At 42.7% G+C, this 128,790-nt stretch overlaps 1 protein-coding gene across 1 annotated transcript; it reads right to left on the bottom strand.

The window, feature by feature from the left end:
• Positions 1-9,194: 9,194 nt before the first annotated feature.
• On the bottom strand, positions 9,195-110,241 carry LOC138364627 (tripartite motif-containing protein 59-like). Its single transcript, XM_069324578.1, has 3 exons — positions 110,145-110,241; positions 79,951-80,021; positions 9,195-10,170 (listed from the first exon to the last, which is right to left on the bottom strand). The coding sequence occupies exons 2-3, from the start codon at positions 79,954-79,956 to the stop codon at positions 9,457-9,459; spliced, it is 720 nt and encodes a 239-aa protein (XP_069180679.1). The 5' UTR covers positions 79,957-80,021; positions 110,145-110,241; the 3' UTR covers positions 9,195-9,456.
• Between the last annotated feature and the right edge of the window lie 18,549 nt (positions 110,242-128,790).

Below are 128,790 nucleotides of genomic sequence, written 5' to 3'. Positions count from 1 at the left end.
GCCCCTGGCCGGCCTGGTGAGCACTTGTCACAAAGCCCCAGCCAAGAGATAACGCTTCCATGAACACATTGAGCGAGGGCTCGGGTAGGCGCCAAGGCACTGAACCCGGAAAAACCTGAAGAGGAAGCTGACAACGCAGCAGCTGACATAAGACCCTCTGGGAGTCGAACCCAGCGATCACATGAGAGGCGAAAGGGACGTCCCCGAAGGAACCAGAACAGCCGACGAAGCCAAACCCGACCAGTGAGTAGACCATCATCGCAAAGTTCAGACTCCCACACAAACCCTCAAGCAACCTCCGGGAGACCCGTGAACCCACCATAAACAAACACACGTGGGACTGCAGCGGTAGGAGAGACTCCAGATTGGGAACCAGATTGGACTTCCGCCTGTTCACCAGGAACCCGAACCCGGCTAGCTGGAAAAGCACTAAATCCCTGGCGAGCAGACACACGGACCAACTGGGAGCCTAAACCAGCCAGTCATCAAGGTAAGCCAACACCCGAATACCTAACGGATGCAGACAGGCCACCACGACCCGGGTAAAGCGTATGAACATGTGAGATGCCAGGTTCAACTCGAACGGGAGACAACGAAAGCAATAACTCCGACGCCCCACAACAAAACCGAGCCAGTCCCTGAACCCCGGATGACTCGGAACATGCCAATACGCATCCTTGAGGTCCAGGAACACCATCCAAGCGCCCGGCTCCAACAGCAGCCGGACCTGGGACAGAGTGGGCATCCAAAAGGGGCAGGAAACCCAGGGGTTCAGACTTAACAAGTCCAGAATGAACCGCAGGTCCGCACAATCCCATTTCGGAACCAGAAACAGCGGGAAATCCACCTGAGAGATGTCATCATTTCGACCACGCCCAAGCTCACCCACTCCAAGACGGCCTGAAAAAGAACAGGAGAAGAGACCTGCCCTGTCAGCTCCGAACCCTCCCTGAGGAGGAGGAGCCACCCAACGCCACTGTAGGCTGCGAGAAGAACTGCAAAATGGTCGATGCCCCTTATGAGAATCCGACCTGCGCACAGAGCGATCACCGCGACAACCAGGTGCAGCCGGGACCGAAGGTGGCACCGGCTCTGAAACTGGCACCTGTGCCCTACCCGACGAGCAGAACCACGAGCCCTGGCACGACCCATCCGGGAAGAACCCACCCGGGAACCCTGGAAAACGAACAAGTCAGACATTGGGCGGCAGCTGGAAGAAGCTGCCCGCATATACTATTCGACCGCAATCGCCGCAAACACCAAAAGGCAAAAGGGCAAAGACAGTCTAAAAGTCAGGGCCCAAGCGGATTCCAAGGAGGAAGTGAGAACCACCTGTCGACACGAGAGACGTGCAGCAAAAAACCGCGACAGTGCATCCCGCAGGATTGTCGCAAACAGCTTGAAAAGTGCAGACGACGCATGAGAAGCCGAGACCAAGACATCAGACCCAAGGAACGGCCCCAAGCGCCTCCACATCCTCCTCAAGCCAATCCGATGACAGCTCCAGGAGGGAAAAGAAATGCAGGACCGAAGCCAACAGGCCACGTGTGCACTTAAGTCCTCAGCCACAAGCGCAGTCAACAGGCCACGTGTGCGCAAATCCTCAGCCACAAGCGCAGCCAACAGGGAAGGAACCTGCACGTGAAGCTGAACCATGCCAACATCCAGCAGAAGGGCCGGAGCAAAAAGGCACTCATTAAGGTGCTCAAAGTGTCCCCCCAGGTAAACCTGGACCACAGTCAACGCCTCGCGCCACTGAAGTGTGTGAGTACGACAGAAGGCTTCCCAAGCATCCAGCGAGAACAAAGGCCAGTCCACAAGCCAAGATGAACCCTGAACCTCATAACAAACCCGGTACAGAGACAAGGGCCTCAAACCTGAAAGAAGATGGATCCATTATGGAGGCATACTCCGGGTCGTGCAGGAGGTAAGCTGCAATGGCCGCCCGCACATCAGCAGGTGAGATGCAGGAAGCCGAAAACCTCTGGTAGGATGGAACCGAAGGACCCGCAGGGACATGGAACCTAACACGGGGAGGAGCCGAACCCAAATCCAACTCGTACACAGAGGGAGAAAGGAAAACCCCACTCCTTGTAACTGTAAGCCTCGCTCGGAGGGTGTTCCAACCCTCCAAGGGTCCAATGGGGCCCAAGGCCCCCAAGCCAGCTCCTCCCCAACCCCGGGAGCCTCCACGTCAGGCCCCGGGAGCGAGTCGTCCTCCATAGCCCCGGAATCACAAGAAAAAGCCGGGGCAGCCAGAATGGATTCTGTCAGAAAGAGAATGGGCCCAATGGTCAAACCCTGGAGCTATGGCTGGAGGAACAGACTCGAATACCTCCATCGCCACCCCAGAAGGGGCAACCCCCGAAACCGCCTGAGTCTCAGAAACCACTAAACCCTGCCCCGACCCCGAAGCCCTCAGACACTTATGAGCCGGAAGGGGGGGGGGGGGGAGGGGTTGGGGGGGGGAAGGAACTGAATGAACCACAGCAGGGAAAGAACAAGGGGGCACGGACTGAACCAAGGCCGAAGTGACCAACACCCCAAAGTCTGGGTCCCTTTAAGCAAATCGGGGTAGCCTCAGGGCATCCGGGGAAGCAACCAACCGAACACGTTGCAACAACCTAAACCTATCCTGCAACGTGCGAGCCGCCTGCACCCGAACAATGTCATCTGTAGATTGGATGAACTGAGTCACAAACAAGCAACAAATCTCGCAGGACTCCGGGTCGAATGTGTCACCGACCCAACAGGCAGCATGATGGAGGCAAAAACAATAAGCGTCGCCCTGAGACAAAGGGACAGACCAACCCTCAAACTTGCACAAAGTGAGAGGAGACTCAGGAGTCACATCCATCGGACCCGAGTGCCCCCGCGGGGTTTCCCAGGGCCACTAGACTGGGTCTGCTAAGGGTAATCCCGGGCAGTGTACTGCTAACCGGCGCCAAAGCTACCAAACAACACTGCTAAAGCTGAACCCTCGGGACATGTCCACTCACGAGGGCAAAGCAGGGGGTACCACCAAACAAAAGCAACCCCTAGTAAAACAGAGGAAAGTAACACTGAGGCAGACCCCCTCCCCCCACCAATCAAAAAAAAAAAAAAAAATCCTTGCAAGATGGCAACGTACCCAAAAGGAACAGAGCCGGCTGTTGTTATAGGCAAAAACTAGCTGCGCAGTACCCCGCACCCCAACAACTGCAAATGCTACCACTTACCCCAAGGTAAACAAGAGCAGGAAACCTACCCCACCAAACACTCGGGGCGGTCAATCGCTGAGCAGCAAAAAACCAACAGAGGTAGACCCAAGGTGACTTCTAGATGATAACCCCAAGCTCCAAGGGCGGTACTTACAGGGCACTTAGGGAAGGGAACCCTAAGCGCATGCAGCACGAGCACCTTGGAATAATACTCCCAGCTCGCATGCCACCGTAAAAGTAGCACTGAACCAAAGCATAGCACAACACAAGAGTCAGGAGCTGGAGCCACACAACTGCAATGCATCACACCAGCCGAAGAACTGTGGTGTGGATCGTTGGCACGAGGGTCTGGGGCTTCCCCTTCCCCCTCCCGGGGAGGGGGGGGGGGGAGCTGCCTAGACATGAGGCGCAGCTTGTGTGACGTCATGCTCGTTTGCTAGTTTTCATTTGGGGAGTTCTGTCCACTCGTTTGTCTATTTTTGCCATTTTAACCAGAACACGGGTTTGTTTTGGGGTGCTTACCTTTCTGGGTGCCTGTCCCGGTTGATGGCAGATATAGAATGCTCCAAAACCACATGTGCATTTCTATAGGCCATTGCACCTCGTGCCTCTCTGAGGGAGCCAGGTTCTGGGTCGTGGTCACCGGTAGGCCTAGAACTCCACCCACATCAACTGATGCCAAAGTTAAGGATATTCATGTCAGCCTGGATAGCTCCGGGGCCATAGGGGCTCCCCAAGAAAAAAATTAGTAGTTAGTAACAGTTGAGAGGCGGGCCGAAAGAGCAGAGCTCAACCCCCGCAAGCAAAACTAGGTGAATACAACGTAGTAAACACTGAGTGCTGACCACAGTGTAGTGTACACTGAGTGCTGACCACAGTGTAGTGTACACTGAGTGCTGACCACAGTGTAGTGTACACTGAGTGCTGACCACAGTGTAGTGTACACTGAGTGCTGACCACAGTGTAGTGTACACTGAGTGCTGACCACAGTGTAGTGTACACTGAGTGCTGACCACAGTGTAGTGTACACTGAGTGCTGACCACAGTGTAGTGAACACTGAGTGCTGACCACAGTGTAGTGAACACTGAGTGCTGACCACAGTGTAGTGAACACTGAGTGCTGACCACAGTTTGTCTGGTGCTGACCCAGATCTCATTTGCTGAAATGCTTAAAAAGAGCCCTGAAGCTAGGTCTGCGGTTAAGGAAGTTGCCATGGAAGTGGCTTCCTCTCAGGAAGCAGCTAGATGTACTAGCCGGCTGATAGAGAGAAATAGAGCAGTAGTAGTAGCAGGCATTGAAGAACAAACAGGGACCAGACCAAAGGAGCGGAGAGACAAGGACAAAAACATGATTAAAGAGATCCTTAAAGAGGTAAGGATGGAGGGAGCTGAGCGAAATGTTGAAAAGGTTTTCAGGCTTGGAAAGTACAACAAGGACAGAGACCGAATGATAAAGGTGGTTTTCATGAGCGAAATCGCGAAAGAGGAACTGCTAGCAAGGAAGTGTTGTCTAAAAGGTGTAGAGAAGTTCAAGAAAATATTCCTGCAGAGGGATATGACAAGGTAAGAGAGAATACGGACAGCAGACGCGAGGAAGGAGCGCAGGGAGAGAGAAGGAAATCAGAGTACCACAACCCAGAACCCTACAATCCCAGAGGGAAGTGGAGAACCCTCCTCAAACAGTGCAACAGCCACAGGGATTGGGGCACCACCCCCACATTCTACCCAACAGACACCCAACCCGCCCCATCCCCTGTCAGCCCCCCACTAAGTACCCACCTAGGGCACCCTCCCCCCACCCACCCCCCTCCCCCCACTCACCCCCCTTCTCCCCCTCACCCCTCTCCCCAGGACCTCCCTTCCCCCCCATCCCCCATGCCCTCCCTTCTCCCACATGCCTTCCCATCTCTCCCACCCCCATGCCCTCCCTTCCCCCCCTTCCCCCTAAGCCCCCCACTCTCCCCCACCCCACCTAAGTCTTCCCCTCTCCCCCACTCCCCTAAACCCTCCCCTCTTCCTCACCCACCTCAGCCCTCCCTTTTCCCCCACGCCCCCCAAGCCCTCCACCCTTTTCTCTCCCCCCAAGCCCCCCCATCTCCCCTATCCCCCACAGCCTCTCCTCCCCCCATGCTTCCCCAACCCTCCCTCTCTTACCCACCCCCTGTACCCTCCCCCTCTTATCCACCCCCTGTACCCTCCCCCTCTTATCCACCCCCTGTACCCTCCCCCTCTCCCCCACCACCCCAAGCCCTCCCTCCTCCACCAATCCCCCCGTGCCAGGTCCCCCCAGCTCCCACTCACCCCAGATCCCAAAGGTCCCCCACAGAAAAGAAGCAGAAGAGAGTCAGTTTCAGGGTGATGTACTCGAACATAGATGGGATCACAAGCAAGACAAGTGAACTAAGGGAAAGAGCACAAGAAGTTAACCCAGATGTAATCGGACTCACTGAAACAAAACTCTCTGGAATCATAACGAATGCCGTGTTTCCCCAGGAGTATACAGTAATAAGGAAAGAGAGGGAAGGTAGAGGAGGAGGCGGAGTGGCCCTACTCATGAGAAGGGAATGGAGTTTTAAGGAGATGGCCATCCCGGGCTGTGAGGAGTTCAGAGACTACATAGCAGGCACCATAACAATGGGAGGACCAAGAATAGTAGTAGCAGTAATATACAACCCTCCACCAAATGACAGGAGACCCAGTCAAGAGTATGAAAACAACAACAAGGCAGTTAACACTATAATTGAGAGGGCAGCCTCTGCTGCCTGTAGAAATAGATCCCACCTGCTCATGATGGGCGACTTCAATCACGGAAAGATTGACTGGGAGAACAAGGAACCGCATGGAGGCGAGGATACGTGGAGAGCCAAACTATTGGAGGTGGTGACAAGCAACTTTTTAACCCAGCATGTCGGAGAACCCACAAGGATGAGAGGCAATGACGAACCAGCGAGACTCGACCTAGTCTTCACTCTGAACGACTCCGACATAAGAGAAATCGGCTTTGAGGACCCAGTAGGAATGAGCGACCACAGTGTACTGGTGTTTGAGTACTTGATTGAAGAAGGGTTATTGAACTCGAGGAGGGATACCGAAACCAAAAGGTTAGCATACCGAAAGGGAAACTATGAGGGGATAAGAAAATTCCTAACAGATATAGCATGGGAAACAGAGCTCAGGGGAAAGACGGCCCAAGATATGATGGATTACATCACGCAGAAGTGCAAGGACGCAGCGAACAAGTTTGTCCCAGTCCAAAAGGAAAACAGAGAAATGAAGATGAGAAACCCATGGTTTAATCAAAGATGTAGGCTAGCTAAGCAGCAAAGTAAAAGGGCATGGAGAAACTATAGGAATAACAGGACATTGGAGAGCAGAGAAAGATACCAGAATGCCAGGAATGAATATGTCAGGATGAGAAGAGAGGCAGAAAGACAATACGAAAATGACATAGCAAGCAAGGCAAAGACTCAGCCTAAATTGTTGCATAGCCACATTAGGAGAAAAACAACAGTAAAGGAACAGGTTATGAGATTAAGGATAGGGGCGGAAGGATTCACTACGAATGACAAGGAAGTGTGTGAGGAATTGAATAAGAAATTCCAGGAGGTCTTCACCTTAGAACAAGGAGAAATTCCAGAGGTAAGTGAGGGAATAGCTAACCAGGAACCACTGGAAGAGTTTGAGATTACCAGTGGGGAAGTAAGGAAGTGTTTACTAGAGTTGGACGTGACAAAGGCTATAGGCCCAGATGGAATCTCCCCTTGGGTTCTAAAGGAAGGAGCAAGAGAACTGAGCCTACCACTCTCCATAGTGTATAACAAATCACTGGCAACAGGGGAACTGCCAGATATTTGGAAAGCAGCTAACGTAGTCCCGATATACAAGAAAGGGGATAGACAGGAGGCACTGAACTACAGGCCAGTGTCCCTAACCTGCATACCATGCAAGCTGATGGAGAAGATTGTGCGAAAAAAACTAGTGGAGCATCTGGAGCGAAGGAACTTTGTAACACAGCATCAACATGGGTTCAGGGATGGCAGGTCCTGCCTCACAGGGTTACTTGAATTCTACGACCAGGCAACAAAAATAAGGCAAGAAAGAGAAGGGTGGGCAGACTGCATATTTTTGGATTGTCAGAAAGCCTTTGATACAGTGCCACACAAGAGGCTAGTGCGAAAGTTGGAGATGCAGGCTGGAGTGAGAGGGAAGGTACTCCGGTGGATAGAGGAATACCTAAGCAACAGGAGACAACGAGTCTGTGTGAGGGGTGAGGTCTCAGATTGGCGAGACGTCACAAGTGGAGTCCCGCAGGGGTCAGTCCTTGGACCTATACTGTTTCTGGTATATGTAAATGATCTCCCAGAGGGTATAGATTCGTTCCTCTCAATGTTTGCCGACGATGCAAAAATTATGAGGAGGATTGAAACAGAGGATGATAGTAGGAGGCTACAAGATGACCTGGATAGACTGAGTGAATGGTCCAACAAATGGCTGTTGAAGTTCAACCCGAGTAAATGCAAAGTAATGAAACTAGGAAGTGGAAACAGGAGGCCAGGCACAGGATACAGAATAGGAGATGAAGTACTTAATGAAACAGACAGAGAGAAAGATCTAGGAGTTGATATCACACCAAACCTGTCTCCTGAAGCCCACATAAAGAGAATAACGTCTGCGGCATATGCGAGGCTGGCTAACATCAGAACGGCGTTCAGGAACCTGTGTAAGGAATCATTCAGAATCTTGTACACCACATATGTAAGACCAATCCTGGAGTATGCGGCCCCAGCATGGAGCCCGTACTTTGTCAAGCACAAGACGAAGCTGGAAAAAGTCCAAAGGTATGCTACTAGACTAGTCCCAGAACTAAGAGGCATGAGTTATGAGTAAAGGCTGCGGGAAATGCACCTCACGACACTGGAAGACAGAAGAGTAAGGGGGGACATGATCACAACCTACAAAATCCTCAGGGGAATCGACCGGGTAAACAAGGATGAACTATTCAACACTGGTGGGACGCGAACAAGGGGACACAGGTGGAAGCTGAGTACCCAAATGAGCCACAGAGACGTTAGAAAGAACTTTTTCAGTGTCAGAGTAGTTAGTAAATGGAATGCATTAGGAAGTGATGTGGTGGAGGCTGACTCCATACACAGTTTCAAATGTAGATATGATAGAGCCCAATAGGCTCAGGAATCTGTACACCAGTTGATTGACGGTTGAGAGGCGGGACCAAAGAGCCAGAGCTCAACCCCCGCAAGCACAATTAGGTGAGTACAATTAGGTGAGTACAGTGTAGTGTACACTGAGTGCTGACCACAGTGTAGTGTACACTGAGTGCTGACCACAGTGTAGTGTACACTGAGTGCTGACCACAGTGTAGTGTACACTGAGTGCTGACCACAGTGTAGTGTACACTGAGTGCTGACCACAGTGTAGTGAACACTGAGTGCTGACCAGTGTAGTGAACACTGAGTGCTGACCACAGTGTAGTGTACACTGAGTGCTGACCACAGTGTAGTGTACACTGAGTGCTGACCACAGTGTAGTGTACACTGAGTGCTGACCACAGTGTAGTGAACACTGAGTGCTGACCACAGTGTAGTGAACACTGAGTGCTGACCACAGTGTAGTGAACACTGAGTGCTGACCACAGTGTAGTGTACACTGAGTGCTGACCACAGTGTAGTGTACACTGAGTGCTGACCACAATGTAGAGAAACACCAAGATGACAGTTGACTTTATTAATAAAAATGTCTCATGCGTTAAAACAAAAAGTTTGCTATATATATAAAGTTTACTCTCATCTTGATGTGTCTCCGTATCATCCTATATATATAAAGTTTACTCTCATCTTGATGTGTCTCCATATCATCCTATATATATAAAGTTTACTCTCATCTTGATGTGTCTCCATATCATCCTATATATATAAAGTTTACTCTCATCTTGATGTGTCTCCATATCATCCTATATATATAAAGTTTACTCTCATCTTGATGTGTCTCCATATCATCCTATATATATAAAGTTTACTCTCATCTTGATGTGTCTCCATATCATCCTATATATATAAAGTTTACTCTCATCTTGATGTGTCTCCATATCATCCTATATATATAAAGTTTACTCTCATCTTGATGTGTCTCCATATCATCCTATATATATAAAGTTTACTCTCATCTTGATGTGTCTCCATATCAAAAGTGTTTATATAGAGGCAATACTACACTCAGTTGGGTGAGAACAATGTGACCTTCAGCAGCATACCTTCACTGAGGTGTGGACAGTGTTGACATCTGGGAAGAGTTCCTGGCACTTCTGGACCCAATCTTCTACCTCCATGTTGCATTGGTCAACTTCGTTGATGGTCATGAATACTTCCTGTGCTGTGTTGACTGTGTCGAGGCTCCCCAACATGGCCTGCAGCTGAGTCTTCCCTTCCTCTCCTTGTGTTGTCATATCCACCACACTGGTATCCTCCAGTTCCAAGAGCTTCATTGCTGACGTGTTCTGCTCTACCAGAGCATAGAGTCTGTCCTGGAGCTGGAGGTGTTGAGTCTTCCAGTCCCCCAGCTGCCCCCGGTACTCACCCAGCTGGGACAGTACCTCTTCACAGCTGGTAATGAGGCTGCTGATGCTGCTTTTCTGCTCCTCCACCAGGGAACGTAACTTCTTACTGATGCCTCTGGTCGGAGCTTTATTGGGTTTTGTGGGTACCGTTGTCACTGGCACAACTTCCATACCTTTTAGTTTTCTGATAAAGGCCTCCATACCATAATTGATTAGGAACTGAGTAGCAGCTGTGGCAGTGTGCTGGGCACGGCAGCTGGGGCAGCTCAGCTGTCCATTCTTGATAGCATTGTCAATACACTGGGAGCAGAATGTGTGGCCACAAGGCAGAGTGCGAGGCCGTAGCCGTGTGTCATCATAATTGTTAAAACACACTGAACATTCCTCTGGGTTGTTATCCTGTGGATAAAGAATATTTGGTTAAGTTATATGTATTTACAACGAAAAAAAAGTATTTTCTGTGTGAGTCCCTCCGGTTCTCTGGAGCTATCGGATTGATATGCGCATATTAGTCCGGGGTCATCAGTCAATTGGAGTTCAGCCTACCGAGGACCACAAGCCAGAACCTGGCCGCCTCAAAAAGGCAAAGGGAGCAATGGCCTATGGAAACCCCATGTATTTGGGGACATTCCATATTTGCCATCAACTGGGGTTAGCACCCAGAAAGGTAGACATAACAAAACAGACCCCACATGGTAAGAAAAATTGCAACCAGAGACCGAATAGAGAGGCAGATTCCACCCACCCCCCATCTAAAGAAACAAGCAAACATCATACACACCGCCTCACCACTTGTCCACGCAGCCCTCCCCTCCCTGGGAGGGTGAAGGGGGAGCCCTGGACCTCCTGTGCCGGTTACTCACACCCCAATTCAGAGGCCGAGAATCAAAAACAAAATGGAAACCGCCGACCGGAGGGAGCGAGGGTGCCGGGGAGCCTCCGGGACTCACCCAGAAAATGGCGTTTCATTACATTCAACGCTGGTTTTCTGTGTAGAGTTTCTCTGGCTCCCTGGAGCTACCAAACGCTGAAGCCAGACCCGATCCAGTGAGTAAATCGGCAAGGGGAAGGTCAGACTCCTGCATAACTGTTCGAGCAACCACCACATGACCCGGTAAACCCCCCCCCCCCCCCCCAAACAGCAGAAGGCAGGACTGCAGCAGCAGCAATGCCTCCGGAGGGAGACACAAGGAAGTGTTCCGAGAGTCCCTCACGAGGCCCAGCTTTGTCCGAACCTTTGGATAGAACCAGATGAGACTTCCTCCAGCTCACCAGGAACCAGAATCTGATGAACTGGGAAAGAATCATCCCCCTGGTGAGCAGACAAGCAGACCGGCTGGGAGCCCACACCAACCAGTTGTCGAGATAGGCCTACACCTGAACCACTAGCAGATGCAGAAGGGCCACCACGAACTGGGAAGACAAGTGAATATGCGAGGCACCAGATTCAACCCAAAAGGAAGGCAACGAAAGCGGTAAGCCTGCCCCTCCACCACAAAACCTAACCAGTCCCTGAACTCCAGATGAATAGGGAGGTGCCAATATACATCCCGGAGATCCAGAATCACCAACCAACAACCCGGCTCTAACATAAGCCAAACCAGACACAGAGTAGTTATCCGAAAGGAGGGGCAAGGAATCCAGAGGTTCAGCAGGACAAGTCCAGAATGAACCACATATCCGCACAGTCCCATTTCGGTACTGGAAACAGGCGGGAAACCCACCTGAGGGACAAGGTCTTTTCGACCACTCCCAAGCTCACCCACTCCAAGATGACCTGACAGAGTGAATGGGAAGTCAGCCACGAATCCCCCGGTAGGAAGAGGAGCCGCCCAATGCCACCGCAGGCCGGATGACACAACCCGAAATACCCACAAATCATGGGATCAGGCATGAGCAAATAGCACGAGTCCCTGCCCCCACCAGCATCCTGGTAATGGGGCAATATCTTGAAGTTATCTTGAGATGATTTCGGGGCTTTAGTGTCCCCGGCTCCCGTGGGGGCAACCCACGAAAGGGCCAACACCCCGTACGAGAAGGTGGCGCCGGTTCAGAAACTTACAACAAGGCCTACCTCGACCTGCAGAGACTCGAACCCTGGCACGATCCAGCCGGGAGCACGAGAACGCCGACCCCAGATCACCAACAAAGCAGAAAGAGGATGGCAGCAGCAGAAGCTGCCAGGAACTGAGGAACAACCTAGACTGCAAACAAAACAGACAAAAGAGTGGAGAAAACCCCAGAGCTGGGGCCCAGGCCAAAGCAAGACAGCCGTCTGCAAGCCAGGAAGACCCAGGGACCGCCCCTCAATAGAGGTCGGGGCCAGATTAGAGGCCAAGACTGGGCCACACCGGAGGAAACCACCAAGGGCCACCCAAACCTGTACAAGAGAAATTTGAGAGGAAAATCTCCGGGAGACAAAACCGAAGAACCCAAAGGAAACTGGAAATGAACCTGAACCCAAAACGGAGCCCAAAGCACCACAACTTTTGGCGGAAAACGTACCCTGGAAAAGAAACAACAGGCGGCCATAAAACATACTTTTACTCATATACAAATAATCAAACACACATTTACATATACACACGGCTCCGGGAGAAGTAAAGTGATACCTCGGCTCACAAATGACCCTCTTTACGAATTTTCAGGTTACGAGCCCAATTTCTTCGTAAAATCCAAATTGCGTTACGAACTTTGCCTAGGGTAAAGTAGTTTGTTGATACACGTATGGCCGACCTAGCGTGTGGTGGCACGGCGACCGCGCCTCAGTTTAACAGTGCCTCCCGCCTAGTGACAATCGCGCCTGAATTCTTTGTAAAGAATTTCAGTGTTTTGGGATTTTTGGGTATTTGAACATAAAGGTAATTATTATATATCTTGCCATGGTCCCAAGAAAGTCAGTGGTAAGGTTCAATCTAAGAAAATAGTTATGAGTAGAGGCACTAGAGGATGTCCCTTCCTCATTAACCCTTAAACTGCCCAATACTGCATATGAACTTTTGAGTAACTGACGCAAAAGTGCGCATCACTGCATATGTAGTTTTGGAGTACTATGCAAGATTTAAACGGCCCGCGGATACACAGGGTTCACATCACCTTCCTCAGGGCTCTTGTAAACAGACGCCATTTTAAATAAAAATCGTGGGCAACATTACCAGGAGTGAGGGGCCTCAGTACTGAGTGAACCACCAAGGCTGGTGCACGCAACATGAGCTCACAGCACTGCTGTTCAGCTTGTGACCACAGCATCGCCTAAAAATGTCAAAATATATATGTACATGCTATTATTTAGCGATGATAGTATTACAGAAGACCCCTGACTGTGATATAAATGACCAGGATTCTGATAATAGCAGGATTGTTGTGATAATTTGCGCTGTGCTGTGGGAGGAGCAATGTTGAGGGTGGGAGGGCTGTAGCGTCGTCTGCCGAATGTGTGGCCACCTGTTGCTGTCTGCACTTACTATACCAGCTTAGTGGTTTGCTATGGTGAACAAAATGTGTAGATACTTATATATATAACGTCTGTATATAGAGAATAAGAGCAAAGACAGTATGGTGGGAGGAGGAGGATGGCGAGGGAAGGAGTGGTGGTGAGTGGTTGGCTGGTGTGGTGGCCACTCCTTGTTGCTTTTTGACTCAGCATACCAACATAGTAGTTCGTTGTGGTGAACACAAATGTAGATACTTATATATACTGTGTATATATATAGTGTAATAACAGCAAAAGGAGTGTTGGGAGAAGCCATTTTGGTGAGGGTGGTGGCATCATCTGCATGACATGTCATGCTGTGTAAAGGTGGCCACTTTACTCTTTGGGCACTATACCAGCTTAGTTGAACAGTTATGGTGAACAAAACATGTAGATACTTATATATAACGTCTGTATATGGTGAATACAAACAAAAACAATATGGTGGGAGGAGGATGTTGGCGAGGAAGGGAGTGGTGTTGAGTGTGGGACATTTGGGGCTTGAATCTAATTATTTAAATATTAATATAGTAAAATAAATTACGAAGGACCACCCGCTTTTATAGTAAAGAGGGAAACTGAGAATTTCTGATCATTAGATAATTCCTAGATGAACCAGTAACTATGGATAAAATACTAGAGAATATGATCATAGAAATAATTAATGGGCTGTATAATTAAATGAATCAAACCCTCAAACACCTACATTGGGGGGTTATTACTGGAACTCAGTATGTCCAGGAACTAGTGTGGTTCGTTCACTAATCCAAGATATAATCATCTAATCCTATGAATTATTGAGAAACCAATGTCATTACCATTAATGGGAACATAGATAATGAGTATAATAATGATAATCACAATAAACACATGTTAATCCATAAGAGTTCTGCATGTAAATAATTCCAAATAATTAATAATGGAAAACAAAGGAATCTTAGCTTAATGACGATTCCCTTGTGTAAGTCACGATGCTTCCTCCGAATCTCCTAGGCTCGGCTAGATGACGAGTGGGATGGATTAACATGGGAGAAGGCAGCAGGGAGAATTCTTCTCACGTGCTGCAAAACAAATATTTACAGTAGCAACTAATTAAACTACTGAATCTCTATGTTCAAGAAATTAATATTAATAAGAGATAATGGGTAATAACCTGTGGTTTGGTGTTGGTATACGTCGTCACGACAAATCACCCAGCTACTATTCTACACCTTACACGATGCATCAAATAAGGATAAGATACTTAGCTAATATGGGCACTGTATAAGTTTTAAGATTGCCGAAATTCGCGCCCCAGGCTCTGGCTTCACCTACGCTGGATAATGGCGCGCTTCACTGGCCGGTCACGTGTAGTCAAGAACCAGATTAAAAAGGTTCCTTATATTACGCTGACACCGGTTGAAGATATTGTCTGCAAGGTTGTTCACGCCTCACAGTGGCGACTTTCATCTGAGGATGGATAACGTTTACCCTGATGACTGGATAATGGCGTCTCCTCGTGAGCACGACGAGAACAGGTCCGCCCGAGAGCTTATGCACACGTGTACTGGCGTGCCCTCCTCCCCCACGCCGCGTCTCGCGTTTATTAGACAAATTATTGTCATGAATATTAGTATTTCTCGCATTTGTGCTTGAAATGTTGGAGACAGGACGGGTTTATTATTTAGAAGAGGGAAATATTATTATTTGCCAGTTTCGTGGTAGTAAACATATATGGGAGAGGAATTAAGGTCTCTCCATGGCATTCACTTGTGACGTTAATTTTCATTACTAGATAACTGCTATGACTCTAACGCTCTATTCAGCTTTTAGTTGGAAGTCAATTTATCTGTAATTAATTATCACACAGAACGCCTTGGTTATAGAGAATCGAATTCAATTCTCAGACACATTGGATATAATGTGTTTATTGTAATGAAATCTGACGCAATACTGGCGTCGGGTGACGTGAGAATTCTAGCCTACTCCCCAGATGAAATTATTAGTACATGAGAATTCTACGTGGTGTTAATTTTACTTACTACAATAATCAGTAGAGTTAGTAATAATTAATGAGAATACAACAGCGTTGTATTCGGTGTTGGAAATTTCCAACATAACTCCGGGGGGAGGATTCTAGGGTGTTAGTGTACTGTGGAGTACTGACCTATCCCGAAGTTGATATCAAGATTAGTGCATTAGTATGTTAATATGTTAGTATGTTAGTACACACATAACGAACGTCCCGGATTTATCAAGGACTCACAAGAACTTAAGTCTTGTTAATCACATGTCAAATGAAACATGTTACTTATAGCCTACACAATATTTAAAGATTTTAACTCACACAATTTAAACAACAGAATGCACTATGATGGGAATGTCCTGGGTCATAGTGACTTGTAATGGTTTGTTACTCGACATCCCATCGCAGCATCATCATAGTTATCTAAGTGGGATGTGAAGGAAATTACTCTTGTTCAGAGTTGTAATAGGCTTGCAAATTCCACCTACATTGTTGAGCAGCAGCTCTAGTGGGGCGGTTGCTTGGAGGATCCGAATTATTACCCTCGGAAATTACTGGGGAAACTGGATCTGGCTGATATTCTTGCTCAGTCAGTTCAAGGGGAACCAGCTTCTCTAACGTTTTTAGAGTAGTGTTGCCTCGGCATAAAACTTTAACTACTCTCAGAACACCTTGATGATCTGGATGAATGGCAACAATTTTGCCTATAGGCCACTCTGACCTTGGCCCATCACTGTCGACTAGTACTAGGTCTCCTGGTTTTAATTGCACCTTATTGTAAGGACTCGAAGCTCCGTAGTGGTACTCTCGTAGAGCTGTGAGGTACTCCCGAGTCCACACCTCATTCCACCTGTTAATAACTCTGGAGAGATGCTGATAGCTTTCCACCAAGTCTCCTCTGGTCACATGTGACGGGTCTACAGGGTCCTCTTCGGCTAAAGGGATGAGAGGGCTCAGTAGACCTCCATAGATCAAGTGTGAGGGGCTCAGAGGTTCTCTCTGGGTGAAATCATCAGACAGGTAGGTTATTGGGCGGTTATTGACTCGCGCCTCGATTTCCACAACAATAGTTTGGAGTTCTGAGTAACTGACCTTTTGTCGGTGTAAAGTTTTCCTTAGACACTTCTTGACTGTGCCTACCATTCGCTCATAGAACCCACCTTGCCAAGGGGCTCTCGGTGCTATGAATTTCCAGTGACATTGTCGTCTCTGTAGGACTGACTGTACTTCTGGGTGGTTCCAGACTTCTCGCAAACAACTTTCTCCTGCCACAAAATTGGAACCATTGTCCGATATCATTAATTTACGACACGATCGGCGGGCAGCAAATCTGCGGAAAGCTTGAATGAAGGCTTCAGCACTCATGTCTGGAGTGACCTCTAAGTGTACGCCTCTGGTTGTAGCACACGTAAAGAGACAAATGTACGCCTTCACTGGTATATTATCTGGGTTACCAGTGAGAAGTAAGGCTCCTGTGTAATCAACACCAGTGGTTTCGAAAGGACGAAGATGAACCACTCGCTCTTCTGGGAGTGGGGGAGGTCCTGGGTAAGGACATACTCTAGCGTCCTATCTCCAACCCGTTCTCACACAAGACAGCACAAATATGACTTAATGCTTAAAGTCAATATGTTGAATATGAATTAGTAAATATGTGATATATTCCCAGTTACTTTTTTTTCCAAGGCCCAAACTCTTCCTCACGTACCAACTTGCGTCTCACAGTACCCGTCCGTCAACCTAGATAGCAGAATAGTCGTGATTGGTTCAATTATAAGGAAAATTGTACTTTTCAGGTCCCACATGGGTTGTGAAATTTACCTACTACTGTCCATGCTCTTAGAATATTATAGATCAGCTACTTCCTATTGAAGGTTCGTAGTTTTGTTTTGAGAAATATTAGTTGTTCTTAGTAAATTATAATAAGCACTAAAAATTATTACATAGAATAACAGTCTTTCACCAATCAATATTATATACCATAGTTGGTGCTTTACAAATCTTTAAAGGATGTTTTGTAGGAACGCTAACAGAAAACGATGGTTCATTGGAATGTCTATGGGGTAAACTACTCTAAACAGGATGGTATTGTGTCTACTATACCAACTACAGGATCGGTATATTGTCCACTACCACCTGTTAGGTGAGTAAGGGGTGCAATACCACCCACAGGATGGGTATGAGGGTCACATCCACCCAGAGGATGAGTATGGGGATCACATCCACCCACAGGAAGGGTATGGGGTCCAATACCACCCACAGGATGAGTATGGCGTCCACTACAACCCACAGGATGGGTATGGGGCTCCAACCACCCATAGAATGGGTATGGGGCTCCAACCACCCATAAAATGGGTATGGGGTCCAATAACACCCACTGGATGTGTATATGGCGTCCATTGCCGCGCGTCGAGCTCGAAAACCGCAGCATTCATCTCAGAACCATGCCTATTTCACGCAGATTCCTTAATAAACGTAAAAGTTTTATATGTCACAAGAAAGATAGAAATATAAGCTTCATTCTAAATACCTTACCATGGGCATATTTAAATTTAAACCGAAGATACGTGTACTTTTATAATAGCCGAGCTCCGACCCCGGACAGATCGATCGACCGAGCAACTCTCTCTCAGAACAATGTTTATTTCACGTGAATTCGTTAGTAAACATATATGTTTTATATGTCTCAAGAAAGACAGACATATAAGCTTTACTTTAAACACTTTACTATAGACATATTTAAATTTCTAATAAAGATTATTGTATTTTAAAAATTACGGAGCTCCCACCCCGTACAGACTGAACGACAGAGCAACTCTCTCTCAGATCAATGTTTATTTCACGTAAATTCGTTAATAAACACAAATGTTTTATAAGTCTTAAGCAAGATAGAAATAAGAGCTTCATTTTAAATACATTACAATAGACATATTTATAGCTCAAGTGAAGATACATATGTTTTTATAGTAGCGCTCAGTAGCTTGTCGGGCATGGAGTGCAGACGCCTACGCACTTGCCGATATATTGTATAATTAACAAAGATACGCTAATAAAGCCTAAAATCTTATATGCCTCCAGAAAGACCGATATATGAACATTATTATATTTGCACCAAATGAAATATATCATGTTCGAGAACAAAGATATATCAATTTTAAATTAAGTTTCGACTCTCTCTCGGGTGAGAGAGATGGGGCGACTCTCGCCCCATCTATTGGAGATTCTGTGCACTAAATACCCAAAGCTACTCAAACCCTCCTAGCATTATTTAAGTAATGAAGTAATATGGTATATTTACCCACTATAATGTGGGTGCTGAATGCAGAACATGAGAAAACATATATTTACTCCAAACTAATATAATTTCATTATGAAATAAGTAGCATCAAAGGAAGTCGATGGTCCAAGCAGCAATGTTGTGGAGCGACTTATCCAAGATATATCGTTGTTTGGAAAGTGTTTGTTGGCATATCCAGTTGTCGCACTTCTCTGCTCAAATTATCACAAATTTAAATTATAATGTTAACAAGTAGAATACGTATTTTTAATAAAATCTAACATAACTAGCCAGAAAACATTTAACATTAATTAAAAAATATATGTTTGGAAGTTAAATCGACTTCATAGGACAATGGTTTTGTTATATATACTCGTTATTCGTTGACATGCGTTCGCTACTTAAACTACCATGTACTGTACTTATGTAAAATCTCCCATGTCTCTTCGCTCATCTCACCGAACCCTACAGGCTCTGTGATATATTGTTTAATTAATTGAGATTCACAAATAAAGCTAATAATTGTATATGTTATCAAAAAGGCAGAGCTTAGTTTAGTTCATTTATTATGTACTCCATACCCATCCTATGGACGATAGTGGAGTGTTACAGAGGCACATAATGGGCTCAGGGAATGAGCCCCACAATTCATATAGCCAAGCAAGTTATAATCTTGATAAGCTAGTTACAAAAGTCAATGCACATTGTCACATCAACAATGGGCTCGAGTCCGACCACAAGTACAGTTTATAATTTAAGCAACTGACATATATGGAGGGCTAGTGTCACAATTGATATGTTTATCCTACACATAACACCCTCTCCCCCATCCAATGGGCAGCGGTGGATAGGTTACAATCAAGTCGTTTTTTGCGTTTTATTCAGAGATTAGATCTTATTGGGTGAGGAAAGATATTCATATTTTAAAGAAGGCTTCTTGGCTGATGCTCTCCATTGATGGAAAATATACAACCTTTTGAAAATCAATGTTAGTTTGATCTAGATATTGTAATTAACGAAAGTATTTATGTCATCTGAAAGGTAAAAATATAGGCTACATTTAAAATCCTTTGTCATAAATATAACTGAAGTGAAAACGAAGATATATGCGTTTTGATAGTTACTTGATGGCTTGCTCTGAGAGTGTGAAGCCCTGCACACCAGCCAATAAATTGTATAATTAGTTTCCATATATTTTAATAAATCTTAAAAATCTATATGTCAGAAGAAAGGAAGATGTAGCCGTTAATGTGACAACATTTAAAAATATATATATCTTAAGTTAAATAAATAATACCACCTTATTGCCGGTGTCCGGACACATGAAAATTACCTAGGTATCAGTATCCAGCCAGGCGGGGATCACAGGCTGCACAATACTGATAAATTTATGTAATGCACTACTTGTGGTCGATCTCGAACCCATTTATGATGTGACGACTTATAGTGAATTTTGTAACTAGCTCATTAAGATTGTATCTTGCTTAGCTAAATGAATTGTGGGGTTCGGTCCATTCATTTTCTTTCTTTATTATGCACCCCATAATACACATCCCGTGGGCGGTGGTGTAAAGGATTACAGAGGCACATAATCGGTTCAGGAACTGAACCCTCTAGTTCGTTTAGCTAAGCAAATAACAATCTTTTGACGCTAGTTACAAAATTATTAATGTACACATACTTATGCATACATGTACATATTCATACGTATACATATATACATACACATACATATTTAATCACCACCACAAATACACACATCAGTAATCTTTTGTGTCACAAGTGATTCAACAAGAGGCTCACAACAGTCACTATACAAGGCACTTTACATTTTTGGTGAGTCACACAGTTACTAGTCTTGCTGCACACCCACCCAACTGGGCGGCAGCTTTACAGTCATGTGCTCCACACCCACCCAACTGGGCGGCAGCTTTACAGTCATGTGCTCCACACCCACCCAACTGGGCGGCAGCTTTACAGTCATGTGCTCCACACCTACCCAACTGGGCGGCAGCTTTACAGTCATGTGCTCCACACCCACCCAACTGGGCGGCAGTTTTAGTCATGTGCTCCACACCCACCCAACTGGGCGGCTGCTTTACAGTCATGTGCTCCACACCCACCCAACTGGGCGGCAGCTTTACAGTCATGTGCTCCACACCCACCCAACTGGGCGGCAGCTTTACAGTCATGTGCTCCACACCCACCCAACTGGGCGGCAGCTTTACAGTCATGTGTATGCATTACCTACAGTAAGCAAATTTTGGATACTTCGCTAAGATTTCGAGCAGCACATCATTATGAATGAAGTACTTACACATTTCATGGACACTATTGATGTTGTTATCTTTAAATTCCGCGATTTTTCACATTCCATTATATAATGACGCAAAGTATGTGAATAGTTCTGCTGACAGAGTTTACATTTAGTCAAATCTACATCATCAGATGTTACAAACTTCCAGAGGTACTTGTAGCTGAGCCTAAACCTAGCAGTGGTAACATCTAGAAGTCTGCTAACATTATTGGATGACCCATAGACGAGCGATTCATCAAAGTTTATACAATATTGTGAAATTGACAGTCAGTGTAGTAACATAAATTGGTAAATCATAAATATTGTAAGTTAAGAATCTGATGCATGTGTGTGTGTTGGGAGGGGCGGGGGTTATACCCTTGGTAAGCGAGAGTGGAAAGTAACCTTAGACGTACTGCGGTCAATGTGTGGGGGGGGGGGGGGGGAGTTGGAGGGAGGGTGGGAGAGTCAAATCCACCCTCCAACATCTGGGCATAGTACCACCAGCCTCCACAACACTCAATCAGCCTCCAGCTGATGCTTGTAGATGCCTCATCTAACCTCACTTATGTCACACATTAACCTACAGTTCCTGTGATATTTAAACTCCTCATCACAGTGGCGTCTCACCAATATAAACTGTATTGGATTTTGTCCCGAAATAGCTATATGCTGACTGGACGTGTATGTATGTATGTATGTATGTATGTATGTATGTATGTATGTATGTATGTATGTATGTATGTATGTATGTATGTATGGATGGATGGATGTATGTATGTACGCATGCATGTATGTATGGATGTATGTATGTACGCATGTATGTATGTATGTATGTATGTATGTATGTATGTATGTATGTATGTATGTATGTATGTATGTATGTATGTATGTATGTATGTATGTATGTATGTACGCATGTATGTATGTATGTATGTATGTATGTATGTATGTATGTATGTATGTGTGTATGTATGTATGTATGTATGTATGTATGTATGTATGTATGTATGTATGTATGTATGTATGCATGTATGTATGTATGTATGCATGTATGTATGTATGTATGTATGTATGTATGTACGCATGTATGTATGTATGTATGTATGTATGTATGTATGTATGTATGTATGTATGTACGCATGTATGTATGTATGCATGTATGTATGTATGTATGTATGTATGTATGTATGTATGTATGTATGTATGTATGTATGTATGTATGTATGTATGTATGTATGCATGCATGCATGCATGTATGTATGTATGTATGTATGTATGGATAGATGGATGGATGTATGTATGTACGCATGCATGTATGTATGTATGTATGTATGTATGTATGTATGTATGTATGTATGTATGTATGTATGTATGTATGTATGTATGTATGCATGCATGCATGCATGCATGTATGTATTTATGTATGTATGCATGTATGAATGGATAGATGGATGGATGTATGTATGTACGCATGCATGTATGTATGTATGTATGTATGTATGTATGTATGTATGTATGTATGTATGTATGTATGTATGTATGTATGTATGTATGTATGTACGCATGCATGTATGTATGTATGTATGTATGTATGTATGTATGTATGTATGTATGTATGTATGTATGCATGTATGTATGTATGTATGTATGTATGTATGTATGTATGTATGTATGTATGTATGTATGCATGTATGTATGTATGTATGGATAGATGGATGGATGTATGTATGTACGCATGCATGTATGTATGTATGTATGTATGTATGTATGTATGTAATGTATGTATGTATGTATTTATATACGCATGTATTTATATATGCATGTATGTATGTATGTATGTATGTATGTATGTATGTATGTATGTATGCATGCATGTATGCATGTATGTATGTATGTATGTATGTATGTATGTATGTATGTATGTATGTATGTATGTATGTATGAATGGATGTACGCATGTATGTATGTATGTATGTATGTATGTATGTATGTATGTATGTATGTATGTATGTATGTATGTATGTATGTATGTATGTATGTATGTATGTATGTATTCCCAATCACGTTAAAGACTCCCCCTCTATCATCCAGTTTAAGAGAAAAACAACTATGTACTAAATAATCGACTCCTTGTAACTTTAATTATGCTGATCTTCCTATCTGTATTCAGACTGAGCCTACCATCATTAAAGGTGATTATAACGCTAGACATAGGAATATTGGTAATTCGCAGTTCAATAATCGTAACAACAACTAGTGTCACTATTAGGTAGTCACGATGATGCACAGATTGTGGGTGACCTTGAACGGACGCATATCTACGAAGGTATTCCTGATCTATGTCTCGGTTTCAACGTCTCCCACACCGTGTGCGCCTCGTCAATAGTGCCAGTTATGGCGTCTGATCATCTGCCCATATTAGCCACTGTAAGCATTGGCAGCTCTATCCTCCCTGGTGGAGTGTTCAAGCGGAAGAGGCTGGCTGTGCCCATCGATCAACGAGACAATCTTGTTGCTCATGTGTCAGAATGGTGCAGTCATCTGAGCCTTCATCAGTTGAAGATTTTAACAATGAGCTCACAGGTACTATCAACCAGTTTATAGAATCATTTGATCCATCGTCCAGGCCACGTAACCCAAATTACACTGGTCATAGCACTTATGTTTATTATAATGATTCTAAATTGCAGACACTAAAACGCACTGCCAGAATAATTGGACTAGCTTGTAGAAGGACCCGCACTGCTGAAATGCTTCGGCTCTTTCAAGCGGCTCTGGCTAAGGCCAGGGAACGTATGGTGGAGCTGAGGCAGACAGACTGGGAAACTTTTGTCCGTGGTCTCAATTCTCACACGCCACCAAAGTCGGGCATGGAAGGATATCAACAAGATCAAAGGGAAAAATGCTGCAGAGATCTCGTACCCTAATCCTCTGCACAGAGCAAATGAGCTTGTTGATGCTTGGGCCACGACTTCCAGCTTTGACAGTCTTCCTCTACCCTCAAAGAATGAATTAAATAATAGATATACTGATAGGGCAAGGTTCCTTGACTTCATGCGTCATCAAGAGGATGACTGTGACATGCTTTTTACTGAATACAAACTAGATTCTGCTCTACATAAAGGCAAAGCTACATCACCCGGGGAGGATGGAGTTACTGACGGCATACTGCATATGCTTCTGCTAGTTCCAGGGAATACCTTTCTTCAATTGTATAATATGAGCTATGTAACTGGGGAGCTTCCTAAGTCGGACCTCTGATGTTTATACAGTGTTCTCTGGTTGTGCCTATGGCACCTCTGCTCTTCACTGGTTCTATTCTACATTTTCTTCCATATCGTTCACTCCAGTACGTTGTTATTTTACTGTGTAGATTTGGTACTTGGCCCTCCAGTATCTTCCAGGTGTATATTATTTGATATCCCTCTCGTCTTCTTTCTAGTGAGTACATTTGGAGGGCTTTGAGACGATCCCAATAATTTAGGTGCTTTATTGCGTCTATGCGTGCCGTATATGTTCTCTGTATTCCCTCTATTTCAGCAATCTCTCCTGCTCTGAAGGGGGAAGTGAGTACTGAGCAGTACTCAAGACGGGACAACACAAGTGACTTGAAGAGTACAACCATTGTGATGGGATCCCTGGATTTGAAAGTTCTCGTAATCTATCCTATCATTTTTCTGGCTGTCGCAATATTTGCTTGGTTATGCTCCTTAAACGTTAGGTCGTCAGACATTATTATTCCCAAATCCATTACATGCTGTTTTAATACTATGGGTACATTTGATTGTGTTTTGTACTCTGTATTATGTTTAAGGTCCTCATTTTTACCGTACCTGAGTACCTGGAATTTATCACTGTTAAACATCATGTTATTTTCTGATGCCCAGTCGAAAACTTTATTAATATCAGCTTGAAGTTTTTCAATATCCTCAGCCGAGGTAATTTTCATACTGATTTTTGTGTCAAATCCTTTAATTAAATCCTTTAAAAAGGATAAATCCTTTAATTGGTTGAAATTGGTTTTAACATTCGAAATCTAATTTGTTGATGTTAAATAATATAATATGTTGATGTTGATAATATAAGGTTCAAATTTATTAAGATACATACTTTAAAAACTATTTCTATTTGATACCAACAGTATCACGTTAAGAGAAGCGTCTCGCCTTGCTAACCCAAGTATAAAATATATAAAGAAACGGTGCAACTGTACTGGTATCTGCAGTACAAATTTATGTCCCTATTTAAAAAAAAAATAAACTGAACCAATCACTGCCACTCCTCACACCAATGCAACAATAAGGAGAGTGATAACAGTGCTTCACATTCGACAATGTTAAATTATTTAACAAATGACGAGATAATGAACATTGGAACAAATGTACAGCTCTCTGACCTTCATATAAAATCTGCATGTGACCTCATCAAACAATCTGTGCCAAGCCTAGAAGGCCTTCATGACCCAGCGTGGTAGCGGGACCTCTCCTGGCCAGTTACAATTGGTGAATTTATTCAAATTATCCAAGTTGATGGTTGTCACTGGGCCACCGTTTCCAACATTGGAGTAACTGGACAAATTAACATATACGACACCAGGCATAAATTACCATCCAAATCTACTGAAGTTATCTTGTATGCTCTTGCTAATTGCCAGGATGATAAGCTGATATGCAATATAATGAATGTCAGCAGACACAAGGACTCAAGTATGAGTGGGGTATATGCTGTGGCGTTTGCTGCATCACTTGCAAGTGGTGTAGATCCGGTGAACCTCGTATGATATGCAGAATGAGACAACATCTTCAAGAGAACTTTAAAGGAAAGTGTCTCATCTCATTCCCTGCAGCTCAGACACTGAGAAGAAAACGAATCATCCGGTCATGCTCGATGGAAGTGTACTGCATTTGCAGAAAGCTAAATGATTTGAAGCTGATGGTATGCTGTGACCGTTGCAATATTTGGCACCATGGATCATGTGTAGGTGTTACAGAATGTAATGATGATTCGTGGATTTGTTTCTTATGCGCTAGCAAGTTGTAAATTATAATTTAAAATACTTAATTAATACATTATTATTATTATTATTATTATTATTATTATTATTATTATTATTATTATTATTATTATAACCTTACCAAATGCTTTGCTGAATCAAATAATGTTATTACTTTCAATGTGTTACAATAGCATAATTAAGTGCTGCAACTATCAGGTCTTTTATATAGTCGGTATTTGTTATATTCTGCACTCTTTTAATGTTATTTAAATTTCAAATAGAAATAGTTTTTAAAGTATGTATCTTAATAAATTTGAACCTTATATTATTTAACATCAACAAATTAGATTTCGAATATTAAAACCAATTTCAACCAATTAAAGGATTTATTCTTTAATGTTAAAAATTGTTCAAACTGAAATAAATATATAACACTGTACGGTACAGTTGTGTTTAATTATGTTTTGCGATTCCTTTGGAAAAGGTATTTGTGCACCAAGTACTACTAGGTCATTATGAGATATGCTGAATGTTGTCAATATACCATCTGAATACGCTTCACTTTGCGTTAATCATTGAACGTCCTAATGATTAAGGTCCCCAAAAGGACTTAATCAGACCTCAGTGGATATTTTTACTCTCCCTCTCTCTCTCTCTCTCTCTCTCTCTCTCTCTCTCTCTCTCTCTCTCTCTCTCTCTCTCTCTCTCTCTCTCTCTCTCTCTCTCTCTCTCTCTCTCTCTCTCTCTCTCTCTCTCTCTCTCTCTCTCAGAGCATCCCTTTATGTGTTGTATGTGGGTGCTGAAGTTCAGTCTCTTGTCTATGTACCCAAGCAAACCCAAGCAAACTACTGTGGAAATGTGCAGGACAAACATATCAATTGTGACACTAGCTCTCCACATATAGCATTTGCTTAATTTAGAAACTGTACTTGTGGTCGATCTCGAACACATGTTGTTGATGTGACGATGTGTTATGAATTTTGTGGCTAGCTCCTCAAGATTGTAACTTGCTTAGATAAATAAATTGTGTGTTCAGTCCCTGAACCCATTATGTGATAAATTAACTAAACTAAAAACTATAGTATGGCGACGAAACCTGAACTGCATAATGTAAATAGGGATTAACCAGAAAAAGATATAGGTGAAGAATAACACCAGGTAACTGTAAAGCTGCCGCCCAGTTGGGTGGGTGTGGAGCACATGACTGTAAAGCTGCCGCCCAGTTGGGTGGGTGTGGAGCTAGACTAGTAACTGTGCGACTCCTCATAGATGTAAAGTGCCTTGTATAGTGACTGTTGTGAGCCTCTTGTTGAATCACTTGTGACAAAAAATTACTGAGGTGTGTATTTGTGTGGGTGATAAATATGTATGAGTATTTATATATGTATACGTATGTATATGTACATGTATGCATAAGTATGTGTACATTAATAATTTTGTAACTAGCGTCAAAAGATTGTTATTTGCTTAGCTAAACGAACTAGAGGGTTCAGTTCCTGTACCGATTATGTGCCTCTGTAATCCTTTACACCACCGCCCACAGGATGGGTATTATGGGGTGCATAATAAAGAAAGAAAATGAATGGACCGAACCCCACAATTCATTTAGCTAAGCAAGATACAATCTTAATGAGCTAGTTACAAAATTCAGTATAAGTCGTCAAATCATAAATGGGTTCGAGATCGACCACAAGTAGTGCATTACATAAATGTATCAGTATTGTGCAGCCTGTGATCCCCGCCTGGCTGGATACTGATACCTAGGTAATTTTCATGTGTCCGGACACCGGCGATAAGGTGGTATTATTTATTTAACTAAAGAGATATATATTTTTAAATGTTGTCACATTAACGACTACATCATCCTTTCTTCTGACATATAGATTTTTAAGATTAATTAAAATATATGGAAACTAATTATACAATTTATTGGCTGGTGTGCAGGGCTTCACACTCTCAGAGCAAGCCATCAAGTAACTATCAAAACGCATATATCTTCGTTTTCACTTCAGTTATATTTATGACAAAGGATTTTAAATGTAGCCTATATTTTTACCTTTCTGATGACATAAATACTTTCGTTAATTACAATATCTAGATCAAACTAATATTGATTTTCAAAAGGTTGTATATTTTCCATCAATGGAGAGCATCAGCCAAGAAGCCTTCTTTAAAATATGAATATCTTTCCTCACCTAATAAGACCTAATCTCTGAATAAAACGCAAAAAAAAAAAACTTGATTGTAACCTATCCACCGCTGCCCATTGGATGGGGGAGAGGGGGTTATGTGTAGGATAAACATATCAATTGTGACACTAGCCCTCCATATATGTCAGTTGCTTAAATTATAAACTGTACTTGTGGTCGGTCTCGAGCCCATTGTTGATGTGACAATGTGTATTGACTTTTGTAACTAGCTTATCAAGATTATAACTTGCTTGGCTATATGAATTGTGGGGCTCATTCCCTGAGCCCATTATGTGCCTCTGTAACACTCCACTATCGTCCATAGGATGGGTATGGAGTGCATAATAAATGAACTAAACTAAGCTCTGCCTTTTTGATAACATATACAATTATTAGCTTTATTTGTGAATCTCAATTAATTAAACAATATATCACAGAGCCTGTAGGGTTCGGTGAGATGAGCGAAGAGACATGGGAGATTTTACATAAGTACAGTACATGGTAGTTTAAGTAGCGAACGCATGTCAACGAATAACGAGTATATATAACAAAACCATTGTCCTATGAAGTCGATTTAACTTCCAAACATATATTTTTTAATTAATGTTAAATGTTTTCTGGCTAGTTATGTTAGATTTTATTAAAAATACGTATTCTACTTGTTAACATTATAATTTAAATTTGTGATAATTTGAGCAGAGAAGTGCGACAACTGGATATGCCAACAAACACTTTCCAAACAACGATATATCTTGGATAAGTCGCTCCACAACATTGCTGCTTGGACCATCGACTTCCTTTGATGCTACTTATTTCATAATGAAATTATATTAGTTTGGAGTAAATATATGTTTTCTCATGTTCTGCATTCAGCACCCACATTATAGTGAGTAAATATACCATATTACTTCATTACTTAAATAATGCTAGGAGGGTTTGAGTAGCTTTGGGTATTTAGTGCACAGAATCTCCAATAGATGGGGCGAGAGTCGCCCCATCTCTCTCACCCGAGAGAGAGTCGAAACTTAATTTAAAATTGATATATCTTTGTTCTCGAACATGATATATTTCATTTGGTGCAATTATAATAATGTTCATATATCGGTCTTTCTGGAGGCATATAAGATTTTAGGCTTTATTAGCGTATCTTTGTTAATTATACAATATATCGGCAAGTGCGTAGGCGTCTGCACTCCATGCCCGACAAGCTACTGAGCGCTACTATAAAAACATATGTATCTTCACTTGAGCTATAAATATGTCTATTGTAATGTATTTAAAATGAAGCTCTTATTTCTATCTTGCTTAAGACTTATAAAACATTTGTGTTTATTAACGAATTTACGTGAAATAAACATTGATCTGAGAGAGAGTTGCTCTGTCGTTCAGTCTGTACGGGGTGGGAGCTCCGTAATTTTTAAAATACAATAATCTTTATTAGAAATTTAAATATGTCTATAATAAAGTGTTTAAAGTGAAGCTTATATGTCTGTCTTTCTTGAGACATATAAAACATATATGTTTACTAACGAATTCACGTGAAATAAACATTGTTCTGAGAGAGAGTTGCTCGGTCGATCGATCTGTCCGGGGTCGGAGCTCGGCTATTATAAAAGTACACGTATCTTCGGTTTAAATTTAAATATGCCCATGGTAAGGTATTTAGAATGAAGCTTATATTTCTATCTTTCTTGTGAAATATAAAACTTTTACGTTTATTAAGGAATCTGCGTGAAATAGGCATGGTTCTGAGATGAATGCTGCGGTTTTCGAGCTCGACGCGCGGCAATGGACGCCATATACACATCCAGTGGGTGTTATTGGACCCCATACCCATTTTATGGGTGGTTGGAGCCCCATACCCATTCTATGGGTGGTTGGAGCCCCATACCCATCCTGTGGGTTGTAGTGGACGCCATACTCATCCTGTGGGTGGTATTGGACCCCATACCCTTCCTGTGGGTGGATGTGATCCCCATACTCATCCTCTGGGTGGATGTGACCCTCATACCCATCCTGTGGGTGGTATTGCACCCCTTACTCACCTAACAGGTGGTAGTGGACAATATACCGATCCTGTAGTTGGTATAGTAGACACAATACCATCCTGTTTAGAGTAGTTTACCCCATAGACATTCCAATGAACCATCGTTTTCTGTTAGCGTTCCTACAAAACATCCTTTAAAGATTTGTAAAGCACCAACTATGGTATATAATATTGATTGGTGAAGGACTGTTATTCTATGTAATAATTTTTAGTGCTTATTATAATTTACTAAGAACAACTAATATTTCTCAAAACAAAACTACGAACCTTCAATAGGAAGTAGCTGATCTATAATATTCTAAGAGCATGGACAATAGTAGGTAAATTTCACAACCCATGTGGGACCTGAAAAGTACAATTTTCCTTATAATTGAACCAATCACGACTATTCTGCTATCTAGGTTGACGGACGGGTACTGTGAGACGCAAGTCGGTACGTGAGGAAGAGTTTGGGCCTTGGAAAAAAATGTAACTGGGAATATATCATATATTTACTGATTCATATTCAACATATTGACTTTAAGCATTAAGTCATATATGTGCTGTCTTGTGTGAGAACGGGTTGCCTATCTCTTACAGATTACACAAGATTTAATAATTGTCTTAACTGTCTGACGACCTTGAGGAAGCCAGTACTTTTGTCTAAGGTCGGTGAGAGTATCTAAAACTCCACCATGTAAGGTACCATATTGATGGTGATGTAAGACAAGAAGTTTAGTGATGATGTGGTGACGAGGTAGAAGAATTGGATTCTTAGTGTCCAAGTCAATTTTTGCATGAAGCAAACGTCCTCCACATCTTAGTATGTTATGAGTGTTGGCATCGTACCAGATGCCTAGAGACTTAGTTAATTTATCTGGAAGATTCTCATATTCGCTTCCATATGTCTCTTGTTGTGCACGTTTGATCCAGTAGAGGATAGGATTGGGAAATTTATGTCGAATTCCTACCTTAGCAAGAAAATCAAACACATGTGCAGTCACTCGTAACAATTTGCTTAAGTTAGAATAATGGTGAGGATCAATGGCTAATATTCGTTGAGGTTCTGGTTCTTTCATGGGAGTGGTGATATTGGTCACTATGACTTGTGGCTTTTGTTTGGGCCACTGACCACCAACAAGCCATGAAGGTCCATTGAACCACAGCGAAGACTTGACAAGTTGTTTTAATGTTAATCCTCGAGATAAATAATCTGCAGGATTGTCCTTAGTAGGAACATGTCTAAATTTATATCCAGCAGATAAATCATGAATCTCCCTGACGCGATTACTGACGTAAGGAGTTTTGTTGTTATTGTTTCTTACCCATTGTAAGACTGCCTCGTTGTCTGACCACACTACAATCTCACCAAAGTGGATATTATTGAGTGTCTTTGCCAGGCAATGAGCCAATCTTACTCCCACTAGCAATGCAGTCAACTCCATCTGAGGTAAAGATCTCTTTTTGATGGGAGCAACTCTTGCTTTAGATGTGAGTAAAATTGATTGTGCACTATTAACTAAATAGGCTACTGCGCCATATGCTTTGCCAGAGGCATCGCAAAAAACGTGCAAATTGGTGGGTAAGTTTGGTCCTGAAGCCTTACGAGGAAATTTCAAAACGCCTAACTGATTAAAATCCGTTGAGAGTATTTGCCATTTGGCTTGTAACTCACTTGATAACGGATCATCCCATCCCATATGTTTCTGCCAGCACTCCTGCATTAGGAGTTTGCCCCTTATTAATATAGGACTAAGTAGGCCTAAAGGGTCAAATGGTTGACTGACAAATGAGAGCAGTGTTCTCATGGTAAGGGTTGAATTATCAGTTTGCACTGACTTGACATTCATCTCGTCAGTACTGGTGTTCCATTCCACGCCTAGAACCTTTAATTGACTGGGTACCTGATAATCTGGAAATTCTTTCTCGATTACCTGGTTAAGCAGTTTATTATTTGAGGCCCATGACTGTAGTGGCATATTGGCTCCTAATAGTTCACGGTTAGCCTCATGGTAGATTTCTACCAGATCAGCTTGATCATTAGTTGTCCCCTGGAAATTGTCGACATACAAGTTGTCGCTAATGGTTGCCTTATAAGGGCTGTTTGATTTCCTCAAATGCGTGTCTAATGTTGCTTGCAAAAGAAACGGTGAGGACGTAGCTCCAAATAATACTGAGGCAAAACGATAGGCGATTACTTCACTGTTAGGATCCAGTGGATCCTTAAACCAGAGGAATTTTGTGTAGTCACGATCTTCCTCCTGTAACCCTACTCGGAGAAAGGCTTTGCTGATATCAGCTGTATAGGCAAAAATGCCTGTGCGAAATCGTAACAACACATCATGTAGCCTTTGTGTTAGGCTAGGTCCCGTTTGGAGACATTCATTTAAAGACACACTGCTCGGCTTTACTTTAGCACTGCAGTTAAAGACAATACGAATAGGTGTTGTCAATGAGTCTTTCACCACGGCATGATGAGGTAAATAATGACCTGTTTTTTGGTCATCGTGTTCAACAACTTCAATGAACTTATTGTTAAGTTGTTGTTGGATAAGTTGATGATACATGTTCAGTTTGTCTGGCTGCTTCTGTAGTCGTGTTAATTGAGACTGCAATTGTGAGGCTGCCATAAAATAATTAACTGGAAGTTGTGGATGATCCAACTTCCATGGGAGTCTTACCCAGTATTGTTTATTTGAGTAGACAACTGTATCCAGGTATTGCTGGTAAGTCCACGTATCATCAGGACTTGGCTGCTCAGGGATAATGCCTAAAGTGTCTAAATCCCACAAACGATGTATTGGTGGGTCAGACTCAATATCTTCAGATATTTCCCTGAAACGTAGGGGTGACTGTTCCAAGCCTAGTCACGCCACGATTACATTATTGGATTGTTGGTTTGTGGGCGCTGGACCTTGTCTGAAAAGCACTGGTCCTGTAAGCAATTTGCCTCCTGCGGACGACAACAAATTCATACCATGTTGCCTAGTGCATCCAGTTATAAACTTGTAATAATGATCCGCGCCTATAAGTATTCCAACATCTGTGAGGCAGTCAGAATTTATTTTATAATCTGCTAGCCTCATGCGGTTTCGTTTAAGGTGTCTCGCAGTGCGAGCTAATCCTGTGACCTGCAGGTCTGTAGGAATTTTATCCACTACTACCGCTTGGATTGGACTAGTAGAAGATCCGAGTCTTACTAATACTTTGACTACCTTGTAATCACGAGGTCCACTATTTGACAAGAAACCAGAAATATTTAACCTCACACTTTTGGCAGGTTTTAAATTTAACTCATCTACCAACTGTTGTGTAATGAAGGTTTTCTGTGAACCTTGGTCAAAAAGACCTCTAGTGTTAATTCTAGATCTTCGGTTTATTAGTTTAAGTTGAGCTGTAGGCAGAGTAGTATTATTGCCTGACTCAGTAGCAAGTACATTCACTTCTTGATGTACTTTGCAATATTGCACTGCGGTAGAATTCGTAGAATTCTCTCCAGTGGTCATGGTTGGTGTAGAAGATTTTCTACATAAGGCGTAGTGGTGTACACCTTGGTTACAGCGGTTGCAGGAACGTAGCTGCACTGCACATTTCTTGGGATCATGAGAGCCCATGCACTTGGTGCACTTGTGCAATTCTTGTAACCTTTTAACCCTAACATTATAAGTAGGATAAACAGAGCATTGATAAGTGGTGTGTCCCTGATTGCAGAACAGACACTTTCTCTGGTTAATAGACTTAGTCTCTTTAGTAGACAAGTCATTGGTTATCTCTGAAGGAGACACCGAATATGTACCTACATTTCCACTTCTTTTCCCAGTGGATGGAGCAGGTTTGGATTTATATTTATTAGACTTACTCTGAGTCTGTTTAGGTTTGACTGAAATATCAGTACTAGTTGGTTTAGACTCAGGTTTAATTTTATCATGAGTCTTTAACCTGTTAACCGTGATCCTCAATCCCTCGAAAATTTGGTCGAGAGTGAGAAACTCGGTATTATAATGTGAGCAGAGCTCTGTCAAGACATTTCGAGGTAATTTCCTCTGTAATAGTAACTTGATAGACCATTCTGAAGCAGGTATATTAACTTTAGTACCTAAGGCCTTTACTAGAGACTCTACTTCTAGTCTGAAGCTTTGAAGTGACTCTGGTCTACTATTTGGTGCATTCAGATCTAGCAATTGATAATAGAGGGTAGCTATACTTAACTCTTTGTTGCAATAGTTCAACTTCAGGAGTTTTATAGCTTCCTCATAATTACTCTCATTAAGAGTAAGGTTATGTATGACCTTTTTAGCCTCTCCTGTGAGAAGACTAAGTAGGTATGAAAATTTAGAAACCTTGTCTAGAGACGGCTTCTTATGGATGTGAACTTCAAAGGAAGTCCAAAAATTGTCCCAATTTTCTGTATCTAATCCTGAAAATGTAGATAAGTCTAGAGTAGGTAAACGAACCTCTGGTAGTTGATTATTGAAGTGAGACCCAGTGTTACTGGTATTGGATCCAGATTGTTTTGCTAATTTAGATAGCCTGATAATTATATCTTGAGTCTCATCTTCCAACCCGTTCTCGCAAATTTAATAAGTCAATATTGACTTATTAAATATGTGCATAGGTGACATACTTAACATAATAGATACCCTTAAAAAGATTCATAGAAAACACCGACCTTACCTAACCTTGTTAGTATGTTAAGATAAGCATCTTATTGCTTCGTAATTACAATTATTACCTAACCTATAATAGGTATAGGTTAACTAATAATTGTAATTACGAAGCAATAAGATGCTTATCTTAAGATACTAACAAGGTTAGGTAAGGTCGGTGTTTTCTATGAATCTTTTTAAGGGTATCTATTATGTTTAGTATATCACCTATGCACGTAGTTAATAAGTCAATATTGACTTTACGAATTTGCGAGAACGGGTTGCATCTTCATATTGGGAGATGTCGTCTACAATTTGACTTGCTTGATCAGGATCAGTTTCTACAGTATTTAGCAGATCAAGGTAAGATTTACCTGCAGATCTGACTTGATCAAATTTCAGTTCAGCCACTCTAACTGATGTCTCTAAGTGATAAGAGTCAATGGGAGTATCTTTAGTTAAGCCTTCAGCCTTGTTAATTAATCTGGTCAAATGACCTTTAAGGCCAATGTAGGTTCTCCTCAATTGCTCAGGAGTAGCCATGTTGGGCTTAGGTTCAAACTTCACAGTGTTAGTATATGTATTACTAATGAAGCTCGGGTACTTGTTCATTAGTGGACAAGTAACATTAAATGTAGCGTAATTTAAGGTGGCTATTTATATTTTACCTCACTTGAGGTTGAATGTACCTACCTACCTAACAACAAATAGCTAGATATTTTGTGCACTGTCTGAACTTCACCATTAGTTCTCGTCCGGTTAGCTCATCTATATCACCATCAGAGTTAATGGAGGTTATCCAGCAATACACAAAATAGATACACAAAATAATGCATACAAGAGAAATATTATGGAGACACTCCAATCAGAGTTATCTCAAAAATTAATCCCACCCTGTTTAGGGTCAGCACAAATAGTATAATACATACACTACTGACTAGTTTAGGACTAGTCGGGATAATTCCTAACTAAGAACTATAAAGTTATTTAGTCTGGGCTTGTACCAAATTCAGCACAATCTCAGCCTAAATTCTACCTAATAACATTGGTAAAGAGTATTGTGGTGCAGTAAGGTGAATATAGTTGTGCTGTATTTTTGGGTTTTTGTTTTATAAGAGTGCTCTTGCACACACAGGTGAAACAATTATGTACAGTTAAGTTTGGCTTTCTAGCCACAGCCGTTTGTGATGGTTGATGGTGTTAATTAAATTGTCAACCACATGCAACCTAGATTCCCCTGACAAGTGTACACCATCTCTGGTCAAGTTCTGTCTGTAAGGTCTGGCTGTAAATTGGATATATGTGGCATCCAATCTCACTCGTTTTTTCAGCCTGAAATTTATGTACTTAGCAGCTCTCTGGTAGTATTCTGGGGTTACTCCCCAACGATTATCTTGACTTGGTTGGCGAGGTTCCACTAATGTGAATACTACCGATTCACTGATGAGCTTGAAAGAAGAAATTATGGCTTTGAGGTGTTTGATCACCTCAGCTGGATGACGAGTGGGATGGATGTCATTACCACCTAAATATATAATGGTTAGATGGTGAGGCCACTCTAACGCAGGTGTTAGTGTGGGGTTATTATAAAAGTTATGAGCTGTTGCTCCTGGTGACCTAAAGATTCTCACCTCTGTGTGAGGTATAGGTCTAAGTGTTGTGGGTAATTGGCTATGACCCACTAAAGCTACCTTATACATGAGGTGAAAGTAGCAATATGTTAGTGTGATCTAGACTAACTGATGTGTTACACTGTTAGTTGACACAATTAATTAAATAGTTAGTCTAGCTTCTATCACACAAGGATTAGTTATTAATGATTAATATTTTAATTATAAATTTAATGCCTATCCGGTTCAATAAGGACCATAATGTGGGACATTTGGGGCTTGAATCTAATTATTTAAATATTAATATAGTAAAATAAATTACGAAGGACCACCCGCTTTTATAGTAAAGAGGGAAACTGAGAATTTTGGATCATTAGATAATTCCTAGATAAACCAGTAACTATGGATAAAATACTAGAGAATATGATCATAGAAATAATTAATGGGCTGTATAATTAAATGAATCAAACCCTCAAACACCTACATTGGGGGGTTATTACTGGAACTCAGTACGTCCAGGAACTAGTGTGGTTCGTTCACTAATCCAAGATATAATCATCTAATCCTATGAATTATTGAGAAACCAATGTCATTACCATTAATGGGAACATAGATTATGAGTATAATAATGATAATCACAATAAACACATGTTAATCCATAAGAGTTCTGCATGTAAATAATTCCAAATAATTAATAATGGAAAACAAAGGAATCTTAGCTTAATGACGATTCCCTAGTGTAAGTCACGATGCTTCCTCCGAATCTCCTGGGCTCGGCTAGATGACGAGTGGGATGGATTAACATGGGAGAAGGCAGCAGGGAGAATTCTTCTCACGTGCTACAAAACAAATATTTACAGTAGCAACTAATTAAACTACTGAATCTCTATGTTCAAGAAATTAATATTAATAAGAGATAATGGGTAATAACCTGTGGTTTGGTGTTGGTATACGTCGTCACGACAAATCACCCAGCTACTATTCTACACCTTACACGATGCATCAAATAAGGATAAGATACTTAGCTAATATGGGCACTGTATAAGTTTTATGATTGCCGAAATTCGCGCCCCAGGCTCTGGCTTCACCTATCCTGGATAATGGCGCGCTTCACTGGCCGGTCACGTGTAGTCAAGAACCAGATTAAAAAGGTTCCTTATATTACGCTGACACCGGTTGAAGATATTGTCTGCAAGGTTGTTCACGCCTCACAGTGGCGACTTTCATCTGAGAATGGATAACGTTTACCCTGATGACTGGATAATGGCGTCTCCTCGTGAGCACGACGCGAACAGGTCCGCCCGAGAGCTTATGCACACGTGTACTGGCGTGCCCTCCTCCCCCACGCCGCGTCTCGCGTTCATTAGACAAATTATTGTCATGAATATTAGTATTTCTCGCATTTGTGCTTGAAATGTTGGAGACAGGACGGGTTTATTATTTAGAAGAGGGAAATATTATTATTTGCCAGTTTCGTGGTAGTAAACATATATGGGAGAGGAATTAAGGTCTCTCCATGGCATTCACTTGTGACGTTAATTTTCATTACTAGATAACTGCTATGACTCTAACGCTCTATTCGGCTTTTAGTTGGAAGTCAATTTATCTGTAATTAATTATCACACAGAACGCCTTGGTTATAGAGAATCGAATTCAATTCTCAGACACATTGAATATAATGTGTTTATTGTAATGAAATCTGACACAATACTGGCGTCGGGTGACGTGAGAATTCTAGCCTACTGCACAGATGAAATTATTAGTACATGAGAATTCTACGTGGTGTTAATTTTACTTACTACAATAATCAGTAGAGTTAGTAATAATTAATGAGAATACAACAGCGTTGTATTCGATGTTGGAAATTTCCAACATTGAGTGGCTGGCTGGTGTGTGGCGGTCACTCTATGTTGTTTTTTGACTCACAATACCAACTTATATATTTTTTTTTTATTATTATTATTTTCTACCACAGACGTGGCCACACATTTACAATGCTAACCAGCATATATACATTTCCTTCTGTCCTCCATGGACAGGGTTAGAGAAGTGTTAAACATATAGTTCAAGGGTTTATTGAACACTCAACCACAGGTGATTCGGTGCTTTTAAAATGCTAAGCTAACCTACATACGTAAATACATAGATAGACAGATTTACGTATGCCCTACATAAAGTGTTAGATGTGTCTTTTACATAGTGTCATTAATGTACATTCACAAAGGTGAAATGTAATTCTGATCAGCTTCCATATATACTTTATACCCATACATATACATGCACACACACATATACATACATATATACACACACACATGCATTCACATACATTTGTCTCATTTACTCTGACAGGGTGAGATAGCTGATACAGAAACTAATGTGCAATTAAGCACTTAATCACTGAAGGTGATGAAGGTGCTTTTACAACCTCAGGTTATATAGTTACATCATATATATACATTGTATGATTGATATATTACATGGTCAATCTTGGATACAAGTCCAATATATAATCAAGTGTTCCAGTACTCATATAGTAATTACAGAGTTCAGCATACCTTAGCCCAGGAGGGCAAAAGTCAGTCAATATGGGACATTCTACAATATAATGTTCAAGAGAGTGCATGTTTTCTCTTTCACAAAGTTGACACATTGTGTACTCGACATTTGGGTTTTGGGAAAGCTGCCAGATACGTCTATATCCCAGGCGTATTCTGGCCACTATATCATCACATTGCCGGGTTCTTGTTCTATTAGTCCCATATGTGAATGTCTCCTCACGATATCTATCATAATATTTAATGCTACAACTTTCAGGTCTTTGAGAATTTGTTAGGTCGGTGAGATTTTCATTAGATATTTGTTTAAGTATTCTCTTTGTCACTGCTAATGAAGCACACATATCAATTTCTACCACTGGTTTTCTGCAGGCTGTCTTAGCAAGCATATTAACAGTGTCATGCCTTGAGATGCCAACATGTGATGGTATCCATAGAAATTTAATCTCAAATCTGTTTTCTTTGGCAGCTAAAACATTCATTCGAATATCACTGACTATTTTCTGGGTGTCACTACTATGTGCGTTCAATGCCAGGAGTGCACTCTGTGAGTCACAGTATATAAGTCCACTGCCTTTGTCTTTTAAAAATTCAGTGGCAAGGTATACGCCTGCAAGTTCGGTTTGAGTTGTACTTGCCCAGTCATTGACGTGCTTCATTGCTGTATGTACGAGAGAAGATTGTTCAAATATGTTACATGCACATCCGGTACATCGTCCACCTTCTTTTACAGAGCCGTCGGTATAGCACTGATACACATCGTTACCCATACTCTGAGTACTTTCAGTGATGCTGCACAGTAATAACTGTTTTAATAATGTAGTGTGCACACTATCTTGGGCGCATTTACAAAATCAACTGATAGATCCCAGTTATCCCATGGAGTAATTGGCTGATTAATCATTAGTTGAGTTGGGTACATATTTAATATTTTGATGGAGTTGGCTACCTTGTAGAACCAATATACATAATCAGATTTCGTTCTTCTTCTATAGACCTCAGGTGAGTGCAGCATATTAGAAAGTTTAGTGGTTCTATTTAGTGGTTCGTTATGATGAAAAAATCATGCAGATACTTACAGTGGCACCTCGACATCCGATTGCCCCTACTTACGATAATTTCGAGTTACGATGTAAATTTCATCGAAAAATGCGACTCGACATCCGATGGTGTCGTTGACTTCCGATATTTGTTGGTACACGTTCGGGTCGACCGAGTGTGTGGTTCCCGGTCACGTGACCGACCTGCCTCAGTTTACTACAGCTGCCCGCTTAGTGACGATCTCGCCTATAAGAAATTCCACTTTTGTGGTGATTTTTTGCATTTTGAACATTAAAGTAATGATTATATATCACGCCATGAGTCCCAGGAAAGTCAGTGGTGAGGCTCAACATATGAAAACCCATGTAAGGATGACCATAGAGCAGAAACAAGAGTACAGAATGTCTCTTCCTCAACAATTAAGAAAATGTGTGCAGCATGGGAAGAATTGCAAACCTTTGCTGAAACGACTCGCCCAAATCAAGTGGCAGTAGGTCGTTGCCTTAACCTATTCAATGACACTGTGATGCATCATTACAGACAAATGTTAAAATGAAGGGAAAAACAAATGTCTCTTGACAAATTTGTAGTGAGACAAACAAGCACTGAACCACAACCAGGTCCTAGTGGTATTCAGGCAAAACATAGGAGAGAGAGTACCCCAGAGAAAACATCACTGCCTGGTGTGATAATGGAAGGGGACTCCCCTTCCAAACAGTAACAACTCTCTTCCTCCCCCCTCATCACCATCTTCCATACGCCATCAAGAGCCCTCCATAAAGGTAAGAAAAACTTTGGTACTGTATTGTAGTTAGAAAAAAACATTGTATTCAGTATAAAATGTATTTGTATGTTAATATTTTGGAGAGTGGGGAACGGATTAATTCAATTCCCTTTATTTCTTATGGGAAAAATCGCTTCGACTTATGATATTTTGACTTACGATCCGTCTCTGGGAACGGATTAGCATTGTAAGTCGAGGCCCCATTGTATATATAACCTGTGTATATAGTGTAATAACAGCAAAACTATTTGTTAATTGTTTTATGAACATATTAATTGAATCACTAATATGCACAACATAATTTTGAGTACAGCAATGATTCACACATTTTATTATATAAATATATCACATTACACACTATTGAATAATATTACTGCAAAAAAAATTAGAAAAAATCAATCAGACATTGAAATAATTAGGTAATAATATCTTTGTGGCAACTCCCGCCTGACAGCTGGGGCGGAGAAGACCTTCTTTGGCGCCTGCTCTGTCAACGTCTCTTTTTTGCCAGACTTCCCCCACCCTATTACAGCCAAAATATGTCAGTTACGATTTTTTTTTTCCTGTGATCAGGGAACACAAATGAACACTTTTATAGGACGAAATAATTTTGTTATTTTTTATTTTGTTGCGCCTGTGGGTGTTGAAGGCCTAATAGTCCCGAGCAGCTTAGGGGTTAAGAAAATGTGTGAATTATGGGAAGAACTGCAAAGTTTTGTTGAAAAAACTCACCCAGATAAAGCTGTAGCAGGCCATTGCATTGACCTTTTAAATGGCTATATGATATCTCACTACAGACAAGTGTTAAAATGTAGGGAAAAAGAAGTGTGTTTGACAGATTCTTAGTGAGACAAGCAAGCAGTGAGCCACAACCAGATCCTAGTAGTGCTCCTGCAAAACGTGGGAGGGGGATTACCCATAGAAGTCATCACCGCCTGATGTTATAATGGAAGGGGACTCCCCTTCCAACCACTAACACCTCTCCTCCTCTCTCCCCTCCTCACCGTCTTCCATACACCAACAAGAGTCATCAATAAATTTAAGCAATAACCTGAATTCGGTATAAAATTTACTTTGAAGTTAATATTTTTTGGAGTGTGGAATGGATTAATTCAATTTACATTATTTCTTATGGAAAATTCGCTTCAGTTTACGAATTTTTGGGTTATGAACCATCTTTGGGAACGGATTAAATTCGTAAGCTCAGGTACCACAGTAACTCCAGATGGAGGCAAAAACTCCTCCAAAACTCATGTCACACACAGTCACATGTAAACAAGACACAGCACCGCCTTGTTGGCCAGCCGGGGAAGCGCGCACAGAAATCAAAAACAATTTCGTGGCCTAAACACCCCTAATCTGGTTAAAATTACTGTACTACAAAAAACTAACAAGTAAACAGAACTCCTCAATTGAAAAACGAGCATGACGTCACACTTTCAGCGCTGTTTGTCTGCGCAGCTTCCCCCTCCCTGAGAGGGGGAAGGGGACGCCCCTCGACCCATCGCACCGGCTATCCACCTGTCAGTTTGAGGGTGGATGTCAAAACACGCGTAAAAACCAGCTAACTGGGGGAAGGGAGGGTTACTGAGAAGCCTTCGGGTCTCACCCAGAAAATGGTGGGGAGTTTTGGGGGAACTCCCCAAAACTCCCCACCATTTTGGGAGCCGAAGGGGCCCAAGAGCTATCTACCCAAAGCCAAGGACAAAAGAGGGACAAACCTGGAAGGCAGAAACCATGTGCCTAAAACCCGAAAGCAAGACAACAGGCAACACCGAGAGGACCCCGCAGACAACCCGGGAGACCAAAACCCCTGAACAGGGGACAAGGGAACCCCGGGCAACTCAAAGCATGTCCAGGGGCCACAGAAGCCACGACATGCAGGCAATTGCTGAGAGACATAACCAGACACAAGAAGATGCACCCCCCGGCCAAAAATACCAAGCAACAACAACCCCATGGACCTCCTCCAGAAAAACAGCCAACCCAACCTCACCAGAAAAAGAGGAATGGCTGCAACAAACAAACCTAACACCAGAACCCAAAGGAGTAGAAACCTCTGAGAAACAATCCGGAACCGAAGGGGCCACAACCAACCGGGGGGAAGAGATAAGAGAGCATTATGTCCAAAGAACAGGACAGCTCAGGCGGCGCAAGAGCAGGCCGGAGGTGAAACAATGCCCTAGACAGCTTGTGGAATGGTGCAGAAGGAACATCAAAACTGAAAGCAAGCCGTAGCAGCTCTGCCAGCACCACATGATACGAGATGACAGAATGCGGCATACGAAGACGATCCTGAAACAGCCACTAGAGAAAGGACAAGACCACCTCAACAAAAAGCGAAGTATACCTACGAAGAGACAAAAAAAGAAAAAGGAAGGATCGCCAGGAAGCCCCATACAGCCACCAAGACGAAGCACGCAGGTGGGACACCATCAACGAAGCCACCTGATCTCCACCGAGCTTCCCCCGTCCCAACGAAAATGAACAGATGGTAATAGACTTGAGTCAAAAGTAAAGTACCAGACGCAAAGACTCGAGAAGACCAAACCAGCCCCGTAACAACCCCTGGGTATGGACACCGAGCAAGCAGTGCCTGAAACCAAGGTTGTCAGGGAACCAGATGGAATGTCCATCAGGGCACCAGGCACCAAACCCAGCGAGCTGGGAAAGAACCAACCAGGGCGAGCAGACACGCCCCGTCCTTGAGGATCCCCACCCCCTGGGACCCTTGAAGGACCAACAAGACCGACAACGGATGACAACGAGAAGAAACCGCTTGCAGAAACAGCCCAATAGCAGACCCCGCAAACAGCAAGGACAAAATGGTGATGAAAACCGAAGAGCCAGAGGCCCAGGCAGAGGCCAATAAGGAAGCGAGCACCATGAGGCAACACGCGAGACGTGAAGCGAAAACAGTGACACCGCATCCTGCAGGAATGGTGCAACCAGCTCCAGCAGGGCAGAACGACGCACATGTCGCTGAGTAACGTATGAGGAAAACTACTTAGGATATGTACTGCACTAAAATAAAAATTCCCGTATGGAAAACTAACTCAAAGAAAAGTTCATAGCCAGGGCTGTAATTCCAAGCTCCCCCCGTCCCAATGAAAATTAACTGCAGGGGGCAGGAGTGGTTGAATGGAAATCGACATCCATCTGCAGACATTGCCTACCCGGCAGTCAGTAGTGTGATACAAGAAGAGGAAAGAACTCTGCGCTATAACTGAACACTGGTCAGTTCAAAATCAGGGAACTGAACATGTACATAGTCCAGCCTAGCACTATCATTAGTATAGCCAATATGCACATACTAATATACACAAGAATGTGTAGCATAGAGGTAGGAAATATGTAAATATGCAATGAAATGACTGTAAATATGGTCAAGACACTGGTAGCTAGGGACAAGAGAGTATAATCAATATGATGAACTAACACGACTTAATTAGCAATTGCTAATGTAATGTACAAGCTCAACTATATATACAGAGAGATTCCAATATATATATATAAGGATGTAGCCAGGCATTGAATGACAGTCAATGCATGAGTGCCCAGAGTCAAAAGAAGATTCAGTCGCTGAAAAAGTAAATCAAAAGTTACTAAAATTTTGGGCTATGCCCACAGTGTAATGAACAACAATATATATGGACATATTAATTAAGGCAACGTTAACACTATCGGTAACTTTGGACAGGACTCGCGTCCACTACAAAAAATATTTGTATAAAATTCATTTTTTATCCAATCAACCTCGGGATAGTATCAAAATAAGCGCCTTTAAATTGCGCACAATTTGATCCACTTGGTTCCCGAACTTTAGTTATCCGAAACTTCCTGTTTCCCGATTGGTGTTGGGGCGTCACGCTACACGAACTAAGTTCGGGTAGGAAGTAGTCCGCCAAGCTTCATGCCGGCCGGGGTTGGGGTTACCCTACACGAACCAAGTTCGGGTGAAGAAGCGGTCAGCCAAGCGTTGTGCCGGCCCGTGGTGGTGGGTGGGTGGATGGGTGGGTGATGGTTTAGTTTGCTCACTGACCGTGTCGGGCGCCGCCTGCTACCCTGTGACGTCACAGACTCACGGCCTATTGTTCCCATTGTTTGAATTTGTCACGAGACTGGAGTGTTCATTCCGTGACTTTGTTTTACATATCAGCACAATCAAGGAACATCCGTACACCATGTCGACTCCAAATGCACGCATTGTGTCAGTGAAAGCATCTACAAGCGGGTTACGTAAAAGAAAGAGGTCAGTGATGACATTTGAGAAGAAAGTTGAAATAATTAAGAAAGTGGAGAGCGGTGTCCCGAGAAGTGTCGTGTGCGCTGAATATGGCATTAGTAAAAGTACTGTTTTTGATCTTCTTAAGGCTAAACCTATCATTTTTTACTATTTCTCTAGAAGTGAAAGTGATAAAGCAATACGAAATAGAAAGGTAGTAAGTAAAGCAAAGGTGGAGAGTGTTGATAACGCAGTGTGGGAGTGGTACAAACAGAGACGTGAGGTGACGAAGAATCCAGTGGCAGGCTGGCTGCTCGTGGAAAAGGCGCGTGAATTTCTCCAAGCAATGAAAATTACTCAAAAGTGTGTATACAGTGATGGATGGCTCAGAAGTTTTAAAACCCGTCATGGCATTAGGTTCATTAAAGTGCATGGTGAAAGACAATCTGCTGATATTGTTGGTGCTGATGAGTATGTAAGTAAATTTGCGGAGATGGTACAGGAACAAAATTTATCTCCAGAGCAAATTTATAATGCTGATGAGACAGGTTTATACTGGCGTATGCTTCCCATAAAAACGATGGCTCATAGTGGTGAGGACGATCCTTCAGGTGGTTATAAACAGAACAGAGAATTTTTTTGTTGTGCTGTGCAAATGCAGCTGGCACACACAAATTAAAATTACTTGTGATTGAAATTAGTAAAAACCCCAGGGCTTTAAAGTCAGCCAGGTACCTCCCTGTGATTTATAAGGACCAACCAAGTGCGTGGATGTCTCAAGTAATATTTGTCGAGTGGTTTAATAAGAACTTTGTACCCGAGGTGAAGGAACACCTGAAAAGTTTTGGTCTCCCGCAAAACAGCAAAGTTGTTCTGCTGCTAGATAACAGTTCAACGCATCCACGAGGTGATGAGCTAGTAAATGGCAATATTATTGGAACGTTCTTGCCACCCAATACAACTTCAGTGATCCAACCCATGGATCAAGGAATAATTAAGAACCTTAAACACCACTACAAGAGGATGTTTGCCAGACGTCTTAACAATCAGCTTGGAACACTTAAGGACTTTTATAAAGTCTTCACAATAAAGTCAGCTATCTGGACTATTGCTAGTGCGTGGGATGAGGTAAAGCAGACAACACTAAGAAATGGTTGGAAAAAACTTTGGCCCGCGTCAAGTCTGTTTCCTGAGGAAGATGACGAGGCAGATTTTGACGGATTTGCGGTGAAGAAAGTTAGCGAGAAGAAAAAATTAAGAGAGGAACTCCTAGCCTATGTCAAGGGGATTAAGTCCCTTGAGATTAAAGCAGAACTGGTGACTGAAACAATAGAAGATGACATAGATAGATGGATAGATTTTGATGAAGAAGCCCCAAACAATCGAAACATGACTAATGATGAAATTATAGAATTAGTATGTACAGCAAAAAAGCCAGAAAGTGCAATGAAGAAGATGGAGAGGAAGAGGATGAAGAAACGTTAAAGGAAAAATGTAATATGGAAAAAATTCAGAAAAATTTTGAAGAAATTCTGGCATTTATGGACACGAGTAACAGCGAGTTTGAAATTAAGGACATGATGACTCAGTACAATTTGTATATGAAGTTTTTAAAAACAAGAGCCAAGGGAATGAAACAAATGTCAATTAGAGAGTCTTTTGCAAAGGCTTCCAAGAAAGCTCACATTGCATCACCTGCACCTGACTCATCGCATGTTGACCCTGTCAACCCAACAACTTCAGTCAACCCAACACCATCAACATCCACCACCACCTCTTCCATGTGAATAACTATGCTTCATCAACATCGATCATCAACATAAGCGGATCAGGACTTCAATTATTGGTGAGTACAAACAAAATACGGTCGCATTTACGCTATGAACCTGTCGATTTTCCCCCTAGATTTTTTCGCATTTTTTATTTATTTTGTTTATTTTTTCCTCCATTTCTTGTATACGAACTTACATGTTAACCGACGGGTCTCGTCCCAAAGGGGTCCGGAAACCAAGTGGTGCTCTATACTAAAATGAAAGATATAACATGAAACTTGATGTCCGAACACTTGAAAGATTATAAATAGGCTTTTGGTTAAAATATTAAAATATTTGTTAAAATTCTATTTATTGTGCTATGATGTTGGGACTAGTTTTAAAATGCGCGCCTTTACGTCCCGAAGAATTTGATACCAAAATGAAAGATGTAACACAAAAATTTGTCAGAACACTGGAAAGATATAAATCATTTTGTAATGATGAGCTTCCAGAATTAAAATATTTGTTAAAATTCCAGTTATTGCTCTATTATTATGGGACTAGTTTTAAAATACGCGCCTTTTTATTGCAAACAATTTGATACCAAAATGAAAGACGTAACACGAAATTTGATGTTATCAAATTGAACGAGTATACAGTACACATTAGGTTGCAGTGTACAAATTGGTGCTCGTTCATGGGTAACTTTAGGCTTTTCTGCGGGGAGGCACTCCAAGCTTTTGTACATTATATTCATACACATCTGTAGGGAATTTAATTGCGAACACAATGATACCAAAACGAGCGACGTAGCACGAGAATTAAGGTGAGAAAAATGGAACGAGTATGCACATGTTACTGATTTTGTGCGCTCACGGGTAACTTTTGCCGAATTTAGGCTTTGCTGTTGGGGGTCACGCCAGGCTTTTGGACATTATATTTATACACGCCTGTAGGGAATTTAATTGCAAACACAATGATACCAAAACGAGCGACGTAGCACAAGAATTAAGGTGAGAAAGCTGAAACGAGTATACACATTTAGGCGTCACCGCGCGCTCGCCCGAACGCTCGGTGCATGACCCCTAAGTTGACTCCGCGCCTGCCCGGTGAGTGATAGTGTTAAGATGCACGCAAAGTGCCCAATCAACATATCACAAACAATACCCAACACTTATCCAAAAATCGACAGCCAGTGCCTGGCTGACAGTGTAGCCAGACCGTATAAAATCGCATGTAGAGTGTAGGCACTATAGTGGCATGACACAGCTCAGTCATGTAATATTCTGGGAGCATTGGTAGTGGTAGTCCCGGAGGCTCCCCGGCATCCCTCCCTCCGGTCGGCGTTTTTTTGCATTTTTGACATCCAGCCTCAAGAACTGAGGTGTGGATAGCCGGCGTGGGGGGTCTGGGGCTCCCCCTTCCCCCTCCCGGGGAGGGGGGAGCTGCGCAGACAGCGGCGCGGCAGTGTGTGACGTCACACTAGTTTGCTTGTTTTCGGTTGGGGAGTTCTATCCACTAGTTCGGTTTTTGGTAGCAATTTTAACCAGAATAGGGGTTTGTTTTGGGGCGCTTACCTTTCTGGGTGCCTGTTCCGGTCGATGGCAGACATAGAATGCTTCCAACCACACGGGGGCTTCTATAGGCCATTGCTCCCCTTGCCTCTCTGAAGGGGCCAGGTTCTGGCCGTGGTCCCCGGTAGGCCTAAGAACTCCATACACATGACTGATGCCAAAGTCTGACATTAGCATATCAGCCTGGGATAGCTCTGGGGAGCCTCCGGGACTCACCCAGAAAATGGCGTTTCATTACATTCAACGCTGGTTTTTTGACAGACTTTCCCGCCCTATTGCAGCCAAAATGTGCCACTTATGATTTTTTTATTATTTTCTCCCATGATCAGGGAACACAAATGAACACTTTTATAAGACAAAATAATTTTTTTTTTTTTATTTTTTTTTTTTTTGCACCTGTGGGTGTTGAAAGGCAAATAACCCAGAGAAGCTTAGGGGTTAAACTGCCCAGCTTAAGGGGGCATGGAAGCAAAAAATATTCAAATTATGTAAAAATTACTTTAAAATGTTAAACAAATCTCCAACTTATTGGCTTCAGCGTTGTGAAACTTTTATAAAAATATTTTCACAAATTGATTTTAGGCGAATATTAAAAAAAAAGCAACATTGATGTTGATAAGGAGAAGAGCTGCTGTTAACTGGAAGTGATGGATAATACAATAATAAAGAGATGCAAGCACCTGTCCCACACATAAAGAAGAATAATAGTAGTAAGAAGTGTTCACAAAGTGGATATGCAGCTGGTGCCTTTATAGCATTGCTCACTAACACATAATAACATAAATAATAATGAGTAACTATCTTATTATGCTCTATTTTGCTATATATCATATAAATACATTGACCAATCTTATTATCACTTACTGTAAACAATGCCAAAAAAATATTTTTTTTTAAGGGGATTTTTTTTTTTTTTAGGTTTTTAGTTTTTTCTTCTTTGTTTATTATTTGAATTTGTTGTAACGTTTACATGGTGCAGAGTGCTTACCCGTCCCTAATTATGTGAAGACACAATTATATTGGTCAACAAATAAATCAGTCACAACTTGGAAATTTGAATTTTTGACTGATTTTTTTTCACAAATTTCAAACTATTTTCCTTATTTTTTTAGGTTGTTTTGACGATTAGGGATTTTTTACTTATATATATTATACCATAAATATATCCCCTAAATCATTACAATTATCCCTATATTTTTTTTTGTTTTTTTGTGGGGGGGGGAGGTATTTTTTCTTGACTTCATTTCAACACATATTGACCTACAACTTTCACATATTCGAGTACGAATGCCAAACAATGTTTATTAAAACATACAAGTAAATTCAAGAATTAAAACTGCCTTATTCATTGTCGATAACTTCAACTTCAATTATATCTATAACTAGAATTTCAACTTACTTCAGTATCCAAAAATCTAGTTTCTGACCAATTCTCACCATTTTTAAATATAGTGTGCACAGTTGTCTGTTCTACAATCCCTATAGAATTGATTTTTCATAAACTCTAAACGTTTGGAGTTAAAAAATTTTGTTGTCTAAATTTGCGCATATTTCAAATGCCATATTGACAATTTTTTTTTTACAGTAAACTATACTGAAAACCTATATTCTAAATATATGAAAATGAAGATCATATGTTATTCTGAGAGCATAACAACACCAAATGAACAACTGGTGATATTTTATATTTTGCAGCCGATTTTAAATTTTGAAGTTTTCAATATTCAATTTTATAATTATTTTGTATTTTTCTTGCTTTTCAAGTTACACTTGTATCATTTAGACAAAGTTGGAGCATTTGCCTAGTATATTATGCAAAAAACATTTGAAAGAGTTTCAGCAAATTTTAAAAACCGAGTTCAATGTCTCACTTCATATAAAGTTTTGCACAGCTTAAGGGTTATGCCCATGCAGCCCCAGTACACTAATTACACCTAGCCACCACACCACAAACAGCAGACCCTAGTACACTAATTACACTTAGCCACCACACCACAAACAGCAGACCCAAGTACACTAATTACACCTAGCCACCACACCACAAACAGCAGACCCAAGTACACTAATTACACCTAGCCACCACACCACAAACAGCAGACCCAAGTACACTAATTACACCTAGCCACCACACCACAAACAGCAGACCCAAGTACACTAATTACACCTAGCCACCACACCACAAACAGCAGACCCTAGTACACTAATTACACCTAGCCACCACACCACAAACAGCAGACCCAAGTACACTAATTACACCTAGCCACCACACCACAAACAGCAGATACACCACCAAGGTACAAATACTGCCAAAGAATGAGGCCAGAGTCGATGACCACCCAGGAGAGCATCAGCCAACGAACTGGGGTCATGAGCTCCCCCTTCCCACTCCCGAGGAGGCGAGGGCTGCGTGGACAAGTGGCATGGCGGCGGTGTATGACAATTGACAATTGTTTGTTTGCTTGTTTCTATAGATAGGGGGAGTTCTGCCTCACTGTTTGGGCTTCGGTTGCAATTTTTCTTACCATGTGGGGTTTGTTTTGTTATGCCTACCTTTGTGGGTGCTAACTCCGGTCGATGGCAGACATGGAATGCCCGCAAATACATGGTGGTTTCCATAGGCCATTGCTCCCTTTGCCTTTCTGAGGGGGCCAGGTTCTGGCTCATGGTCCTCGGTAGGCTGAACTCCAATTGACTGATGACTCCGGACTAATATGCATATATCAGTCCGATAGCTCCAGGGAGCCAGATGACTCTACACAGAAAAAAATATTACAGTATTTTATTCACCGATACAAATTATATTATATTAACATAATTTCTTTATATTAATTATTCTAGAACAGAGTTAATATTTCTGGCAAACGTATCCCAGAGCAGAGCTAACATTTCTGACAGGGTTAAACATATTCCAAAGCTGGGCTAACATTTCTGACATACAGTGACACTTCGGCTTACAAATGCCCCTATTTACAAACTTTTCAGGTTAAGAGCCCAATTTCTTCAGAAAATTTGAATCGGGTTACGGCTTTGCCTCGGGAAACGAGTTTGTTGATACGTGTATGACCAATCTAGCGCATGGTGGCACAGCGATCGTGCCTCCCGCCTAGTGACAATCCCGCCCGAATTCTTTGTAAAGAATTTCAGTGTTTTTTTTATTTTTTGGTATTTGAACATAAAAGTAAGCATTATATATCTTCCCATGGGTCCCAAGAAAGTCAGTGGTAAGGTTCAACCTAAGAAAATAGTTGTGAGTAGAGGCAGTAGAGGATGTCCCTTCCTCATTAAGAAAGTGGTGAAGTATGGGAAGAACTGCAAAGTTTTGTTAAAAAAAACTCACCCAGATAAAGCTGTAGCAGGCCGTTGCATTGACCTATTAACCACTGAACTGCACAACGCGCCTGCAGGCGCTCGACGGGGGGGGGGGGGTGTCAACGCGTCTCTAGGATCTTATATTTTTAGCATATGATTCAAAACTCCCGCGGCTACGTGGGGTTCACATCATCTTCCTCAGGGCTCTTGTAAACAGACGCCATTAAAAAAAAATTGTGGGCAACATTCCTGGTTGTGAGAGCCTCAGTACTGAGTGAGCAACCAAGGCTGGCACACGCAGCACGAGCTCACAGCACTGCTGTTCAGCTTGTGACCACAGCATTGCCTAATAATATCAAAATATATATGTGACTGGTATTATTTAGCCATGATAGTATTACAGAAGAGCCTGAGTGTAATAATGACTGTGTACAATGATCAAATCAGTGAATCAATGCTGTTCACGATGTTCACAGCGCTAACCACAGCACCACAGCATTATTTCGTCCATCTAGGAATCTTCAAATGACTTCTTATGTTCCTTTACAAAATAAACTTGTGGTCAATTATTCATTTACAGGATTTAGTGTCTAGCATTGTGATAATAGCAAGATTGTGGTGATAATTAGCGTTGTGCTTAGTATTGTGGGAGGAGGAATTTTGGTGAGGGAGGAAGGGAATAGAGGTAGCCTCACTGTGTGGCAGCCCCTCTTGTTTTGCTCACCATACTAGCTTAGTGGTGCGCTATGGTGAACACATATGTACATGGGTATATACAATGTGTGCATATAGTGTAATAACAGCAACAGGAGTATGTTGGGAGGAGCCATTTTGGTGAGGGAGTTGGCATTGTACTCATAGCGTCGTCGTCTGCTGTGTGACAATTGTCAATTGTCATGTAGTGTATGGCGACCACTGTGCTGTTTCGACACAATACCAGCTTAGTTGTATAGTTATGGTGAACAAAACATGTAGATAGGTATACATAATATGTGTAAATAGTGTAATAAAAACAATAACAGTATGGTGGGAGGAGGAATGATGGTGAGTGTGATGTTGGAGGAGTGAGGGAGGACTGGCTGGGTGTGGCAGCTCACACTCTCGGAGTTCTGAGTGTGTTGATGGTGAGTGAATATAGTGTGTGACAGTGTACAGTGTGTAAATATAAATAAATGAACATGAAACATTGGATATATGAGCAATATATGTGAACACAGGTGTGATGCATGTAACAGTGTCTTGTTACATCACATTACACGGATGTTCTACTACCATAAAATTGTGTACGTGTTAATTATACATAGGATTGGCAAGAAAAAACAAAACAAATGTATTTGGAACTGTGTGCAAAAAATGAACAAAAATATATTTGTTGCAACTGGCGCATCTTGAAAATGGCGAGTGACCCCCAATTGATGATGTTACAGGCCATTTTGAAGATCCCATTGAGGCCAAAGTAAATACAATTTTGAGTTAATTTTTAAATTTCTGTAATCAGGGAAGGGTTTTTAACAGATTAAAAATAAATACAAAATTCACGAGCATTTATTTCCTACGCACGGTGCCATATTTGGAGGCTGAACAGCCCAGTGCTTACATGACAATGTGATGTCTTACTACAGACAAGTGTTAAAATGTAGAGAAAAACAAGTGTATTTAGACAGATTCTTAGTAAGACAAGCAAGCTGTGAGCCAAAAGCAGGTCCTAGTAGAATGCAAGCAAAACGTGCCAGAGAGTGTGTACCCCAGAGAAGTCGGCAAGAGTTATCAGTATAGGTAATAACTTGTACATTAGTACTGAAGATTTTGGTGAATTAGGTATAAAATTTACTTTGAAGTAAATTTTTTGGGGAGTCTGGAATGGATTAATTCAATTTCCATTATTTCTTACGAGGAAAATTTTGTTAATATTCTGACAAACATCACAGAGCTGGGTTAATATTCTGACAAACATCACAGAGCTGGGTTAATATTCTGACAAACATCACAGAGCTGGGTTAATATTCTGACAAACATCACAGGGTTGGGTTAATAACCTGACAAACATCACAGAGCTGGGTTAATATTCTGACAAACATCCCAGAGCTGGGTTAATATTCTGACAAACATCACAGAGCTGGGTTAATATTCTGACAAACATCACAGAGCTGGGTTAATATTCTGACAAGTAAGTAAGTAATTATCAAAAGAAGGCACCAAACCGGGAAGGCTATGTAGCACCATCAAATACGCAAAATAATCAGAGGGCGCTAAATATCACCAAGGATGCCAATACGAGAACAAAAACGCATAAGGCGAACGATATCAAAAGTATCCGAGTCACCAAGAATTCTATCGAGGGACAGGTGACCGCGAGGGGCGGTCGGAAAGCAAGACACACGCTCGTCCTGGAAGTCAGGACATTCAAGAAGGACATGCACGACCGTAAGAGGGACAATGCAACTAGGACAATAAGGAGCAGGGCGGCGCTCCAAGTGACCATGGGTTAAGCGAGTATGGCCAATACGCAACCTCGCCAGAGCTGTTTCCCACCGCCGGTTACGGTGGAAGGAGGACGGCCACGAGGAAACACAACATTTAAGAGTACGTAGCTTGTTACCAGTAACAGACAACCAAGAAGCCTGCCAACGGGTAAGGACTGAGGAATGGATAACCGGGTAAAAGTCGGAATACGGAATGCCTTTACGAGAGATGGGACAAGAGCGGACAGCTTCCTTAGCGGCAGCATCCGCACGCTCATTTAAAGACACGCCAATATGGCTGGGAACCCAACAAAACTCAACCGACTTAAATTTACTGTGAACGAGAAACAGCCAATGCTGGATCTCGACAACTACTGGATGAACTGGATTAAAGCACCCGAGAGCCATGAGGGCACTACGAGAGTCAACAACAACCACAAAGGAAGACTGACAACGAGAAAGCAGGACACGAAGAGCATAGAGAATAGCATAAAGTTCCGCTGTAAAGATGCTAGTCTCCGGAGGCAAGCGACACATATAAGTGCGATCAGGAAAAACAACAGAGTAGCCAACACCGTCCGCTGACTTAGACCCATCGGTGAAGACAGAAACGGAGCGGGAGTGAGAAGAAAAGTGCTCGAGGAAAAGGCGTTTTAGAACCGTAGGAGGGGTAAAAGCTTTAGTGATACGAGTCAAGGATGTACAAAACCGCGGAAGAGGGACCCTCCACGGGGGCAAAGAAGGAACAACACGAAGAGAAACATCAGAAATACGAACGGAAAGAGAATCCTGTAGGCGAGATAACCGGACAGAAAGAGGGAGGTGGTGAAGAGGAACAGGAACCGCAGGAGGGGTAAAAGTTAAAGCACGACAGAGGCGAGAGGAAGGATGTTGCAAGGACCGCGCAAGATAGCGAAGACAGTAGCGATCACGGCGGTCCTGGAGAGACAGGAAGCCAGTGTCAACATACAAGCTAAGGACGGGAGTCGAACGAAAGGCACCAGAACTGAAGCGCAACCCAGTATGGTGCAAAGCATCAAGACGGCGAAGAGTAGAAGGAGAAGCAGACGAGTAAGCAGGGCAACCATAATCGAGCTTAGACAGGACGAGAGAGGAATGTAAAGCAAGGAGAGTGCGCCTATCTGCCCCCCAAGAAGTATGGGACAAGACCCGAAGGAGGGTAAGGGCCTTAGAGCACTCAACACGGAGGTAAGAGATATGGGGAGACCAAGACAAACGAGTGTCAAGGAATAACCCCAAAAGCTTCGCGGAATCTTTGTATTCAAGGGGATGACCATAAAGTGACAAAGAGGGACGAAGAACAACCCGTTTCCGCGTAAAAGTCATGGCACAAGTCTTAGAAGTAGAGAACTTGAAGCCATGACCTGTGGCCCAAGACGACACGGCATCAATTGCAAGTTGAAGCCGGCGCTGAAGGAGAGGCGAATCATCACCCTGACAGCAAAGGGTAAGATCATCAACATAGAGAGCGGAGAAGACACCAGAAGGAAGAGAGGAAAGAAGACCATTGAGGGCAACCAGAAAAAGAGTAGTGCTCAGAACACTACCCTGGGGCACACCTTCGTATTGCCGAAAAGAGGCAGAGAGAGCGGTACCAAGGCGCACCCGAAAGGAACGACGGGAGAGGAAGCTGCGGAGAAAGAGAGGGAGATGACCACGAAGGCCAAAAGAATGAAGTTGAGATAGGATATGATAACGCCAAGTGGTGTCGTAAGCCTTTTCTAGGTCAAAAAGGACGGCAACAACGGAGGTCTTTGCAGCAAAAGCAGTACGAATATAGACCTCCAAGTTCACCAGGACATCTGTCGTGCTGCGGCACTTGCGGAAACCAAATTGAGAAGGGGAGAGGAGGTGATGGTGTTCCAGGAACCACATCAGACGAACGTTAACCATACGTTCAAAGAGTTTGCAGACACAACTTGTGAGAGCAATAGGGCGAAAGTCCTTAGGGGAAGTACCCAGAGACCCCGGTTTGCGAACAGGGAGGACAACGGCATCGAGCCAGTCCTCAGGGACTGACGACGACTCCCAGATCCGATTATACAGACTCAGTAAATACTGAGACGTGCTCGGAGGGAGATGGCGAAGCATCTCATAATGAATACCATCGGAGCCCGCCGCCGTAGAACCGCAGAGGGCCAGGGCAGAACGAAGTTCAGAGAGAGAGAAGGGATCATTATAGGGAAGCTGAAGATGAGTGCAGAAATCTAAAGGACGAGACTCAAGGACAGGTTTACGAAGAAGGAAAGATTGGGGAAGATGAAGACCAGAGCTAACAGAAGAAAAGTGGGAACCCAGTTCGGAAGCGACCTGCAACGGGTCCGCCACAAGAGTATCATGGAGGTGAAGGACCGGTGAAACATCGGGAACGAACTTACCCGCTATCTTGCGGATACGCTTCCAGATCTGGGCCAGAGGGGTTTCGGACGTAATTGTCGAGACATAAGATGCCCAACATTCACGTTTAGCCGTACGGATGGCCCTACGGGCCACCGCACTCGCTTTCCGAAAGAAAAGAAAAGAATCGGTCGTCTGCCTACGGCGGTGCTTCTTCCAGGCTGCACGCTTACAGCGGACAGCCCGAGCACAGTCCGCATTCCACCAGGGAACGCACTTCCGTGGACCCCGAGAGGAAGAGCGAGGAATAGAGCGGAGGGCAGCGTCGAAGACAGTGTCATGAAAAAGGAGGAGAGCGCGAGAGAGGGGCAGAAGGGAGAGGTCAGAGAGAGTAGCACTGAGGGAAAATAGGGTCCAGTCCGCCTTAGCAAACTGCCACCTAGGGAAAGAGAGGGAAGGGCGAAAAGAGAAAAAGGAAACAAGGATGGGGAAATGATCACTTCCATGGAGGTCATCAAGAACCTGCCACGTGAAATCTAAGTAAAGAGAAGAAGAGCAGAGAGAAAGATCAAGACAAGAAAGGGTGCGAGTTCGAGAGTCCAAATGAGTGGGCTCACCAGAATTCAGAAGAGACAGGGAAGAAGAGAGGAGAAACGGCTCAAGGAGGCGACCCCGGGTATTCGTCAGAACGTCACCCCAAAGAGAATGACGACAATTGAAGTCACCCAGCAGGAGCACAGGCTCCGGCAAGGAGTCTAGGAGGTGTTGCAAATCAGGAAGAGAGAGCGGGACACTCGGGGGGAGATAAATGGAACAAACTGTGTACCATTTCCCCACAAAGATACGAGCAGCAGAACAATGGAGAGGCAAAGGAAAAAGTAAAGGAACAAAGGGAACATCAGCCCGAATCAAGAGAGCAGAAGAATTAGAAGCCCCAGTAATGGCTGGGGGGGGGGAGAGAAAGGAATAGCCACGAAAACGACCAGGACGAGCACCAAGCATTGGCTCCTGGAGACAGACACAAAGGGGCGAAAACCGCGAAACCAGAAGTTGGAGTTCGAGGAAATTGGCGTAATAACCTCGAACGTTCCATTGAAGAATGGACAACGACGAGAAGAGAAAGGACAAAAACAGAGAACAAGGAAGAAACAAAGGCGAAAGACCAACAGAGCACGTTAAAGAATATCAGGGTCGGGATCAGGGTCAGCAAAGTCAGGGTTAGGGGGCATGGGTAAACTGAGCAAAGACGGAGGGAAGGAAACGGGAGAACAGATCAGAGGTGGGCGGGCAGGGTCCGGAGGAGGAGGAGGAGGAGGAGGAGGAGGAGGAGGAGGAGGAGGAGGAGGAGACAACGGAGAGGAGCAGTCAAGGACAGCAGCAGGAAGAGGGGGAGTAGAAAGAGAGGAGCGCACCCCAGCAAGAGCAGCAACCGAAAGGGAAGCAGGGGCCAAAGAAACCTCCATAGCAGGAACAGGGGGCGCAAGCACTGAAACGGGAGGGGAAGGAGCAACAGAGCCAGAAGGAGGAGCTGAGGAAGAAAGCGAAGCCTTCTTACCCGCCGGGGAAGAGGAAGGAGAGGAGCCAGGCTTACGCTTCTGACTTAAAGAGACCGGTGTCCCAGCAACTACGTACCGGGCAACGGATTCCAGTGTCTCAACAGGAGAAGCCGAACGAGAGCACACACGACGGCCGTTAGGAGAGCGATGGACATCCGCCCGCACCGACAGGCGGCGGGGAGAGCCGATAGATGGAGGAAGAGGATGGGAAGGAGGATCGGAGGGGGACGAGGAAGAAGACACAGAAGACACGACAGACCGGGTAGAAGGAAGGGGAACCCCAGACAGAGGACCAGGAGGAGGATCCTTCGGGAGAGAACCCAAAGGGACAGAGGAGGGGGCAGTGGGCGCATCAGGGTCCAAGGCCCGGAAACGGTTGTGAGTCTGAGGAAGGCGGGAAGGACGAGGAGAGGAAGAGCGCAACACGCGAGCATAAGAGACATTAGCATAAGGCGGGAGCCGGCGAACCTGGCGCCTCGCCTCAGGAAAAGATAAACGCTCCCGGTGCTTCAAGTTGAGGACGGCTGCCTCAAGCTTGTAATGGACACACGCACGGGAGAAGGTAGGATGGGCCTCACCGCAGTTGAGGCAACGAGCCTGGGGAGAAGCGCGCTCCGACTTAGAGTGACCTTCGCCACCACACAAAGGACAGAGAGAGACAGTCCCGGAGCAGCGGAGGGCACCATGCCCAAACCTCCAGCACTTGTTGCAGAGCCGAGGAGAAGGAATGTACTCCTGGACAGAGCACCTGGCACCAGCAAGAATGACAGAGGGTGGAAGGGTCCTACCATCAAAGGTAATCTTCACAACCCGGAGGGGTTGACGGCGACTACCACGAGGGGGACGAGTAAACGTGTCCACCTGGAGAATAGAGTGGCCCTGGGCAGCGAGGATATGTCGAATATCGTCGTGGCAGTCGCGCAGGTCCCGAACACCGGTCGCAACATGGGGCGGGAGCAAAATAGTGCCAACACTGGCATTCAACTGAACGTTCTTCGAGACCCGAACGGGGGTCTCGCCAAGGCAGGATAAGGCAGCCAAGCGGGAAGCAGCATCCTGAGAAGGAGCAGCAACGACACGTGTACCGAGACGAGTGGGGTTGAAAGTAATGGAGGCATCCACGGAATCAATGAGATGTCGATGGAGGGAGAAATCGTCAGGAGGCGCAGAATCAAGAGGGAGGAGATCAAAATATTTGGCCCACGAAGCGGGACCAAACAAGGCTTGATAGGTAGCAGAACTGGAAGGAATCGAGCGAGGGCGGCCGTGACGAGGACGGCGGTGAGAACCCCCAGAGAGAGAGGGGTTAAAAGGCGCAGTAGTTACAACTAGAGAAGGAGCCGCGCCAGGGGACGAGGTAGTCACCACTGGGGGCTTGGGGCTCGACCCAACCTCAGAGGAGGGAGGGGAGCCAGAGGAAGGAGTCAGAGAGGCCAAAGGAGGAGCAAGGTCGGGGCCCAATGCAGCGGAGGCTACAGAGCCCGGTCTTCCAATACGGACCGACTCGGGGGCTTGGTCGCCCACCCCACGAGCCTGAGAAGGTAAACCAGAAGAAGCCGAAGCAGGGGTAATCATCTTGACGAAAGAAAGAATTCACTCACGAATGTGCCCCCACACCCACCATGGAGCCACAATTAGAGGCAGGACACCCAACAAGAAGCTATCGCCGATCTTGTCGGGGCCTCCTAGGGGTGCGTCGCGAGTATACGCCCCACAAACGCCACCTTAAGAAACCGACAGTCCGTCGAGATCGGGTTCAGTGACGAAGTGGGGATTGACAATAAAAGGTTCCCCTCGCTCTCGACGTCGGGTACTGCAGTTCTACGGGTGCATGAGTATGCCTCCTCAAGCACCCGGGCGTCAAAATAGAAGAGGTCCAAGGGAAGAACCAGAACGAGCAAAAGGTCGGTAGGAAACGGCAAGCAGATAGGAGAAGAGGGGGGAGAAAAACGAAACAGAAGGAAAAGGAAAAGATGCCCAGCAGAATTGGAGAGGACGACAGCAGGAGCACAAGGCTAGAAAAGGACAGAGGACTGTCCCAAGGAGCATCACACTCCGGCAGCCGCCCACTAAGCCCCCACACGGCGACAACGAGCTGAGCGGGGAGGGGTAATATTCTGACAAACATCACAGGGCTGGGTTAATATTCTGACAAACATCACAGGGCTGGGATAATATTCTGACAAACATCACAGAGCTGGGTTAATATTCTGACAAACATCACAGAGCTGGGTTAATAACCTGACAAACATCACAGGGCTGGGTTAATAACCTGACAAACATCACAGAGCTGGGTTAATAACCTGACAAACATCACAGAGCTGGGTTAATAACCTGACAAACATCACAGGGCTGGGTTAATAACCTGACAAACATCACAGAGCTGGGTTAATATTCTGACAAACATCACAGAGCTGGGTTAATAACCTGACAAACATCACAGGGCTGGGTTAATAACCTGACAAACATCACAGAGCTGGGTTAATAACCTGACAAACATCACAGAGCTGGGTTAATATTCTGACAAACATCACAGGGCTGGGTTAATATTCTGACAAACATCACAGAGCTGGGTTAATATTCTGACAAACATCACAGAGCTGGGTTAATATTCTGACAAACATCCCAGAGCACAACAGTTCAGTACTGAACATACAAACTTATGAACAGAGAAGAATGACAGACAATCCTGGGAATTAGGAACCTCGCTGATGAAGACATTAAAAACTTTCTTTGAGTTCTTTACAAAGGTTAAGAATAAGAAGGGACAAGACTCAGGTACACAAAGGTTAAGAATAAGAAGGGACAAGACTCAGGTATACAAAGGTTAAGAATAAGAAGGGACAAGACTCAGGTATACAAATGTTAAGAATAAGAAGAGACAAGACTCAGGTATACAAATGTTACGAGTAAAGGGAGACAAGACTCAGGTACACAAAGGTTACGAGTAAGGGGAGACAAGACTCAGGTACACAAAGGTTACGAGTAAGGGGAGACAAGACTCAGGTACACAAAGGTTACGAGTAAGGGGAGACAAGACTCAGGTACACAAAGGTTACGAGTAAGGGGAGACAAGACTCAGGTACACAAAGGTTACGAGTAAGGGGAGACAAGACTCAGGTACACAAAGGTTACGAGTAAAGGGAGACAAGACTCAGGTACACAAAGGTTACGAGTAAGGGGAGACAAGACTCAGGTACACAAAGGTTACGAGTAAAGGGAGACAAGACTCAGGTACACAAAGGTTACGAGTAAGGGGAGACAAGACTCGGGTACACAAAGGTTACGAATAAAGGGAGACAAGACTCAGGTACACAAAGGTTACGAGTAAGGGGAGACAAGACTCGGGTACACAAAGGTTACGAATAAAGGGAGACAAGACTCAGGTACACAAAGGTTACGAGTAAGGGGAGACAAGACTCGGGTACACAAAGGTTACGAATAAAGGGAGACAAGACTCGGGTATATTAATCTGCCCGAAACGCTGCGCGTGCTAGTGGCTTTACAAGACTGTAATTACCATATTTGTATCCTCACATTCCTTATGTACATTCTTGTATATGCATAAATAAATAAATAAATAAATAAATAAATAAATAAATAAATACACTCACCAACACAGGTTTTGGTTTTTCTCTCCATTTTCCTTCATTTCTCATTTACGAACGTACATGATAACTGACGGGTCTCGTCCTCAAGGGGTTCGGAAACCAAGTGGTGCGCTATATAAGTATCTACATGTTTTATTCACCATAACTGTACAACTAAGCTGGTATGGTGCCCAAAGAGCATAGTGTCCACTCTACATAGCATGACAAGTCATGCAGATGATGCCTCTCCCTCACCAAAATGACTCCTCCCAACATGCTCCTTTAGTTGTTATTACACTAATACACACATTATATATAAGTATGTACATTTGTCTTCACCACAGAGAACCACTGAGCTGGTATGGTGAGTGCAGACAATAACAGGTGACCACACAGTTAGCAAACAACGTTATCTCCCTCCCTCAGCATTACTCCTCCCACAATACTACGCACAGAGCTAATTATCACAACAATCCTGCTATTATCAGAATCCTGGTCATTTTTATCAGTCAGGGGTCTTCTGTAATACTATCATTGCTAAATAATACCAGTTACATGTATATTTTTACATTTTTAGGCGATGCTGTAGTTACAAGCTGAACAGCAATGGTGTTAGCTCATGCTGCATGCGCCAGCCTTGGTTGCTCAGTCAGTACTGAGGCTCTCACACCTTGCAATGTTGCACACAATTTTTCTTTTAAATGGAGTCTGTTTACAAGAGCCCTGAGGAAGCAGATATAAACCCCGTGTAGCCGCGGGACTTTTAAATCTTGCGCGCGGTAATCCAACACATCAATAGCTGTGGTGCACAATTCTGCGATAGTTACTCACCACAGCTATTGTTGTGTTGCGCAGTTTAAGAGTTAATATGCAATACAGCATGTGAAGTTAAGTAGGTAGTAATGAATTCATAAGTGTTTCATGTTCTCAAGACAACAGGAATCAACAAAAACTCCATGATTTGCTCATCATCAGTTCTGCTGATCTGTCTGAAGAACAAGAAGGTGAGAACTGCTCCAGTGTAGTGCATGAACTGATTAGAACAGAAACAAACTTTAATGATAATATTAAATCTATCAGAATAGACAAAGAACAATCACCATATCATCAGACAGATGCTCACTAAGCTAGCTTATCCCAATGATAAGTAAGACCTTATTCAATTAACTGCAAATATAAAACCAGCCCTTATATTAACCCATATATTAGCAATACATACATATACGATGGGAGTAACTGTCACAGAATGGCGCACATCGTACATTTACGATTGAGGGTCTAGCACATGATTTTTAATGCCCCGCAAGGGATAGGGGCAAATATAGTCCAGCCAGGATCGATAGCAAATAGACTCCATCTTGGAAAAAAATTGTGGATAACATTCCTGTGAGAGCCTCAGTAATGAGTGAGCAACCAAGGCTGGTACATGCAGCATAAGCTAACAGCACCGCTGTTCGGCTTGTGAACACAGCATCACTTAAATATATAACAATATCAGGCAATGCAATGGTATATAGCAATAGTTCACACATTTTATTATATAAATATATCACACTACACACTATTGAATAATATTACTGCAAAAAATTAAGAAAAAATAAACCAAAAACATTGAATTATATAGGTAATAATATATTTGTGGCAACTCCCGCCTGACAGCTCAGGCGGAGCAGACCTCCTCCAATGCTTGCTCTGTCAACGCCTCTTTTTTGCCAGACTTCCTTGCCCTATTGCGGCCAAAATATGCCATCTACAATTTTTTTTATTATGTGTCTTGTGCTCAGGGAACAAAAGTTAACACTTTTATCAGACAAAAATATTTTGGATTTTTTTTCTTGCGCCTGGCGGTGTTGAAGGCATTAACCACTGTGATGCGCCGAGTTTATTGTGAACTTCCCCCTGTCCACATAAAATCAAGTGTTCCCCCAAAATCCTTTTTTCTTCGTAAAATGATAAATTCCCTTCCCTGAACATGTCTATGTAAAAATAAATACCAAATTCCATTCACTTTGGCTGTGGGGACGTGGACAAGGTGTGCTGTGACGTCATCAGGGCCTGGTCGCCCGTGCGTGACACGCCCAGACACGGTCGCACAGGCCATTCAAGCACCAGGTGTTGCCACAAATATATTTTCAATTATTTGTTCTATGTTTTTCCAATGCTGTTTTTTTTTTTTAATGTATATGATGCATATTTGTGTCCTTTACAATATGTATACAGTAGAACGTTCATAATGTTCCATAGAACTGTGATACACGTGTCAGTAATGTGTCCACAATAAATGTTTATTGTCACAATATTACTTGTTAAAAATTCACTAAAATTACAATATGTACAGTTTCACACACTATTTACACAGTAACACACTGTATTACACACTCAGTACTTTGGAAGCGAGTCCGATAATCAACAAAGCGGTCCATGATACACAGCGAGACTTCGTTCTCGTTGCACCAGGTACAGATAGATTTTCGCTTCATGTTTCTTCGTTCTGTGTGCTTGCAAATAACACACTCATGTACACCCTTAGCTTTAGTACCTGTAGGTGGTATGTAGTCAAGCTTGTAAAGCGTAAGGTAGTCTTGAAAAGATTATAGGAAAAAATCAATTTGTAAGATGGTCTTGAAAAGATCGCTTTGTAAGTTCCCACATAGGAAGAGATTCAACCAGCCTCGAAGAGTGTCCATCAGTCTGGAAGAGATTCAGCCAGCCTCAAAGAGTGTCCATCAGTCAGGAAGAGATTCAGCTATTCTTGAAAATATCTATGGAAAACACCACCATGGAAACTGCTAACACTGTTCATCTATGCTACTTGTATCAGATGCATCATCACTGAACACAGAAAACGATTCATCTATATAAATTGGAGATAGCACAGGTGAGCAAGGATGGCGCGCTCTGAGCTACAACGGGATACGCTCGCTGTATCGTCCTCATAGGTGCTGTATCACTTGCATTCGACCTTTGTGTTAGGTCCTTATTGCGCCTAGCTTCACCAATATTATGACCCTTATGTTCTTCAAATAAGGTTTGAATTTCACCAACAGAGCGCGATCTTTCAACACCGAGTCAGACAGGTGTTTGGGAGCCAGAGGTGCGTGCGCCACCCATGGTTGCACACTCAGTACTAACCCAGCCAGCAGCTCTAGGGCATTCTGGGAATTTGTTCTAAGATGACTGCCTCTCACTGGAGGAACTAAGAGTACATTTCGTACACAACCAACCGTGCACACATTTAGAATAGGTAAGAAAAAATAAAAAAAAGTTTTCTCGTTTGGCGCAGTTTCCCATGACCGAGAATACCCGGTTGGCGCAGTTCAGTGGTTAAGGCCCAGAGCAGCACAAGTGTTAATGAGTGCCTAACCAAGCAGCGTTGATCCTCTACAGACTGCATCATAATCACAAACAAAACCCAAATCTTATCAAGCAGTGCTACACCAGGAATGGAACGATCATTGCTAAGAAAGAACAGGCAAAAATATGAAATAAAAAATGGCCAACAATTATTGGCTTTCTTTGTTGATTGTGGCATAGCTGAAAGCCAGCAAACTTACAATGTCATTGCTGCAAGTAATACATGAGTGACAAAGCCTACCCAGCTTAACCATATTTAACACTACACTGTGCAACGCACCTTGAGATCTCATAGGTATAGCGCATCATTCATAACTCTCACGGCTACATGGGGTTCACAACAGCTTCCTCAGGGCTCTCCTAAACAAACTCCATTAAAAAAAAAGAAACGTGGGCAATATTCCCGGGTGTGAAGGCCTCAGTACTGAATGAGTAACCAAGACTAGCGCACACAGCATGAGCTAACAGCATTGCTGTTCAGATTGTGACCACAGCATCGCCTAAAAATGTCCAAATATATATATATCTAGTATTATTTAGCCATGATAGTATTACAAAAGAGCTTGACTGATAAAGACTGTGTACAATGTTCAGATATCAGTGAATAAACGCTGTTCAAGATGCTCACAGCGCTAGCCACAGCACACTGCCATTATTACGTCCATCTAAAATTCTTCAAGCGACTTCTTGTGTGTCATTATAAAATAAACATATGGAAAATTATTCATTTACATGATTTAGTGACCAGGATTCTAATAATAGCAGGATTGTGGTGAGAATTAGCGATGTGGGAGGAGTATTGTTGTTGAGGGAGGGAAGGAGATAGCATTGTCTGCTGGCTGGCTGGCGTGTGGCAACATGTTATTGTCTGGAACCACGATACCAACTAAGTGGTTCGCTATGGTGAACACAAATATAGATACTTATATATAACGTGTGTATAGTGTAATAACAGCAAAAGGAGTTTGTTGGGATGAACCATTTTGTTGAAGGAGTGGGTGAGGCTGTCATCTGCTACCTGCTGTGTGACTTATAATGCAGTGGCCACTATGCTGTTTGGACACCATACCAACTTAGTTGTACAGTTATGGTGAATAAAACATGTAGATATTTATGTATAATGTGTGTATATTGTGTAATAACACCACAAACAGTATTGTTGTGGGAAAAATGTTAGTGCATCTGGTCTTGAACCAGTGAGGGAGGCAGCTTCAGCTGTGTGTGTGTGTGTGTGGTGCGACCTCTCTTATTGCCTGAACTCCTCATACCAGCTTAGTTGTACAGTAATGGGGAATAAAACATGTAGATATTTATGTATAATGTGTGTATATTGTGTAATAACACCACAAACAGTATTGTTGTGGGAAAAATGTTAGTGCATCTGGTCTTGAACCAGTGAGGGAGGCAGCTTCAGCTGTGTGTGTGTGTGTGTGGTGCGACCTCTCTTATTGCCTGAACTCCTCATACCAGCTTAGTTGTATAGTAATGGGGAATAAAACATGTAGATACTTATATATAACGTGTGTAAATAGTGTAATAAAACAATAACAGTATGGTGGGAGGAGGAATGTTGGTCAGTGGGTGTTGAAGGTGGGAGGGAGTCAGCCAGCAGACTGCTGCCTGCTGTGTCGCAGCCACTCTTGTTGTTTTGGGCTCACTGTGTCGCAGCCACTCTTGTTGTTTTGGGCTCACTGTGTCGCAGCCACTCTTGTTGTTTTGGGCTCACTGTGTCGCAGCCACTCTTGTTGTTTTGGGCTCACTGTGTCGCAGCCACTCTTGTTGTTTTGGGCTCACTGTGTCGCAGCCACTCTTGTTGTTTTGGGCTCACTGTGTCGCAGCCACTCTTGTTGTTTTGGGCTCACTGTGTCGCAGCCACTCTTGTTGTTTTGGGCTCACTGTGTCGCAGCCACTCTTGTTGTTTTGGGCTCACTGTGTCGCAGCCACTCTTGTTGTTTTGGGCTCACTGTGTCGCAGCCACTCATTGTTGTTTTGGCCTCACTGTGTCGCAGCCACTCTTGTTGTTTTGGGCTCACTGTGTCGCAGCCACTCTTGTTGTTTTGGGCTCACTGTGTCGCAGCCACTCTTGTTGTTTTGGGCTCACTGTGTCGCAGCCACTCTTGTTGTTTTGGGCTCACTATACCAACTTAATGGTTCATTATGGTGAACACATATGTAGATAGGTATATACAATATGTGCATATAGTCTAATAACAACAAAAACACTGTTTGATTGATCATAGAATATAATATACCTGTCACATATATGAGCCCCATAATTTCCAGCATAGCGATATTCCACACATTGAACTATATAAATTCCATAAATTACACACTTTTGAATAATATTACATAAAAAAACAGAGAAGAAATGAATGAGAAACATCAAAATAATGTTGAAACATTATATTCGCGGCAACTGCTGCCCCATGGGGTGGCGGGGCGTAATGACCTTGAACCCTTCATCGCTCAGCGCCCATAATTTGCTCAACTTCCCAGCTCCATCACGGCTAAAGTATGTCACATACAATATATTTTTTTTAGTTTCCCATGATCAGAGACTGTATTGTAACAATATAAGAAAATAATTTTTGGAAAAGAATTTATTTTCTGCACATCAGGGGTTTGTCATATTTTAATGCAGAGCAGTGCAGTGGTTAAAAAAACCAGCGTTGAATGTAATGAAACACCATTTTCTGGGTGAGACCCAGAGGCTCCCCGGAGCTATACCGGGCTGATGTGTATATATTAGACCGTGGCAACAGTCAATCGAAGGAGTTCTAGGCCTACCAGGGACCAGAGCCAGAACCTGGCCCCCTCAAGAGAGGCACGAGGAGTAATGGCCTTAAGACACCCCTGCGTAATTGGAAGCAGTCTTTGTCTGCCATCTACCAGGTCAGGCACCCAGAAAGGTAGGAATTCCAAAACAAATTACTGCTGATCAAATAAATTGCAAACCAAAAGCCTAACTAGCAACAGAACTTCCGCAGTCAAAACCAAGGACAACAGTATGACGTCACCACAAACACCAAAACCAAGGACAACAGTATGACGTCACCACAAACACCAAAACCAAGGACAACAGTATGACGTCACCACAAACACCAAAACCAAGGACAACAGTATGACGTCACCACAAACACCAAAACCAAGGACAACAGTATGACGTCACCACAAACACCAAAACCAAGGACAACAGTATGACGTCACCACAAACACCGAGCATCCGTCTGCGCAACCCCCCCCCCCCTCCCTGAGAAAGGGATGGAGGGGTCCCAGACTTCCGCACCGGCAACTCTCCCCAGTTCAGAGGCTGAGTATCGAAAATGCTAAAAAAAACGCCAACCGGAGGGAGGGAGGGATGCCGGGGAGCCTCCGGGTCTCACCCAAAAAATGGCTTTTCATTACATTCAACGGTGGTTTTCTATGGAAAGCCCCTTCAGCTCCCCAGAGCTACCTAACCAAAGAAAAAGAAAAGAGGGACTTACCCGGGAGGCAGTCGTCACTCGCTCATCAACTCAAAGTCGAGACAACTGGCTGCAACCTGCGACCCAAGGATACACACGCCCGAGAAGGGCCAGGAACATTAACAAGATACCGTGCGGCCAGGACCATGTTTGACCTCCAAAAGCCCTATGCCCGAATGTCAGCCCAGGACATATTCCCCAAAACAGCAGCCAAAGTCGTGAACTTACGAACATCGTGGGCACAGGAAAAGACTGCAGGCTGACTGGACCAAATAATCCTGTGGATGACTTGGGAGACCCGCGCCCTGGAACAGGAAAGAAGGGAAACCCGGATCCACCCAAAGAGCGTCCCTTACCACAGAGGCTGTGGCGCGCAGGTAACGACGAAGAACTGCAACCAGACACAAAACATTATGCACCCCCGGTCGAACCAACCAAGCATCAACAACCCAAGGACCCCTTCGGAAAGCAGCAGACTCATTCTTCGCCAGAAAAGAGGGAGAAGACTGCAAACGAACGAAACAACCACCAGGACCGAAAGAGCAGAAACCCCTTCTCCGGAGGAGAGCATGAAGCTCCCCGATCTGAACCCCAGAGGCCAATGCCAACAAGAAAAGAGCCTTAGAAAAACAGTCCTGAACCGAGGGGGCCACCACAAGTCGAGGAGAAGAGAGAAAAGAGAGCACCCGGTCCAATGACCAGGACGGCTCAGGCGGCGCACGAGCAGGCCGGAGGTGAAAGAACGCCCGAGAAAGCTTGCGGAACGGAGCAGAAGTGACAGCCACCCTAGGAGCTGTGTTGTTGATATAAGGAGGTTCCTTTGATTATTCAGGTTAATTCACGGTACTTAATGTGAGCAAGCAATTGATTAGTTATAGCCTAATTATAAGAATTAGTGCCAGCTGTCCGCGTAGTGACGGTGTTTTATATTAACGTAAATTGCCTTGCTGAAGTAGTTGTGATTGCACACAGTAGTTCCTTGCAACTGTTGCAAGATTAGAGGGGGCAGTAATGTAGGTATACTTTTGTTGTTGCTAAACCGTGTGTTATTACTGTGTGGGTACAGTAATTAACGTGTTGCAGAAGCTGCAACCGTATGTGGGCTGTGCATTTATGTTGTTATGCATGCCACTGTAAGTGTGACCTATGTAACCTGGGGTTACTTTGTATTCTTTAAGTTGTGTTGAGGACTTAAGGATTCAGTGAGTTAATTAATGGGAATTAACTTTATAAGGGGTTGCACATTACTTGATGAGTGTGAGAGCTGTTAAGGGGAACAGTGCTGAGCTTGTTGAAATACGTTTCCGGTGCAATTAATTGTCCGTGTGACAACTAATTGACCACTCTAGCTAAATATGTAATTAGCATTCTCATCATGAATTCACGTAGTGGTGAGGAACTGTCAGAGTCTGTCAGTATTTGTGTTAACGTAATTTGCTCGAGACTAATTACCTTTCTGGGGTATAGCAATTAGTGGCTTTTGTTAATTAGTGGAGTAATTAACATCAGGGGTCTTGATGACTTGGTAAAGCGAGGCCATGGAGCTAGCATAACTCATTATATTAATCATATCCTGTCTGATGACAGTGGATTAAGATGCACTCTTGTTAATTAGTGGAGTAATTAACTCCTCGTCCGTGAATTCACAGTGTTTGATGAGACTTGCTTACGCAGTGCGGAGTGAGACGTATTTATGTATGATTAATTATCAGTCCTGGTGACAGTTAATTAATTGCTCGGGGTTAATTAGGGTATTTAACACTCATTAAAGTAATTTTGACATAGACTGTTGAGAAGCTACCAAGCTAGTGGTAGGCTTAGTTAACGTGACTCGATGGGGATTTAATTAGTTGTCCGTTTGACATCAATTAGGAATTACTCACTGAATACTTGCAAGGAGTCAAGTGTGATGTAATGTAAGAGACTTTGAGTTATTGTTAACAAGATGACTTGTGTTAAGAGAGACACGTGTTTGTGATTAACGTAGAAGTACCTTGTTGCTGACTGCTGTGATCAGTCAATTAATGTAATTAATCACATAATCAATTTTGTAATTGATTAAGGCAATTTCTTTTGTTTATCATCTGGTGACAAGAGTAAAGTAACTTGGGGATTACTGAAGTAGTGTCTCAGAATCCCACCTTGCCTGGCTTTGTTTACAGTTTACAGTGCAACTTCTTGCAGGGAGTTGCAAAGAGTGTTTACATTAGGTTGTGATAGGAAGAGTCACTGTTGGACTACCCGCCTAGTTATGTGGGTATCTCGCCTGTAGGGGTTGGAGGGCCCGTAAGATTGTAATTATAGTATCTGTTCACCATGAAGCCATGACTATATTGATTGCAAGCTTGTGTCATCAGTGGGCATCATTGTTCAGTTAGTTCATGTATCAGCCCGCAGTGCGAAGGGCTGTTGAATAGCTGTGTTGCAAGTGCCACTGGATAGACAATAACGTAACGAATCACTCACTGTGGTGTAAACTAGGCTTGTGAATTATTTTTCTATTTTTTGCTTTGCAATATTGCGTCATCAGTGGGCACACCTGTGTTCAGGTTAGTTCAGTATGCAGCCGCACAGCAATGGACCGGAGTCATTGCTATTTTAGCTGTTTGTTTTAGTGCCACGGGATGGACATTAACGTAACATAAACTTGATGTTGTATTAGTTTAGTGTCTTGTTATTAATAAATTATTTGTTGTTATAGAAACGGTCTTTGATGTCAACCCTTCAACCATTCTTTTCCACCCATGTTCTGCTTTATTATGATTGTTGCAATGTTTTAAATGACGGTTGTTCTTGGGAATTCGAATTCCAATTCATAGCACCACATCAAATACAAATATTTGATTGTGAGAACCTGTCGGTTACCCTTTATTGGTTTTAACGTCCTGTTTAACTAGGAGGAATCAGCAGCCTATGTGGACAGGTTTTCACCCTAGTGGTGGAAGCCTGGCGGTTTGCTCCCGCTTTTCCTTTTTCTATTGGACTCATGCTTATCTGCCGTGTGCAGTTCTTTAAACTTGAGGTCCACCTCCTAAGGGAGGTAGGCGTAGAAAAAAATCTCACAGCCCTCTCATAAAGTTTCTTAAAATTGGCAATGATTTTCTGGTCTATAGGCTAAAGTAGAGGAGTGGTGTTGGGAGGAAGGAACTTTATTGTAACAAAACTAAATTCCTCCATCAATGAATCCTCCAAACCTGGAGGATGGGCAGGAGCATTATTGGGGAGAAGCAGGGCCTTGAGTGGCAAACTGTTCTCCTGCAAATATTTTTTGATGGCAGGGCACACCACTTCATTCACCCACTCCGTAAAAAATTGCCTAGTCACCCATGCCTTAGCATTAGCCTTCCACATCACACACATTTTGTGTTTCTGCACATTATATTTTTTGAAAACCCTTGGATTTTCAGAATGATACACAAGCAAGGGTTTAATTTTCAAATCGCCACTAGCATTACCACACAACACTAGAGTAAACCAATCTTTCATAGGCTTGTGTCCAGGCAATGACTTCTCTTCCTTGGTAATGTATGTTTTGTTTGGCAATCTTTTCGAAAATAGCCCTGTCTCATCACAATTAAACACTTGTTGTGGTAGGTATGCCTCACTCTGCGCAAAATCTTTAAATTCGCCAATGAATCTTTCAACCGCTGGTTTGTCTGAGCTGGCAGCCTCCCCATGCCTAACAACACTATGAATTCCACTTCTTTTTCTAAATTTCTCAAACCATTCCCTGCTCGCATTAAACTCTTTCACTTCTGCATCACTCGTTCCAGGGGTTTTCTTCAAAAGGTCTTCATGCAATTTTCTTGCCTTTTCACAAATGATGGCCTCCTAAACGCTATCACCCGCTAACTCCTTGTTGTGTATCCAAATTAATAATAACTGTTCGACATCTTCAAGTGTTTGTGTTCTATGTTTTGTGATTATTGATACGCCTTTTGCCACTTTAGCACCCATAATGTCCTTTTTCTTAGCCAGTATGGTGGATATCGTTGACTGGGATTTGTTGTATTGCCTAGCCAATTCAACAACCCGCACACCATCTTCATATTTACGAATGATCTCTTGTTTCTGATCTATGGTCATCCTTACATGGGATCTCATATGTTGAGCCTTACCACTGACTTTCCTGGGACTCATGGCGTGATATATAATAATTACTTTAATGTTCAAAATGCAAAAAATCACCACAAATGCGGAATTTCTTATAGGCGAGATCGTCATTAAGTGGGCAGCTGTAGTAAACTGAGGCAGGTCGGAACGCGTGACCGGGAACCACACGCTCGGTCGACCCGAACGTGTACCAACAAATATCGTTAGTCAACAACACCATCGTATGTCGAGTCGCATTTTTCGATGAAATTTACATTGTAACTCGAAATTATCGTAAGTCGGGGCAATCGTAAGTCGAGGTGCCACTGTATATCCATATCAGCCATAATAGCTCCGGGAAGCCGACAAAGGCTCCCCCAAGAGAAGCACAAAAACAATTAAATTCTTCACAAAGAATTCAGACATGATCATCACTAAGCCACTAAGCAGGAGACACTGGTAAACCAGGAACCACGCGCTTGGTCGACCTATACGTGTATCAACAAACTTGCCAAGCGAGGCAGAGCTCGTATACCGAGTCAAATTTTTATGAAGAAACTGAGCTCATAAGCCGAAATATTAGTAAAGAGGGGCATTCGTCAACCGAGGTTCCACTGTACTGTACAGTGCATCCTCACTTAACGAACCTCGCTCTAACGAATTCCCAGCTGGTTTGAAGAAATTGCATTCGGTACTAAATGTTCAGTGGAATATACAAATATTCATCTGTGTTGTTCTACTGATGGTGTTGACCTAGACTGGCACGGCAAGGCGGGTGAGAGAATTGTGTACTGTACACACTCTTCACATCGACCACTTCAATATCCGTATCACTAGTAACCTGTACAGTATTAGATCTTTTTCCAGATTCGAGTTATCAATATCATTGGCAAGGTCATCTCCAAGCAATATGCCCTGTATTTCAACATCGGAGTGTTTTCTCAACATGGCCGAATGGGGACTGGGAGCTCAATGTGGATGTGTCCAACATGGTTGCTACAGTAAAAAACCAGCGTTGAATGTAATGAAACGTCATTTTCTGGATGAGTCCCGGAGGCTCCCCGGAGCTATCCATGGCTGATATGGATGCCCTAACTATTTTGCATCAGTCGATGTGGGTGTAGTTCTAGGCCTACTGGGGACCACGAGCCAGAACCTGGCCCCTTCAGAGAGGCACGGGGAGCAATGGCCCATAGAAATGCATATGTGATTTGGAGCATTCTATATCTGCCATTGACCGGAACAGGCACCCAGAAAGGTAAGCGCCACAAAACAAACCCCTATTCTGGTTAACAACAAAAATCGACAAACGAGTGGACAGAACTCCCCCAGGAAAACGAACTAACAAGCATGACGTCACACGAGCCGCGCCACATGTCTGCGTAGCTCCCCCCTCCCGGGGAGGGGGAAGGGGGAGCCCCAGACCCCCGCACCGGCGATCCCCGCCCCAGTTTTGAGGCTGGATATCAAAACCGCGAAAAAAACGCCAACCGGAGGGCGGGAGGGTGCCGGGGAGCCTCCGGGACTCACCCAGAAAATGGCGTTTCATTACATTCAACACTGGTTTTCTGGGGGGAGCCCCTACGGCTCCCTGGAGCTACTTCACCAAAGACTACCTAAGAAAACAAGGGGACATACCCCGGAGGCGGTCGGTGAACCACTCCACAACACGAAGTCGAGACGACAACTCAAGGAACTCTCTGGAAAGCAGCAGGCACATCATTCACCAGAAAAAGGGAGAACGGCCGCAGACGAAGAAACCTATGACCACGACCATAGGAGCCCAAAACCACTGCGCCTGAGAAGAGCATGAAGCTCTGCCACACGACCCCCAGAGGCCAATGCCAACATAAAAAGAGAGCTGAGGTAAAGCAAACCTGACCCCAAGGAGCCACAACCACCATGGAGAAGAAAAACAGGAGAGCACCCTGTCCAAAGACAGGACGGCACAGGCAGTACATAAGCAGGCCGGAGGTGAAACAACGCACGAGACAGCCTGCAAAACGGCGCAGAAGGAACATCGATACCGAAAGCTAGCAGCAGAAACCAAGGTGCCAGTCCCAGGAACGGCCCCAAGCTCTTCTACATCCTCCGCAAGCCAATCCTATGACAGCCCCAGGAGGGAAAAGAAAACGCAGGACCAAAACCAAAATGCCACAAGCGTGCAAGTCCACCGCCACAAGTGCAGCCGACAGGGAAGGAACCAACACAAGGAGCCACCCCACACCAACATCCCGCAGAAGGGCAGGAGTGAAAAGACTCATTAAGAGGAGCAAAATCGCCCCCAGGAAAACAAGTAGCACCGAGACAGCGCAAAGAGAAGAGATATGCACAAAAGAACAAGAAGGCCAAACACCCAGAAGCTGCCAGGAATAGGACCCACAAGCTCTAGAAAGGACCGGAGGGAAGTAGCAAAACCGTCCTGAACCTTCGAGAACAAAAAGAAGCAAACACAAAGGACGAAGGCACAAAAACCCCGTCGCACCCGAGACCAAAAGTCATGCAGAAACCCCAAGAAGAGGGGGACATGACGGAGAAGGCCCGTCTCGGAAAAAAGGGGCGAAGACCGTAGAAAAGCATCCACCGACAGGACGGAAACAACAGGCATAATGGACAAGGAAACCGGGCTCAGGGAGGGGCCGACGCCCACAAAGCACATGCGAAGAGGGGGAACGGAAAAACCCCACACCACAAAACCGCAAGCCCCGCCCAGAGGGGTAGAAATACCCCGGAAGGGACCAACGGGGCCTGAGGCCCCTCACGTGAGCCCCACCCCAGCCCCGGGGCCGAGCTGTCCCCTCAAAGCCCCAGCGTCAAGAAAAACCCCGGGGCAGCCGGGAAAAACACTAAGGAAGGGAGCCCACTTGGCTCTGGAACTTGAACCGAAACCGGAGGATAGGCGAGGGGCGAGATGAAGACCCCCAGCTCATCCCCAGCCAGCACAACGAGGCGAGGACAAACCAGAGAATCCAAGGAACATGGAAAAAACAGGCCCGGCACAGCAAGCCCAGCAAGGAGGGAGGGCCCCAGAGGGAGCACGGAAGAGCCGAACATAATGCCACAACCAACCCTGACACGCAGCTGCAGTACCAAAACCGCAGCAAAACGTCACCACACTCCCCGAGGAAGCAACAGAAGATAGATAAATCGTACATGAGTGGCACACAAAGGAACACAGGCAGAAACCGAGCACCCAACTGAGCCACAGGGACGGTAGAAGAAATGTGTGCAGTGTAACAGGCAATCGAAGGAACACATTAGGCAGCCCAACTTGGCCTGACCCCATACACAGCCCCAAGAGCAGAGACGAGAGCGCCCATGAAGCACAGAATCCACTCAATAGGCAAACGACAGGGGAGAGGCGGAACCAAAGAGCCAGAACCCAAACCTGCAAGCACAAGGAGGCGAGCACAAAACACCCTTGACACAGGAAAACGTACCACCGAACAAGCACCCCCACCGCTGCACTGCGGAACAAGGTGGAGGCGGGGTCCCGAACTCCAGCAAGGTTAGACAAGCATAGGAGAGGGGCAGGAGGAGTACAGGCAGGAGCCGCCTCGGAAAGGACATCAGACACCCGTGAACCGAGGAAGGAATCAGGTGGAGAGAACAAGAGCTGCCCAGTATGGGCTAATAGCCCTGCAGTAGGCACCTCGGGTGGTATGGTCCACGTTCTCAAGGACGTATGTACACCCATTCCTACTTCCAAAAACAAAAACAGCATCAGGACGAAGGAGATGCCAAACCGCACCAACTCACCTGCAGAACATAGGCGCTGAAGGGCCATGACTCAAGATTTCGAGTCCGTAGCCGCCAGAGGCAGCCCATGCTGGAGAGGAGGGGAGCAGCGAAGGAGGCTCCCCACCCTAGAACGCAGGGAAAAACCACATGACTTCCCCACAGCGGCACCCCAGAACACCCCCAAAGCAACAGGGCACGGATTGGATTAAGAAAAGAGCGAGAGGTGAAGAACCCCGAGAGAAAATGGATGCAGAACACATGTGCACACCGCCCGGAACCAAAACTAACTCCCACGGCGCATGCGCAGGACGCGAAAAAAAAAAGTAGCCCAACAAGGCGAGAAGTAGCCCAACCAGTCGAGAAGTAGCCCAACAAGGCGAGAAGTAGCCCAACTGGCAACAGTAGCCCAACAAGGCGAGAAGTAGCCCAACTGGCGACAAGCAGCCCAAACTGCAACAAGGAGCCCAAAACGGCTACGAGGAGCCCAAAACGGCTACGAGGAGCCCAAAACGGCTACGAGGAGCCCAAAACGGCTACGAGCCCAAAATGGCTACAACGAGCCCAAAACGGCTACAATGAGCCCAAAACGGCTACAAGGAGCCCAAAACGGCTACAAGGAGCCCAAACGGCTACAAGGAGCCCAAACGGCTACAAGGAGCCCAAACGGCTACAAGGAGCCCAACCTGTCCAGACAAGGAGCCCAACCAGTATGGAGGCAAACTCCAGGACACACAGGAGGCAAGCCGCAAAGGCCAACTGCACCACAGACGAAGAGATGCAGTTAGCCGAAAACCTCCGGAAGACGGAACCGAAGAAACCACAGGGACACGGAACCGAACCCGGGGAGGAGCAGAACCCAAGCCCATATTGTACGCAGAGGGGGGAAAGAAAACCCCACTCCTCGCAACAGTAAGCCCCACTTAGAAGGACGGAAATCCAGGCGGGGCGCAATGGAGCCCAAGGCCCCCAAGGCCGCTCCTCCCCAACCCCAGGAGCCTCTACACCAGGCCCCGGGGCCGAGTCGACCTCCAAAGCCCCGGCCCCACAAGAAAAAGCCGGGGCAGCCGAGAGAGCTGGAAGAGAAGGGGCTCACTGGTCAGACCCCGGAGCATCGGCCGGAGGAACAGACTCGAATGCCTCCGCAGCTACCCCGGATGGGGCAACCCCCGAAACTGCCCAAGTCTCAGAACCTCTAACCCCGCCCCGACCCCGAAGCCTGCAGATGTATAGGGGCCGGAAGCAGGAGGGGGAAAAACAAGGGGGGCGTGGAAGAACCAAGGCTGAAGTGACCAAAACCCCCAAGTCTGGGTCCCTACACAAGCGGGGCAGCATTAGGGCGTCCGGGGAAGCGACAAACCTGAGCGCGTTGCAACATCCTACCCAGCAACGTGCAAGCTGCCTGCACCCATGAGAATTCATCAGCAGACTGGGTGAATCGAGTCACGAACAAGCAACAAAGCTCGCAGGACTCAGGGTCGAATGTGTCACCGACCCAACAGGCAGCATGATGGAGGCAAAAACAAGGAGAGTCACCCTGAGACAAAGGGACAGAGCAACCCTCAACTCGCACAAAGCGAGAGGGGACCCAAGGGTCTCCACTACCGGACCCGAGAGCCCCCGCGGGGTTTCCCAGGGCCCCTAGACTGGGTCTGCTAAGGGTTATCCCAGGCAGGAGGCAGGACACTGCTAACCGGTGCCCCAAACTACCAAGCAAACTGCTAAAGCTGAACCCACGGGACGTGTCCACCCATGAGGGCGAAGCAGGGGGTGCCACCACACAAACGAACCTAATATAAGGGGGGGGGAACACAAGGCAGACCCCCCTACCAGGCAAAAACAAATATAAAACAAAAACCACACAAGTGGACAACGTACCCAGAGGGAACAGAGCCGGTCGCTGTCATAGGTGAAAACTAGCTACGCAGTACCCTGCGCCCCACCAGTGCTATAACTACCACTTACCCCAAGGTAAACAAGGGAGTAAAACCCCCAAACACTCGGGGCGGCCAAACGCCAAGCAGCAAAAAGCCAACAGTGGTAGACCCAAGGTGACTTGTGGAAGGCAACCCCAAGCCCCAAGGGTGGTACTTACAGGGCACTCAGGGAAGGTGACCCTAAGCACATGCAGCCCGAGTACCTGAGAATACTACTCCCAGCTCACACGACCACCGGAAGAGCAGCACTGAAAACAAGTCACAGCACTGAGACAAGACCGGAGCTGGAGCCACACAACCGTGCATTATCCCATCAGCCGAGGAACTGGGGCGGGGATCGCCGGCGTGGGGGTCTGGGGCTCCCCCTTCCCCCTCCCGGGAAGGGGGGAAGCTGCGCAGACATGCGGCGCAGCTCATGTGACGTCATGCTTGTTAGTTCGTTTTCCTGGGGGAGTTCTGTCCACTCGTTTGTCGATTTTTGTTGTTAACCAGAATAGGGGTTTGTTTTGTGGCACTTACCTTTTTGGGTGCCTGTCCCGGTCGATGGCAGATATAGAATGCTCCAAATCACATGTGCATTTCTATAGGCCATTGCTCCTCGTGCCTCTCTGAGGGGCCAGGTTCTGGCTCGTGGTCCCAAGTAGGCCTAGAACTCCACCCACATTGACTGATGCAAAATAGTTAGGGTATCCATATCATCTATGGATAGCTCCGGGGAGCCGTAGGGGCTCCCGCCAGAAAATGAGTCTGCCCACGGCTGTGGGGCATGCTGGGAATATTTTTCAAACTGGTGGATGCTCATTGGAAGCCTCAGGCCTCCATCTTGTACCCAAGTTTTGAATCCTACAATATATCTACGAGTGCATTAAGGGGTTATGTGCACCCCCGATTGAGTGCATTAAGGCACTATGTGCAGTTCAGAGGGTTAATACACTCAACATAACTAGTTAATATCACCATGATTAATACACTCACCATCACTGGGTGATAACAATAATACACTCACCATCACTGGGTGATAACAATAATACACTCACCATCACTGGGTGATAACAATAATACACTCACCATCACTAGGTGATAACAATAATACACTCACCATCACTGGGTGATAACAATAATACACTCACCATCACTGGGTGATAACAATAATACACTCACCATCACTGGGTGATAACAATAATACACTCACCATCACAGGGTAATGACACCATGATTAATACACTTGCTATCACTGGTTAATAACACCATGATTAATACACTCACCATCACTGGGTGATGACAATATGATTAATACACTCACCATCACTGGTTAATGACAATATGATTAATACACTCACCATTACTGGTTAATGACAACACCATGATTAATACATTCACCATTACTGGTTAATGACACCATGATTAATACACTCACCATCACTGGTTAATAACACCATGCTTAATACACTCACCATCACTGGTTGATAACACCATGATTAACACACTCACCATCACTGGTTAATAACACCATGATTAATACACTCACCATCACTGGTTAATGACAAGATGATTAATACACTCACCATCACTGGTTAATGACAATATGATTAATACACTCGCCATCACTGGTTAATGACAACACCATGATTAATACATTCACCATCACTGGTTAATGACATCAAGATTAATACTCACCATCATTAGTTAATAACATTATAATAAATACACTCACCATCACTAGTTATTGAAAACATAATAAATACAGTCATTATCACTAGTTACTGTAAACATCATGATTAATATGCTCACCATAACTGGTTAATGACATCAACATGACACACACACTCACCTCTTGTACAGTAAGAATAAAATTGTCCTTACCATCATTAATGGGCAGAAGTTGTGTTTGCTATCGTCCTTGGTAGCCGAGCAGAGACTGGAAGCCGTATTACCTATTAGGGGAAATAAAACATTTAAGGTTTCTATAACTAAATTTTCCCATCAAAACATAATAAATGTTTAGAAAAATGTAATAATTTTGTTTATGTATTATGCTAAGAGCAGGTTCTATATTGGTACGGAGTACCAGAAGCATCAAGAGTAAGTATGGGCCAATAGGCCCTTTGCAGTTACTTCCATTCTTCCCTCTCATTTATCCAATTAATACCCAATGTTCCGTGTTCTGTCTTGTGTTGGTCAAAAGTTTGTTCACCCTCATACAAAACTGTTGCAACATATCACCTCACCCAAATGCGAGTATATAAGACAAGCTGTTTAATTAGGCATGTATTATGTTTCAGATCCTCATTTTTACCGTACCCGAGTACCTGAAATTTATCATTGTTAAACATCATGTTATTTTCTGCTGCTCAATCGAAAACTTTGTTGACATCTGCTTGTAGTTTTTCAATGTCTTCAGCAGAGGTAATTTTCATGCTGATTTTTGTGTCATCTGCAAAGGACGACACGAAGCTGTGATGTGTATTTTTGTCTATATCAGATATGAGAATAAGGAACAGTAGCAGTGCAAGGACTGTACCTTGAGGTACAGAGCTTTTAACATCGCTTGGACTCGATTTTATCTGATTGACTGTTACTCTTTGTGTTCTGTTCGACAGGAAATTGAGTATCCAGCGTCCTACTTTTCCAGTTATTCTCATTGATCAGAGACTTCTTTTAACAATATAAGAAGAGAAAATAATTGTTTGGAAAGAATTTATTTTCTGTGCACCAAGGGGTTGTCATATTTTAATGCAGAACAGTACAGTGGTTAAACAAAGCATGCTGTTCGATTAGACCATTTCAGCAGCCCATTATCCATTTCAGTAATTTTCCTTGTATTCCCAGCTCAGCAAGCTGTTCTAGCATGATTTCCCTGTTTGCTGTATCAAAAGCTGCTGCTAGGTTGATGAAGACGGCTTGAGGGGAAGCTTCAATATGAGCGAAGTAGTCAGGAAAACAGTGTTGTGTACTGAGCCTCAGGCATAAATCCAAACAGTTGGGGAGACAGGTGCCCCTGTATACGATACGTGAGTCGGTTAAGGACAATGTGTTCAAGCACTTTACAAACACATGATGTTAGAGATATGGGCCTATAATTATCTGAGTGTGGTTTGGGGATATGAACAATAACACTCTTTGTCCAAGCATCAGGTAATACTCATTCACTTAACCCTTAAGCTGCAAAACACGTCATATGACTTTTGAGTAACTTACGCAAAAGTGCGCATCACGTCACATGACGTAATGAAGTACCGCGCAAGATTTGAATAGCCAGTGGGGGGTAGTGGGGGCCCCCCATACGCTGCCTAGGGGCTATAGTAAACAGCCGCCACTTTGAAAAAATCCAGCTCCGCCACCAACGCGTGGAAAGCCTCAGTTACCTAGCAGTCACCATGGCGAGCGCACGGCCAAACGCCTCCCGGGCACACACCACTCAATCACTTACTCAAGAGTTAAGTGAATTATAACTAGTGAATTATTTTCTGATGGTGAGGAATGTGATATTGATAACTCTGACATTGATAAGCACTACACGCAATTGACCGATGATAGTAGCACATTGTGAATTTGAGAATACAGCCTCTTCCCATTGCGAGGCCTACACGCTTACCAGTGCCACCTCGCCCAGTGTCTACTCCAATTCGTGCACGACCACACAGTTCTTGTACTTATTTAGAGTATGAGAATATTTTGGGCGACGAGTCAGAGGAAGGTGACTCTTTTTCTGCTTTTAATGAGGTGGATTCAGAACATAGTGTTACCATGCCTGTCGCTAGTGCCAGTGGTGTTACCAAGCGAGATTTTGTCGCGTCAGCAGCGTCTCGCCCAGCCAAGCGCCGCCGCAGGGCACCACATGAGGAACCAAGACCCTCATGTTCACGTGATATTACCTCATGTTCACATAGCACCCGTACTTTGCATAGACAGGCTTCAGCTCCTGGTACATGGTGTGCAACGATTCTTCGCCGTCGTGCCGGTGTTTCGTCTCGCAGGACACAAGGTGTACTTGTGTGGAGTGATGGTATTACAAACCTTTTCCCTGATACTGGTGAGGACGTGTGTGAAATAGACTATTTTACAGCATTTAATGATGAGACGCTCATGGAATATATTGTACACCAAACGAACCTTCATGCAGCTCATCTCATTGGAAAAATATAACAGAATTTTCACGATTACAGCATTGGAAAAACACCACTGTAGGTGAAATGTATTTATTTTTGGCACTATGTATGTTGATGAAACATTGTGTAAAACATATTATCTCAGATTATTTGAGCAAAGACCAGACTGTTCCAACACCTTAGTTCGGGAAATATATGTCCCAAGACAGGTTTCAGATACTCCTCAGGTGTCTTCATTTTGCAAGTAATGAAGACCGGACAGAGATTGATAGACTTTGGAGAGTCAGGCATATTATGAATGAAATGATTGGAAAGTACAGATATTTCAACGTACCAGCACAGAAGCTGGTGACTGACGAATCCCTTGTGCTTTTCAAAGGACGTGTTGGGTTCAAGCAGTATATTCCCTCCAAACACAACAGATTTGGATTGAAATTCGTTGTTCTTTGTGACTGTGAAACAGGATACGTGTTACACATGATTCTGTATTCTATTAGCAATATAGACATTCCCGGTAACGACCAACATGGTTTCTCAGGTAGTGTGGTAAAGTCACTGATGGCACCATGGATGAACAAGGGCCACATTTTATACACAGATAACTACTATACAAGTCCCTTACTAGCTAGGTTCTTGATTGAAAATAGAACTGGAGTGTGTGGCACAGTAAAGCCAAGAAGACGAGAAATGCCAGTGTTTGACAGTAATCTTGAAGTTGGTGACTGCCAGCTAAGAAAAAGTGATCAAATACTCTCAGTTAGGTGGAAAGACGAGAGAAGTGAACTTGCTGACAACCGTTCATGATGGTACAATGGTGAACAGTGGCAAGGTGAACCGAGTAACAAAACAACCAGTATATAAGCCAGATTGTCTTCTTGACTATAATATCAACATGCGTTTGGTTGATAAACGTGACATGATGGTGGGCGCTGTCGAGTGTGTTAGAAAAACATTGAAGTGGATGAGAAAAGTATTTTTCCATCTGGTTGACGTAAGCATGCTGAACAGCTACAATATGTATCTGGTGAAAACTGGACGTAAACCAAGTTTCCGTTCGTTTGGTTTTACACTTCTGACAAAGTTACTAACAAAGTTTGGCAAAGAAATTCCTGGCATACAAAGACCCCATCATGATCCCAGTGTTGCAACATGCTGCTACACCCAGGCTCACTTACACAGAGGCCTTTTAAGCACACAAACTAAAACATTTGTCACCAGCTGGAAAGCGTGCAATAGGCCAACGTGATTGCATAGTTTGTAGAACAACAACAACAACAACAAAAAATGAGATCACAGAAACGTAAACTAGTGCAAATATGGTGTGAAGTGTGTGCAGTCCCGTTGTGCGCTGTCAACTGCTTCAACGACTACCACTATCTCCAAGACTTCTAAATGTGCAATGATGTTGCAAAAACCTGTAAATAGTGAGTGGATGTGTGTAAATATAATAATGAAAAATGTGAATACATACATGGCGTAATTGAAAACATTTGTGTGTGCATTATTGTGGCACTATTAATCAGGTGTATACACAATGTATGCAAGTTGTATTATAATTCAACATCAAGTAATATTATATGCAACACAATAAGTGAAAAAGTAGAGTTGAGTATAGTCTTTACATAGCCAGGTCTCTGTTAAAATAATAAATGATAGTTTAGTACATAATGCTGTGAGTAGTGCATTTATATCATCAAATTTTTTACCAAGTGATCTGACATTTTGGTTGAAAACTGATAGGCAAGTGTTATTTTGGAGTTTTTTTGTGCAAAGTTTGGTGTGTAATAGGTGCAGTAGTGATGATCAATATGGTGGTTATTGTAGATGTGTGAGAGCAGATTTAGTTGAGGATCAATATCAGCTTGCATGTAGATGCAATGGAGTCAAGATACAATAAGGCAAGCAATTACACAACAGTAAAATACTATATCTGCTGTAAATATCAAATAACTATAACAAAAACACACACAAAAAAGTCAAATAAAGATCACTGTAGTTAGACAAGAAGGATACACAAGTAAAAACAAAAATCAATAAAGATTGACAAGAATAATGTTCAATAACAATATGGAATTAATGAAGACAAAAAAAATACAAGGTTAATCTTAATTAATTAATACTGACTTAAATAATCATAAAGTAATATAATTTTAATGACAATTAACTATAATTAGCTTAGTTATGATCCAATAATTAATATATACTTAAGAAAAATATGAACTTAATTAATTAAATCCAATAAATGACTAATATAAATCAAAATACCATTAAATTTAAAGATAACAGAGTAAGATAATACATTTGAGTAAGATTTTACTAAGATGCTGAGGTAGATGCTTACATAAGTACATGGAGACTTTACTGAGATGTTAGGAACTTTTATGGATGAGAGAGCATTATTTAACCAATAGAGTGAAAGACAGCACCTTGGACAAGGTTAGGCCAGGTTAGGCTCAGACACTCATGAGATATTTTTAATATTGGCATTGGAAAGATTCTGGTTTTCAGATATGCCACAGTCATTAAAGGTCAGTAGTTGTTGGTCACACTTTATTTCATATCTTTTTCCTGCTCTATCCTTCTTTACAATGATCGTTCCATTCCTAGTGTAGCACTGCTTAATAACACCTGGGTTTTGTTGGTGAATTTGATGCAGTCTGTAGAGGAGGGATCCATGCTGCTTGGTAAGGCACTCATTTATATAGAGGTTGGTTTTTTGCTTTGTAGCTGTTTGTATGAGGTCATACTTAGCAGCCTGATTTGCAAGTTTGATGAGCATTCACGTAATGCTGTGGGGACTGTTTTAATCTTTCCTGACAGCCGATTTGATATCAACGTAGACTTTGATCTTTGAAATAATTAAGGGCGTGAGCTACATTACAGCAGTTCTCCCCTTGTAGTTCCTCTGGTAGATCCGCAGAGCTAATGATCAGAGAGTTGTGAAGTTGTTGTTGTTCTAAGGCGTCTTCAGAGGCCGCCTGGTGCAACTGGAGATTTATTTATTTTTCCAGCTTTTGAAGGATGTCGCTTTATCCTGGTTGCATTTCCCCTGGTCATAATCTTATTTATTTGCTCCATTGTGTCACTTGTGAATTGCTTGATTGTTGGTCATCGAAGATTAAAGGAGGCGGACATAGTTTGTTGTTGATGGGAGACCGTGGCTTGGAGGGCCGCAATTGCTTCCGAGGAAACTAGATTGAAACTACACAATCTACACTAGATTGTGTAGTTTCTTCAGCCATTTGTTGTCCCGCAATGGTTTGAAATTTATACAGGGAGGCATAGAGTGAGTGAATTCCACAGCTTGAGTTTTGAGTTGAGTCGTTGGCAGCGGCTGGGAGAGAGGGTTGGTAACGCCAGGTGCTGTGTTTACCAACACTGGCGATGATCCCAGTGTTGCCGTTGTTTCATTTGGGTCTCTTGGTAACAAGTTGAATGGGCGAGAGGCACCTCTACCTTGCTTGTTGCCAGGTTTGGACATGTTTACGGTAGTAGATACTTGATAATGTTTACAGAGGTAGATACGTGGAGACTGGTAGTGGAGGTGGGTTAAGCATATAGTGTACGCCTGGCAGCAGGGTCATACATAAACAGGCACAATGAAAATTGGTTATTTATGGTTGATTACTGTTGAAGTTTCCTGTGAGTTATGGCATATTAAGTCTCCATGCACTTATCTCTTGCTAGACAGCAGTTAGGCAATGTAGTGTTGGGTGGAGACCAAATTAACCCGAATTTTATGCCACAGTGCTAGTGTCTCCTGCCTGCATTCCCGCATAGTTATCTGGAAGAGGAAAGAATACAACCCTCTTCCCCACCCTTTCCTTTCAAGGAATAGAGGTATGAAGAAACCCCAGAGCTGGTTGATACCTGGTTGGTTGATATCTGGTTGATGGGGTTCTGGGAGTTCTTCTACTCCCCAAGCCCGGCCCGAGGCCTGGCTTGACTTGTGAGAGTTCGGTCCGCTAGGCTGTTGCTTGCTGCGAACCGCAGGCCCACATATCCACCACAGTCCGGTTGGTTCGGCACTCCTTGGAGAAAATGATCTAGTTTTCTCTTGAAGGTGTCCACGGTTGTTCCGGCAATATTTCTTAAGCTCACGGGAGGATGTTGAACAACCGTGGACCTCTGATGTTTATACAGTGTTCTCTGATTGTGCCTATGGCACCCCTGCTCTTCACTGGTTCTATTCTGCATTTTCTTCCAAAATGAAGAATCTTCATTTTGAATCAAAATGAAAATCTTCCAAAAAACTGAAGACAAAACTCACAAGAAAAACACAGAAACCACAATGGTGCCCCAGCACCAGGCCAGGAACCATGATAGGACCCCAGCACTGGGCCAGGCACCACATTGGGACCCCAACACTGGGCCAGGCACCATGATAGGACCCCAGCAATGGGCCAGGCACCACGATGGGACCTCAACACCGGGCTAGGCACCATGATAGGACCCCAGCACTGGCCAGGCACCACGATAGGACCCCAGCACTGGGCCAGGCACCACGATAGGACCCCAGCACTGGGCCAGGCACCATGATAGGACCCCAGCACTGGGCCAGGCACCATGATAGGACCCCAGCACTGGGCCAGGCACCACGATAGGACCCCAGCACTGGGCCAGGCACCATGATAGGACCCCAGCACTGGGCCAGGCACCATGATAGGACCCCAGCACTGGGCCAGGCACCATGATAGGACCCCAGCACTGGGCCAGGCACCACGATGGGACCTCAACACCGGGCCAGGAACCATGATAGGACCCCAGCACTGGGCCAGGCACCACGATAGGACCCCAGCACTGGGCCAAGCACCATGATAGGACCCCAGCATTGGACCAGGCACCATGATGGGACCCCAGCACCGGGCTAGGCACCACGATGGGACCCCAGCACCAGGCCAGGCACCACGATGGGACCTCAACACCGGGCCAGGCACCATGATAGGACCCCAGCACTGGGCCAGGCACCACGATGGGACCTCAACACCGGGCCAGGCACCATGATGGGACCCCAGCACTGGGCCAGGCACCACGATGGGACCCCAACACCGGGCCAAGCACCATGATAGGACCCCAGCACTGGGCCAGGCACCATGATAGGACCCAAGCACTGGGCCAGGCACCATGATGGGACCCCAGCACCGGGCTAGGCACCACGATGGGACCCCAGCACCAGGCCAGGCACCACGATGGGACCTCAACACCGGGCCAGGCACCATGATAGGACCCCAGCACTGGGCCAGGCACCACGATGGGACCTCAACACCGGCCAGGCACCATGATGGGACCCCAGCACTGGGCCAGGCACCACGATGGGACCCCAACACCAGGCCAGGCACCATGATAGGACCCCAGCACTGGGCCAGGCACCATGATGGGACCCCAGCACTGGGCCAGGCACCATGATGGGACCCCAGCACTGGGCCAGGCACCACGATAGGACCCCAGCACTGGGCCAGGCACCACGATGGGACCCCAACACCGGGCCAGGCACCATGATGGGACCCCAGCACTGGGCCAGGCACCTGAGCCAAGCCATCCACCCAAAATGGGATGAGACACAAAACTCCAGAAACCTGCTGCGAGCCATACCCAATTGTCTGAGTGTCAAACAAGAAAGCCCCTGAACCCCAGGATGCACTACACAAAATATCTTTGGATGGTTGCCAGTATATGGATAGTCACCAGTAACTGGACAATTGCCAGTGACCAGTCACCAATGTCTGGTTACTAGCATCTGGATGGTCACCAATATCTGAATGGTCACCATTATCTAGATGGTCACCATTATCTAGAGGGTCACCATTATCTAGAGGGTCACCAGTATCTAGAGGGTCACAGTATCTAGAGGGTCACCATTATCTAGAGGGTCACAGTATCTAGAGGGTCACCATTATCTAGAGGGTCACCATTATCTAGAGGGTCACAGTATCTAGAGGGTCACAGTATCTAGAGGGTCACAGTATCTAGAGGGTCACAGTATCTAGAGGGTCACAGTATCTAGAGGGTCACAGTATCTAGAGGGGTCGTCAGTATCTGGACAGTTGCCAGTAACTAAACAGCTGCCAGTAACTGAACAGCTGCCAGTAACTGAACAGCTGCCAGTAACTGAACAGCTGCCAGTAACTGAACAGCTGCCAGTAACTAAACAGCTGCCAGTAACTAAACAGCTGCCAGTAACTGAACAGCTGCCAGTAACTGAACAGCTGCCAGTAACTGAACAGCTGCCAGTAACTAAACAGTTGCCAGTAACTGAACAGTTGCCAGTAACTGAACAGCTGCCAGTAACTAAACAGCTGCCAGTAACTGAACAGTTGCCAGTAACTAAACAGCTGCCAGTAACTGAACAGCTGCCAGTAACTAAACAGCTGCCAGTAACTGAACAGCTGCCAGTAACTAAACAGTTGCCAGTAACTAAACAGCTGCCAGTAACTAAACAGCTGCCAGTAACTAAACAGTTGCCAGTAACTAAACAGCTGCCAGTAACTGAACAGTTGCCAGTAACTAAACAGCTGCCAGTAACTGAACAGCTGCCAGTAACTAAACAGCTGCCAGTAACTGAACAGCTGCCAGTAACTAAACAGCTGCCAGTAACTGAACAGTTGCCAGTAACTAAACAGCTGCCAGTAACTAAACAGCTGCCAGTAACTAAACAGCTGCCAGTAACTGAACAGCTGCCAGTAACTGAACAGTTGCCAGTAACTAAACAGCTGCCAGTAACTAAACAGCTGCCAGTAACTAAACAGCTGCCAGTAACTGAACAGCTGCCAGTAACTGAACAGTTGCCAGTAACTAAACAGCTGCCAGTAACTAAACAGCTGCCAGTAACTAAACAGCTGCCAGTAACTAAACAGCTGCCAGTAACTAAACAGCTGCCAGTAACTGAACAGCTGCCAGTAACTGAACAGTTGCCAGTAACTGAACAGCTGCCAGTAACTAAACAGCTGCCAGTAACTAAACAGTTGCCAATAACTAAACAGCTGCCAGTAACTGAACAGCTGCCAGTAACTAAACAGCTGCCAGTAACTGAACAGCTGCCAGAAACTGAACAGCTGCCAGAAACTGAACAGCTGCCAGAAACTGAACAGCTGCCAGTAACTAAACAGTTGCCAGTAACTGAACAGTTGCCAGTAACTGAACAGTTGCCAGTAACTGAACAGCTGCCAGTAACTAAACAGCTGCCAGTAACTGAACAGCTGCCAGAAACTGAACAGCTGCCAGTAACTGAACAGTTGCCAGTAACTGAACAGTTGCCAGTATTTGAAAGATTGCCACAATTTGGACAGTCACCAGTCAATTATCACCAGACAATTACCATATCTGAACAGGTCCCAGTATCCGGACAGTTGCCATATCTGGACAGGTGCTAGCATCTGAAAGGTTACCATTATCTGGACAGTCACCAGTAACCAGACAGTTGCCAGTACCTGAATGGTCACCAATATCCAGATGGTTTCCAGTACCTGAATGGTCACCAATATCCAGATGGTTTCCAGTACCTGAATGGTCACCAATATCCAGATGGTTTCTAGTACCTGAATGGTCACCAATATCCAGATGGTTTCCAGTACCTGAATGGTCACCAATATCCAGATGGTTTCCAGTACCTGAATGGTCACCAATATCCAGATGGTTTCCAGTACCTGAATGGTCACCAATATCCAGATGGTTACCAGTACCTGAATGGCCACCAATATCCAGATGGTTTCCAGTACCTGAATGGTCACCAATATCCAGATGGTTACCAGTACCTGAATGGCCACCAATATCCAGATGGTTACCAGTACCTGAATGGCCACCAATATCCAGACAGTTACTGCTACCCAGCCGCCAGTATTTGGAAGGTCACCAATATCTGGAAGGTCATCAGTATTTGGACATTTGTCTGTATCTTTCTCGATTAACCAGCAGAGGCAGTACCCTCACTTTCCAGGTCGGTGATTAGATCAATATAGTCCAAACACTAACAATTCGATAAGTCAATGTCCAAGCCCCAGCAATTCCATAGGCCTATGTCCATACGCCAACACTTGCATAGGCCTATGTAAGACAATGGTGGAGCATACAGCACTCAAGTACTTATGGTGGATGATGAGAGTGCGAGGAACAAGGACCTGATTCACGAAGCTCCATGTATTTCTTCGTTAGTAGGTTTGCTACGAAGATTCCCAAGTGCCGGCTAAGAACGCGCCAAAGGGCAATTCAGAGAAGTAAACTTAAGAAGATTTCTAAGTAGTTCACTTAGGCCTCGCTAGATGTCACTACGCTTTTAGTTTGGCCAATCAGAGAGAAGGTAACATTTTTCATCTTACAGTTATAGCCAATCACGATGCTGCCATATCAGAGTTTATCCGTGACCACTTGTGACATATTTACGTCTAATGTTCTTATAAAATTAGTATATTTCGAAGTAAACAATGTTTTTTCAACTTGTACAGTCAGCACTGACATTGTAGTATACAAATATGTGACATTTTTTGTTTACCTACATATTTCAAAGAGATAGTGTATAGCTCCCCTTCTCACTCCCAAGACTTGAGGAGCGATGGTATCTATTTACGTATATATTTACCTAAATTTACCCAAGGGCCACTAACTATCTAGTGGCCTCGACGAGGACAAAAAGCCGGGGGCTTGTTAAGTCCCACTAATTATCCTAATGATATTTTCTAGCTGGATTTTGGCAGGTACGGCTTCAGCGGGTAGGCGGTTCCATGGGTTTTAACCATCTGGGTAAAAAAAACATATGTTTTCAGTCTTACTTGGGAGGACATACTCTCCAACACTATATCTGTGATTGCCCTGTTACAGTATCAGTGACTTCATACCAGATGATATGAGGCACTTTGAGCTCTGTAATTACTTCATACACTCAGGAATATTGGAAGATATTCTTTTGCTGTACCCAGATTTTGTCAGTGGGAGCTAATAGATCAGCCTTAAGTATTTTGTTTTCTCCTGATTCCATGTATGACTGGCCGTCCTGTGAGGTGAGGATGTTGGATGAGTTTGTAGCTGGTTTTTTATCTAGACTATTTATTTATTATTATTATTTATTAATATATATATAAGAAGGTACATTGGGATTGTGAGGCTACATAGCATAGTGATTACATTCTTGTAAAGCCACTAGTACGTGCAGCGTTTCGGGCAGGTCCTTAATCTAACGTAAATACTAGCAAAATTTATAAAAATGATAACAGGTAATGTTATCTGTTAGTCAGGTAAAAAAACAAAGAAAAAAAGTTGAGAGAATTAGAAAGTATATTAAAGCATATAGGTAGCTCAAATTGATTGCATTGACAGCTTGAATGATAGTTTAACAAAAATTACAAGGCACAATACACAATATTTACTAGCGCTGAAAAGAAGACAGCAATGATCACAAAGGTAAAATTGTTTGGATTAAGTACATAAAGATTGGGAGATTGGGTAACAATAGATACAGACCAAATTTAAAGCACAGTGTAGGAAACTATGAAGATGAAATTAGGTACTTTTTGGTTTTGTTTTTGAATGAGGCAAAAGTCTGGCAGCTTTTCAATTCATTAGGGAGTGAGTTCCATAGACTAGGTCCCTTTATTTGCACAGAGTGTTTACACAGATTAAGTTTGACTCTGGGGATATCAAGGAGATATTTATTTCTGGTGTGGTGATAATGGGTCCTATTACATCTGTCCAGGGAGAGTTTCAGAGAATGGACTATATGGTCCTTCATACAGAATAGGGAAGCAGCACATTGCTGTGTATGCCTAAGCATGTTAAAAAAATACATTGTTTGAGAGGAGTCTTGTAGACACTAGTAAGAGTACTGTAGTTATAATATAATGTTTCCATGATTCAGTGCTTACCTCTTGTGAAAATCGTGAAGTTATTGTTTAGTCAGAGTTGATTTGTTTTTTGTATTGAGGCAGGTATTTTCTCCCCTGATTCCATGTATGACTAACCATCCTGTGAGATGGGAGTATTAGATGAACTTATAGCTAGTTTTTTATCTACACTGTGTAATCTTCCATATAGAATAGGGTAGCAGCACATTGCTATGTATACCTAAGCTTCTTAATACAAAAATATCAGTAATAAAGATATTAAATTATAGTTTGTGTCATTACCAATATTATCCTTATTAAATCATGTTAACCATGGATCATTAAGATCTCATGTTGATATGTAATACAGAAGTCATATTTCTTTTGAATCATTCATTAAATTATGCATTATGTCTCAATATTTCACTTCTTTGGATATACTGTACTGTACAGTACAAAAAGATAGAATAAAAATAAACCAGTAATATTTCTTTCATTATATTTTTTATTTAAATAACTGCATCAATATTTTTACAGCTGACAGGATTTGTTTCTCACAGGTGCATTATTTGTTAACAAAAATTAGGTTTATTGCTACACACAATGGTGCTACATAGCCTTCCCAGCTTGGTGCCTTCTTTTGATAATTACTTACTGATTGTTACACAGCCAAATTGTGTAACAGGAAGAGGTCTTGGACACAAATTTGTTCCATGCTAAATGTAGAGGAATCAGCTGAGCATTCCTCAAATAAAATAGGCTGCCTCAACTTATAAGGTAAATAAAATAAGCATTCTTTAAATAAGTAGCTGCCTCACCTTACTGCCTTAATGCTACATAGCCTTCCCGACATGGTGCCTTCTTTTAATAATTACTGGTTCCACACACCCAAATTGTGTAACAGGAAGAGGAACCCTACTTCCCTCTCTCTTTTTTTAATAGTCCATATAGTCATAATTATAGGTTTAATTATTCAATGAGAAAAGTTTTTGAAGTTTTTACCCTAACCTAACATCTTTGTGCAGGATATTTTTCTTTTGTGTCTCACCCAGATTTAATTTCAAAATAAAACCAAACAAAATAAATTAAATGTGTGTATGTATAGCTAAGGTACACCCTTACTGATTACTAGGTGAACAGGGGCATTTGGTGATAGTAAATGCTCCCATCAGGCAGGGCTCATAACCTTCTCTCATATTTCATGTTCACCAGTGTTTATTTACTTAATAACTACTGGTATAATATCTTGCTATTATAAAACTAATTCTACTATCATAAAAGACATATTTACTTCAAGTTTCAAGCAGAGAAGCTTGTGGTAATTAGACGGACTGGACGTAGCTGCCACGAAGGCGCTAAGAAGAAAAACATTGGTAGCTAAGAAGAAAAACATTGCTAAGTACCTTAGTGAATGTGGCCCAAGGTGGTCAGGTGGAGCCAGTGACTCCTTTCTTCAACAGTTTTGTCTCTTCCTCGTGGTATATCCTCAATGTCTTCAGTGGTGTGCCCTCACCACACACTTACACTGCCACAACTGTCTTGTGAGTATTGTGGGAGGGACAATTTGGCGGGTATTTTGGACACAGGAGACCGTCTTTAAGGGGTCCATAGAATTACCCAAATCGACCCAAATCAGGCCAAAACTACCCAAATCGTATTAGCATTACGTAAGTAATGAAGAAATATGGTATATTTACTTACTATTATATTGGTGCTACACGTAGAACATGATCAAACCTATTTTTACTCTGAAATAATCTAATTTCATAACGAAATGAGACGTAAATATGTGAGAGGTGACGCCATAGGAAGTCGACGGTCCAAGCGACAATTGTGTGGAGCGACTTATCCAAGATATATGGTCGCCTGGAGAGTGTTTGCTGCCATAACAGCCTCCTGTACACAGTGATCCAGTCGTCGTATTTCATGGCTCAAATTGTCGCAAATTTAATTGGTAATATTAACAAGTAGAATGTGTATTTATAATAATATTTTTCATAAACAGCCACAAAATATTTAATATTTATTAAAAAAAAGTGTCTGGAAGTTAAATCAATTCCACATGACAATAAATTTGTTATATAGATACTAGCGTTATTCGTTGGTATGCGTTCGCTATTTAAACTACTCCAGTCCTTTTCGTTCATAGAACACCGAACCCTACACGCTCTCTGATATATTGCTTAATTAACAAATATTCACAAATAAAGATTATATTTATATATGTTATCAGAAAGGCAGATATAAAATAGTTTGTGTTAATGCATCACAGAGATTATACCTTATTAGAGAGGAAAAATATTCATATTTTAAACAAGGCTTCTTGGCCGACGCTCTCCCTTTCTATGGGAACTATGACCTTTTGAAAATCAATGTTAATTGAATCTATATATTGTAAAAAACGAAGTTTTTTATGTCATCAGAAAGACATATAAGCTGCATGTTAATACTTTGGTATAAATATAACTGAAGTGAAAGTGAAGATATATGCCTTTTTATAGTTACTTGATGGCTCGCTCAGGGAGTGTGAAGGCCTGCACACAAGCCAATCAATTTTATAATTAATGTACATATATGCAAAGTAACGTCAAAGGTTTTTATTTCAGAATAAAGACAGATGTAGACGATAATGTAAATACATTTCAAGGAAAACATATCTTAAATGAAAGCAAAGATATGGTCAAATAAATAGGCAATACCACACCATCGCCAGTGTCCGGACACATGAATATTCGCATTAGGTAGGTGAAAGGAAATGTACCCAACCATTTCCATTTACGCGACCAGTTTCCGTTCTTATGTTCTTACATTTATTGAAATTTATCATCATCATCATTTACAGAAATAAATTAACATAAAAATGTAGTAATTTTAATACACAAAACAGAAGTAGATATGTATGTAAATTATGACGCAGGATAGGATCACTATTGCAGAACTATTCGCATACTTTGCGTCATTATATACAGTACTGGAATTTAAAAAAATCGCGGAATTCAGAGATAACACCATCATTGGTGTCCAAGAAAAGTGTAAGTACTTCATTTATAATGATGTGCTGCCCGAAATCTTAGCGAAGTATCTAAAATTTGCTTACTGTAAGTAATTCATGCAAATGATTGTAAAGCCGTCGCCCAGTTGGGGTTGGGTGGGTGTGGAGTACATGACTGTTAAGCTGCCGCCCAGTTGGGTGGGTGTGGAGCACATGACTGTAAAGCTGCCGCCCAGTTGGGTGGGTGTGGAGCACATGACTGTTAAGCTGCCGCCCAGTTGGGTGGGTGTGGAGCACATGACTGTAAAGCTGCCGCCCATTTGGGTGGGTGTGGAGCACATGACTGTTAAGCTGCCGCCCAGTTGGGTGGGTGTGGAGCACATGACTGTTAAGCTACCGCCCAGTTGGGTGGGTGTGGAGCACATGACTGTTAAGCTGCTGCCCAGTTGGGTGGGTGTGGAGCACAGGACTGTAAAGCTGCCGCCCAGTTGGGTGGGTGTGGAGCACATGACTGTTAAGCTACCGCCCAGTTGGGTGGGTGTGGAGCACATGACTGTTAAGCTGCCGCCCAGTTGGGTGGGTGTGGAGCACATGACTGTAAAGCTGCCGCCCAGTTGGGTGGGTGTGGAGCACATGACTGTTAAGCTGCCGCCCAGTTGGATGGGTGTAGAGCAAGACTAGTAATTGGACGACTCACCATAGATGTAAAGTGCCTAGTATAGTGACTTGTGAGCCTCTTGTTGAATCACTTGTGATACAAAGATTATTGATGTGTGTATTTGTGTGGGTGATTGAATATGTATGTGAATGTATATGTATGTATATGTATATATGCAATTGACGATCACGAAACAATAATCATTTGTATGCGGAAAATTCCATATTTCATTTCTGTGGATTTACCGCATATGTATATATATGTACATGTATGTATGATTATGTGTACATGTATATATAACATTAATAAGAAGAAATGAAGATGAAGAAATGATAAAAAGAATGGCAATAGTGGATAGTAGTAACACACTTAAGAATTATTCAGTAATAAACACAAACTCATCCTTCACCTATGGTAAAGGAAAGTCAACTTGGAAGGATTCAATTTACATGAGATTAAGATTAGGATACAAATATATCTGGCAATACGGAGTTGATGTCAGTGAAAAAGATAAGGATTGTAAATTATGTAGTATGCCGCACGCCCACACCTTAGAACATTATGTATTAGAGTGTCAACTTATTGATAACTATAAAAATAAGGAAATAAGTAATGTACCACATCAAATTGTTTGTATGTGTGATAATGGTATGATAGACAGTATACTTAGGAGCTACAAAAATTTTGCCCCAAGAGTGTAACAATTAGATGCTGTACTTACTATATTAACCTGCAATGTTAAATGAAATTCTTGTAATGTTAATTGTCTATTTGTACTTACTGAATTTGTGCGCCCCTTGCGGGACTTGCAGTAGAGGGGGTAGAAATAGCCTAAGTTACTCTATCCCTTTGAAATGTATTTTTTTCTTGTCTCAATAAACATACTTGAACTTGAACTGTAAATATTTGTGGCTTCCTGACCATAAAGTTACCACCGCAGAGGGTAAGAGACCGGATGTACCCAGTATACAAGCCGCACTAGCTATTAGTTCATAAAAGCTGACAACTTACCCAGATAAACATTACTTCCTAATTATATATATATGCAAATAATACAATTGAAATGTTTAAAACGTGATTATATATATGTATCATGTGGACAGTTTTTAATGTAATTTTTTCTCCTGATATTCGGGTTCTTTATTATGCTTCATCTTGAGGCAAAGCCCAATACCTTACGCCATATTGATGCTCTGTCCACAGATCATTCTCTCTCTCTCAAATCATATACATTGATGGTTTCCTACACCGCCACACGGGTGCAGCTGCAAGTGCAGTTGCCTCTACCCATCAAACAGAACTATTTGCCTTGCTTGTTACACTAAAATGTGTACAAGTGTGTGTGTCTATGTATGTATTAACACAATGTACTGAACGGGGTGAGAATAGCTTGAGCTACCTCATCCCTTTGTGTATATTTTACCTCAATAAACTTATTTCAATTTCAATTCAAGTCTCCAAACTTGATGCATTAATTGTGATTTTCTACCATCCTGCATTAATTGTAAGTGATTTCTATCATCCTTAATTGCACGCAACTCTCTAAGACACAAATGTAACATGACCGTGTCCGAAGCTAGACAGAGAAAAACACAACATTATTAGTGATGGTAACATAATCCATTTCATGTGAATTCCATCTTCGTTGACCTCCGAAACTTGAGGAATGGTCCAGAAAATAGCTACTAAAGTTTAAGTCAAGTGTGAAGATACTTTAGTTGATACTTAGATACTTCCAGTAAGTGTAAACATAAGTGCTGACGATGCTACCTTCATCTATTCAGACCCCAACCCAAACGCACTATATAATAATGAAAATAACAGATTTAAAAAGTCCACTCATGGATGTAAACTAACAAACTCACATTAAACATAAAAAAGACCGACTACTATTTTTGTTCAGAAGTAAATCCTGAAACCAAATTCAACTTCAGATACACAATGTTAACATTAGCAATAATGATTATGGAAAGTTCCTTGACCTATACATAGACAAGAGACTGAACTTCAGCATCCACATACAACACATATGTGGGTGTTATATGTGGGTGGTGAGAGAGAGTGAGAGAGTATTCACCTAGTTGTGCAGGCGCGGGATGAACTCTGCTCATTCGGCCCGCCTCTTAACTGTCAATCAACTATTACTAACTACTTACTAACTAATTTTTTTCTCTCGCACACACACACACACTAAGATTATTACTGCATTAACAGACAAGGTAACAAATCAGGAGGAGCAAATCAAGGAACTAGTGAAAGAAAATGAGGCATGGAAAGTGAAGTGTGGTGACTTTGAAGAAATAAACAAGAAGATAGACTCATATGGTGAACAACTCCAAGCAAGCCTAAGGGCTAACATAGAGTTAGGTAAGGATCTCCAACTGGAAACTTCACTGACAACTCACATAGAGGAGGTGAATAAAGAACTAGAAAAGTATAAAGAAGAAATAAAAGCGACATATGCTCAAGTTGTAAAAGAGAAAGAGACTATCAAAGAAGTGTGTTCGGAAGTCAAAACCAGAAATGACCAACAAGAAGCAGAAATTAGGCAAGCAATTAGGAAAGAACTGGTTACCAACAGTAAACTGGTACAAAACACTGCAGATAGAACTAAGTCCATAATCATTTTTGGATGTTTAGAGAAGGAAATTTCATCTAGGGTGGACCGAGCGGCAGAAGAGATGAAAATCATAGAGAAAATAGTAGGTTTAGGAGAAGGCTCAAAGGAAAATGTCAGTGATTTTAGAAGAATAGGAAAATATGAGAAAGAAAAGAACCGCCCCTTAAGGGTGACCTTTAATGGAGTGAAAAACATGATGGAAGTGCTAAGAAATGCCAGGAAACTGCAGAGTGATGAGGTTGGCAAATCTTGGTCAATAAGACAAGACCTCTCCAAGGAAGACAGAGAAAAGCTGAAAATGAACTTAATTGAGGCAAAACGGCTAAATGGGGATAGAAATGAAGAAGACAGAAATTCTTTTTTTTACAAAGTGACAGGGACTGGAAAGCTTGTGAAATGGTACATAAAAACAAAGCAACAAGATCAGTAGTGGAAGGGGGAGTAAAGAGCAAAGGAAAAGGGAACATGTTCCTGAAAATTGTATATACCAACATAGATGGAGTGAGGTCAAAAACTTTGGAGTTGCAAGATATAATCCAGCTTAGGGTCCCAGATATTGTTGCATTATCAGAAACGAAACTTGAAGGAAATATAATAAATGAAGTCATATTCCCAAGAGGCTACTCAGTTTGGAGACGTGACAGGAAAACTAGGAAGGGAGGAGGAGTGGCTGTACTGGTGAAAAAACACCTGAAGGTAAAAGAGTTAATATTTGAAAACCCTCGAGATATTGACATAATGGCATTGCAGGTCTGGAATCAGGATGATAACCTGATAATTGTAAATACCTACAGCCCACCAGCAAGCAACACGTGGACAAAGGAAGAACTGGATGACAAACGAGAGGGCCTCATAATGGTCATGAGAGATATTATTGTACAAGCAGATAAAGATAAATCACGACTGTTGATACTGGGGGACTTCAACTTTAGAGCAATAGACTGGGAGGCCTATGAAGCAAGAACGGAGGACTTTTGGACATGCAGATTTGTGAACCTCATTCTGGAGACATTCTTGTAGCAACACATAAAGCAAGCCACAAGAATGAGGGAAGGAGATATACCGTCAGTACTGGATCTAGTATTCACCAGGAAAGAAGAAGAGATTTTTGACATCCAGTACCTTCCTCCCTTGGGAAAGAGTGATCACGTCCTGTTAGACATTAAATATGCTTTAAGATATCATCTAGAAGAAAATGGGGACATTGAAACAGTTGATAAACTCGATTTAAAGAGAGGCAACTATGGGGAACTTCGAAATTTTTTTAATGAGTGTAATTGGACAGAATTATTGCTAGGCAGGGAAGTAAATGAAATGTATGCCAAATTTTTAAAACTATACGAGGAAGGCACACAAACATTCATACCAAAACAGAGATGCAGGACCAGAAAACAGGATTGGTTCGACAGAAATTGTGAGAGGGCAAGAGACCAAAAGACACAAAAATGGAATCAGTATAGGAAGAGGCCAAACCCCCAAACATACCAGCGATACAAAGATGCGAGAAACAATTATACAGCAGTAAGGAGAGAGGCAGAAAGAAATTTTGAAAAAGGGATAGCAGATAAATGTAAAACAGAACCGGGCCTATTCTACAAATTCATAAACAACAAATTGCAGGTAAAGGATAATATCCAGAGGTTGGAAATGGGAAACAGATTCACGGAAAATAAAAAGGAAATGTGTGAAACATTAAATGAAAAGTTCCAAAGTGTGTTTGTACAAAATGAAATCTTCAGAGAACCAGACACAATAAGAATTCCAGAGAACAACATAGAGCGGATAGAGGTGTCTAGAGATGAAGTGGAAAATATGCTAAAGGAGCTCGGGAGGAACAAAGCAGCTGGCCCAGATGGCGTTTCACCATGGGTTCTGAGAGAATGTGCATCTGAGCTCAGCATTCCACTTCACCTGATCTTTCAGGCATCCCTGTGTACAGGAATCGTAGCAGACGTGTGGAAACAGGCTAACATAGTTCCAATCTACAAAAGTGGCAGCAGGGAAGACCCCCTCAATTATAGACCTGTATCATTGACAAGTGTAATAGTGAAAGTATTGGAAAAGCTAATCAAAACTAAATGGGTAGAACACCTGGAGAGAAATGATATAATATCAGACAGACAGTATGGTTTTCGATCAGGAAGATCCTGTGTATCGAATTTACTCAGTTTCTATGATCGGGCCACAGAGATATTACAGGAAAGAGATGGCTGGGTTGACTGCATCTATCTGGACCTAAAAAAGGCTTTCGACAGAGTTCCACATAAGAGGTTGTTCTGGAAACTGGAAAATATTGGAGGGGTGACAGGTAAGCTTCTATCATGGATGAAAAATTTTCTGACTGATAGAAAAATGAGGGCAGTAATCAGAGGCAATGTATCGGAATGGAGAAATGTCACAAGTGGAGTACCACAGGGTTCAGTTCTTGCACCAGTGATGTTTATTGTGTACATAAATGATCTACCAGTTGGTATACAGAATTATATGAACATGTTTGCTGATGATGCTAAGATAATAGGAAGGATAAGAAATTTAGATGATTGTCATGCCCTTCAAGAAGACCTGGACAAAATAAGTATATGGAGCACCACTTGGCAAATGGAATTTAATGTTAATAAATGTCATGTTATGGAATGTGGAATAGGAGAACATAGACCCCACACAACCTATATATTATGTGAGAAATCTTTAAAGAATTCTGATAAAGAAAGAGATCTAGGAGTGGTTCTAGATAGAAAACTATCACCTGAGGACCACATTAAGAATATTGTGCAAGGAGCCTATGCAATGCTTTCTAACTTCAGAATTGCATTTAAATACATGGATGGCGATATACTAAAGAAATTGTTCATGACTTTTGTTAGGCCAAAGCTAGAATATGCAGCTGTTGTGTGGTGCCCATATCTTAAGAAGCACATCAACAAACTGGAAAAGGTGCAAAGACATGCTACTAAGTGGCTCCCAGAACTGAAGGGCAAGAGCTACGAGGAGAGGTTAGAAGCATTAAATATGCCAAAACTAGAAGACAGAAGAAAAAGAGGTGATATGATCACTACGTACAAAATAGTAACAGGAATTGATAAAATCGACAGGGAAGACTTCCTGAGACCTGGAACTTCAAGAACAAGAGGCCATAGATTTAAACTAGCTAAACACAGATGCCGAAGAAATATAAGAAAATTCACCTTCGCAAATAGAGTGGTAGACGGTTGGAACAAGTTAAGTGAGAAGGTGGTGGAGGCCAAGACCGTCAGTAGTTTCAAAGCGTTATATGACAAAGAGTGCTGGGAAGACGGGACACCACGAGCGTAGCTCTCATCCTGTAACTACACTTAGGTAATTACACACACACACACACACCCCTGTGGTGACAAAAAAGTGTGTGGTGTGGTGTGGAAAAAAAGGTGACACCCCTAGGGTCAACACGTGCAGCAGAGGCGCTCCAGCATATTTCAACAATCCTAAGTATTGTAGTACAGGTTGATGGTAGTGAGTGGTGTCCCAGAGAACATAAAAGGTATAGTGCTCTTGAAAAATAGGTGAGATAACAGGAAAGTGGTAAGGGAAGTGAAAAATCGGATGAGAAAAAGTTGCCCTAGTGTTTACAGTGCAGAGAAGAACATTCAAGATGGCCACTGGCAAGGGGAAAAACAAAACAGAGCTTGATTTTGAGGGATTCAATGAAGAAAGCATTGATATTAGCAGTCTACATAACAAGTTGGTAAATTTAGATACTATAGTGAACTCTCATGTAGAAATAATTAGTAAATTGAAAGAAAGTAATGACCATTTGAATAGCAAAGTTTTATGTCTTGAGGGTTTAGTGAAAGACTTGCGCAAGGATAAGAATCAATTGGAAACAAATTGCAAAGCCATGGAAGAAGAAAATAAACTCTTAAAAATAGCTTTGGAAGAAGTCAAAGTAAATTTAAACATAAATGACTACAATAGGTTAGGCAAGGAAATTCAACAGGAGAAACAGCTTTTGTCAGCACAGATGGAGGAAGTTACACAGGGAATAGAACAGTGCAAGAAAGATATGCAACTCACCAATGCACAAGTGGCCAAGGAGAAGGAAAAAATAGAAGAAGCAGTAAAGGAAGTCAAACACTGCAGCAACCAAGATAAAACAAACATTAGGCTGGAAGTGAGAAAAGAATTCGCATCTAACCCGAAGTTGGTGCAAAACACAGTTGATCGACACAAGATGTGTTGATGAAATTAATACCCTATTAATGCCACCTCTTGTTCTGTCTTGTGTTGATGAAATTAATACCCTATTAATGCCACCTCACCCCATCCACCTCACTCCAATGTAGATATAAACAAAATCGGAGATGCGTAAGTTCTATTCAGTTGTGTATTTGTAAACTAAAGTCTTTGAAAATGTAATAAGTTTTACGAAACGCACTCGTGTCGCGTCAGACTAGAAATAAAAATGAATTTTGGAGAATTGATTTTTTAATTACCTCCAACAGTGAAAAGAAATGTACGAAAGATTGAGAAAATTCGTGTTAGAATTATTAATCTTACTTTTTCGGTCATATTTAATAATATATATATATATATATATATATATATATATATATATATATATATATATATATATATATATATATATATATGTCGTACCTAGTAGCCAGAACGCACTTCTCAGCCTACTATGCAAGGCCCAATTTGCCTAATAAGGCAAGTTTTCCTGAATTATTATATTTTCTCTAATTTTTTTCTTATGAAATGATAAAGCTACCCATTTCATTATGTATGAGGTCAATTTTTTTTTATTGGAGTTAAAACTAACGTAGATATATGACCGAACCTAACCAACCCTACCTAACCTAACCTAACTTATCTTTATAGGTTAGGTTAGGTTAGGTAGCCGAAAAAGTTAGGTTAGGTTAGGTTAGGTAGGTTAGGTAGCCGAAAAACAATTAATTCATGAAAACTTGGCTTATTAGGCAAATCGGGCCTTGCATAGTAGGCTGAGAAGTGCGTTCTGGCTACTAGGTACGACATATATATATATATATATATATATATATATATATATATATATATATATATATTTATATATATATATATATATATATATATATATATATATATATATATATATATATATATATATATATATTGTATACTTCACTCTCGTGTTTAGGAGAGTTGTGCCTTAAGCATAGGCACTGTGTCTTCCCATATTAACAGGGACTTGATGAAATTAACGTCTAAATGACCCCTCACTTGCTCTAGTGCTCTTGGGAGGTGGTGATCTTTGGTGTATTTAAATACTCCGAAATTACCATCTCTTTTAAGGGTCTGAGCAGGTGGTGGAGAGGGTTAAGGCGTACCTGTTATGCCAGTTGCTGGAAGGCTTCTGTGCTGGCTAGGGTTCGAGTCTCCTGGTGGGAAAGTGTTCTAAAGTTGTATACTTCACTCTCGTGTTTAGGAGAGTTGTGCCTTAAGCATAGACACTGTGTCTTCCCATATTAACAGGGACTTGATGAAATTAACGTCTAAATGACCCCTCACTTGCTCTAGTGCTCTTGGGAGGTGGTGATCTTTGGTGTATTTAAATACTCCGAAATTACCATCTCTTTTAAGGGTCTGAGCAGGTGGTGGAGAGGGTTAAGGCGTACCTGTTATGCCAGTTGCTGGAAGGCTTCTGTGCTGGCTAGGGTTCGAGTCTCCTGGTGGGAAAGTGTTCTAAAGTTATATACTTCACTCTCGTGTTTAGGAGAGTTGTGCCTTAAGCATAGACACTGTGTCTTCCCATATTAACAGGGACTTGATGAAATTAACGTCTAAATGACCCCTCACTTGCTCTAGTGCTCTTGGGAGGTGGTGATCTTTGGTGTATTTAAATACTCCGAAATTACCATCTCTTTTAAGGGTCTGAGCAGGTGGTGGAGAGGGTTAAGGCGTACCTGTTATGCCAGTTGCTGGAAGGCTTCTGTGCTGGCTAGGGTTCGAGTCTCCTGGTGGGAAAGTGTTCTAAAGTTGTATACTTCACTCTCGTGTTTAGGAGAGTTGTGCCTTAAGCATAGACACTGTGTCTTCCCATATTAACAGGGACTTGATGAAATTAACGTCTAAATGACCCCTCACTTGCTCTAGTGCTCTTGGGAGGTGGTGATCTTTGGTGTATTTAAATACTCCGAAATTACCATCTCTTTTAAGGGTCTGAGCAGGTGGTGGAGAGGGTTAAGGCGTACCTGTTATGCCAGTTGCTGGAAGGCTTCTGTGCTGGCTAGGGTTCGAGTCTCCTGGTGGGAAAGTGTTCTAAAGTTATATATATATATATATATATATATATATATATATATATATATATATATATATATATATATATATATATATATATATATATATATATATATAATTAGGAAGTAATGTTTATTTGGGTAAGTTGTCAGCTTATATGAACTAATAGCTAGTGCGGCTTGTATATGGGGTACATCCGGTGTCTTACCCTCGACGGTACCCTCCTTACCCTTATCCGCGGCGGTACCTTTATGTTCATGGAAGCCACGGATATTTACAATGGGGCTCGGTCAGTCAATATGATTCCTTTGACATCACTCAACTTATGTATTCTGTTCTCGTATTGACAATTTGAATGATATCAAGAATATTTTGAATATCTTCTGACATAGATGGTGCTATAGTTGATTGTTGTTCATGACCTGTCCAGTGGGTCGAGACTGGTCTCATTAGCATCTCTCAGATTAGTGGGAAGAAATTCTTGCTGCAAGAATGTGTGTTCTCAGAGCTAACTAGGGTAACTAAAATACTTATTTCCAAAATAAATACTTTAATTGTAAATATTTGAAAATATATGGTATGTTTCCGAATTTCTGATGATATAAAACATATTGTGGTTTATAATTAAGTTCTTAATAGTGATCCTATCCTGCATCATAATTTACATAATATCTACTTCTTTTTTGTGTATTAAAATGACTACTTTTTATGTTAATTTCTTTCTGTAAATAATGATGATGATAAAGTTCAATAAATGTAAGTAAGAACATAAGAATGAAGGTAACTGCAAAAGACTTATTGGCCCATACGAGGCAGCTCCTCGTATGGAGCTGCCTTTGATAAGTAATTACCAAAGAAGGCACCAAGCCGGGAAGGCTGTGTAGCACAATCAAATAAGTCAACTGCTCCTGAAGAGGACGGTATTACTTACAGTTTACTGAGATTAGTCTCACAAGTACCAGGTAATCCACTTTTAGTGTTGTACAGAATGAGTTTAAGTGAAGGAGTATTACCTGATGATTGGACAGTGTCATTGTTTCCATCCCCAAAGCACACTCAGATAATTATAGACCCATATCTCTAACATAATTTTGTCTATTAGCACAGTTTTCGGCGTGAAGGCATTGAGTAGATCTCGGCAATACAAGAAGTTTCAAGCTAAACTTTCTAATATGCTACACTCACCTGAGGTCCGTAGAAGAGCGAAATCTGATTATGCATTTTGGTTCTACAAGGTAGCCAACTCCATCAAAATATTAAATATGTACCCAACTCAATTAACGATTAATCAACCAATTACTCCATGGGATAACTTGGATCTAGCAGTTGATTTTCTAAATGCACTCAAGAAAGATAATGTACACTCTACATTATTAAAACAGTTAACACTGAAAAGCATCACTGAGAGTACTCAGGGTATGGGTAACGATGTGTGTCAGTGCTATACCGACGGTTCTGTAGAAGAAGGTGGACGATGTACCGGATGCGCATGTAATATATTTGAACAATCTTCTCTCGTACATACAGCAATGAAGCGCATCAATGACTGGGCAAGTACAACTCAAACCGAACTTGCAGGCATATACCTTGCCACGGAATTTTTAAAAGACAAAGGCAGTGGACTTATATACTGTGACTCGCAGAGTGCACTCCTGGTATTGAACGCACATAGTAGTGACACCCAGAAAATAGTCAGTGATATTCGAATGAATATTTTAGCTGCCAAAGAAAAGAGATTTGAAATTAAATTCCTATGGATACCATCACATGTTGGCATCTCAAGGCATGACACTGTTGATATACTTGCAAAGACAGCCTGTAGAAAACCAGTGGTAGAAATTGGTATGGGTGTTTCATTAGCAGTGACAAAGAGAATACTTAAGCAAACATCTAATGAAAATCTCACCGACCTAACAAATTCACAAAGACCTGAAAGTTGTAGCATTAAATATTATGATAGATATCGTACGGAGACATTCACATACAGGATTAATGGAACAAGAACCCAGCAATGTGATGTTATAGTGGCCAGAATACGCTTGGGATATAGACGTATCTGGCAGCTTTCTCAAAACCCAAATGTCGAGTACACAATGTGTCAACTTTGTGAAAGAGAAAATATGCACTCCCTTGAACATTATATTGTAGAATGTCCCATACTGACTGACTTTCGCCCTCCTGGGCTAAGGTATGCTGAACTGTGTAATTACTATTTGAGTACTGGAACACTTGATGATATATTGGACTTGTACCCTAGATTGACCATGTAACGTATCAATTATACAATGAATGTATGTGATGTAACTCTATAACCTGAGCTTGTGAAAGCACCTTAATCACCTTCAGTGATTAAGTGCTTAATTGCACACTAGTTTCTCTATCAGTTATCTCACCTTGTCAGAGTAAAAGAGACAAATATATGTGTATGTATGTGTGTATGTATGTGTGTATATATGTATGTATATATGTATGTATATATATGTATATGTACGCATATGTCTGTGTGTGAATATGTATGTGTATAAAGTATATGTGGAAGCTGATCAGAATTCCATTTCACCTTTGTAAATGCACGTTAATGACACTATGTAAAAGACACATCGAACACTTTATGTAGGGCATACGTAAATCTGTGTATTTATGTATTTACGTATGTAGCTTAGCCTAGCATTTTAAAAGCACTACAATCACCTTCTGTGGTTGATTATTCAATAAATCCCTGAACTATATGTTTAACAAATCTCTAACCCTATCCATGGAGTTAGTTTAGTTCTTATATTATGCACCCCATACCCATCTTGTGGGCGGTAGTGGAAAGGGTTAGAGTCCATGGCGGACAGAAGAAAATGTATATATGCTGGTTAGCATTGTTAATGTGTGGCCATGTCTGTGGTAGAAAATAATACAAAAAATCAAATAAAGGTATTATTGAAACTTTATAGGAAAACATTAAATCCTAAATATATCTTTAATATTATACTTGAAATATTGTATACTTTGCTCTCTCCATCGTACTTCTGCACCTGCTGGCAAGTGGTTCGGTTCAGTGTGCAGGTGATGTTCATTACTGGGTGAGCTGGCAGGTGGTGCTCACCTGCCAGCTCACCCCACAAAAATTTGGTTTTTAATACACTTACACATTTATTGGGTCTTTCCTTCACTTTCATTCAAGCACTAGGGTATTACAGTAAGTGTTTTAATTATAATATTTATTAACGTTATTATTTTTAATTTTTATTATTATTAACAGGAGAGGAGTGTGTGCGTGTGTGTGTGTGTGTGGGGGGGGGGGTGTAATGGTACACATGTCCACATCCCAATGCCCGCCCTTCCAGGACTGGGGGTGCGGGGGTGTACAATTAACTATACCCACCTCGGGCGGCAGCTTGTCGAAGGCGGAAGTGTAGCCTAGACAATTTGTCATGATAATTAGTGATGGCTCTTTTTTTTTTTTTTTTTGAGATATATACAAGAGTTGTTACATTCTTGTACAGCCACTAGTACGCGTAGCGTTTCGGGCAAGTCCTTAATCCTATGGTCCCTGGAATACGATCCCCTGCCGCGAAGAATCGTTTTTTCATCCAAGTACACATTTTACTGTTGCGTTAAACAGAGGCTACAGTTAAGGAATTGCGCCCAGTAAATCCTCCCCGGCCAAGATACGAACCCATGACATAGCGCTCGCGGAACGCCAGGCGAGTGTCTTACCATCTCTAAGAGTGTCTAATCTTATTTTGATTATGGGTCCGTAATCCAGTTAAGCTTTTATTCTTAATTTATATTACAATGCTGGTAAAATACACTTCTTGATGATGAGTATGGAGTACAAATGAACTCATTGTGTACCCAAGTTCAAGTATGTTTATTGAGATAAGCAATAAATACATCTCAAAGGGATAGAGTAGCTTAGGCTATTTCAACCCCCCTCTAATTCAAGTCCCTCAAGGGGTGCACAAATGCTGTGAGTACAAATAGACAAATAACATTACAAGAATCCAAACAAGAATTGTGTACCCCTATACTCACAGGATGAGTATAGGGTACACAATAAACTACCACTCACATCATGGCCATGGGTTGCACAAGAAACTATCGCGCAGAGGATGAATATGGAGAGCAAAGTAAACAAAGATTCACATGATGAGAAAGGGTTGCGCAATGTCCTATGACTCACAGGATGAGTATTAGCTGCACACAATAAATTACAGGTCACAGGATGGGTATGGGCTGCACAAACTACCGGTAACAGGATGAGTATGGGATGCACAATAAATTACGGGTCACAGGATGAGTATGGGTTGCACAAACTACTGGTAACAAGATGAGTATGGGGTGCACAATAAATTACCGCACAGAGGATGAGTATAGGGTGCACAAACTGGTTGGGTAAATGGAAATGGTTGGGTACATTTCCTTTCACCTAATGCGACTATTCATGTGTCCGGACACCGGCGATTGTGTGGTATTGGCTATTTATTTAACCATAACTTTGCATTCATTTAATAATTATATTAATATATGTTTTCCTTGAAATGTAGTTACATTATCGTCTACATGTCTTTATTCTGACATAAAGACCTATGGTGTTACTTTGCATATATGCAAAGTAATTATAAAATTGATTGGCTTGTGTGGAGGCCTTCACACTCCCTGAGCGAGCCATCAAGTAACTATAAAAAGTCATATATCTTCACTTTCACTTCAGTTATGTTTATGCCAAAGTATTAACATGCAGCTTATATTTATGTCTTTATGATGACATAGAAAACTTCGTTTATTACAATATCTAGATTAAATTAACATTGATCTTCGGAAGGCCATAGTTCCCATATCGGTAAGGGGAGCGTCGGCCATGAAGCCTTGTTTAAAGTATGAATATTTTTCCTCTCTAATAAGGTATAATCTCTGTGATGGATTCACAAAAACTATTTTATATCTGCCTTTCTGATAACATATACAAATATAATCTTTATTTGTGAATATTTGTTAATTAAGCAATATATCAGAGGGCGTGTAGGGTTCGGTGTTCAATGAACGAAAAGGACTGGATCACTGTGTACAGGAGGCTGATATGGCAGCAAACACTCTCCAGGCGACCATATTTCTTGGATAAGTCGCTCCACACAATTGTCGCTTGGACCGTCAACTTCCTATGGCGTCACCTCTCACATATTTACGTCTCATTTCGTTATAAAATTAGATTATTTCAGAGTAAAAATAGGTTTGATCATGTTCTATGTGTAGCACCAACATTATAGTAAGTCAATATACCATATTTCTTCATTACTTACGTAATGCTAGGACGATTTGTGTAGTTTTGGGCCGATTTGGGCTGATTTGGGTAATTCTATGGACCGGGTTAGGTTAGATTAGGTTAGGTTAGGTTAAGTCAGCCTAACCTAACATATCATATTTATTCATTACTAACGTATTGCCAGGAAGCTTTCTGAAGCTTGTGTAGCTTGTGGTAATTAGACGGACCCCCACGAAGGCGCTAAGAAGAAAAACATTGGTAGCTAAGAAGAAAAACATTGGTAGCTAAGAAGAAAAACATTGGTAGCTAAGAAGAAAAACATTGGTAGCTAAGAAGAAAACCATTGGTAAGTACCTTGGTGAATGTGGCCCAAGGTGGTCAGGTGGAGCCAGTGACTCCTTTCTTCAACAGTTTTGTCTCTTCCTCGTGGTATATCCTCAATGTCTTCAGTGGTGTGCCCTCACCACACACTTACACTGCCACAACTGTCTTGTGAGTATTGTGGGAGGGACAATTTGGCGGGTATTTTGGACACAGGAGACCGTCTTTAAGATAGGCGAGGAGCGTCAGTGTTATCTCACGGGTCGTGTACACGTCCAATAGTGGAACCTTTGTTGTGATGACGTCACTCGCTCGCTTCCCCGCCACCTTCCTTCTTCCATTTTCTTTGGTTACTGATCTTTGCCCACACTTATGTCTAATGTTGGGTTTTATTTAGTTATTATTTACCGGTATGTATTTATTTATATTTATTTATTTATATTGAAGAAGGTAGAGTGGGTTGTGAAAGCACAACATTGGTGATTGAGTGTTACATCACTCAACGACAGGGAATCTACATCAACGAGTGCTGGACTAGAAAAAGACAGCAACTCCTCTACCGCCTGCGTCAAATCCGTCATCAAAACCCAGATGTGATTCATCAGTGCTTCGTTAGAGATGGCTTGATTAAAGTGAGAAAGACTTCAGTAGGTAAAATGTTTACAATTGCTAATGAGGATAACCTCAACACTTTCTTCACCCAATGTGGTTTGTCTCACCTTATTATCACTCTCAATGAGTCAACATAATTAACCCCCTTGTCACCTAGTGCGGGCTACGTATCCTAAGTCTCTTTGTTTCACTTTTTAAATTAATTTTTAATTTAATTTTTACTAGTCACTTATTGGACTTAGTTAACTGAGTGCTTTAATATTTCTTTAGGTCTTATTAATTATACGTTCATAACTAAACTACTTATTGTTAATAATCTTTAGCTTAAATTTGTCTATGTTTATTATTCAACTTTTTTCTTTGATTTCATTTATTACCTAGGTTGCCTAGCCTCGCCATACTCCCTTACTCCATTGTACCATTGTACTCCATTGTACTCCATTAGTTCTTATGTTCAAAGGAAACAGAGAGTTAGTATAAATGGAATCAAGTCAGAGTGGGAAAATGTTGTAAGTGGAGTGCCTCAAGGCTCTGTCCTGGGACCTCTGTTGTTTATAATATATATAAATGATTTAGATTCAGGTTTGAGTAGCAACATTTGCAAATTTGCCGATGATACGAAAATCGGTAGGGAAATTAATTCGGAGGAGGACTCACTATCACTTCAAGTTGATCTAGATAGGGTTTTGAAATGGTCAAAGGATTGGCAGATGCAGTTTAATGCTGATAAATGTAAAGTTCTGAGGTTAGGTAATGATGATAGAGTTACAAGATACGAGCTAGATGGTGTTGTGATTGCGAAGTCGGATTGCGAAAGGGATCTGGGAGTTATGATTAGTAAGAATTTAAAACAAAAGGATCAATGCATAAATGTTCGTAATAAGGCAAATCGGACACTTGGATTTATTAATCGCAGCGTTAGTAACAAGACACCTGGTGTGGTTCTCAAGCTATATCTTGCTCTAGTTAGGCCCCATTTAGATTATGCAGTTCAGTTTTGGTCGCCATATTATAGAATGGATATAAATTCACTTGAACGTGTCCAGCGTAGGATGACTAAGTTAATTCCCCAAATTAGAAATCTTTCATATGAAGAAAGATTAACAAAGCTTAAGTTGCATTCACTGGAAAGGCGAAGAGTTAGGGGTGACATGATAGAGGTTTACAAGTGGATGAATGGACATAACCGGGGGGATATTAATTGGGTATTAAAAGTATCAACACAGGACAGAACACGAAACAATGGATATAAATAGGTTAAGTTTAGATTTAGGAAAGACTTGGGTAAATACTGGTTCAGTAACAGGGTTGTTGATTTGTGGAACCAATTGCCGCGTAACATTGTGGAGGTGGGGTCCCTCGATTGTTTCAAGCACGGGTTGGACAAGTATATGAGTGGGATTGGGTGGTTATAGAATAGGAGCTGCCTCGTATGGGCCAATAGGCCTTCTGCAGTTACCTTTGTTCTTATGTTCTTATGTACCCCTGGTTTTGCCTGTGTCTCAAAATGCAAATTATTACTTACAGTGCACCTGAGAGTACTTGTAAGCCCCTTGTAAGCTACCTCATTTTTTTCTTTTTTTGTTCATTTTGTGTTTGTTTTGTATAGTCTTGTTTATATATTTTTCCCCCTTTTATATCAAAATTCTATTTTGTAATTGCCATTCTTGCCTTGTTTTCCTTCAACCAGCCTTTTTATGCAGACAAGTATAGACCCAGAACTAAACCTCTTATCCACTATCTATGACAATCATCACTTTAATGATCAAAATTGCAGATATTTTACAGCACATGATGTAAACAATGTATTAACACATAATCACAATATCTCTTTAATTAACTTGAACGTTAGATCCCTAGGTAAACACTTCGATGGTGTTAGTGCCTTGATTGAAACTATTGACAACAAATTCTCTTTAATTATACTTACTGAAACGTGGTTGAAAGAGGATACTACTCAACTCTTTAACATGCCTAACTACTCGGCAATTCACAATTGCCGTCAAATTCAGAGAGGTGGTGGTACTGCTCTTTACTACCACCATGAACTAACATGCTTAAAAGTAATTAGAACTAGAGACTGCTGTGGGGAGTATATCTTCGCCAGTTTCAGAGTCAAGGGTGCCGAGTCTGTCCTGTCTGTGGGTGCAGTCTATAGAATTCCTAACACTGATGTGTCCGAATTTAACTCAAACCTTAGAAATCTAATACTTGATAACAGACTGAACAAAAACCACCTAATTATCGCAGGGGACTTTAATATTGACCTCTGCGAGCCTGAACACCCCACTGCTGTTAGCTTCCTCAACTGTATGAATTCCTGCTTCCTCATACCCTTAATCACTAGACCTTCTAGAATCACTGATAGTACTGCCACGACTCTAGATCACATCTGGACCAACATAACCTCTCCGCTTACTTCAGGTATAATCACCGATAGCACTACAGACCATTACCCCACATTTCTCTTCACTAACTTTAACAAACCACCTCTTGAGTCAAGGGAGTTAAGTTTTAGGCTGCACAATGAAACTGCTATAGACAATTATATAACTGCTGCTGATAATGTCAACTGGGAGTCCGAGTTAGGTAACATAGGGGATATCAACCTAGCATAAGAACATAAGAACAAAGGTAACTGCTGAAGGCCTATTGGCCCATACGAGGCAGCTCCTATCTATAACCACCAAATTCCACTCATATACTTGTCCAACCCGCGCTTGAAACAATCGAGGGACCCCACCTCCACCACGTTACGCGGTAATTGGTTCCACAAATCAACAACCCTGTTACCGAACCAGTATTTACCCAAGTCTTTCCTAAATCTAAACTTATCCAATTTATACCCATTATTTCGTGTTCTGTCTTGTGTTGATACTTTTAATACCCTATTAATATCTCCTTTGTTATGGCCATTCATCCACTTGTAAACCTCTATCATGTCACCCCTAACTCTTCGCCTTTCCAGTGAATGCAATTTAAGCTTTGTTAATCTTTCTTCATATGAAAGATTTCTAATTTGGGGAATTAACTTAGTCATCCTACGCTGGACACGTTCAAGTGAATTTATATCCATTCTATAGTAAGGCGACCAAAACTGAACTGCATAATCTAAATGGGGCCTAACTAGAGCAAGATATAGCTTGAGAACCACACCAGGTGTCTTGTTACTAACGCTGCGATTAATAAATCCCAGTGTCCTATTTGCTTTATTACGAACATTCATGCATTGATCCTTTTGTTTTAAATTCTTACTAACCATAACTCCCAGATCCCTTTCGCAATTCGAGATATATACAAGAGTTGTTACATTCTTGTACAGCCACTAGTACGCGTAGCGTTTCGGGCAAGTCCTTAATCCTATGGTCCCTGGAATACGATCCCCTGCCGCGAAGAATCGTTTTTTCATCCAAGTACACATTTTACTGTTGCGTTAAACAGAGGCTACAGTTAAGGAATTGTGCCCAGTAAATCCTCCCCGGCCAGGATACGAACCCATGACATAGCGCACGCGGAACGCCAGGCGAGTGTCTTACCACTACACCACGGAGACTGATCGGAGACTTAGCAATCTCAACACCATCTAGCTCGTATCTTGTAACTCTATCATCATTACCTAGCCTCAAAACTTTACATTTATCAGCATTAAACTGCATCTGCCAATCCTTTGGTTTTGACCATTTCAAAACCCTATTTAGATCAACTTGAAGTGATAGTGAGTCTTCTTCCGTGATAATTTCCCTGCCGATTCATCGGCAAATTTGCAAATGTTGCTACTCAAACCTGAATCTAAATCATTGATATATATTATAAACAACAGAGGTCCCAAGACAGAGCCCTGAGGCACCCCACTTACAACATTTTCCCACTCTGACTTAACCCCATTTATACTAACTCTGTTTCCTTTGGAATAGCCATGCCCTAATCCAACTTAATATAGCACCCCCAATACCATGAGCCTCTATTTTTTTAATCAGTGTTTCATGTGGCACTGTATCAAAAGCTTTGCTAAAGTCAAGGTACACAACATCACAATCCTTACCACTATCAACTGCCTCAACTATGCTGGAATAAAAAGTTAGTTTAGTTTAGTTCATTTATTATGCACCCCATACCCATCTTGTGGGCGGTAGTGGAAAGGGTTACAGAGGCACATAATGGGCTCAGGGACTGAACCCCACAATTCATTTAGCTAAGCAAGTTACAATCTTGATGAGCTAGTTACAAAATTCAATATAAGTCATCACATCAACAATGGGTTCGAGATCGACCTCAAGTACAGGTTCTAAATTAAGCAACTGACATGTGGAGAGCTAGTGTCAAAATTTATATGTTTGTCCTGCACACCGCCCCCCCCCCATCCAGTGGGCAGCGGTGGATAGGTTACAATCACTCAGTTACTACCTACAGTTAGCAAACTGGGGATATTTGGCTAAAATTTCTGGTAGCAGATCATTTTGAATGAAATATTGACACATCGCTGGAACATTGGTTATAGAATTGTCTCTAAATTCACGTATCTTTTCGCACTTCATCACTTAGTGACGGAGGGTGTGCGAATAATTTTGTTGACACAGTTTACATTTGGTCAGGTCTACATCAGCAGATAATGAGAATTCCCAGAGATACTTGTAACCGAGTCTAAGCCGAGCAGCAGTAACATCTAGAAGTCTGCTGATTTTATTGGATGTTCCATAGATGTGTGGCTCCTCTTGCATGATAGTATGATGATAGATGGAATTACTGGTGTCAATTTCACTTTGCCTCAGATCTACAAGATCTTGTTGAAGTTCTCGGTGCACTGCTGCTCTCAGATTGCTCATTGACAATCCAAGGTTACACTCAACGGCTCCTTTAAAGGCAGATTCTTTGGCTAACTTATCAGCTCTATCATGCATTCGGAGGCCAACATGAGATGGAGACCACATGAAATGGACTCTGTTACCATCTTTAATAATTTTGTTGTATTTGTGTCTAGCTTCGGACACGAGCATGTTACAGTTATGTCTTAAAGAGTTGAGAGCATTTAAGGATGATAAGGAGTCACTTACAATTAATGTATCAAGTTTTGAGACTTGTACACATTTCAGTGCAAGGATCAAGGCAAATAGTTCAGTCTGAAGGGTAGAGGCCCAATTGTTTATACGGACTCCCCACTCAAAGTATAGGCCATCGCCCATTGTCAGGACAGCTGCACCCGTGGTGCGGTGTAGGGAACCATCAGTGTATATAATTTGAGAGAGAGAATGCTCTGTGGACAGAGCATCAATATGGCTTAAGGCGTTGAGCTTTGCCTCAAGACGAAGCTTGAACTGATCTCTAATTTGCTTCTTGGGTGGAAAGGGAGGGATTAAAACTGGAAAGGGTGTAACCTCCCACGGTGCAGGAAAGTGCCGTTGTTGTTTCTCTTGGTACAAATCATGAACCCCATACATTCTGAGTTGAGTTCCAGTTTTTGTTATCCATTTGGAACAATGCTGATCTTCAATAAAGAAATTCTGGAGGGCTTCTGTGCAAGGATTAGGATGAGTTAGCCTAAGCATTTTTATACCAATTTGACAGTTAATTTCAGTAACATGATCAACAACGCTCAGAATATTAAGTTCCTTTCTCATATTAAGTATCTTTGTGGTACGAGGGCACCCAAGGATTATCCTCAAGGCTTCGTTCTGCAATTTTTCAAGCCCTCCAAGCTTTCTTTCAGGCATCAAGTCAAGCAGAGGTGCAGCATAACCCACTAAAGATCTGATGTATGCAAAGTACATCATTTTGACAATGCTGACATTGGCACCATAGCCTGAGTGATAACCTGCAACAGCCTTGAGAGCTCGGAGCCTCTCTTTATACTGACGACAGAGTCTGAATACAACAGGACCATACAGTGGCACCTCAAGGCCAAGGTATTTGAATCTGTTTACATAGTCAAGCTGGGAGCCATCAGACAGTTGCATCTTGCGAACAGCTCCTCCCTGCCTGGGTGGACGCCGATTGTGTATCTTTGTTTTCTCTGCTGAGATAATTATACCTAGGTCCTGACATGAGTCTAATACAGAGTTAAGAGTGTTCTGCGTGTTAGCATACCCAGTGGTGTGTATCATTATATCATCAGCATAGCTAATGATGTGGACGTTGGGTTTGCTCGGTATAGAGTTTAACAGCGTGTTTATTAAGATATTAAATAAGGTAGGGCTGAGGACACCACCCTGCGGGGTACCTAGTTCAAAGTCTCTTGTTACACTTCTATGCCCCTGGAAAAATACAGATGACTTCCTGTTGGATAAGTAACCCCTGATCCAACAAAGAAGCCGACCACCAATATTCATTCTTGCAAGCTCACTCAAGATAACATGTCTATTTGCAATATCAAAGGCAGACTTAAGATCTAGGAAGGTGGTATATAACTTTTCAGTGTGCAGGGTAAGAAAGGTGGTGATGCAATGATGCACACTCCTTCCATGCATGAAGCCATATATCTGGGGGGATAGCATGGTTCTTATTCTATGGAGGAGACGGTTTAGGACCATTCTCTCGAATGTTTTGCAAATGCAGCTAGTAAGGGAAATTGGGCGGAAAGCATTCTCTTGATTTGGCTTGGGAATTGGAATGATTATACTGTTGGTCCAAGAGTTAGGAAGCTCCCCAGTAACATAGCTCATATTATACAGCTCAAGCAGGGGATTCCCTGGTACTAAAGGGAGCAGACGCAATATGTCATAAGTGATACCATCTTCACCGGGGGATGTGGCTTTGCCTTTGTTTAGGGCCGCGAGTAATTCAAACTCAGTAAATGGCACGTTGCATTCATCTTCCTTGTGGAGCATGAAGTCAACGAGCCTTTCTCGATCTCCGTAACCAGCATTTAATCTGAACTGTATGTCTGGGGGAAGATTATTGAAGCTAGAGGTGGTTGCCCAAGCATCGACTAACTCGTTTGCTCTGTGTAGAGGGTGAGGGTGTGCTACTTGGCCGATCTTATCGCCTTTAATTCTTTTAATATCCTTCCATGCCTGGCTGAGGGGGGTGTGAGAGTTGAGACTGTTAACAAAAGTTTCTCAGTTATCTTGCCTGAGCTCTGTCATGCGCTCCCTCGCCTTGGCTAGGGCTTTCTGAAAGAGCTTGAGCATTGCTGGCGTACGTGTTTCCCTATATGCAAGCCCAACTCGTCTGGCAGTGCGTTTCAAAGTACGCAGTTTGGGGTCATTGTAATAGGCATGGCGTTTATTACCTTTCATATCGTTGCGACTATTGGATGGTGCAGGGGGCCGACCTAAAGGGTCAGCAAACATCTGAATGCTCTGTACTAGACCGTCGTTAAATGTCTGGACTGTGGAGGGATCATAAGTGCTCTACCACTCTGACACATGAGCAACAAAGTCTTCACGTCGAGCAGGAGGAACACTGAGCCGTTTGCGTTTGAAAGTCCCACCGGGCAGGATGGTATTTCCTATACATAGAGTAGTCAATCTAGGGTGATGATCTGACAACAAATCTGTTACAATAGATGATGTGCACCAGACGTGAGAGACGTTGAAACCAACACAGAGGTCTAGAATGCCTCCACAAATATGCGTGGGTTCAAGGTCACCCACAATCTGCACATCTTGGTGACTATTTAGTAGCGACAGCAGTTGATTCCCGTTACCGTTACTGAAGCGAGAGCCACCAATGTCCTTGTGTCTAGCATTGTAGTCACCAAGAATGATGGTTGGCTCTGCTTGAGCGCAGGCCGGAAGATCAATATAATTTAACTTTCCTGCTGGAGCATATAGATTAAATACATTGAGAACAGAGTTGCCCACATAGATCCTCACTCCATGATACTGTTGACCGGCAGTTTGTTTTTCTGGCAGAAGTTGATGGGGTAGGGATTGTTTGATGTATAGAATGCAAGAGTTACTGGATCTGAGGCTGTAAGAAACAAATGAGGGCAATTTCGGGGGTGAGGATCTTGCGGGAACTCTGCACTCCTGGAGACATACAATATCGATGTGTTCAGTTGTTACTTTCTGATGTAAATCTCAGAACCTTTTTTTGAGGGACGCAATGTTCCAGCTTAGGACGGATAACTTAGTTAATTGTGCATTTAAAGTCAGCATTATATATTGATATTATTAGTTCACTTAATATTTATTATCTATATACATATTATCTATTGCACTACGGTATAAGTCCAGGAACATTTCTTAGTTTATTACCAATGTCACACATTTGCCTCCAATGGTCTAGTACAATTTGTCTGTCATTTCCAGCTATAGAGTCGTTTTGAACATACTTTAGCACAACTTTGGCAGTTAACTTGCGTGGAAGGGTTCCACTACACAAGGTTTCAAGATCACTAGAAGTTTCCCCTGATAGGCAAGCGAACACATGTTTGGAGGGTTCAGGGGTGGAAGGGGTAGTTTGGCAGTCATTGCTTACAAGTCCCCTCATACACGTGACCATCAACGAAATATCGCTGGTGGATTTTTTCTCATGTTGTAGTTGCTCTTGCAGCCGCTCCGTCTGCTGCTGTGACTCCTGCTGGTGTTCCTGCAACCGGTCACGAAGGGCAACCACTGCTTGAACAGTGGAGGGACCCAAGGGCGAGGTGGTAGGGAGGCTGAGGTTGCGATCTGTCTCATTTTGATCCAGTTCCTTATCCCCCACTTCCAGTTGACTGTGGGGTCCAGCTGTGGATGGTGGTCTCACAGTAGGTGACATTATCCCAGAACCAGGAAGTGGCCACTCTACATCAGGGGAAGGCCCACCACTGGCAGAAGATGCAGCACCTGGTTCTTGTGGGGGAGCTGGGATGATGGCAGGAGTCTTCGGTCTGGCACCGGTCCCCTTGTGCACTTCGTAATTTAAAGGTGGTGAGTTTGGCAGCCAGCTGGAGCGAACATCACCTCCAGATGGCTCTGAACAGCGAGTGGGACTGATGGCAGCATTTGGCAACTGCTCTTCATGGTGGTGTGAAGGGTATGGCGAGTGTTGTGTCAACACCTCCGGGAGGCAGCAGGTTCCTGGCACCTGACGGGCAGGCGCAGGTTGAACAGACACCTGTCGACGGAGAGAACTGTGCAATCCTTCGTCCCCAGCTGCTGCGTGAAGGACGTTCACTATGGAGTTGTTGTTATACTGGATCCCGGACACGGCTGTTGTTTGCCACTTTCCTCCCCCGTGGACACAAGAGCGTGTCCGCCGGGGGTCACTTGAAGTTGCCCATATTTTACTGTTGGACATATTTTTATGTCCGACGAACAAATATTTCTATAAAATTCAATTCTTATCCGATCGACTTGCGGATAGTATGAACATGTTTGCCATAAAATTTACGTTTTCTTTAGTAGCCACATAGCCTATTTGAGAGAACGGCATTGTCTTGTATCTTCGTGGTAAAACTATTGTAGATCGCCGATGTGCAGTAACAGATAACACTTCACCCACTTCCCACACTCTTGCGGATGGGCCGTGATCATCATTCTTCATTTATATGCATATGTCTGTGTAGGGAATTTTATTGCAATCTCAAAGATACCAAATTTAACGCTGTAGGACAAGTGTGGAGTTGACAACCGTGAAAAGAATGGAAACATCTCGTCGGTGTTTGGAGCTCACGGCTAGTGATCCAGGTAGTTTCTTTATTGGTAGTGGTTTAAATCACAGTTTGGGGACATTTTATACATATGTTCTTCTAGAATATTCTATTGCGAACACATTGGTACAAAAATGAAATGTGTACATCGAAAATTAAGATCAGGACAGTGAAAAGAGTTAACACTTTTCAGTGTTTCCGCCGGAAACGCTGAGAGCACTTTGCGCTAACATTTTTCCTTGTTCGCCGGGAGGCTGAAAGTGTATTAATTTCCTTTCCTGCCAGAGTTTCGGGCAAGAAAAACACTAAGACTAAAACTTCATACTAATTGAGATTAAAGTATAAATTGTGTTGAGAAAAAATAAGAAAAAAATGAAAAAAGGGGGAGAAAACATGGCAGAAAAAAAGCAAAAATACAATTTGGTCAACATTTTTTTATTTATTTATTTATGCATATACAAGAATGTACATAAGGAATGTGAGGATACAAATATGGTAATTACAGTCTTGTAAAGCCACTAGCACGCGCAGCGTTTCGGGCAGGTCCTTAATCTAAGAAAATTTTAAGGAGGTAAATACTTGCAAAATTTATAGACAAAAAAATGATAACAGATTACATGAAATGAAAAAAAAAGATGATAGAAAATTGTAGGTACAGTATATTAAAGCACATAGGTAGCTAAGATTGATTGCAATGACAGCTTGAATGGTAGTTGACAAAAATTGGTAGTCACAATACAGCATATGGCTAGCACATAGAAGAAGACAGCAATGAACACAATGATAAGGTTGTTTGATATTACATAAAAATTAGGAGATTGGGTAACACTAGGTACAGAGCAAATTTAAAGCTCAGTGTAGGAAACTAAGAAGATGAAGTTAGGTACTTTTTGGTTTTGCTTTTAAATAAGGCAAAAGTTTTACAGTTTTTCTATTCACTAGGGAGTGAGTTCCATAGACTAGGTCCCTTAATTTACATAGAGTGTTTACACAGATTAAGTTTGACCCTGGGGATATCAAAGAGATATTTATTTCTGGTGTGGTGATAATGGGTCCTATTACATCTGTCCAGGGAGAGTTTCAGAGCATGGTTTGCATTTAAGAACAGGGTTTTGTAAATGTAGTTGACACAAGAGAATGTGTGGAGGGAGTTAATATTTAGCAAGTTTAGGGATTTAAACAAGGGAGCTGAGTGTTGTCTGAAAGCAGAGTTAGTTATTATTCTGATAGCAGATTTTTGCTGTGTGATGATGGGCTTAAGGTGGTTTGCAGTGGTAGACCCCCCATGCACAGATACCATAATTAAGATAGGGGTAGATTAGTGCATAATATAGTGAGAGGAGAGCAGAGTTAGGAACATAATATCTGATTTTGGAGAGTATACCAACTGTCTTAGAGACTTTCTTAGTTATGTGTTGAATGTGGGTGCTGAAGTTGAGTCTCTTGTCTAGGAATCTGCCAAGAAACTTGCCATCATTTTTATTACTGATGTTAATGTTGTCTATCTGTAGCTGAATTGCATTTGATGATTTGCTTCCAAATAAGATGTAGTAAGTCTTTTCGATGTTTAATGTTAGTTTGTTCACATGAGAGGATGTGCAGTGACTTAATATCTAACATATTCAGAGATTTGAGTAGGGGTACCGAGTGATGTCTGGGTCCAGAGTTAGATATTGTCCTAATAGCAGCTTTGTGTTCAGTAATTAGAGGACGTAAATGATTTTGGGTAGTAGAGCCCCAAGCACAAATACCATAGTTGAGATAAGGATAGATGAGAGAGTAATAGAGATTCACCAGGGCAGGGCGAGGTACATAATATCTGATCTTAGAAAGAATGCCAACAGTTTTTGAAACTTTTTTTGATATATTTAGAATATGTCCCTGGAAATTCAGCGTTCTGGTCAATGAGAATGCCAAGGAATTTGCCATCTACTTTGTTACAAATTTGGGTATTGTTAATCCTGAGATTTATTTGATTTGAGAATTTATTGCCAAACAAAATACAGAAAGTTTTGTCAATATTGAGGGTGAGTTTATTGGCAGTTAGCCAGTGATGGACTTTATTTAGCTCAGTATTCACTGTGACATTTAGAGCAAGGGGGTCAGGACTGGAGTTTTTTTATTATTATTATTTTCTACCACAGACGTGGCCACACATTTACAATGCTAACCAACATATATACATTTTCTTCTGTCCTCCATGGACAGGGTTAGAGATGTGTTAAACATATAGTTCAAGGGTTTATTGAACAATCAACCACAGAAGGTGATTCGGTGCTTTTAAAATGCTAAGCTAACCTACATACGTAAATACATAGATATACAGATTTACGTATGCCCTACATAAAGTGTTCGATGTGTCTTTTACATAGTGTCATTAATGTGCATTTACAAAGGTGAAATGTAATTCTGATCAGCTTCCATATATACTTCATACACATACATATACATACACACACACACACACACACACGTATATGTACATATACATATATACATACATATACACACACACACACACATGCATGCACATACATTTGTCTCTTTTACCCTGACAGGGTGAGATAGCTGATAGAGAAACTAGTGTGCAATTAAGCACTTAATCACTGACGGTGCTTTTACAAGCTCAGGTTATATAGTTACATCACATACATACATTGTATAATTGATACATTACATGGTTAATCTTGGATACAAGTTCAATATATCATCAAGTGTTCCAGTACTCATATAGTAATTACACAGTTGGAGTAAATGAAGGTCGTGTCGTCAGCAAATAGAATTGGTTTGAGGTGTTGGGAGGCATTTGGAAGGTCACTAATGTAGATGAGAAAGAGGAGAGGGCCAAGTATGCTGCCCTGAGGAACACCAATGTTGATGGGCAGGGTGGGAGAAATTGAATTATTCACAGAAACATACTGGAGCCTGTCAGTAAGGTAAGACTTAATATACTGCAGGGAGTGACTTCTGACTCCATAATGATGTAATTTAAGAAGAAGGTTTTGGTGGTTGACAGTGTCAAAAGCTTTACGCAGGTCCACAAATAACCCAACAGGGAACTCATTTTTATCAAGAGCTGTATGTATCAAGTTAATCATACTAATAAGTGCATCGTTAGTGCTTTCTTTGGGTCTGAAGCCATACTGACAAGAACTAAGTATATTGAGTTTGGCTAGATAAGAGTAAAGCTGCTTGTAGATAAGTTTTTCAAATATTTTTGACAAGTTTGGCAGAGTTGATATAGGTCTGAAGTTGTTAACATCAGTGAGATCACCACGTTTGTGGACAGGGGTTACTCTCGCTTTTTTTTAGAATATCTGGAAAGGTTTGGAGTTCAAGTGACTTGTTGAAGAACAATACAATGGCAGGAGCTAAAAATCTGGAGGCTTTTTTGTAAATAAGAGTTGGTATCTCCTCAAGGGCACTAGACTTGGTTTTAAGGGAAAGGATTATGTCAGTAACATCAGTGGAATTAGTAGGCATTAGGTACAGAGACTGTGGATAGTTACCAGTAAGATAGTCCTTAACATCAGTACAGGAAGATGGAATATCATTTGCAAGGGATGACCCAATGGAAGAGAAGAACCTATTGAACTCAAAAGCAGTGTCAGAGGCTGAAAGCTGACCATCATTATTTGAAGCACATAGTGCATTCTGGTGACAAACGTCATGAGTGACGAGAGTGTGGGATGAGTTTCACTCGGCTTGAACATGTGAAGACTCATGTTAGTGCATTCAGGTGGCAAACCTTGTGAGAGTCCAGCGTGTAGGAAGAGATTCAAGAGTTTTGGATATATGAGAAGGCACATATTAGATTAAGGACCTGCCCGAAACGCTGCGCGTACTAGTGGCTTTACAAGATTATAAATACTATGTTATGTATTCTCACAAACCCAATGTACCTTCTTGCATATAAATAAATAAATAAATAAATAAATAAATAAATAAATAAATAAATAAATATTAGTACATTCAAGTGAGGAACCTCATGAGGGCCCAGAGTGCGCGAAGTTATTCAGTTATTGCTACCCAATCTCCCAATCTTTATGTACCCAATCTGAACATCTTTATCATTGTGATCATTGCTGTCTTATATGTACTGTCAATCTGCTGTATGGTGTCTATTAATCTTGTTTAAATTACTAATCAAGCTGTCAATGTAATCAATCAGAGCTTTAATATAACAATGTGCTTTAATATACTTACTAAGCTCTCTCATCTCATTTTTCTCTTGTAATGTATCTTTATCATTTATCAATTCTGATAGAAATTACCTACTTAAAATTATCTGCTAGATTAAGGACCTGCCCGAAACGCTGCGCGTACTAGTGGCTTTACAAGAGTGTAAATACTGTACTATCCAATGTATTCTCACTAACCCAATGTACCTTCTTGAATATAAATAAATAAATAAGTTGTCATAGAAGTCTGAAGACTCACAGGAAGGTGCATGTGGATGAAATACCTTTTGAATATGCCAAGTGTGGCAAAAAATTTAGAGCATGTGGAAATATAATAAAGCACATACATGTTAGTGCTTTCAGGTGACAAACCTCATGAATGTCATTAGTCTCCGTGGTGTAGTGGTAAGACACTCGCCTGGCGTTCCGCGAGCGCTTTGTCATGGGTTCGTATCCTGGCCGGGGAGGATTTACTGGGCGCAAATCCGTAACTGTAGCCTTTGTTTAACTCAACAGTAAAATGTGTACTTGGTTGTAACAACGATTCTTCGCGGCGGGGATCGTATTCCAGGGACCTGCCCGAAACTCTACGCGTACTAGTGGCTCTACAACAATGTAACAACTCTTGTATATATCCAAAAAAAAAAAAATATATGTCCAAAGTGTGGGAAGAGATTCAACCGTTTTGAACATGTAAAGAGGCACAATATTTACCAGAATTTACCTGAGAGCCACTAATACTAGTGGCCTCGATGAGGACAGGAAGCTGGCGGCTTGTCAAATGTCCCCCCATTTATCCTGTTGATGTTTTCCAGCTGTATTATAAAACCCGGCAGAGTTTAGGCGTTTGTGGCTTTGGTGGGTATGCATGTCCTCGGGTTTACAACTCTATGGGTGAACAAGCATCTCCTGTTCTAAGTCCTACATTGTGGCATGTTGAGCTTGAAACCGCTGCTCCTTGTTGTTGTTATATCTGACCTTTTGAAGTTCTTCTCTTCCATTGGGTCATCCCTTGCAAATGATATTCCATCTTCCAGTACTGATGTTAAGGACTATCTTACAGGTAACTATCCTCAGTCTTACAGGTAACTATCCTCAGTCTTACAGGTAACTATCCTCAGTCTTACAGGTAACTATCCACAGTCTTACAGGTAACTATCCTCAGTCTTACAGGTAACTATCCACAGTCTTACAGGTAACTATCCTCAGTCTTACAGGTAACTATCCTCAGTCTTACAGGTAACTATCCTCAGTCTTACAGGTAACTATCCTCAGTCTTACAGGTAACTATCCACAGTCTTACAGGTAACTATCCACAGTCTTACAGCTAACTATCCACAGTCTTACAGGTAACTATCCACAGTCTTACAGGTAACTATCCTCAGTCTTACAGCTAACTATCCACAGTCTTACAGGTAACTATCCTCAGTCTTACAGGTAACTATCCTCAGTCTTACAGGTAACTATCCACAGTCTTACAGGTAACTATCCTCAGTCTTACAGGTAACTATCCTCAGTCTTACAGGTAACTATCCACAGTCTTACAGGTAACTATCCTCAGTCTTACAGGTAACTATCCTCAGTCTTACAGCTAACTATCCACAGTCTTACAGGTAACTATCCACAGTCTTACAGGTAACTATCCACAGTCTTACAGGTAACTATCCACAGTCTTACAGGTAACTATCCTCAGTCTTACAGGTAACTATCCTCAGTCTTACAGGTAACTATCCTCAGTCTTACAGGTAACTATCCTCAGTCTTACAGGTAACTATCCTCAGTCTTACAGGTAACTATCCTCAGTCTTACAGGTAACTATCCACAGTCTTACAGGTAACTATCCACAGTCTTACAGGTAACTATCCACAGTCTTACAGGTAACTATCCACAGTCTTACAGGTAACTATCCACAGTCTTACAGGTAACTATCCTCAGTCTTACAGGTAACTATCCTCAGTCTTACAGGTAACTATCCTCAGTCTTACAGCTAACTATCCACAGTCTTACAGGTAACTATCCACAGTCTTACAGGTAACTATCCACAGTCTTACAGGTAACTATCCACAGTCTTACAGCTAACTATCCACAGACGCCCAACTGCCTTCAGGTCGCCCCTATATCCTTGCCACTATTTACGAGACCATCACAATTCCTCCTCCAACACTTCCTCACACGTTACTCACGTAGCTTCCTCACACGTTACTCACGTAGCTTCCTCACACGTTACTACCGTAGCTTCCTCACACGTTACTCACGTAGCTTTATCACACGTTACTCACGTAGCTTCCTCACACGTTACTCACGTAGCTTCCTCACACGTTACTCACGTAGCTTCCTCACACGTTACTCACGTAGCTTCCTCACACGTTACTACCGTAGCTTCCGCACACGTTACTCACGTAGCTTCCTCACACGTTACTCACGTAGCTTCCTCACACGTTACTCACGTAGCTTCCTCACGCGTTACTCACGTAGCTTCCTCACACGTTACTCACGTAGATTCCTCACACGTTACTACCGTAGCTTCGTCACACGTTACTCACGTAGCTTCCTCACACGTTACTCACGTAGCTTCCTCACACGTTACTACCGTAGCTTCCTCACACGTTACTACCGTAGTTTCCTCACACGTTACTCACGTAGCTTCCTCACACGTTACTCACGTAGGGTTCTCACACATTACTCACGTAGGGTCCTCACACGTTAATCACATACCTTCCTCACACGTTACTCACGTAGGGTCCTCACACGTTACTCACGTAGGGTCCTCACACGTTACTGACGTAGGGTCCTCACACGTTACTCACGTAGGGTCCTCACACGTTACTCACGTAGGGTCCTCACACGTTACTCACGTAGGGTCCTCACACGTTACTCACGTAGGGTCCTCACACGTTACTCACGTAGGGTCCTCACACGTTACTCACGTAGGGTCCTCACACGTTACTCACGTAGGGTCCTCACACGTTACTCACGTAGGGTCCTCACACGTTACTCACGTAGGGTCCTCACACGTTACTCACGTAGGGTCCTCACACGTTACTCACGTAGGGTCCTCACGCGTTACTCACGCTGGGTCCTCACACGTTACTCACATAGGGTCCTCACACGTTACTCACGTAGGGTCCTCACACGTTACTCACGTAGGGTCCTCACACATTACTCACGTAGGGTCCTCACACGTTACTCACGTAGGGTCCTCACACGTTACTCACGTAGGGTCCTCACACGTTACTCACGTAGGGTCCTCACACGTTACTGACGTAGGGTCCTCACACGTTACTCACGTAGTGTCCTCACACGTTACTCACGTAGGGTCCTCACACGTTACTCACGTAGTGTCCTCACACGTTACTCACGTAGGGTCCTCACACGTTACTCACGTAGGGTTCTCACACGTTACTCACGTAGGGTCCTCACACGTTACTCACGTAGGGTCATCACACGTTACTCACGTAGGGTCCTCACACGTTACTCACGTATGGTCCTCACACGTTACTCACGTAGGGTCCTCACACGTTACTCACGTAGGGTCCTCACACGTTACTCACGTAGGGTCCTCACACGTTACTCACGTAGGGTCCTCACATGTTACTCACGTAGGGTCCTCACACGTTACTCACGTAGGGTCCTCACACGTTACTCACGTAGGGTCCTCACACGTTACTCACGTAGGGTCCTCACACGTTACTCACGTAGGGTCCTCACACGTTACTCACGTAGGGTCCTCACACGTTACTCACGTAGGGTCCTCACACGTTACTCACGTAGGGTCCTCACACGTTACTCACGTAGGGTCCTCACACGTTACTCACGTAGGGTCCTCACACGTTACTCACGTAGGGTCCTCACACGTTACTCACGTAGGGTCCTCACACGTTACTCACGTAGGGTCCTCACACGTTACTCACGTAGGGTCCTCACACGTTACTCACGTAGGGTCCTCACACGTTACTCACGTAGGGTCCTCACACATTACTCACGTTGGGTCCTCACACGTTACTCACGTAGGGTCCTCACACGTTACTCACGTAGGGTCCTCACACGTTACTCACGTAGGGTCCTCACACATTACTCACGTTGGGTCCTCACACGTTACTCACGTAGGGTCCTCACAAATTCCTCTCCAAAAGCCACAAATATCCTTCTTCTTCTGGAGCGACGACTTACGGTTATTTATTTTATTTATTTATTTATTTATATACCAGAAGGTACACTGGGGGTTAAGAGAGAACATAGAAATGTTGATGATTTGACATTCTTGTAAAGCCACTAGCACGCTTAGCGTTTCTGGCAAGTCCTTAAACTAACA

The sequence above is a fragment of the Procambarus clarkii genome, chromosome 14 (assembly GCF_040958095.1).
Source record: "Procambarus clarkii isolate CNS0578487 chromosome 14, FALCON_Pclarkii_2.0, whole genome shotgun sequence".
NCBI classification, from domain to species: Eukaryota; Metazoa; Arthropoda; class Malacostraca; order Decapoda; family Cambaridae; genus Procambarus; species Procambarus clarkii.
Note: the sequence above shows the minus strand (reverse complement) of the source record. Positions and strands in the feature narration are given on the sequence as shown.